Raw genomic sequence first — 144,179 nt, forward strand, 5'->3', positions numbered from 1 at the left:
CCTCCAAATGAAGTGATCATGGAATTTTTGTTATAACTTCATTTCTGCGAAGTCTTAGATTTTGAAATTAAAACCCCTTTGATTCACAATCCTGATGAACGTCATGACCGAATTTCAGATCTTGGTTCGCTATCTTGGTTTGCTATATTTTCAGAGATATGATCTACGGAAGTTAGGGTTTTTGCAGGCTGCCGAATTTCATCTCAAAGAAGTGACCTTGGGAAAATTTTCATAACTCTCTTTTAGAGAAGAGTATTGGAATTCTATAGAAAGTGGCGGACATTGCATAAACTATAGTTTTCTGTGTATCAATTTCAGAGCCAACGGAGGAAACAATAACATGTGGCACGTCATACAAGTTTGCTCTACTGAACTAGTCCATAATTAGGTCATTGTGAGAGATTGGGCATAACTTTGTCTTGAAGAGTCCAAATTGGGACATACCTATGGCATTAGAAAGAAGACTCAGAGGGATTCTACAGGACCAAATATCACATGTTGGGGATCTGAAATCACAAAGATACATTAGATTAAATATCATGCTCCTAGAAGGCAAGAAAAACTAGATCAAGTGTTGTCAAGGGGTGAAAAGGACCAGACTTTCTAGGGCAGCAAAGAGCAAGGTGCAACAAAATGATGTAGTAGAGGTAAGATACATGTAAGTATCTTCTATATATGCATGTTCATTTCTTAATTGCATTAGGTTCTTTGTATTCTAATTTGTTGTTTTTGTTTAGCACTAACATATGATCTGCAGGATGAGGTAAGTTTTGCTATTATCATGTCATGGGTATTTCTTTGAAGACTTTTTGTAGGTATTATATATTCATCAAGAGAAGAATCAATGCATAATCTAATGTTCTGAAGATTGAGAAAGGGTAGCATGACAAGAGTAGCAATCAAGGTGTAGAACAACAACAAGTAGTTCACCACATGAAGTCTTCAAGTGGGAAGCACTGCATACAATCATTGTAAAAGTATCACTGTATAGAGTCATTGTAAAAGAATCATTGTAAAATTTGCACAAGTGTCTATCTGCTAAGGGTTGAAGAGGCCGTGTTATAGTTGGGGTTATGGTCTAGTGTGTTTTCTTCTTCTACATCATTCTATATCATTGTAAAGTGGACCATTTTCCCTGGTATGGGAGTCCATTCTTCTTTTATTCTTCTATAGGGTGGTAGGGTTGTGCTAGGCTGGTGCATGAAGTCACCAATAGGTTCAAGTCTTTGAAAAATTTAGGGTGGTAGGGTGGTGCTAGGGTGAGTTGTAGCTCATTAGGTGTTCGGGCATCCGTTCAGTTGAACACTGAAGAATCTCAGGTGTTGGAGCATCCATCCAGTGGGAGCCGGAGAAGAATGATTTTATAGAATTCTAGGAAGTTTTTGCTTTCATTTCAGTTGGGGCTAAAGATTAAAGAATTTATTAGAAAAACATTTGGTGGTTTTTGACCCAGAGGGGGTTTTCCACCTAAAATCTTTGTGCCTCCTGAGTTCTTTTATTTACTGTCATTACTGCATAAACGTTAATAATAATTGAAGATTAACTAATGCTCTGAAAAGATTTAAAAGTGATAATTGCTAAAGAATATTGATTCACCCCCCCAAAAAGATACCCTCTTTATCTTTGCATGTGTGACTCTAGTAGACCTTAGAATAGTCCTCTAAGGTTTGATGTTCTTCCTTCCTTCTTCATTGCACTATAGGATCCCTTTCTCATCTCTTTTTCACCCTTTACTCGTTCCTTTAGTTCGCTGATTTCAGACGTAGATTGCGTTAGCTTTAGAGGAGTGGAAAACCTCTTTATATAGAGGATCTTCCCTCCTTTAGGCCGACTTGAAGACTGCAGGTCGACTTGACTTCTTTGCTTCAAATGGCTTCTTTTGATGGTGCCATTTCTTGGAGGAGACTTGACTTTGCTTGGAGGTATATTCTTTGATTCTAATACATACGTATACCTAGAGTAACATGCCCTTAAGGTCTTCAACATAATTCTTTTGACTCTTTGACTCACCTATAACACTTTAACATGTGCTAGACCTATTTCAATGAGCAAGAAACTCATTGATATATATTATAAAAATAATATTTATTTTCTTGAATAAATACAAATATCAAAAGTACATTTATGAAGACTGAACCTAGTTACATTTCCTTCAACAAATTGTTCTACAGGTTTGCAAAGGATCTAGGTGCTAGTTCATCACTTATGGCTCTAAAGAACAAAGGTGAAGGAGAAGGAATTATTGCTTTTCAATGTAAAATTTTCTGTTTCCCACCCCGGTTTTCAGTTTCACCTTATTTCTCCCATGTAGTTAAATGCCCATTCCCATAACCATACATTTAACAGACTGAAAAAAAATAAATATTGCTGAAAACACAAATTCTGGAAATTTTTCAGAATGCTGGAAATTGCAGAAATAAAAATCAGCAATTAAAAACAGCCATAAAAACACCTTTAAACTCAGTGATTTTTGGTCAACTTGCCCCTGGAAAAACCCCCTACAACTCTTGGGGAAAACCAGTTTGAGAGCTCTTTTTTATTTCTGGAAAATGCCTTTTACAGAGAAAATTTTTCAGTAAAAAAATCAGCAAAACATAAATTTTTCCAGCAAGCAAACTTATCTGTTTTTCAGCTAACAGATAATCTGGAAAATGGATGTACGAGCTGTACGGACCGTACGGACTGTACGGACGTACGGATGTACGGACCGTATGGATTGTACGGACTGTACGGACGACCGTACGGACTTGTACGGACATACCTCGAAATTCGTGCAGAAAATCGCCTCCTCGATATTCGTGCTGAAAATCAATTTTTTCACTGTTTTGCTCACTAAATCTGCCTTTTTCTGCTTGTTCTTTGAGCTGTACGGATTTGCTGAAGTGCTGCCTTGGTATGTGTGCCAAACTGCTGCCTCTTTCTCCTCCTTGTCTAGAAATCTCCTTTGCTCTCTTGCTCTCCTTCTCCCAATCTGCTCATGAAAGAATGAATGATCTTTTTCCTCCTTTTCCTCCCTTAACCCAACCCTAAATGACTTTTGGGTGATCCCTAAATCCAATGGCTGAAATAGATTTAGATCAATGGCTGAGATTAAATGTTCATTTAAATCTCACTTTCTATTTTTTAATTCACCCCACTTTAATAAAGACCCACTTAGTCATTTATTTCCAAAGTCACTTTTCCTTTCTAATTTTTCATTGATTTTATAAAGTCACTTTAAAATTAGACTTAGTAACTTTATCACTTAAAGTCACTTTCAAATTAGATTTAACTTTATAAAAATTATAAAGTTACTTTAGGGGAAAAATTAAATTCTTTTGGACACTTTTCCCTAGGCCAAAGATCAAAGCCTTAGGGAACCACCTGTCCTCCGGTACCAAATTTCAACACTCCCTCTTACCGAGGAAGGTGTTCCTCACCACACCCATCTTGTCTCTAAAGTAGACATGCTTGCCTCGTGGTAAGGCTTTGGTAAGAATATCTGCAACCTGCTCATCAGTGGAAATATACTCAAGCTTCACAGCTCCCTTCTGAACATAGTCTCTGATGAAATGATATCTGATCCCGATATGCTTTGACCTGTCATGAAATACTGGATTCTCCGTGAGTTTAATGCAACTCTGATTATCACAGTAAATCACTGAAGGTCTCAACGGCTGACCAAATAAGCCAAACAACATCTTGCGAAGCCAGATGGCCTCACAACTAGCTAGACTGGCTGCCATATACTCTGCTTCCGCTGAACTCAGTGCTACTGACTGCTGCTTCCGGCTGAACCATGACACTACTGCTGAACCCAACCCAAAACAACACCCTGAAGTACTCTTCCTATCAGAAGCACCACCTGCCCAATCAGAATCAGTGTATCCTGCCAATCTCACTCCATCTCCCTGCCTGTAGTCCAGACCATAATCCACTGTCCCCTGCAAGTACCGCAAAATGTGTTTTGCAGCCACCCAGTGAACCTTCCTAGGCTCACACATAAACTGACTCATCGTGTTGACTGCAAAACAGATATCTGGTCTAGTGTTGACCAAATACATCAAGGAACCAATCAGCTGCCTGTACAATGTGGGATCCACCAACTCGGAATCCGAAGCATGAAGCTTCTTCCAGTTGGTGATCATCGGTGTCGACATGGGTCTACAATCCTCCATGTGGAATCTGCTAAGGATGTCCACAATATACTTCCCTTGCCCCAGGAAGAAATGCCCCTCCTCCTGCCACACCTCCAAACCCAAAAAGTAATGCATCAAGCCGATGTCCTTCATCTCAAACTCCGCCGCAAGATCTCTCTTGCAGTGCTCTATGAGTCTCTCTGCACCTGTAATGATCAAGTCATCCACATACATCACCAGAATGAGAGGCTCCTCACTAATCACAATAAAGTAAAGGTTCGGATCTGCCTCACTCTTTGTGAAACCCATCCCCTGCAAGTATGCATCTATCCTGGAGTACCAAGCTCTGGGAGCTTGCTTTAGGCCATAAAGGGCCTTCTTCAATCTGCACACATGGGACTCCTTCCCATGCACCTCAAAGCCCTGTGGCTGCTCAATGTACACCTCCTCCTGTATGAATCCATTGAGAAATGTGGTCTTCACATCCATCTGGTGGATCTTCCAACCCATCTCTGCTGCTATCGATATAATGGAGCGGATCGAAGTATATCGAGCCATGGGAGCGAAGGTCTCCTCATAATCAACTCCCTCTACCTGGGAGAACCCTCTAGCCACAAACCTCGCTTTGAATTTCTCAATGCTGCCATCTGCATCATGCTTTACCTTGTAAAGCCATCTGGAAGTAACCATGGATTTGCCCTCAGGCCTCGGCACCACCTCCCAAACATCATTCTTCATGATAGAAGAATACTCCTCCTGCATGGCCTCTCTCCAGACCTGCTGGCTAGCTGCTTCCTCATAGCTAGAAGGCTCAGAGTCAAGGATGCTGGTAACCATCGCCATATAACTACAAAACCTCTCAGGTGGTCTACTCTCTCTGACCGGCCTCTTCGGCTCAGCAACAGATGTGGCATCTCTCAAGGTGTCCTGAAGCCACTTGGGCTTCCTCTTCCCTGAGCATGCTTCTCCCATAGGAGAATGAAACTCCTCCTCATCACCATCAGTAGCCTGAACTACTGACTGTCTGTCTGCTGTCCTCCTGCCTGCACCTGAACTTGTAGAAGTTGAGGTACCGTGTGAACTGTCCATCAGTGGACTCCCTAGTGAACTGCTCTGTGAACTGCTCTGCATGCTGCCCGGAGCACCACCCCTCTGGCTCGGCGAGCCACTGCTCACTGATGGACCTGACATCCTCATAGATGTACCTCCAGATCCTCCTGATCCCTGCCCACTGGATCCCTGCGACTGACTCAACTACTGCTGAGGGTCTGGCTGATCCAGATACTCTAACTCCCGTGACCTCCTAAAGGCCCTGTCCTCCTCGAACTTCACATCCCGTCTGACAACAACTCTCCTCTGTGCAGGAATGTAAATCCGAAAGGCCTTTGAGGTCTCACTGTAGCCCACAAAGATACCCTTCTCTGCGGTGGGCTCTAGTTTGGTCCTCTTCTCCTTGGGTATATAGGAGTATGTAATGCATCCAAAGATATGAAGATGACCAAGATCAGGCTTCTTCCCAGAGAAAGCCTCCTCCAGAGTCATGTGCCCCAAGGCACGATGCAGACTCCTGTTCTGCAAGTAAACAGCTGTGTTGCAGGCCTCTGCCCACAAGAATAATGGCAACCCCTGATCATGTAACATGGCTTTAGCAGCCCCTATGATGGATCTGTTCTTCCTCTCTGCAACCCCGTTCTGCTGGGGGTTGTAAGGAACAGTGAACTCCCTCCTAATGCCTGCCTCCGCACAATAGTCAACAAACTCTCCAAGGGTGTACTCTCCTCCATTGTCCGACCTCAGGGACTTGATCTTCCGACCTGTCTGTGTCTCCACAAGAGCTCTGAACTCCTGAAACCGCTTGAAGACCTCACTCTTGGTCTTCAAGAAATAAATCCAGGTCCTCCTGGAGTGATCATCAATGAATAAGACATAGTACTCATATCCACTCAAGGAAACATGAGACATCCGACCGCTCACATCGGAATGAATCAAATCAAGTATCTCCGTCGCTCTGCTGTCACTGCTGGGAAAAGGGGATTTGGCAAACTTGCCCATCGCACAACCTCTGCAAGTATCATGGTGATCAGTACTGAAATCTGGCACACCTGTAGTGATCTCCCGCAATGTCCTCAAGGCTCCATGAGACATGTGCCCCATCCTGCGGTGCCAAATCTCACACAGCTCAGAACTGCTAGCTCTGCTGTCGGTACTACTGCTCAATGCCAAAAGGGGCTGGAATGCAAACTTGTACACCTTTGCATGGCGTACACCTATCACTCTAGCTGAATCAGCTGGAGTGCCCCTGGGATACATCAACACCTGTCCTCCCCTGAACAGTACCTCATATCCTCTGTCCTCCAAAGCTGAGACGGATATGAGGTTCTTCCTCATCCCTGGCACATAAAGAACATCTGACACTTTCAAGGGAGGTCAGGACTCCCTCTGAAATGTCAGTGTACCCACCCCGACTGCTCTAACAACTCTGTCATCACCGAGTACTACCTCAATATCAGTGCCACTCTCTGAAAGCTCTGAGAAGTACTCCCGGACTCCTGTCATGTGGCGTGAAGCCCCATTGTCCACATACCAGATACCTGTAGATGCTCCGCTAATCGAGGGAAAAGCATGCTCCCTCTGAACCTGTGTGGCAGGTGATCCTGCACTAGAGGACTCACATGTAATGAACGCAAACTCCCGGTCAAAACGACCTGCAAAGTCCTCAATCTCAGCTGAAGCTGCCACATCCTGGTTCTTCCCCTTCTTCTTCTTCTTCTCCGGACACACAACTGCATAGTGTCCCATCTTCTGACAATTCCAACACTTCACTTTGGAATAGTCCTTCTGTGAGTTACCCTGTTTACCTTTACCTTTGCCTTTGCCTCCACCACCGCTTGTGGAAGCCTGCTTCTTCCCTTTGCATTTCTTGCCTCCTGCCACCAGTGCTACGTCCTCATCCTGCTCAACTGGCTTGGCTGCCCCAAGCTGTCATTTCCTGATCTCTGTCTGAATGCAATTATCCCAAAACCTCTCCCATGTGGGAAGGGTCTCACGTGCACAAACCCCATCAGCAAAGTTCAACCATGAACGGGGGAGGCCATTCACTGCAATACGCACCAACTCAGTGGATGGAATGGCCTCTCCAATCGCTGCCAACTCATCTCTCACATTGGTAATCTTTGTGAGATATCCAGCTGCACTATCATTCCCCATCTTAATGTTCTTCAGCTTCTCCTTCAGGACCATCTTCCGGTTCTCATTGGTACTCTGGTAGAGATTGGACAATGCTGTCCACATTTCATGGGAATTGCTCTTTCCTCTCACATGAGGAATGCAATGGTCTTTGATTCCATCTAGAATCAACCTCTTACCCTTGTTGTTATTTTTATTATAAGCTGTCAACTGAGTTGCATCAGTAGGCACAACAACAGGGTGCTGTGCTGTATGCACCATGATATCCCAGACTTCTGCCTCCTCAAAGATACTCTGCATTCTCTCCTTCCAAACGCTGTAATTTGTATGCCCATCCAACCTATCCTCCACCCTCAATCCCAATGACATCTTGTTGTCCTAAAACTGAAAAATAGCACTGCTGTGGTAAAGATAAAACTGCTGTTTATGAAAAATCAGCTTGCTGGAATTTTCTGAGTGAAAAAATCAGCAGCTGTATTTTTTTCCTTTTGCTGTCCCAAACTGCCCTTCAGCACTCAAGCTCTGATACCATGTAAAATTTTCTGTTTCCCACCCCGGTTTTCAGTTTCACCTTATTTCTCCCATGTAGTTAAATGCCCATTCCCATAACCATACATTTAACAGACTGAAAAAAAATAAATATTGCTGAAAACACAAATTCTGGAAATTTTTCAGAATGCTGGAAATTGCAGAAATAAAAATCAGCAATTAAAAACAGCCATAAAAACACATTTAAACTCGGTGATTTTTGGTCAACTTGACCCTGGAAAAACCCCCTACAACTCTTGGGGAAAACCAGTTTGAGAGCTCTTCTTTATTTATGGAAAATGCCTTTTACAGAGAAAAATTTTCAGTAAAAAATCAGCAAAACAGAAATTTTTCCAGCAAGCAAACTTATCTGTTTTTCAGCTAACAGACAATCTGGAAAATGGCTGTACGAGCTGTACGGACCGTACGGACTGTACGGATGTACGGACCGTACAGACTGTACGGACGACCGTACGGACTTGTACGGACATACCTCGAAATTCGTGCAGAAAATCGCCTCCTCGATATTCGTGCTGAAAATCAATTTTTTCACTGTTTTGCTCACTAAATCTGCCTTTTTCTGCTTGTTCTTTGAGCTGTACGGATTTGCTGAAGTGCTGCCTTGGTATGTATGCCAAACTGCTGCCTCTTTCTCCTCCTTGTCCAGAAATCTCCTTTGCTCTCTTGCTCTCCTTCTCTCAATCTGCTCATGAAAGAATGAATGATCTTTTCCCTCCTTTTCCTCCCTTAACCCAACCCTAAATGACTTTTGGGTGATCCCTAAATCCAATGGCTGAAATAGATTTAGATCAATGGCTGAGATTAAATGCTCATTTAAATCTCACTTTCTATTTTTTAATTCACCCCACTTTAATAAAGACCCACTTAGTCATTTATTTCCAAAGTCACTTTTCCTTTCTAATTTTTCATTGACTTTATAAAGTCACTTTAAAATTAGACTTAGTAACTTTATCACTTAAAGTCACTTTCAAATTAGATTTAACTTTATAAAAATTATAAAGTTACTTTAGGAGAAAAATTAAATTCTTTTGGACACTTTTCCCTTGGAGCCTTACTTTTCCCTAGGCCAAAGATCAAAGCCTTAGGGAACCACCTGTCCTCTGGTACCAAATTTCAACATTCAGTGAACTTGTTGTGCAGATAAGGGAGAAAATCAAATTGCATATTATGTTCATTCTTTTAGAGGACCAAAATCTCTTTAATGGGGAGGAATGATCTAGGTGGCTCTAAAAACACTCAGAGATCAAAGAGGGCTCAGGAAAGGCTCAAAAATAAAATTTCTCAGATTTAAATGAAACTAAGGTTAGATTGAATAATTTGTCACAATATTTCCAATGACGCAAATGAAACCTCAACCTGAAATCGTATGTGAAATTTATAGCAAGTTAAAATTTTGGTCAACTAGGCCCATTGGCTAAAGTTAGCAGACAAAAAACTAAATTTGGAGGCTTGCCGAATCTGGAGGTATGCCAAATTGGCGGTCAATAACAAGGTGATAATTTGGCACTTCACAGTAACGGTTTCTAGCAGTTGGAAAAGGAAAATTTGTTGCCTACTTAATTTTTCTAATAACCCCTAAAAATCCATTGGTTGGTTTCTCATGTTATATTTAAACAAATCAAACAATAAAAAAATATTAAAAAATGTGGTGGGCAGCCCACAACCCCTTCGTTATATATATGTTATATATAACATTTAGTGGGCCAACCATATTTCAATGACCCATTTTAAAAGGGGTTAGCGGGAGTTGAACTCACGTCGGGTGGGTGGTTAGCTCACCCTATGCGGCGATCCCATAACCCATAATAATAAACGAACCAAAAAAACATGCCAAGTTAAGAAAAAGATGGGTGGGCCATGGGTTGGAACCTGGCCCACTCCCAACCAACTTTCCACCACTACCAATGCGCCACATGGTGCCTCATTGCTTAATCTGCCCACAACATATATTTAAACCAATCCTTCTCATTTGCCCCTGGGAACGAAGGTCGAGCAGATGAAATGGAGGCTGAGAGAAGAAGGGTAGAACCTTGAAATAGTGACCAAGGCATAACCTTGACGAATTTTGTTTTTAGATAGGGGGAACCTTGAACAAATATTCCTTTTGCAAAATGTTGAGGAATCTTTAGATTCCCTTAGAGGTTGATTTTTTATCAAAGCGGAATCATCCCGACTTTATACTCATTTTTCTTAGAATTTCATAAGGAGTACACTGGTGAGATCATATTTATCATCTGAGTAGCAGATCTTTAGTAAACTTGCAGAGAGAAATCTTTGTGGAATCTTTGAGATTCCCTAGAGGCCCACAAATGAAAGTTTCAGAATCAGGCCAAATTTATACTCATTTTACTCATTTTTTGGTAAGGATAACATTGGTGAAGTTAGATTCATTATCTGAGTAGTGAATTTTCTACCATATCCAGAAAGGAATCTTGAGGGGAACCTTTGAGATTCCCCGGTGCCTAGAATTGACAGTGTAAGAAAAAGGTCGAGTTTACAGTCATTTGACATGATCTTGCAGGAAAAATTCAATGATGTAGTCCATTTCTTCAGCAGAGCTGAGCATTTTTAGGCCATCCCTAGAAGTGGAGGTATATGATGCAATGATGACATGTCTTTCTTTTGATTTTCTTAGATTATGGTTTTGATGTTGAGATTCTTGTTTACCATTCTGTTGGTGGATACTTGTATGCCACTTCATGTAAGAATTTGATACCTTGTCATGCTAAGGGAGGGCTCATATAAGTGAGAGTTCTTATAGGAGAATGTCTTAAGGAGAGACATGCCACTCTAGTTGAGGGAGTTTATCCTTGTAATGACAAATAATACACCATGTACTCATCATCATCTTGCAACATTTAATGAAGTAACCTCTCCACTCTTGCAATCGGGCCCAAATACATAATGTACACTAGGTGAACTTTATTATCAACTTGTGTGCATTATTCGATTTGATGGCTATCATTATGTCTCATCTTCTTTAAAGTATGCACATGTGGTTTTTCATACTCTTTCACATGCAATTTTGCTAACATCATAGAAGTAAAAGATTTTGGTTAGTTCTGATAGTGGAGAGAATCCAAATCACTTGAAGAGTTTGCTTCATCCATAAAATGTGTGTGCAACAAGTGGCTGCTGCTATATATTCAACTTTAGTGGTGGACAAAGAAATATAACTTTTTTCTTTATTGCACAACAATCTCCCAAAAAGTGAGTTTCTCTTGAAGTACTTTTCCTATCATCAATACTACCAACCCAATCAACATCAGTAAAAGTAATCAAATTGAAATGTTTACCTTTGGGATACCATAATCCATAGTCAAGAGTGCCTTGAAGGTACTTGAAGATCCTCTTTACAACATTAAGATGAGTCTCCTTGGGATTAGCTTGAAATCTTGAGACCAATCCTACAACTTGCATAATATCAGGTCTAGAAGTAGTTAGATACAATAAGCTACCAATCATCGAATGATACATAGATATATTTACTTTTGGTGATTCATCATCTTTGCTCAATTTACAACCTGTTGCCATAGGAGTGCATGATGGTTTGCAATATTCCATGCCAAATTGTTTTAATTTCTCTCTAAGATACTTTGATTGAGAAATGAAAATTCCTTTATCATCTTGAATAACTTGAAAACCAAGAAAGAAAGTAAGCTCACCCAATACTAACATCTGGAATTATTTTTGCATTCCTTGTGCAAAATTTTGGCCCATATTCTCCAAATCGCTCCCAAAAAGAATATCATCTACATACACAACAATTATTAGAAAATGATCACCTTAAAATTTGATATATAAATTGTTGTCTGTGGATCCCTTTTCGAAACCTTGTAGTCATAGATGTTTTTATAGATTCACATACCATGCTATTGGAGCTTGTTTCAAGCCATAAAGAACCTTTTTACAACCTACAAACTAGATTCTCATCATCACATAATAAGAAATTTTCAGGCTACTCTATGTAAAATTCCTCTTCTACATCATCATTCAAGGAGGATGATTTTACATCCATTTGATAAATTTTAATTTTCTTGTAGCATGGAAAGGCCAGAACCATTCTTATAGCTTCTAATCTAGATACACATGCAAAAGTTTCATCAAAATAAATACCTTCTACCTACGTATACCCTTTACAAGTCTTGCTTTGTTTCTTACCACTTTCCCTTCTTTATCTAGCTTGTTCTTGAACACCCACTTGGTTCCATTGATGTTTTTGTCCTTTGGCCTTGACACAAACTCCCATTTATTGTCTTCTCAATGTAATCTAATTCTTCATTCATTGCTTTGACCAAAAGTTGAACTTCTCTAGCCTCATTGAGGCTTTTGGGCTCTATTTGAGACAATAGTGCATAGGTATTTCTTTATTCTTCCTCTTCTTCATAAATTTCTTGGTCCTCATATTCTATGAAATCATGATCAGCTGCAACATATTTGGAATCATTATATTTAGGAAAATCTTCATCAACAACAATATCAATACCTTCAATTACCTTTTTGGTTCTCTTGTTTTATCATTTGTATCCCTTTCTCTTGAAGGAGTAGCCAAGGAATATGCCTTCATCAGCTCTTGGTTCAAACTTGCCAAGTTTTTCTTCCATCCTCTTGATGTAGCATTTGCTCCCAAATATTTTGAAGTGGTCAAATTTTGTTGGCCTTCATTTCCACAACTCATATGGATTTTTTTCACTACTAGGCCTAAGAAGAACTCTATTATCCAAATATACTATTGTTTGAGCTACTTCTCCCCAAAAAGTATCTGACACACCAGCTTCATCCAACATAGCTCATGCCATATCTTGGACCAACCTATTTTTCCTCTCCATTTTGTTTTGGTGTTCTGGCTATGGAGTATTTCCTCTTGATCCCATGCCCCTCAAAAAAATCATCAAATTATTTGGACATGAACTCACCTCCTTTATCAGATCTAAGACACTTTATCTTCAAATCAATCTCATTTTCAACAAGTGCCTTAAAATACTTAAACTTGTTGAAAGCTTCTGATTTTTCTTTCATGAGCATAATCCATGTTGCTCTAGTGAAGTCATCAACAAATAATATGAAATATCTCTCACCTCTTGGACTTTTCTTCCTTGTAGGGCCACATACATCTGTATGCACTAGCTCCAATGGTTTGCTTGTAGTGAACTCCTTGGATTTAAAATGCAATCTTGTTTGTTTCCCAAATTGGCTTAACTTTCATATTGTGCTATCTTGTTTAGCCAGCCTTGGTAATCCTATAAATGCTCCAATCTTACTAATATTGACTAGATTATCAAAATTAACATGACCCAATCTTCTATTCCTTAGCCAATATTCTTCTATTTTTCTCATACAACAACTATGTCTAGTGTCATAAAAAATATACATTTTGTTGTCAATTCTAATGGCCTTTTCTGCTAACTTTCATGATTTATCATTCTTGATATCACACTCTTAGATCTGAAAGTCACCTCATGCCCATTATCACACATCTTAATCACACTGAGGAAATTGTGCTTCAATCCATTAAGATAAAGCACATTTTGAGCTTTGGTCTTCTTTTCCAATATAACTGTTCCTTTGCCTCTGATGGGAACTGCTGCATCATTTCCAAAACTAACATTGAATTTTTCATACTCTTTTAGCTGCAGGAATTTTATCTTATCACCAGTCATGTGCTTGAAGAAACCACTATCAATCAACCATTGCTCATGCTGATCATGAACTATTAAAGCAAACTCACAATTTTCCTCCTTTTTCTTCCATCTTTTCTCAACTTTCTGCTCATTAGATTTCTCTTGAGTGTGCTGCATGAAGGAGTTTGTAAAGCTAGATCTGCACTCACTAGCTTTGTGACCAAAGTTAGTGCATCTGAAACACTCAGTCTCATTCACTAGTGGAGAAAAAGAATTATTTCCATTAAGCATGCAAAATATCTGGCCCTTGAGATATTTTATCCATCAAAATTTCATCTAGGAAACATATTCAACCTACATTTTATGGCTTTGTGTCCAAAACTATTACATGCAAATAAATAACCATAAAATAATGTAGGATACCTAACATTCTATTGCCATGATGAAGGAGTGAAATTTCAAGATCTTGATTGCTTCACATGCTGATTTTCTGTTGATTTGATTTTAGCTTCATGATTTTGCACATTCTTGCAAGTTGCAACAATATTTGATTGACTTTCTTTTCCTTTCAATGCATCTGCATAAATGGTACTTGGTTGATATTTGACATTTTGTAGAGTAGGATTGAATCCCAAACCAATTTTTTCCTCTAGTGACCTTTGCATGTTGAGAATATTTTGCAAGGTTTCAGATCCCTTGACAAATTTCTGATTTAGACATGCTTTAGTTTCTTCTTTTGATAGATTGGCCCTTAATGTAACAATTTCTTCCTCAAGTTTGTGACGATTTCCTTTCCACTCTTTTAGTCGATTGGTAAGCACATTTTATTTCATTTTTGCTTCTTCCAATTCTCTCTTTAAGAAACTAATGTCTTCTTCATGGGTGCATGCAATAGGAGCTCCTGCAATATTCTGCTTCAAAGATTCACCTTATTTCTCCAACTCAACTAGATTATCTTTTTGAATCACAATTTGTTGCAAAAAATTCTCTTTGAATTTCTCACGCTCATCAAACTGGATCTTTAAATAATTATCAACCAAAGAAGGTTTATTCTCCTTTAGTTTGCATATTTCCTCTTTCAACAACTTATTTTTGTTTCTAGCTTTACTTAGCTCATCAAGTTCAGTAATGAGCTCACCTTCATAATCAATCTCTCCATCCTCAAAATCTAATTCATTTTTGGACTCAAAAACCATAATAATGCATCCATTTTTCTCTTCTTCTTTTGATGAAGATTTATCACTTCTTTAATCTAAAATATCACTTTCTTCTTTGGTGTAGTAACTCCTCTTTTGAGTTTTAGCTTTTCAAACTTTCTGATTTTTATCCTTATTCTTTTCCTCCTTTTCACTGCTTTTGTATGGACATTTTGCAGTAAAATGTCCAACTTCTCCACATTCAAAACACTTGAAACTAAGCTTGAATTTATACTTTCCAAAACCTCTCTTTAATTTATTATCAAACTGAGAAAATTCTTCATCATATTCACTACTAGAATACTCTTCCTCTTCCTTGATTTTATTTGGAAGTTTCTTGAGATTTTTGGTAACAACCTTGACCTTCTTGGAGGCCTTGAATGCAACTTCACTAGACTCAGATTTCTCTTCTACAATATGCATCTCATAGGCTGTAAGAATTCCAAGCAATTGCTCCATAGTGAGAGTGCTCAAATCATATATTTCTTCAATAGCAAAAACCTTGGGGTTAAATCTTGCTGGTAAAGACCTTAATATTTTTTGAATAATGATTTCATCTTCAAAATTTTCATCTATGCTCTTGATTAGATTGGTCACTATTTCAACTCTTCGGAAATATTCTGCAATAGTTTCATCTTCCTTCATTTTCAAGCTCTCAAACCTCATCCTATAGGTTTGAGCTTTGTTTTCTTCATCTTCTTATCATCTTCATATCTATTATCAAGCTTGTCCCAAACTTCTTTGGCTGATTTACAATGCATGACTTTTATCAACTCATTCTCACTAAGTGCTACAATAATAAGATTTTTGGCTTAAGCATTATTTTTTTACTTCTTCTTTTCATCAATATCTGATGGAAGGACATTGAGAACAATATATTTGGACACCATAGTAGAGAAAACATCAATGCCCAAATAGATGAGATGCCCTTCCATTCTCTTCTTTTATAGGTTATAGTTCTCACCATAAAAAATTGGAACCTTCCGATCATGGCTAGCCATTTTACCTTTCTCAAGTTCTCCTTTTAGTGGTCAAGCTACAACAAAGGAGCCAACTCTGATACCAATTGTTAGATAAGAGTAATACTGAGAGGGGAGGGAGATGAATCAATATTATGAAAATATTATAAAAAATTTAGCAATTAAAACTTAGTCAGAAATTATCTTCAACAAATATATCAATATCATGCACATGAAAAACACAAGCAATCATCACATATAGAGACTTGGATTTTAGGTAGAAAAGCCCCCCTTAAGGGAAAAATCCACCAAGCTATTTATTGCTTCTTCTTATTATCTATTGCTTCAAAATATTCTCATTTACATTAAATCAGCTAGCCTCCACTAATAATGTAGCACCCCACCCCTTGACTCAAATGAGAAATTTTGGCCACGGCCAACTTGGAGCAACCACTCCTACAATAGACAATTAATATGCACTTAGCTTGAAGCCCCCACTCCAAGTACAAAGAAGTTTTATAAAAGAAAATATGATTCAGAATTGAAAAATACAACTACATAAACAAGACTAACAACAAATAAGCACACTTGTGTAGTCACAATTTCACACTCCAAATGAGAGAACAATTATCTCCACTCGCAGTCTCCAAACTAGTCTTTAAAATTTGATCACAAGTCTGAAACACTGTTGAAGAATAATCTCTGAAGCACACTGTAATTTTGAAAACTTTGAACTCAGTGCAATACTCATTGGTTGTGCACTTGCACTTCATGCACAATCACCCACTCACTTTGCTAAAGAACCAACCAAATGAGAAACCTTTCTCCACATATTTGTAATATCTAAGGTAAATTAATTCTTTAGGTGATGGAACTGACCCAAAACCTGTTCACATGCTTCAAATTTCCTTGAGATGGTCGTTTTTACCAAATCAAGCCACTCTTTCCACTAGCCTTTTGATAATTTCAATTTTGATCATCTTCTAGAGACCTCACAACTTGTCTCGATCGTTTGCTGGAAAATTTCGAAAATAGACTTCGCCAAAATCAATTTAATTCCAAATAAGTGCAAGAAATATGAAGATTTTTTTCATGTTTTCTTTGGTTTCATGGAAAAAACTGAGAATATCCGACCGATTGCTTGTACAACACATCTATCTAGCGACTAGGAAGTTTCAGTTGCTCCCACAAGCCTTTATGCGCGCAACTTGGGCATAGCATTAGGAAAATAAGAGTTCTTGCCCTCAAACTTACAACATAGCTTCAAGGGATTGATATAACCTGTAAACCTTCCTTCCAAACCCAACTTGACATCAGGAAACCAATTGCATGACTCAACAAGACTCTACACACATCGTCAACTAGAACTCTAGCACACATGTAGCTTAGATTTAGATGAGGCCTTATTACATCATAGAACTCTAGCACACATGTAGCTTAGCTTCAAATGAGGCCTTATTACATCATGGAATCTCTTCTATAAACCTTTTAAGACTTATGACAACATTTTACATAAGCATGACATCCCTCAACAAGTATAGAACAGATTCAAGATGATACATAAAGACACATGAGTAAATTAACTTCAACAGGTGACATCAATGGAAACAAAAACATGCCAACAATGAGATGTTTTTTAGAGAAATATTTGACTATCCCACGATAGAAGGAGCTTCTAGCTCCAAGGAAGGAGCCTCATATAGAGATTCAGGATGTTGTGGAGAAGTCACATGTGGAGGAGCATATAGGAGGTCAAATGGAGGCATCCACTCAACCAAAATCATACAAATTGGGGAGGAAGAGAATGATAGAAACTCATAGATTGGTGCAGGATGCTCAAGAGCATGTGGGAGCTCCTACATCCTTACCTAGGTAGAGGAGGTCACTTGACAGACACACTGGGTATATGGCTCTCATGACAAAACTCATATAGTCAGAGTCCTTTTCATTTGAGGAAGTAGTTTCTCAACTAGTGTGGTTTGATGTCATGGTGGAGGAGTATGACTCCATCATAAAGAATATTGTATGGGAGGTGGTGGCAAGACCAAAGAACAAACTAGTGGTTAGATCCAGATGGATTCACAAAGTGAAGCATGCAGTTAATGGGAGCATCGAGAAGTACACAACCATATTTGTAGCCAAAGGCTTCTTGTAGGTAGACAGAGTTGACTATGAAGAAAATTTTACCCTAGTGGAAAGATATTTGTTAATCAAAACAATTCTATCATTATTTGTGCAGATGGGGTGGAAGATCCACTAGATGGATGTGAATACCACCTTCCTCAATTGTGTTGTTGAGGAAGAAATTTACGTAGAGTAGCCACAGGGATTTGATACATATGAAAGGGAGACACATGTGTGTAGAATTAGGAGAACCCTTTATGGTCTCAAATAGGTACCATGAGCATGGTACACTTTGACACATATCTCAGTGGATTTGGCTTCACCAAAAGTAAAGCAGATGCCAATCTCTATCACATTGTGGTAGATGGAAAGTTTCTTATTTTGGTATTGTATGTTGATGAATTGATACTTATAGGGGATGAGTAGTTGATCCACTCTTGCAAGGAACTTGAAAGAGAATTCGAGATGAAAGACATGGGCTTGATACATTACTTCCTTAGGCTAGAAGTATGGCAAGGTGATGGTGAGTTATTTGTGAGTTAGGGGAAGTATTCCACCGAAATACTTCAGATATTTCACATGGATAACTAAAACCTATGGACACTCCTCTAGCTACAAACTAAAGGAAGGAAGATGGTTCTTCAAGAGAGGAAGTAGGTGTTACCATCTACAGGCAAATTTTGGGATCCTTGATGTATCTAGTGAATACACGACCCAACATATGCTATGCAATTAATTAGTTAAGTCAAGCCATGGTGAAGCCTACCAAGTTGTATTGGAAGGCAACAAAGCATGTGTTAAGATACCTCAAAGGCACAACCAAGTATGGGTTATGGTACAAGAGGATAGAGGGAGTGAAGCTTCAAGGCTTCAATGATGCAGATTGGGCGGGGAGTCCATTAGACAGGAAAGTACTTTAGGTGCTATCTTCAATGTTGGTTCTACATCTATTTTCTGGTATAGCATGAAACAAAGGTGCGTGGAACTCAGCTCAATAGAGGTTGAATACGTGGCTAAAAGTCAAGTATGGATGAGGAAAATACTTGTGGGTCTTTTCAGTGAGGAGATGGATCTGGCAATGATTTATTGTGATAATTAGAGTTGCATCAAACTCTCCGAGAATCAAGTATTTCATGATAGGTCCAAGCACATTGATATCATGTACAATCACTTTCGAGATTGCATGTAGAGGAGAATTATGATGCTATAGTACATTCCAACTGAGGATCAAGATGAAAATATCTTGACAAAGGCATTGTTAAGAGGCAAATTCAAATTCCAAAGGTCCAGGATAGGGTTAGTGAAAATTCCCTTTCTTGCTAAGAGGGAGTTTTAGAAATTGTAGCAAGAAAGGCTACAATTGACTTGTGCCTCAGTTAAATAGAGTAATTCAATTTTACACATCAACAAGATGACTTGGATAGCAGTTATCTCGAGTGACATAGCCTTGTCACTTAGTTAAATTAGGAAATTTGAGTTTGTAGGCTTGAAGTAGAGTTGTGCATGTAACGATTACTAAAATTTAGCGATCTAGTTTATTTATTTTTAGTTGAACTTGGTTAACCTCAAGTCATTAATTGAGTCAGTTGAAAGTTAGTTGAGTAGTAGAATTGTTGTTAACTCACTGATCTCTTAGTTAAACTAGTCAATCAACTAAAAATAACGCAAACATGCATGGAATTTGAATTGCCTAATTAGAGTGGAGGAAAAGGCATATTGTAATCATCAATTATATATTGGTTGAGTGTACAAGTTCGAAAGTTAAGGAGTTGATGAATTCCTTGGTATTTGCGCAAGGAAATAGGGAATTCCCCCATTATTTAGGAGCTCAATTTCTCCTGAATTGTGTAAGGAAATAGGAGGAAGTTGGAGGCTCGAATTGGCTAAGTGTTGGCTAGAGAAGAAAAGTGGGCATGAGAACATGTTTACAGTGCAGAGTTGAAGCAAGGCATTGCAATAGTTTCTCATCCTCATTTGATTAATGAAAAGAAACAGAGCAGGTTTTACCCCGTTAGGCTCCCCGCAACGGAGGAGTTTTTACCCCGTTAGGCTCCCCTGTAAATCATTGTGTTCTTGTGGTTTTGATGGTTGCATGTCATTGCATGTGTTTCTAGATTTTGATTTCCATTCCGTAGAATTGTAGAGAAAATTAGTAATCTCTCATTTTCAATTTGAATTCATCAATAGTAGCAAATTTCTATCAGTTTCTACACCCATTACTCAAACATGTGGGAATAAACACATGAGGCCTTTTAAGAAGACCTTAGAAGGTCCAAACCTTATCACATTAAGGGTTGAGGAAGTCAAATCCCTAAGCCAGGATGGGTAATCGACTATGCTAAATATCAAGATGCTAGGAGGAGAAAGCGTTTCATTCTTGTGCCTTGTACTTGTTCCATAGTTGAGAAAGCATATGAAAGTGGTATTTTCATAGCATCACAAAGGAAGAAGATCCTACACAACCATTCAACCCACAATGTCAAAAGGTAACTCTATAAGAGTAGTCATTCTATTGAAATTGAATTTTTATAATTGAATCAAATTTAAAACAAATAGTCCTCATCATCTAACTAAACTTTCTCTCGTATTAAATTTACCATAATAGATTTTGCATCTACATAACATTTTTGTATTTTTTTTTCTTTCTTATTTTAATTATATAATTTAGAATTTTAAAAATAAATCATCTAAAATTTCACAATATTGTAAATATTATAAAATCCATGGTCATAAACTGCTCTAATTTAAATATCCATAAAAGTTTATAGATCCAGTGCAGTCAAAAACTTAAAAAGTATCTAATCACTCTAACAATAAAACAATGATTAGAACTTACCTCTCAAAACATATAACCTTGGAAACCATGTCATAAAGGGAGTGCTTTATGAAAGTTCTTGTCTATTGTATGTCATAGAACACGCTCACCATTAAGTATATAATCATCATTCATGACTACCAACAAAACTACATATTACATCCAAGTCACTGTGAAAAAGTCCATGCAGAAAAATAACTTCACAACTCACAAGTCAAATAAGTCCACGAAGAAAAATATATGAAAACTCAAATAGCGTTCAGCAAAATGACAACTTTGGAAAACTAAATTTAACGTACCTTTTTAAAAAGTTTTGAACTATATCCTACAAATCAATTGTGTAATCCTCTTATAAAATGGTGTATAATAACTATGTGTGTGCATGACCACTAAGCTATGGTAATAAATATTAAGATAAAAGAACATAATTGCATACCATGTGCCATAGGCATGACATATATGAAGGTTTAGATGAGGGGGAGATATTTTATGATTATGTCTATCAATTTGTTTATAAAAGAATTAAATAAACATTATAGGTATGCTTTAGATGGGATAAAGAAAAATATTCAAGGTTTAATATTTATTTAGTGTTTAAGTTATTTGTATTTTATAAATATAAAATTATAATTATTTATAATTTTTAGTTTTAAATTTATATTAATATAATTTTATTTTTATATTTATATATTATATATTAAATATTAAATTTATTAATATATTAATATTGTAATCCATATAAATTTATCAATATTTATTAATTATTTAAATTATTGAGTAGAGAAATTTATTCTATAACTTAATAGAGAAGCTATATAAATATATATGTGCTCAACTTACATATTACATATTGTATTTACACTTTAAAATAAATTTACATTTTTTTAGATCATTTAAATCTGTGTTTAAAATATATTTATAATATATAAATCTTAATCAACATCATAAATCTTAATCAATATCATGACCTTAAGTAAAAGTAATTGACAATCCAATGTAGAGAAAAAAAAAATTTATTTTAACGTCCACGAAACTAAAGATAACCTATAGTACAGATTGTTTCTTGATCTGATGTAACATGCCCTGTCAAGAGAATCAAAACGAAGAGAGATATTCACCTCCTTTGGTTTCGTTTCTTGAATAGTGGATTTACATGGTTCCTTTTCCTTGGTTGTTGTTGCACCGGTGGAGGAGGAGGGATGTCCGATTTGTTTCTTAGAGCCTCCTTCAAAAGTTGCTGTTGCACTTCCGGGTCGGCGAAAAGGAGGCCTGCCTGATCGGCAGGAGGTGGTACGTTAGTGAAGGTGTTGAAAGTGTAGCCCTGATTCACCAGGAACTGCTGCCTCTTGGTGGCGTATAACATCTCTGCAGTGTCCTGCGAAACAAGAGAATAGAAGGTAGCGTACCCACCGCTCATCACACCGTTGGCTGACTTGATTTTGGGACGCAACACACGACCCAACCGTTGCGCTTCTTGCCTCCTGGAGGCACCCTGAGATGAGATCTGTATGACCACCGTTGCCTCTGGAAGATCAAGAGAGGTATCTCCCACCTTCAAAACATATAAAAAAAGAAAAAATTGGTCAAATTTATTGAGGAATATCTAATAGTCCCTTGTTTTTTATTTTATAAAATCTTTTTAAATGATCTTTTACAGAAATCATATTCCAGAAATCTAAAATACACTCACTTTGGAAAGAAATAGTGTGAAGCCGCCCGGGGCCTGTTTGAACATGTCGAGGACCTGTAGCCTCTCATCGTGCGAGGTGTCACCCCGAATCATGTGTCTTTTCAGCATGATGCCCATTTTTTCTAGGGCGAACAGATTATCCGAGAAGACGATGATCTTATCGTTGCGCGACTCGTGGAATTTGATGAGATATTCACAGGCCATGAGCTTGTAGGGGTTGGCACTATAGAGCGTGTGCTGGATTGCGCGCTTGTCATCCTTCCCAAATCCAGTGAAGAGAAAGAGCTGTAGATATTCTCTGAGGAAATCCTTGTGCATGGTGCACAAGATCTCGTAGCAGGTGACAGATGCCAAGTACCCCGCCTGAACCAAGTCCTGCCAATTCGCCTCGTACAGCTTGGGGCCAATGATGAACTCTAGATCGTTGATGGCATCGTCCTCTCGGAGAAGAGTAGCTGTGAGGCCGAGCTTGCAGTGAGATTTGGTGCGGGCAACGGCGTCACGAAAGTTTTTAGCGGGCACAACGTGGACCTCGTCCATGAGAACCAGACCCCATTCCTTGCCCTCGATGGCCTTCACTATGGCCTCCGAGTCCTTGGAGCGGTGACCGGTGTAACCATACATGCTGTATGTGGTGACCATGATGTCGGCCCTGGGGTTGAATTCTGAAGCCTTGCTGTCGCTCGTCACCCCTTGGATTCGCCTCTCCGGCAGAGTGCTCCACTGCTTGAACTGGTATACCCATTGCTCAACTGATACACTTGTGTTCGCAAAGCACAGAACCGATTTCCCCAACCGAACTGCGGCATAGACTCCCGTCAGAGACTTTCCTGCACCACAGGGTAGCACGATCACACCCGACCTCGCTTTTCCTTTCACGAACATCTTGTCCACGCTCCGTTTCTGAAATGCAATGCACCATTCGTCAATAAAATAATTATACCTTGCGATAGAGCCAGTATGAGACTCTGTTTAATTTAGGTTTTACCCTTAAACTGGAATAATTTAGGTTTTAATACTATTTTACTCGTTCTCAATCATAAATAAAAAATAAATAAAAAATAATACTGAGTTTGATATATAATTAAAAATGAATATTCTGGTTTGATTTGCTTAATTAAAAATATAATAAAATATTAATAATTTCACTTTTTGTTTATACTAAATAAAAATACTAAAAATATAATAAAATATTAATAATCTCACTCTTTGTCTATACTAAATAAAAGTGGTAAAAATATGATGTAAATATGAAACAACATAATCATATATCAATTTTCTAGAGAAATAAAGTAATTAAAATGATGATGATGATGATGGTTAAGACCAAATAATGATCTATTCAGTATTGTAACAAAGATTGTGAAATTGAGATCTAATGTGGTTGTATGCAGGGCACTCTAAGAGGAAGTGGTTTTCATCCTCGATGTCCTATTCTCACAAATATGGCAGATCCTTTCCATCCATGGCGTTTTAGGAACTGCCCAAGGACCTGTTTCACTATGGAGCTCATGAGAATTCGTTCTAACCTTTGCTATATTAATTTTCTTCTTTGAGCTAGTTAAAATAGAGAGATACTTTTGATCTTCAAGGGTGGGGTTGACGACCTTCTTATAATAACTTAATTTTCTTTTAGACGCTAAATCTTTCTCACACCACAATTTTTCTTTGAACTTAGAAGTAACAATATCTTTAATGTTGTTTATGTTTTGCAAAGCATCATTCTCATTGATCTCCCAATAGTTGAACCAGGCCCTTGTGTCTTTATGCCATCCTCAGTTAAGCCTTAGGTGGTTTTGGCTGGAATTTAAAGCTAGCTTAGGAAGTCTATGATTGTTTATGTTATTGAGCTTGTGCTTGTACAACAGAAACCTGAGCATAGCTAGGCTCTCAATAGGGGAAAGAACTGCTTCTATAAGGAGAATAGGATAGGGTGTATTACTTTTAATTTTCAGGTTATAAGTTATAAAACGCTTCTGGATTTGCTCAATCTTTCTCCATGATTCTCTGGAGATGCTGCAGCCCCAAACTTCACAGCCATATAAGATAACAGGAGTGACTAAAGTTTCAAAGAGGAACTTCTTTTTATCCCACATTACGAGGTTTGTTGTTTTACAATTATTTTCAAGACCAAAATAAGCTTTCCAGCCCCCATTGATCATTTTCTCAATGCTATGGTTCCAGTTGAGCTTGTGATGGATATCAATTCCTAGGTACTTGTAAGAATACACTTCCTCCAAGTTATTATTGTCCTACATAAAATTAGCGCAAGTGTCCTTCTTGGATTTGATAATCATAACTTTTTTTTTGTCAGTGTTAACAGTCATACCCATGGTAGAGCAGAAATCCTTAAGAAGCTTGAGTTGCTTATCAAGATTAGAAGGGCACCTTGCCAAAAGAACAATATCGTCAGCATAGAGAAGAAGGATAACGACTATCCCAGCTAGGATCGTGCCATCACATCCTGCTTCTTCTAAATAACCTTCGAGCTTATCGATGTAAATGCCAAATAGGGTAGGGGAGAGGGGACAACCTTGTTTAACTCCGATGTTAGACTTAATATCTTTTGACCACCCCTCATTGTTCTTTAGCTTGGCAATTACATTCTCGTATAGCCTTATAGCAGCAGCTCTCAACTCAAGAGGAACCTTTAGCTCTTCTAACCTATTCCAAAGGTTGTATCTAGGAACCGTATCGAAAGCCTTTCTAAAGTCTACAAAGCAAAAAAATAAATTGGATTTATCATTACGACATTCCTCCGCAATGATCCTAAGCGTAACAAGGTGGTCTGTTGTTGAGTGATGCCTTCTGAAACCTGCTTGGCCTTTAGCCCACTTACCTTCACTTTCAAGCCATATGCTTAACTTTTTTTCCAGAATACTACCATACAACTTGGCTAAGAGAGGGCTGATCATAATTGTCCGATAATTAGAGGGGTTATTTGTATCCCTACTTTTAAAAATAGGGATAATGAGGCTCTCAGTCCAAGGTTTAGGGAACCCTTGCTTAACAGCTCGATTGAAAAGCTTGTGGATGTGGGGGATGAGGACAGGACCTCCAATTTTTAAGATTTCTGCCTGGTAACCTTCAATGTCCTTAGCTTTCCCATTAGTGAGGCGATTAACCCCAAACTTAATGTCTTCTAAAGAGAAGACTTCTTTCGTTGTGAGCAGGGTTTCCAAATTATCCATGACATTTGGAGATTCATAAAGCTATTTAAGATAAGAATTCCAATCGTGAAGAGCAATTTTATTATTATCCTTAGTCTTCCTAGTCAAAATCTGCCTCCAAAATTTCTTAGGAGCTACCTTAGAGAGGTGTAAGAGATTCTCTTGTCTTTGACGAATGTACTGCCTCTTTTTCCTTTTAATTAGGGCTTTGTATATTCTTATCTTGTCCATTTTAAGAGAATCATCAACAGCTTCCTTAATTGCTCTCCTCGCATTTTTACAATCTTTGTCATACCAAGGATTGGTTTTGCTATTTCTTTTATTATTTGAGACTTCAATTGAGAACTTGTTAATAGAATATGAGAGGGTTGTAGTAAAATTATGTATATATATATATATATATATTAATTGAATTTTTTTATATAGTCGAAACATTTTAACCATTCTCACTATTTTATAGCCTGTAATTTTTTATTGTTTAACAATAAAAAATTGCAAGTCGTCTATATATATATATATAGGAAGGATCAAATCAGTGCAAACATTTGATTCAAATTTTGCATTCTAAAAAAGTTTTCATTTCAAGAGATTTGATCCCTCTTGACTCTTGTTAGATTTGTGGTTAAGATGAATTTATAATAGTCATAGATTCAGCTTTGAACAAACTGTAATAGTAACTTTACAAAATTTATCTTAAAATTTGATCCCTCTTGACTCTTGTTAAATTTGTGATTAAAATAGATTTATACTAATCACATATTCAACTTTAAACAAACTGTAGTTGTAAATTTACAAAATTTATCAATCTGCATTAAAATTTATCAATCTATTAATGCATAAACGTCATATATGTCCATAATTAAATCTTACAACAAATTTACTTACTTAAATCTAATAATGTAATAACAGCCATATAAAAAACCAGATAACTCTTACCAAAATTTGATTAGGAATTTCAATTCAATGATATAAAGACCCTATACAGATTATTTGAAGTGTAAGATTCAAATTCCTTAATTGGTACAAATTGACGTTAAAGATTCAAATTCAAATTCTTCGATTTATGATGTGAGCCATTTACGGGGACATTTTTAACGAATATTTCTCATAATAATATGTGAATTTATTTTTATTTTAAATGAATATTTTTCATAATAATATGTGAATTTATTTTTATAATAATTTTAAACTTTGTTTCTTAAATATATATTTTTAATAATAATAATTAAATATTATCAAATAATTATAATTTTACTAAATACTTGACCTGGTTAAAAAGTTTGAGATCAGCAAGTTTACAGATGAAATGCATTTAAAAATTGAATGAGATATAATGTAAATTTGGAATTTCAGAACAGACTTACTTATTAAATTTACCAATTTACTAATTTTCACATCCCCAGTTTTCACATCTCCATACCCAGATACCCATTATCAATGACAATTTTACAAATCCCTCCAAATTCCATCCCTGTTGGTAAGGCCCAAGACTGCCTTTTCCCTTATTACCATTGTAGCTATTTTTATGTTTAAATTACTTAATTATACCTTATAAAATCCACACCAAAAAAAAAAAAACTATTGTAACCATTTGCGTTTTCAAATTACTTCATTATACTTTTTACCATCCACACGATTATAAAATCAATAGAACATTTGCTGCTGATAGTAATATAAGTTTTTGTTATTCAGATTTTAGATAGCATAAAATTTGGTTGCCTAAGATAAGGAAGATTTTTCATTACCATTAAATGCTTTTTATATTATACCAGATAATTTTGAATGAAACCAGAACAATTTGAGATTTCACTCCATACCTGTTACATCGATATATTTATACTGATAAATCTTAATGGTAGAAATTAAAGATTTTTTATTTATTCATGTAAAGCAACTTAAGTGCTGTTACAGAGATGCTAAGATGTGTTATACTCCTTTCCTACTTTTTCTTTTTTGATGGTAGATAAGTCATTGTATTCAGGATAATAGTGATAGTTCTGGGATTGCTGGCTTTGGTAGTATGTAGTTGTGTACTTAATGGTTTTGATAGTAGCTTTGGTAGTATGTAATTGTGTATTTATTTGTTTTGATGTGGTGATGGTTTTAAATTTGGTTTGATGTGATGGTGGTTTTGAATAGTAACTGGATTTTTTTGTTTTAATAATTTATTGGTTTGATTAAGAAAATAAAATTAGCTTTTATTTGACTAGTTGGGTCAAAAAGTTATTGGAATAATTTTTTTTTTTTTAAATATTTAGTTGGGAATGTTTATTTGATTGGTTTGGTCAAGAAAATAAAATCAAAGTTTAGTTTGGTCAAAAGGTCAAGAAGATAAAAAAAAAATTGCACATTTTTAATAGATTTTTTTTAAATTCAACATTTTCTAAATAAATTATGGGTAAATTATTATATTGATAGGTGTGGTTTATTTGCCATAGGTTTTGGGAAATTTTATTTTTTATTAAATAGATGGTTAGGATTAAAAATTAAGGAAATATTTATATTAGTATACAATATTGAATGGTTGATATTTATCTCTCACCATTATCTTGTAAATTTTCCACTCATAAGTTCATTTCACTTCAAAACTTTGTCCACTTGAACTTGAGGATTGGATTAAAAAGTGATGTATTAGATTATATAAGCCTCCATGTGGCACTTTTGTAGTGTTTTCTTCACATTACTTTGTGATTAAAGAAACATACTAGCACGTGGATCAAGCACTTCTTTTAGTGGTATTACATAGGTAACTGCTCACCATGCATGTGGATCAAGCACAATAGTGTTACGCAGAGTAAGCACTTTGTTTAGTGGTTTTACGCAAGTAACTGCTCACCATGCATGTGGATTAAGCACTTTGTTTAGTGGTGTTATGCAACGTTTAGTGGTGTTACACAGGTAACTGCTCACCATGCATGTGGATCAAACACTTTGTTTAGTGGTGTTATGCAGAGTAAGCACTTTGTTTAGCAGTGTTACGCAAGTAAGTGCTCACCATGCATGTGAGCACTTCGTTTACCGGTGTTAGGCAATGTTTAGTGGTGTTACATAGGTAACTACTCACCATGCATGTGGATCAAGCACTTTGTTCAATGGTGTTATGTAGAGTAAGCACTTTGTTTAGTGGTGTTACACAAGTAACTGCTCACCATGCATGCAGATCAAGCACTTTGTTTAGTATGTTACGCGAGTAATTGCTCACCATGCATGTGGACCAAGCACTTCGTTTAGTGGTGTTATTCGTTTAGTGGTGTTATGCAGGTAACTCCATTCACCATGTGATGGTTGCCATTAAGTTTTAGGGTAGTAGCTTTTAGATTTTTTTTTTTTTTTGTAGGCTGGGGTAGGACCATTTTTTTTACATCCATCTCACAAATTTACAACAATCTCTCAATATACCATCACTCGCCTGCCTCGGCAGGATTCGATCCTGGGTGGGGGGTGCTACAGGCTACTGCCCTCACCATTACACCGCGCACCGAAGTGCAGTAGCTTTTAGATTTTAGTTTCACACTAAGTTTTATAATATTTTAATGTTTATAATATTTAATTTGTATGTTTTAGGTTTATTAACTTTTATGTTTATTATTCGATATGTTTATGTTTTAGGTTTTAGATTTATTAATTTAACTTTAAAACATACATTTATTATGCTAGCTTTAAAACCTTTAGGTTTATTACTTTAGGTATTATTAGTTTATTATTTAGGTTGTATAAATTTGATAGAAATTGCAATTTCTCAAGGTTTCGAACTGAAAACAAGAGACACAAATTCTACAAATTCTACTATACTAATTTTCGGAATGGAAATCAAAATTTAGAACAACATGCATAGAAAGCCCCTCAAACATCTTTGCATTAACCGATTGAATAGAGAAACTATTACAATTTCTTGCTCTAGCTTTGAGCACAAGTTGCAAGAGGAAACCTTTTCTCTCTGCTGAATGAGAGACTCTAGCCAACACTTAGCCAATTTTTTCCTCCTCGAACCTCCTATTTCCTTGCGCAAATAGGAGCTAATTCGAGCTCCTAAACAATAGGCAAGTCCCTAATTCCTTGCGCAATTCCCAAGGAATTGATCTCCTGACTGCATGCAACAACTGTACACTCAACTAGTATACAACTCATCTTACACTGGCCTTGCCTCCTCCACTCCAACTGAGAAATTCAAATTCCATGCATGCATGGGTTGTTTGATCAGTTAACTGATAGATGTTTGAGTTACACTATTGTCCCACTGCACAACTAACCTTTAATTGACTCTATTAATTATTAGAGGTTAGTTAACTAAGTACAACTAAAAATAAATGAACTAGATTGCTAAAATTTAGCAATCAACACATGCATGATTGAACTCCAAGCCCACTTAACTTGAATTTATTGATCTAACTAAGTGACAAGAGCCATGTCACACTAGTTAACTACCCCCAAGTTGTCTTGCTGATATGGAAATTCGATTTACTCAATTTGACTAATTCTAAAGTCAAATTGAACCTTTCTTGCTACACTTTCTAACACTCCCTCTAAGACAGAAAGGTACTTTTCACCTCCCCTATCTTGCATCTATGGAATTTGAATTTACCTCTTGACAATGCCTTTGTCAAGATGTCAACATCTTACTCCTCAGTTGGAATCCACAGTAGCAACATAATTCTCCTTTGAATAGAGTCCCACAAATGATGATACTAGATATCAATGTGCTTGGACTTGTAATGAAATACCAGATTCTCAGAGAGCTTAATGCAATTCTGATTATCAAAATATATCACTGTTAGACCCATAACTTAATTGAAAATACCCACAAGTATTTTCCTCATCCATATGGCCTCACATGTTGCTTCACTTGCAGCCATGGATTAAGCCTCTACTAAGATGATCACCACAAAACTCTACTTCCTATTGTACTAGGAAATAATTGCGGACCCAACACTAAAGATAACACCTGAAATACTTTTCTTGCCTAATGGAATCCTTGCCCATTCTGCATCATTTAATCCTTGAATCTTCACTCTATTGTCCTCCTATACCATAATCCATGCTCGGTAGTTCCTGTGAGGTACTGTAACACATTCTTTTTTTCCTTCCAATACAACTTGGTAGACATCACCATAGCTTGACTAAGTTGGTTTACCGCATAGCACATGTCGGGTCTTATGTTCACAAGATACATCAAAGACCCCACAAGTCACCTATAAAAGGTAGCATCAACCTCTTCACCTAAAGTGGCATTCTCCTTCCTCCAGTTTGTAGCTAGAGGTGTGTCTATAGGCTTACAATTATCCATGTGAAATATTTGAAGTATTTCAGAGGCATACTTCCCCTGAGACACAAATAATTCACCATCACCTTGCCATACTTCCAACCTCGGGAAGTAATTTATTAAGCCTATGTATTTCATCTCAAATTTCCTTGAAAGATCCTCTTTGCAAGAGCGGATCAATTGTTCATCACCTGTCAATCTTAAATCATCAACATACAAAACAAGAATAAGCAACTTATCATCTAAAATAGTGTGATAGAGGTTCACATCTTCTTCACTTTTAGTGATGTCCAACCCACTAAGATAACTGTCAATCTAAGTGTACCATGCTTGGGGTGCCTATTTGAGACCATACAATTCTCTCCTGAGTCACACATGTGACTCTCGATCATATGTCTCAAATCCTTCTTTATTCTCGAATAAATTTCCTTCTCAACAAAAACATTAAGAATGGCGATCTTCACATCCATCTAATGGATTTTCTGCCCCTTTTGCACAACTAATTTATGTTATGGAGGAATACCTTGCCACATGGGAAAATGTTTCCTCATAGTCAACTCCCTCGACCTGAGAAAATACTTTGGCCACAAATTTGGCCTTGTATTTCTCAATGCTCCCATCAACTACATGCTTCACTTTGTATATCCATTTGGAACCCACCAATGATTTCCCTTCTAGTCTTTGCACCACTTCCCATACAATGTTCTTCATGATGGATTAATATTCTTTCATCATAGCATCAACCCAAATAGGTTGAGAAATTGCTTCCTAAAATGAAGGCTTTGACTCAATAAGCTATGTCATGAGAGCCATGTAAACAATGTACCTCTCAGGTGATCTCCTCTGCCTGCGTAATGATGTATGGGATCCCACATTCTCCTTAGCATCCTGCAATAATCTATCATATCTGGATGTTTCTAGTTGAGTGGGTGTCTCCACTCAGCCTCCTTTTTACTCCTCCATTTATGACTTTTCCACAACTTCTTGAAGCTCATCTTGAGGCTCCTCCTCTACAGCTATAAGATCCTACTCTGGCGGGATATTCATATCTTGTTCTAGAGAGCATCTCATAGCCTTATCCTCATCAAACTTGGCATCTATTCTCACAATTGTCATCCTCAATGAAGGTAAATACACCTAGTAATTGTGTGGAGTTTCGCTGTACCCTACAAAAACTCCCAACTCTGCTATAGGCTAATTTTATTCCTCGAATCCTTGGATACATGATAATAAACTTAAGATCCAAAAATTATGAAATGAGACACATCATGCTTTCTCCCAAAGAAATCTTCCTCCACTGTGATAAAACAAAGTATTCTAACAGGACTTTGGTTTTGCAAGTAAACCAATGTGTTACATGCTTTGGGCCATAGATGTAAAGGTAACCCTTAATCATGAAACATAGTTCTTCCAACTCCAACTATGATCACATTCTTCCTCTCATCTACCCCATTCTTCTATGATTTATGGGGCGCTATCAGTTCTCTACGAATACCTTCTTTGGCACAAAAATACTTGAAGGCTTTCGAAAAAATTCACCTCCATTGTTGATCCCGAGAGGCTTCACCTTCTTCCTAGTCTCCTTCTCAACTAATGCCTTAAATTCTACAAATTTGGAAAACACTTCATCCTTTTTCCTCATGAAGAAAATCCAATATTTTCTAGAGAAATCATCAATAAAATATACGTAGTACTTATTTTTTGCTATGAGGGATGTAGAAAAGGGTACATAAACATCAGAGTTTACTTGGTCCAATACTTCATATGCTCTGCTCTCTCAGCTATGGAAGGTGGATTTGACATATTTCCCCAATTTTCAAACCTTGCAAACGTCATGTTGGTCAAGGGAGCCTTTAGGGATACTGGTGGTAATTTTTTGCATGATTTTTAAGGAACCATGGTGTAGATGACCCAATCTCCTGTGCCAGAGTTCTCAAATATCTCGACTCTACACTTTGCGTTGCTTCTCAATGCAAAAAAATTTCCCACCTCAATTTTTTTATACGTTATTCACTCGAACTCCAATCTGATTCACTCTCCCAATAGCTATGTATCTTAGAATGGATTTCCCTTTACTAAAAATAACATCATATCCTCTATCCTCCAATACTACTACAAAGATCAGGTTCTTCTTCGACATAGGTAAAAACATAACATCTTTGAGGTGAAGAGGAGAGGCTTTCTCCCTCTTAAAGGTGAGATAATAATTCCTATATCATTGTACGTCTTTCCATCCCCCAATTCAATATGCATCTGGAGGTCCTTCTCCTCTAGGCTACTGAAAAATTCCTTACACCCTGTCATATGGAACGAGGCACCGAAATCAAGGTATCACACACTCCCCATAATAGTGTTTCCCATGCATGCTATTAGGGTGAAGTCTAACTTTATTTGTGAAGCCAATGCTTCACCTATTGCTCCTCCTAAAGGCTTCTTTTTAGACTTCTTATGCACACATTTTGTTTCATAGTGCCTGTATTCGTGGCAGTGGGAACATTTTATACTTCTCAAGTCTTTCTTCTTGCCTTTATTTTTCTTGAATTTAGGTTTTCTTTGGGTCTTCTTTCCTTTTCCCTTCTTCCCCTTCCCAATCAAAGAAAAATTATCTTCATCCTCTTCTTAGGACATTGTTTGATCTCTAGTATTTCTCCTAATATCTTCTTGAACAAATCAGATCACAATCTTTCCCAATTTAGTATTTTGTCCCGTACATTCATAGAGTCCTGGTAGTTGTGATAGGATTTTGGAAGGCCTAAAAGAGCTAGGCTCACCAGATCATCTTCTGCAACATTCACCCCAACCCCTCCAAGCTCATCTTCGAACATGAGTGAATCTAGAGAGATATTGTGGAATAGTATCATTTTTCTCCATCCTAATGTTTCGAAGTTCATATTTTAGGGCCAATTTTCTATCCACTTAGCAAATGGTGTTTCTTTGCCATGGATATTTGAGACCACATGTCCCCTCACACCTTCCAGAATAACTCTCCTGTCCTTTGTAACATCCTTTTTCCATTGGGCTAATTATTGTGCATCAGATTGTTGGGGTTTCACAAAGCCAATTTTAACATATTCTAGCATGCCATTATCATCAAACACTACTTTTATTTGGTCCTTACAGGCTATGAAATCCGAGCTACCCTCCATGACATATTCCAATCTTAGTCTGTTGAAATACATTCTCCCGAATTTGAAGAAAAGTTGTTGCACTGAAGGTGCAAATTCAAAATTCCCGAGGGACAAATTCGAAATAACTATTCTAATGTTATTTCAAGGCTCTGATACTGTGTAGAAATCTGAGAGAAATTGCAACTTATTAATATTTTGAATTGAAAAAAGGAGACACAAATTCTACTCTACGAATCTGTAGAATGGAAATGACAATTTAGAACAACATGCATAAACATGCAACAAGAAAAAATAGAAGTACATAGTGATTTCTAGGGGAACCCAACTAGAAAAATAACCCCTCAAACCTCTTTGCATTAATAAGTTGAATAGAGAAACTATTACAATTGCTTTCTCCAGCTTTGAGCACAACCTGCAAAAGAAAAACTACTCTCTCTGCTGAATGAGATCCTCTAATCAACACTTAGCCAATTTCTGCCTCCTCTAGCATCCTATTTCCTTGTGCAAATCTACGCTAATTCAAGCTCCTAAAAAATAAGTCCCTATTTCCTTGCACAATTCCCAAGGAATTGATCTCCTAACTGCATGCAACAATTGTACACTCAACTAGTTTACAACTCATGTTACACTAGCCTTGTCTCCTACACTCCAGCTGAGCAATTCAAATTCCATGCATGCATGAGATATTTTGAGCTGATTGATCAAGTAATTGACAAATATTTGAGTTAGACTATTGTCCTGCTACACAATTGACCTTCAATTGACTTTATTAATTGTTAGAGGTCAGTTAAATGAGTACAACTGAAAATAATTGAACTAGATTGCTAAAATTCAGCAGAACACATGCATGACTAAACTCCGCGCTCACTAACTCGAATTTGCTGATCTAACTAAGTGACAAGAGTCATGCCACACTAGTTAATTGTCTCCAAGTTGTCTTGATGATGTGGAAATTTGTTTTACTCAGTTTGACTAAGGCTAGAGTCAAATTGAGCCTTTCTTGTTGCATTTTCTACCATAGGTTTTAGGTATGTTTATTTTAGTTTTTATTATTTTATGATATAGATTTTATTTATAATAAAATTAAGTTTTATTACTAGGTTTTATAATAATAATGTTAGTTTATAATAATATTATATAACACTAATATTAATTATTATTTTCCTTTGAAAAATATTGATAATATTAATATTATTATTACTATTAGTAATTATAATATTTTTGCATTAATACCTTATTACATTAGCTATGACATAAATATATTTTTAATGTAAAAATATAATTATGGTCAACCATGATGGTCAATCAAGATCTCTATAATTAGAATGGATGAACATGGTCAACCAAGGTTAATCCTAATCACCCATTATCAACATGGTTGAATTGTCAAACATGTTTAGAATGGGTAACCATGGTCAACCATAATGGTCAATCGTTATTAACTATGGTCAACCATGATCAACCATGATGGTCAATCGTTATTAACTGTGGTCACCATGATCAACCATGATGGTCAATCAAGATATCTATGGTTAGAATGGTCGAACATGGTCATCCAATGTCTTTAGGGTTGAATATGGTCAACCATAATGTTCAATCAAGGGTTTTATGCTTAACCATGATTAACCATGGCCAACCATGGCGAACAATGGTCAACCATGAGCAACCATGGTCAAATAAGGTCATCCAAGATCAACATGTTTAGAATGGTAAACCAACATCACCCATGGTCAAACATGATTAGCCATGGTAGATTGTGCTCAACAAATGTCAACCAAGATCAACATGGTTAGAATATTCAAACATGGTCAACCAAGGTCAACCCTTGTTAGCCATGGTAAACCATGATCAATCATTGTTAAATATACTGGTAAACCATTATCAACCAAGATCAACCATGTTGAACCATGATCAACCATAATGGTCAATCAATATCTCTATGGTTATGATGCTCGAATATGGTCAACCAAGATCAATTATTGTTAACCATGGTCAACTGTGATCAACTATTGTTAACCATGATCAACCATGATCAACTATTGTTAACCATGGTCAACCATGATCAACATGGTCAAGCATTGTAAAGTTAAACAAAATCAACATGATTAGAATGGTCAAACATGATTAACCGTGACCAACCATGGTCAACCATGGTCTACAATGGTCAACCATGATAAATCATAATGGTCAATCATGATCTCTATGGTCAGAATGGTCGAACATGATCAACCATTTTCAATCATGGTCATCCATGGTCAACCATGATCAACCATGATTAACCAAGATCAGCCATGGTTAACCATGGTCGAACATGGTCAACCAAGATTAATCTTGGTCAACCAAGATCAACCATGATCCACCAAGATGAACATGGTTAGAATGGGAGAACATGGTCAACAAAGGTTAACCATGATCAACCATGAAGAACCATGGTTAACCATGGTCAACAATGATCAACCATGATTGACCATGATTGACCATGGTCGACCATGAGGAATCCTGATCAACCATAAAGGTTAATCAAGATCTCTATGGTTAGAATGGTTGAACATGGTAAACTAAGGTCTCTACGGTTGAATATGGTCAACCATAATGGTCAATCATGGTCAACCATGGTCCCCCATGGTCAATGTGAATATCCCAGCATCAACCATGGTCAACCAAGATCAACCATTGTCAACTATGGTCAACCATTGTCATTATTATACGATGGTCCACAATGGTCCCCCATGGTCAATGTGAATATGCCAGCATCAACCATGGTCAACCAAGATCAACCATTGTCAACTATGGTCAACCATTGTCATTATTATACAATTGAATATAATATTAATAGTTGACCATGAACAAACTTGGTCTACCCTATAACATTAATATTAATAAATTTGACTTATAATAATAATAATATTACTATTGAGGTTGACTATATTATAATAATAATAATTATTATTATTATATGATGTTGACTATATTATTATGATTATTATTATATTTGAATGTATTATTAATAGTAGAATCCTATAATTATAATAATGTTATAGGGTTTATGAACCTTATTCACAAACAAATTTAATATTTAATAATGTTTAATAATACTAATATTAATAAAGTTGACAGCTAGTTTTAATAATAATATTAATGTTAATATTAAGCTGGACTATATAATAACAATAATAATAATAATCATTAATTATTATATTATTAATTATCAATATTATTATTATTATTAATTTTTATCCATAGTCAACCATAGTCAACCATCATCTATTATTTCTCCCCATGACCATTAACTAGCGCAATCACATTAATAAATGTGGTTGATATACGTTACATCATTTGCCATCTTTAATACGCAAATCAACTTATGAAAATGATACCAGTTTATCAACTACATTTACTAAGTAGTTGTGCTAGTTTATGTATCTAGTTGATGTTACCAATTAATTATTCCTCTAACTTTATGCCTTTCGAAGAAACATGGAGATATATTATAAGTTTTGATTTTTTCACAATATGTATTCCTAACCAATAGAGACGTCGATCCTACAAAATTTGTGAAGAACAAAAATAGCTATACAAGCTTAGAAAATATACATATTTAGGTAATGAAGTAAGAGGCAAAGGAGAATAAAAAGAAATAGACTAAATTTCACAATAGGGTGAACAACAATACTTGCTAAGGTTTTGCAAATGGGGTAGCAAGCTAAGTGGGCTTGATTGTGGGAAAAACTCCACAGTTAAGCACGCTTGAGCCAGAGGAGTTCTGGGATGGGTGACCTCCTGGGAAGTCCTGGTTACCGGGTGCAAGCCCCGGAAGTGATGATTGATGCTTTGTGATTCGTTCTCCACATTTCACTAGTTTCAATCCCACTTCTTCACCCCTGTGAGCATCACCCGATGCAATGAGTGCTAAGTGAACTATTCAAAAATCATGAGAAATTAGTCAGTTACGACTACCTCTCATGGAAATGGTCATACGTTTGAATGACTTACTTAACGCAGTTGAATTCTAATATAATGCACTGCGTAAATCCCCCATACTTTCAAAAAGAGTCAAGGGATCTCTACTTGAATGGTTCATGAGGCACAATACTTGCTAAGGTTTTGCAAATGGGGTAGCAAGCTAAGTGGGCTTGATTGTGGGAAAAACTCCACAGTTAAGCGCGCTTGAGCCAGAGGAGTTCTGGGATGGGTGACCTCCTGGGAAGTCCTGGTTACCGGGTGCAAGCCCCGGAAGTGATGATTGATGCTTTGTGATTCGTTCTCCACATTTCACTAGTTTCAATCCCACTTCTTCACCCCTGTGAGCATCACCCGATGCAATGAGTGCTAAGTGAACTATTCAAAAATCATGAGAAATTAGTCAGTTACGACTACCTCTCATGGAAATGGTCATACGTTTGAATGACTTACTTAACGCAGTTGAATTCTAATATAATGCACTGCGTAAATCCCCCATACTTTCAAAAAGAGTCAAGGGATCTCTACTTGAATGGTTTATGAGGCACAATACTTGCTAAGGTTTTGCAAATGGGGTAGCAAGCTAAGTGGGCTTGATTGTGGGAAAAACTCCACAGTTAAGCGCGCTTGAGCCAGAGGAGTTCTGGGATGGGTGACCTCCTGGGAAGTCCTGGTTACCGGGTGCAAGCCCCAGAAGTGATGATTGATGCTTTGTGATTCGTTCTCCACATTTCACTAGTTTCAATCCCACTTCTTCACCCCTGTGAGCATCACCCGATGCAATGAGTGCTAAGTGAACTATTCAAAAATCATGAGAAATTAGTCAGTTACGACTACCTCTCATGGAAATGGTCATACGTTTGAATGACTTACTTAACGCAGTTGAATTCTAATATAATGCACTGCGTAAATCCCCCATACTTTCAAAAAGAGTCAAGGGATCTCTACTTGAATGGTTCATGAGGCACAATACTTGCTAAGGTTTTGCAAATGGGGTAGCAAGCTAAGTGGGCTTGATTGTGGGAAAAACTCCACAGTTAAGCGCGCTTGAGCCAGAGGAGTTCTGGGATGGGTGACCTCCTGGGAAGTCCTGGTTACCGGGTGCAAGCCCCGGAAGTGATGATTGATGCTTTGTGATTCGTTCTCCACATTTCACTAGTTTCAATCCCACTTCTTCACCCCTGTGAGCATCACCCGATGCAATGAGTGCTAAGTGAACTATTCAAAAATCATGAGAAATTAGTCAGTTACGACTACCTCTCATGGAAATGGTCATACGTTTGAATGACTTACTTAACGCAGTTGAATTCTAATATAATGCACTGCGTAAATCCCCCATACTTTCAAAAAGAGTCAAGGGATCTCTACTTGAATGGTTTATGAGGCACAATACTTGCTAAGGTTTTGCAAATGGGGTAGCAAGCTAAGTGGGCTTGATTGTGGGAAAAACTCCACAGTTAAGCGCGCTTGAGCCAGAGGAGTTCTGGGATGGGTGACCTCCTGGGAAGTCCTGGTTACCGGGTGCAAGCCCCGGAAGTGATGATTGATGCTTTGTGATTCGTTCTCCACATTTCACTAGTTTCAATCCCACTTCTTCACCCCTGTGAGCATCACCCGATGCAATGAGTGCTAAGTGAACTATTCAAAAATCATGAGAAATTAGTCAGTTACGACTACCTCTCATGGAAATGGTCATACGTTTGAATGACTTACTTAACGCAGTTGAATTCTAATATAATGCACTGCGTAAATCCCCCATACTTTCAAAAAGAGTCAAGGGATCTCTACTTGAATGGTTCATGAGGCACAATACTTGCTAAGGTTTTGCAAATGGGGTAGCAAGCTAAGTGGGCTTGATTGTGGGAAAAACTCCACAGTTAAGCGCGCTTGAGCCAGAGGAGTTCTGGGATGGGTGACCTCCTGGGAAGTCCTGGTTACCGGGTGCAAGCCCCGGAAGTGATGATTGATGCTTTGTGATTCGTTCTCCACATTTCACTAGTTTCAATCCCACTTCTTCACCCCTGTGAGCATCACCCGATGCAATGAGTGCTAAGTGAACTATTCAAAAATCATGAGAAATTAGTCAGTTACGACTACCTCTCATGGAAATGGTCATACGTTTGAATGACTTACTTAACGCAGTTGAATCCCAAAAATGATATCTAACAATATATGGATTTTTATTTTCGTAAGTGTAAATACATTTATGAAAGAAGACATAGCTCTATTTTACCCACAACAAGCTTGAAATTTTACAAATATATACATGTTTCACACAGTAAAACTATATTTTTTCGTACATCGTGAAAACCTCTAGACAGTAAGGGAAAAAGCATAACTCATAAACTTATTTTAAACATAAATTTTAACCCTTTTATATATAGACAAGAAAACATATTAAACCTATTTAATAATACATATCACTATGTAGATCACACATATGCATACCAAAAAATACATTGCATAGTGAACCATACAATAAATGATCATTCCAACAGTGCATTGACATTTTCTTGTCTATCATGGATGAAAAAGAGACCATAGGTAAAAAATTAATTTACTTTCACGTTGCTTTACCCTAAAGGAAAAAAAATTAATTTAATTTACTTTCACGTTGTTTCACCCTAAGGGAAAAATCTAAATCTTGGATTTGTTGTGTATTCTAGGAATGGCATGGTCATGAAAATTAAATAGGGTAGTATCACCACTCTTAATATTCACAATGCCCAAATTTTCTTTTAATGAACCAAACTTTCTTTTGTTAATGGTTTGTTGAAAATTTATGCATATTTGTTTTGAGAATGTTTCAAAATGATTTTTTTATTGTTAATTAACTTTCTCATAAAATGATACCTTGTGTTTATGTGTTTATTTCTTTTTGTGAAAAATGAATTTTTGGATAGCATAATTATTGTCTCAATAAATTTGTGTTGATTCTTCTTGTTCATGTTGTACTTTAACATTTTTCTCATCCAAATTGTTTGACAAATTTCCTTTGTTGTTACTACATATTCAACTTCAACCATGGAAAGAGAAAAAATTGGTGGTTTCTTTGAATCTCATGAAATGAATCTCGAACCCAAACGAGAACCCAAATAAGAAAGATTACCTGATGTGTTCTTTCTACCAACAACACTTCCTTCACAATCACTAACAATATATCCAACTAGTCTAATATTCCTTGGTTCCATTAACAAACCTTAGAATTCTTTTAGCTGCTAACTAATGTGTCTCCTTTGGAGTCTCCATGAATGTAGAAACCAAACTCACTGCATACATTACATCAAGCCTAGACATTGTCAAATATATCAAATTTCCACCCATACTTTTGTAAATTGTTGGATTTACATTATTGCTACAAAATCTTATTTTCTCAATTTCAAACCCATGGATTTTGGAATTGGCACAAGCTTGTTGTTTTTCATTTTAAACCTCTTCAAGATGTTTTTTGCATACTTGTTTGAGAAATAAAAATTCCATGTTCCATTTGTTTCACTTCTATGTCTAGAAAATATGGTAACAATCCCAATTTTGGTTTCTCAAACCCAAATGTCATGACTTCTTTGAAATTAGTAATGATAATTTCATCACTTCCTATGAAAATTAGATGATCTAAGTATAAAACCACAATTACAATCTTACCATCACTTTCTTTGATGTAGAGGGTAGGCTCACCATCACTTTTGCTAAAGCCATTGTTCAACAAATATGAGTCTATTCTACTATACCGTTTGTGTGATACTTGCTTCAACTCATAAAGAGATTTCTTTAGTATGTACACTTTGTCTTCTTGGCCTTCAACTTCATAACTAAGTGGTTTCTCCACATACACTTCTTATTTCAACATTCAATTCAAAAAGGCTGATTTCACAACCATTTGATACACCTTCCACTTATGTTGTGTTGTTATTGCTAAAATTGTCCGAAGAGTTTCCATTCTTTAGACTAGCACAAAAGTTTCAACATAATATCTTCTAGGGCGTTGTTTGTATCCTTTCATAACCAACCTTGTTTTATGTCTTTCTACATTCCTTTCACATTGCTTTTGGTTTTATAGACCCACTTCACACCTATGAATTCTTTTCTTTGTCGAAGACTCACTGATGCCCATGTGTCATTATTTTCTATAGCATCTGTTTCCTCATCAATTGTTACTACAAAATTTTCTTCCTTAATTGAATCCTCAAAATTAAGTTGATCATCTACATGTGAAAATAAAGAAAAAAAGAATTTAGACCTGTGTTGCTTTCACCTTCATTTTACTCAAAATACCACTAAAATTTCTCAATTTTTGTCTTCTCAAGCTTTCCAAAGTTAGATTTGATGTGTCACTTGAAGTTGAACTTGCAAAATGTGGAGTTGTTGTCCCTGCATAAAAAAATATTGTTTTTGATGATCTTTGTTGTTCACTTGGATTATTTTCTTGAACGCATGAGGTTGTCCTATTACTTGTTGAAGGTGTCACTTGAGTACTACTTTGTTGCATTTGAACAGGTTTAGGAGGAGTCACCATTGAAGAATTACCCGCTCCTACTAATTCCTCTTTATCTTCCTGTGGTAGTTTTGTTTTCATTAATTGTCTTCTCCAAACTTCCATCCCATGCTTCCTCTTCTACGAATTGACCATCTACGCTGATTATGACCCTTTTTGTTATTGGATTGTATAATTTATATGTCATGGATTCATCACTATAACCAACAAATTTGAATTTCTCCCCCCTTGTTATCTAATTTCTTTCATAACCCATCTAGGATGTGCACATATCTCACACATCCAAACACTCTCATATGAGAAAAACTATGCTTTTTCCACTCCGTGCTTCTTCAAGAATCATGTTCCTTACAGTTTTGGTTGAACATATATTTATAATATAAGTTGCACATGCTACAACTTCACCCCAATATTCATTTGAAAAATTCTTTTCTTTTAACATACCCCTTGTCATTTCCATAATTACTCTTTTTTCCTTTCAATGACACCCATTTTGTTGAGGTGTGTAACTTGCTGTGATTTTTTTATGAATTCCATGCTCCTTGCAAAAAGGTAGGAATTCATTTCAAAGATATTCACCACCTCTATCATTTCTCAAAGCTTTGATGTATTTCCCACTTTTTTTTTTCAACAAGCACCTTGAATTAACAAAAGAAATCAAACACTTCACTTTTATGGCTTAGAAAATAAACACATGTCTTTCTTGTGTAGTCATTTATGAATGTCAATAAAGAATAACTTCCACCAGTTGAAGGTGTATGCATTGGTTCACACAAATCTAAATGGACAATCTCGAAAGGTGCATTTTCCCTTATTGACTTTCCTACTGAAAACGATTCCCTATGTTGTTTTCCTAATATGCATCCTTCACATAAGCTATATAATTTTTCTATAAGTGGAAAACCCTTTACCATGCATTTCTTGTGTAGTAATTTTAGACCTCAAAATTTGAGATGTCCAAATCCTAGATGTCGTAGCCAATTTTCATCTTTGATCTTTGCTTGAAAGGTTGTTTGTGTGATTTTTGCAATTTTTATTTCATCTTTTGGTGGATTCATTGAGAGTTACACTTGAGAAATATTTTCCTTCAAATTTGGTTTTATCCTTAGGGAAAACATTTTGTTGCTTATCGTTTGAAAATTTGCAATCAACAGTTTACTTGGAAATTTATCCAAGATTGTGTATTCTCCATTTTCGAAAAAGATATTATACCCTTTTGCATAAATTGTACAATTCTTATTAGATTGTGTTTTGAACTAGGAAAAAAATACACACTTGAAATATACTTTTTGTCCTCCTCCTTGGTTAGAATATGTAGAAATAACTCGAAATTTTCACCTGCTAATGAAATTCATATTGAAATCAATAGACACAAATTTATTCTAGTAAATTTTGTGGAAGGAAAATTAACAATAGAAACACATGCAATCATTTAATCACAATGAACATAATTTTTATTGGGGAACCCAACTGGTAAAAACCCCACCTCTATTTGTACTATATCATATGAGAAAAATGGTATATTACAATGACTGCTTCAATGCTTGAAGTTCAATCTACATTAAAATATTGATCTCCTCTTGAGTCTGCTCTGGCCAATACTTAGAAAAAATAGGCCTTCTTCTTCCTCCTATTTACTTGTGCAATTATTTCTCCTAAAAAATCCAGAAGGCTCTTGTTTCCTTGTGTAAATCCAAGAGAATTAACTCACCTGTTACATGCAAAAACTGTACACTAAATAGTATAAAATAATGATTACATTATGCCTTTTCTCTAACTTTACTAGGTAATTCAAATTGCATGCATGAATAGGGCTATTTTTAGTAAATTTACTAGTTAAATAAGAGTTAGTTAATAGTGAAACCTACTCAAATGAACTCATACTGACTCTATTTTAGACTAGAGGTCAAATAATTGACTTCCACTAAAGATAACACCTCTAGATAGTTATATCTTAGACATCAACTTGCACACAACTCTACTTCTAGCCCACAAACTCAAATTTACTAACTTAACTGAGTGATTTGGCCATGTCACTCCTGCTAACTGTCTAACAACTCATCTTGCTGAAGTGGAAATTCAAATTTCTCCATTTGACAAAGGAACAAGTCAAATGAATCCTTTTCTTGCTACAATTTAACACTCCCCCTTAGAAAAAAAGGGTTCTGAACAACCCCAATCCTGCTCCTGTGGAACTTGAACTTGCCTCTTGACTAAGCCTTTCTCAAGATGTCTGAATCCTACTCCTTTGTAGGAAAGTACTATAATGTAAAAATCCTCCTCTACACAATCTCTCAAGTGATGGTACTTGATTTCTATATGCTTGGACCTATCATGAAACACTGGATTTTCATAGAGTTTTATACAACTCTGATTATCATAGTGGATCAATGTATGCTCCATCCACTGATTGAAGAGACCAACTAGGATCTTCCTCATCCAAATAGCCTCGTATACTACTTGACTAGCAACCATAAACTCGACCTATACTGAGTTGAGTGCTACAGATATTTGTTTCCTGCTATACCAAGAAACTGCTACTGACCCAACACTAAAGATTTCTCCCAATTTGCTCTTCCTATATGAGGGGCTCACTGCACAATCTACATATGTGAATCCTTGGAGCTTCACTACATCTGTTTTCCTATACCATAAACCAAAGTTTGTTGTGCCTCTGAGGTATCTTAGAAAATATTTTTTTGCTTTCCAGTGAAGCTTGGAAGGATCCACCATGAGTTGACTAAGTTCGTTCATTGCAAAACACATATCGAACCTTGTGTTCACCAAGTACATAAGGGACCCCACCAACTGCCTGTATATAGTTCCATCTACTGCCTTCCATGTAGAAGCATCTTCTTTCCTCTAGTTAGTACCTAGGAGTATCCATGGGTATCAAATCCTGCATGTGGAATCTTTGAATGATTTCAGAGGTGTACTTCCTCTATCTAGCAAATATCTCTGCATCTCCCTGCCACACCTCCAAGCCAAGGAAGTAGTGGATCAAACCCATAACCTTCATCTCGAACTCTCTTGCAAGATCCTCCTTGCAATACTAGATCAACATGTAATCTTCTATCAGTATCAAATCCTCCACACAAAGAACTAATATGAGCAGACTTACATTTGCCATAATGTAGTAGATATTGGCATCTCCTTCACTCTTAGTGAAGTCCAATCCACAAAGATAAGAATCTATATGAGTGTACCAACAACAAGGAACCTTCTTGAGACCATAGAGGGATCTCTTGAGCCTTCACACACATGTCTCCCTGCTAAAGTTCTCGAACCCCTCAGGATGCTCAATGTAGATCTCTTCCTCAACCAATCCATTGAGGAAGGAAATCTTAAAATCCATTTTGTGGATCCTCCACTGCAACTTTTCTTCCAATGCAAGTATGGTCCTAATAGATGTGTATCTTGCCATAGGGAAAAATGTCTCCTCATAATCAATCCCCTCCACATGTGAGAAGCCTTTGGCCACAAATATGGCCTTGTACTTCTCAACACTAACATTAGTTGCATGTTTCACCTTATACAACTAGTGGAACCAACAATTGACTTGTTCTCAATTATGGGCACCACCTCCTAAACATTGTTCTTCATGATAGAGTTATACTCCTCCACCATGTAATCTACCCACACCTCCTAGGAAACAACCTCTTTAAAATAATATGGCTCAGAATCTATCAATTATGTCATGGGTCACATATATCCTATATATTTGTCTGGTGATCTTCTCCATCTGCGCAAGGAGCTAGGGCACCTGCTCTTGAGCTTCCTGAACCAATCTGTCAACCATCTTGATCCTCTTCCTCCCTTCTTTGGAAGGCTTTGTGTGAGGGGGTGTCTCTACTCGGTTTTCTCTCTTCTCCTCCACATTTGGTTTCTCCACATCATCCTCTTGGAATTTCCTCTTGCCTTTGAGCAAGATCTGACTCTGTGGATTTGACTAAGGCTCCTTATTTGGAGCTAGAAGCTCCTCCTTTGGTGGTATGCTCAGCTTTCACTCTAGAGAACTCCTCATGGTTTTATCCTAATCAAATCTCACATCCCTCCTCATAACAATCATCTTGAGTGAGGGCATGTACACCCGGTAAATATGAGGTGTCTTAGAATAGCCTACAAAGATCCCCCTCTTTGCAGTGGGGTCCAAATTTTTCTTGAAATATTTAGAGACATGAAAATAAACTATGGATCAGAAAATGTGAAAGTGGAAGACATCTGACTTCTTCCCAATGAAATCCTCTTTAGGTGTAATCATTCCAAGAATTTTTTGAGGGCTCCCATTCTGTAAGTAAAAAAATATATTGCAAGCTTCTACCCACAGGGATAATGGCAATCCCTAGTCATTCAACATTTCTCTATAAGCTTCTACAATACTTCTATTTTTCCTCTCTGCAACCCCATTTTGTTGTGGGTTGTGGGGTGAAATCAAGTCCCTTCTAATACCCTCTCTGGCACACAATTCTTTGAAGAAATTAGACACATACTCTCCTCCATTATCACTTCTTAGGGGTTTGATTTTCCTTCCAGTCTCATTTTCAACAATGACAACTTCACTGAGGGAGTAATACCATACCACATGGGTTCATATTGGGGGAAAATGACAATATATTGAGCATATATTAGGGGGTATAGTTTTTTTTATATTGGTAGGTATAAAATGGAGTTCAAACTTAATGAAAAAATCTAGTGAAAGTAGGGGTTTTTTAAATTTGGAAGGTGTATTGGGTTCGTATTGGTAGAGGGTTAAATAATGTGATTTTTAGAGGTATTTTCCAATATATAGTCAAATTAGGGGTATTGTTTAGTATGCCATGAATGTACGTGATATTTCATAGGTTCATTGAGTGAAGCCCCCATGTTTTCAACTAAGGCTTTAAATTCAACAAACTTTGAATAAACCTCATCTTTCTTCTTCATGAAATAGATCCAACATTTACAGGAAGAAACATCTATGAAGATCACATAATACCTTTTCTTTTCAATTGAGACCGTGGAAAATGGTCCACACACATCTGAGCGAACTCACTCCAAGATGGCTCCAACTCTGCAATCTTGTCCCTGGAAGGGGGATTTGACATATTTTCCAAGAGTACATCCCTTGCAAACATCAGGTTGATCAAGGGTGCATTTTGGAAGTCTAGTGGTGATTTGTTGCATTATTTTCAAAGCTCCATGGTATAGGTGTCCCATGCACCTATGCTAGAGCTCTCCAACATCTCATCCCTGAACATGTACTACATTGGTACTCAATGCAACACATGCATCCACCTATAGCTTGTAGAGATTTTTAACTTGAACACTAATTTGCTTTACTTGTCCAGTAGCAACATTATTCAGATAATCCTTCCCTCTATTGAACACCACATCATATCCTTTGTCTTCGAGTACAACTACATATACTAGATTTTTCTCCAGACTAGGCACATACATTACATTATTTAGGTGAATATTGGAGCTTGAATCCATCTTAAAGGTGACAATGTTAATCCCTTTGGTACTATACCTTCCATCATCTTCAAGCTTAATGTGTAATTGTAGGTCCTCCTCTAAGCTGTTGAAGAACTTTGTATTTCTTGCCATATGAAATGAAGCACCAAAGTCTAAGTATCATACACTACCTCATATAATACTTGCCATGCAAGCAATGAGGGTGAAATCTAACTCGAATTTTGATGTGAGAGCATCTCTTGTTGCTCCTACTGTAGGCTTCTAACTATATTTCTTGTGTGGACCCTTGGTTGTATAATGTCCATACTCATAACAGTGAAAGCATTTAATTTTACTGATGTATTTATTCCTTCCATGGTTCTAGTTGGATTCTTCCTTGCCATGGACTTCTTGCCTTTGGTTTTCTTTCCTTTTCCAGCTAAAGCAAAGTTTCTTCCTCATCGGTTCTGGATATGACTCCATCTCTAGTGTTTCTTCTAATCTCGTCCTACACCAAGTCAAACCAAAGTCTATCCTAATCTAGGAGCTTGCCTTTTCCATTAACTGAATCCTAATAGTTTTGTGAGGACTTTGGAAGACCAAGGAGTGCTAAGATCACTAGTTCAAATGATGGCATAGTCTCTCCAACTCCTCCAAGTTCATCTCTCACCTGAGTGAATCTAGATAGGTATTGAACAATAGTTTCATTTTTATGCATTCAAATGTTCCTATGCTTATCTCTCAATGATAGCTTCCTCGCATCGCTGCTGCTTTCAAATAGATCTGTGATAGTTTTCCACATTGCAAAATCCATCTCCTTTCCATGCAAATTCGAAACCACATGGTCTCTGACTCCCTCTAGGATAATCCTCCTAGCTTTTGCAGTATCTTTCTTCCACTGAGCCAATTGTTGTGCATTTGATGTTGTTGGTTTTGGAATATTTGTTTTTTTGTACTCTAATACTCCATTGTCATCCAACATAACTTTCATTTTGTCTTTCCAAGCACATAAATTTGAAGTTCCCTCCAATGCATACTCAAGCCTCAATCCATTGAAATACATTGTTCTTGCACTGAAGAAATACATGCACCAAAACTCTTCTATTCAAAATTTCTTTGAGAGATCATAAGGAACCTAGTTTATATGTATTTTTCAATAGCTTTGATACCATGGAGAAATAACTCAAAATTTGCAACTGTAATGAAATTCAAACTGAAACCAACCGCACAAGTTTCTTCTACTAAATTCTGCGGAAGGAAAACTAACGATAGAAACACATGCAACGATCGAATCAGAATGAACGCAGTTTTTACTGGGGAACCCAACTGGGAAAATCCCCTGCTCCATTTGTATTATATCATATGAGAACAATGATCTATTACAATGACTGCTTCAATGCTTGAAGCTCAATCTACACCACAATACTAATTTCCTCCTAAGTTTTCTTTGGCCAATACTTAGCCAAATTAGGCATCCTTATTCATCCTATTTTCTTGTGTAATTCTTGCTCCTAAAGCATAGGGAATGCTCCTATTTCCTTACACAAATACAAGAGAATTATCTCACTTGCTACATGGAAACAATGTACACTCACTAGTATACATTAATTATTACTTTATACCTTTTCTCTCCAACTTCACTAGGAAATTAAAATTGAATCATGACTAAGGCTATTTTTAGTAAATTAACTAGCTAACTGAGAGTTCATTGAGTTTACAACAATTACAACTACAAAATTGAACTTATATTGACTCGGAAATTCAAATTTCATGCATGACTAAGGCTATTTTTAGTAAATTGACTAGCTAACTGAGGTTGAGTTTACAACAATCACAACTACTCAATTGAACTCATATTGACTCTATTCTAGACTAGAGCTTAGATAACTGACTTTCACAAAAGATAACGCCTCTAGATAGCTAGATCTTAGCCACCAACTTGCACACAACTCTACTTCTAGCCCACAAAATCGAATTGATTGGTTTAATTGAGTGATTTAGCCCTTTCATTCTTACTAACTTCCAGACAACTGATCCTGCTAAAGTAGAAATTCGATTTTCTCCATTTCACTAAGGCACATGTAAAATGAAGTCTTTTCTTGCTACAATTTGACATCATATTGATGTTTCCTTTATCCATGATTGACAATTTATTTTCAATCCCTAATGTGACTTTTGATTTTACACTCTCATCTAAATTTGAAGACATTTTTATGTTCTCTTCCATGTGATTGTTCCAATATGAGTCTAAAAACCATACATCCTTTGATTCTCTTGTTTACATTACAATCTAAGAACATGTGTCCTCAGTTTTGGTTTTCCCTCGTAAAATTTACATTTGGTTTGCTAAGATCATGTTGCTTCATTCTACAATAATTTAAATAATGCACATACTTCTTGCAATAATGACATTGAATTTGAGACTTGTCATATCTTTGACCTTGTGTTTAATTTTGGCTTGGATTTTGACTTGGGATTTGAGTGTTGCCTCTTCCACTTGAGCTTGAAGAGTTACTTCTTCCACCTCTATATTAATTTCTTCCTCTACCTCTAAGATTTGATCTTCCTCTATCTCTACCATGATCAATTGATTCTTGTGTTTAAAAAGCATGTTCCAATGAAAAATTGGTTGACGTGCTCAACCTATGCCCATGAGAGATGAGTGATGCATGGATCTCATCCACTAAGAATTGTGAGAGATATTTTCTCTCTTGTATGACCACAAAAATAGATTCAAAGCTTGTTGGTAAAATTCTTAGAATCTTTTCAACCACTCTCCTTTCTTCAAGTGTCTCAACATGAGATCCAGTGCAATGATTTGAGTAGAGAATGAGTCTACTATCTCAGACTACTTCATATACATTGTTTCAAAATCCCTTCTTAGCTTTTGCAACTTTGATTTTTCACCTTTGCCATGCCTTACATGTTGTCTAGAGAATGTCCCATGCTTGCTTTGTTTTTTTTTTGCTACTACAGTGCTTGGAAAAATACATTCATGCACTACTTGGAATATGTAGAAGAGGGCTTTGGAGTGGTTTTTCTTATTATCTCTTAGCAAATCTTTCTCTGCTTGTGTCAATTCATTTTATGTTGTTGCATTAGCTGGTTCTTCGAACCCATTCTCCACAAGATCTCATATATCTTGAAAATCAATTCTTTCATTGTGATTGCCTTATAATAATAGTTTTTTCCATTAAACTGGGAAATTTGTGGATTTGTCAAGCTTGTGCTTGAAGCTTCCATTTCATACTAGTATAAAACTTGACTTTTTATCAAGTTCTAATAACCCTCGACGCTTATACCAAGTGATGGAAAAGGAAGGAGATAAAAAATATGAAAACAGACTAAGACTAAGACTGAGATAAAAATAAATTCAAAATAGAGCATATATTCATACAATTTTAGAGAGTTTTTTCCTTTGTACAAAACAAGATACTCCTACGCTTTTTTAACCACTTCAAAATCCTTTGTTATAACTCTGTTTTCATTCTTAGAAAGAGCTCTATTACAACTCTGTTCTCACACAGTAAGAGCTCTATTCACACAAGAAAAAAAATACACCACCTAAACTTTGTGTACACACACTATATATATATATATATATATATATATATATATATATATATATATATATATATATATATATATATATATATATATATATGTTTCACTTTACACAAAAAAGAAAGGAAAGAGAAAGAAAGAAAGAAAGAAAAAAAAGAAGGAATAGAAGAAGAAGAAAGAAAGAAAGAAGAAAATACAAAATACAAAAGGGAAACAATTTTCATAGGGATGCATACATTCCTAGCCATACAAGGAGAATTACGCTAGTCAACTTCAATTTATTTTGTGTCATTTCAGCCTTAAAAGGAGATCTGTCATAGGATTATTTTTGGTACACAAGTCTATGAGGGATATGGAGAGTGAATACGGTAGTTGGGATTATTTCCAGTAAGTTTTGGATCCATCATAGTATGTAGTTGTGTACTTATTGGTTTTGATGTAATTATACTATTAAATAGTAGTGACATACTTTGTTATAATAAGTTTGGAGGTTAATTGTGAATGTTTATTTGATTGTCTTGAATAAAATAAAATCAAAGTTTATTTTAGTGGTTATAATAGGTTGACCCCTTATTATTATTATTCTTATTAAAATGTACTTCATTAATTAATTATTTAATCTAAAAGTAGGGTTTCTTTCTAACTATTAGAATTAATCATTGTTATCAGGAAATCTAGTGTCTATGCAAAGCTGCTAGTCCCACTAAGGCTGGTAGCTACCTTAGAAACAAACAAACCAAAACACTTTTGTTTTCCTTTATGAGAAGTAGATAAGAGGGGAAAAAGGAGACCAACCTCTGTCTTGCGCTTGGTTCCTTGTTTGATTCCTCTCCCTTCTGATAGGTCTTTTCCACTCGCTTCCTCGTCTACCCAGCTTCAAAGAGAACCCGTGGAATCAAAGCAGCATAACACTATCCAAGAACAGAGATCTACAATCATAAACAATATAGGACCAGATATAACAATATAGGACCAGATATATATTGACCACACAAATGCATATATCATTAATCATACAAGAATGTGGAGGAAAACTTGAATAGCTTTATTAATAATCAAGAATAGCAAAGAGGATTACAACCAATTGTTCTGACCCAGCGTCATCCTCTCAGCAAGAAAGCCCTTCTTCACCTCATGAAAATCTTAGATCACCCAACACTATGATGTTACACCAAGAAACCAGCAGCACTTCCTTACAGCAAGAAAGCCCTTCTTCACCTCATGAAAATCTTAGATCACCCAACACTATGATGTTACACCAAGAAACCAGCAGCACTTCCTTACAAGATACAAAATTCCAGCCTCTGGATCTCTCGGATGAGGGATCCATATATAGATGTGTGCAAGGGGGGTGAGTAAGATTTTGAGATTTGATTAGTGTCCTCTCTCTGATAGTTCTTGATTCCACTTGGAGATTGATGATCTCTTACTCATCCCTGAGCGAATGTAGAGAGGCAAGTGTCACAGGAGAAGTTTCTAGAAGATTCCATGATCCTCCACCTTGCAGATTGACCCTGCCATTTGTCCACTCTTACCCATCGCACCCCATAGAAGGGCTTTTCAATATGCATCACACCTCCCGTGTGCATTTAGGTGGGATGCAGCGCACTTTGACCATGGAGCAGATGAGATGGTCCAATTTTGACCCGTTCTGAGTAGTTTTTCATGGAGAACTTCTGGGAGATGATGTAATCAGTTGACCTTGTTCTTTTAGGGTTGGAACAACACTTTTAGGGACTTAGGAGCCCTTGGTTTATGGACATTTATGATTAGGGTTGCAGTGCCCAAAAATGTATATAACAGTTTCCCCCTAAAGCATGAGGTCGTTAATCTTTTGATGTCGTGTGAAATGCTTTATCATGAGGATCCGAAGTTTTTTCAAGCTGGAAGGTGACCTGTAATCAGATACAATACAATACATTATCTTCATAATATTTTTCATGATCTAGCTGAGGCGGGCATTCCCATGCTCAGCTTTATAAATTCATTTTCATGTACATAAGACAGACAATCGTCTGAATGCAGACTGATGATTCTGGTAGAGTCATCATCCCTTGGATTGGATGATTATCTGTGCAGTAATGACGTACATTTGATGTCTTTTTTTTCCTGAATATATATCGCAGCCCGAATGGATGAAACTAGATCCGGGGTCTTCAATCTCGTTCAATATTCACTCAAAGTATAAGTCAATCCTTGTGAGAGATGTTCTGGAGTCGAACATGGAAAGACATCGCCTGATTAGCAGCCAATGATGTAAGCTGTTAATAGGCGCGAGAGGAATCACCGATAGTGATGATGACCCTCAAGGTACTACAGTACAATTCACGTAGTGTGAATAAGGGACTTGGCGTCGAACACCACGCAAAATATTTCGGTCGAAGGCCATTGATGTAAACCTGTCGCCGGAAGTGAGAAACTTGCCATTGAGGCATGCAAGCTTCAAATTATTGAAAGGGTTGTTCCTAGATCGACTTCCTAGATAATGAGCTGATGTCGACAAGAAGCGATCCATCATAGGAGGGCCTTAGTGAATCCCACATTAATGACACAGAACGGAGCAGATGATTTTAATGGAGGTGAAAACGCTCTGATGACATAAGGTTCAGGGTGGCAGTCATGAACGAATGGAGCGTAAATGTATTGCAGTGGATGAGACACAGGTGAATTCTCTGAGCGACTTATCTTGAACATATCGGCGACACTGACATGATGGATTGGTAGCGTTAACCCAAAATATGGATGGTGTGATGGACCAATGGTGATATGACCAGTGAACAGAACAACCCAACCCGACTCGGATGCAGAGTGAAAGTGTCATGTTCAAGAGCGACTTGCTACAAATAAAGTTTCTTCAAGTTTTCTTCCCAATTTTTCCCCAGTCATTGCTGACAAGTACCTCTTTATTTTTGTCAAGCTTAAGGAGGATAACATATGCTTGTTCTATTATTTGCCCTTCGAGCAAATCCATCGCTATGTTTTAACAAGCCTAGCGATAGTGAAACTCGTTCTTGTCTGTATGGACAAGTTTGTTGCTATTCGGTTCTAACGAGTTTAATGACAAAGATAACTCGGTCCTTTTCAATTTTAGAGAGTTTGAAAGGGACGTAAAGAAAACTCCAACAATCCTTTTTCGTCATATAATCCCTCGAGTCCGAAAAAGTATAAAATAATACAAAAGGGATGGATTTTTGGCAATTTTAACGAGCCGAACAAAACAAGCGCTCGATATTTTTGTGTAATAATCCATTAGGTCCAAAAATATTAAAATCTAAAGAAGGGATAGCACTTCCGGTCACTTTAACGAGCTGGAGAGGCCAATTTCTCGACAATCTTTTCATGTTTTATGAGTCAGATGAAAAGAGCTTAAAGGAGACTCGTTTTTCGAGGAACGAGTGATAAATTCGGGTAGCAGCTAATTCCATGTAAGGTTTGGAATATTCCAATCACAACAGTGTCACAAGGATGCTAACAGGATCACTCTTCGCAACTGTTCCTCAAAAAGGGTAAACAATCAAATGGAGGTGAATGATCGGCCAATACAGAGTGGAGGTGATGATGAGAACACGACCAAGGCTTCAAAGGCTGATGATAATACATTCACGATGGTTATTTACCAGAAATTGGTTCATTTTTTAATGAGCTTAAACTCTGGGGGAACGTTTGTTCATTGCTTATGTTTATTTTTTAACGAATTTGAATTCCACGTTAAAACTGCTCGATATAATGGTTATTGATTACTTTGATTTTACCATTGACAACTTTGTTCCTTCAAAGGAATGTTTGCTCATTGCTTATGTTTATTTTTTAACGAGCTTGAATTCCACGTTAAAACTGCTCGATATAATGGTCATTGATTACTTTGATTTTACCATTGACAACTTTGTTCCTTCAAAGGTTGTACTGCCTCTTCAATTGCTTCATCAAACTAGTTAGAAACGAATAATATATGCTTGAAAAATGATTCAAACACTAATATTTTACTTGAATTGTGTGAAAAGTAATTTAAAAGTGGTTTTTACCTCTCATTTTACCATTTCATTTGAACTTTGGTTTGTTGGAGCTTTGGAGGTGTTTTCCCCCTTGATTTTCACCAGCTGATTCTGGGAGATTCTGTGGACGATTCTTGGCACCGTCTAAACAAGGTAGGAGCTAAACCTGAGCTCTTCAGTTTCATTCTTTCCTTTTTGAATTCTGAGCATGCTTTTTGGTTTTCTGAGCCTCTAGGGTTTGAAAAACTCACCTTGGCTCCATCTCACCTCTTCTATATCTAAAGGTGCGATGCATGCTGGCTTGGCCATTGGCCAGTCAGCATGCATCCCACCTAGAACATTGCTGGGGGTGCGATGGGCGCAAGGATGGAAATTTTTGCCTGTTTTTCACCAAATTAGGATCCTGACTCTTCTCTTGTTTGTTTTCAGAGATTCATTGGAGCAAAATGCTTGTTACATGGTGGGAACATGAGCATGAAGAAGAGGACATGCTTGCTCTACATGATCCGGTTACGGTAAATGCACTGCGGAACTGTGGCCTGTTCAAATTTTTTCGCATCTCTAGCATGAGGCAACAAATCAACTTGTTGCAATATCTTCTCGATGCATGGGATCCTACCAGCCAGGTGTTCCAGATTAGGGGCAAGTCCATCCCCTTGACTGTCGTGGACATCTATTTTTTGACCGGCTTATCGAGGCATGGTGCCCGTATCTCATTATCAGGTTCGACCCGTGGGGTGAATCTGTGAGAGATTACATTCGCAGGTATTGCAGAGAGGGATCTCAACTGAGTAAGAACGGCAAGATCAATATCCGAGATGTCACTGATAGGTCCCTAAGGACCATTCTGTTCACTTTTGCTAGACTGGCTGGTAGTGCGGCTCTTCATGTGGCCAACAGGTCTTATATGCAGTATGCCCTGGAATTCCTTGAACCAAAGGTGTTCAACTGGTGTGATGCAGTACCTCTATGATGAAAGAAAAACTGACCAAGGTGAAAAACGGAAGATTGAAGAACTTTGGATATGGTTCTATTTTGACTGCTTTTGCCTTGGAAAAGATCCCGCTGATGCAGCCGCGGTATGTTTCACTTGGTTTACCTCCATCGACTGAGCCACGAATGCAGAGATGGGTTGACCTTATGGCCAGACATGTTGTTCAGTCCCAGGTTTCCTTTTCTGATACCTTCTTCGAGTGGTTCAATCGTCAGGATATGGTTTTTTCCGAGTATCCATATGTTGGTATGGATTTCCGGGGTGATCCGGATTTGGTACTGCCGGCTGGCGAGCAGTGGGGTGTCATCGGTAAATTCTCTAACCATATCTCTATTTATCGTTTCTTTTTATAATGTTATTGTGCTTTCCTTTATCAAGACTAATCAAAACTCATGTGCTCATGCAGATGTTGGACCAGTTCGGCCAGTAGTATGCCTGAGAGTGCCAGCTACCGCTCCAGCAGTTGAGGCTGTGGGAAGGGCTATCCTTCGCGACCTTGATGTGGCCGAGACTCTTTCAGCATTACAGGATCAGGTCGAAGGCCTCACTCTTGGTATTCCGGACGTGAGGACTGACGAGCTGCCTCTGAGGTTGCAACGACATACTACCGGCGTGCCGAGTCGATGGACTAGGCTTTTATGCATGATTGCACAGGCGGTGACTTGTTATCACCAGCATCATTAGACTAGGGTGCCCCTTAGCGTTTTGAGTTTTGGGTCATCTGACCAATTTTTGTCTTGGTTACAGAACATTATGTGTAAACCATAAACAATTATATATATATTTTTGATTTTCGGAGCTTTATTTTGGTTAAGTTACATGATCCTGATGCAAATACTGATGAAATGATTCTTTTTATAAATGTTGCAAATGTCTATCTAACACATAATTTGCCAATGAATCTGTTAATGTGTTTAAGTTTCTAGAAATATGCTGATATTGAATAAAATCAAATTGCCTTTCCAAAATCTTGACCCTTAGGAACATGCGATAGATAGCTGGATTTCGGACGGAGTAGATACCAGTGAGTTGTAGTATGACGAGTTGTGATTCTAGCCTGACGACAAGTTGGCGTATGCCATGTGTGATGGCATCAGAGAGGAGTTCTATCAACGCGTTATATTCAGCGATGTTATTTGTTGACCGACCAATACATACCCCTCTGAAACTTACTAACTCGCCGCTCGGATCAAAAATGGCCCAGGCCGTAGAAGATAGGTTCTGCGAACTACGACTTGCTCCGTCGCCATATCCAACAAATGATTCCAATAGGTTTGACATCTGCGACAAACGTAACAAGTGGATTACTTGACCAAAACAATTACCCTTAGCGAAAACAAAAAATGTAACAAAAGCATAGGGGTTACTACACTGAATCATGCGTAGTAACGCTTAAGGTACAACCCGTTACGGGGTTGTGCCAGTGGAATCCCATCATAATCCATTAACTCGTAGGTCCCTTTTGTTAATACACGCTTAACAATATAGGGGCCCATCCACAAAGAATTGAATTTACCTGCTCCCAATTTATCGGATTCCTGGTCGTAAAGTAAGACCAAGTCACCCTCTGAGAAGACATGGGGTTTGACATTCTTGTCGAACTGCGCCTTGACTCATTTCTTATGGGCTTCATTAGCCAAAGCGGCATCACGACGATTTTAATCCAATTGGATTAGTTCCAAGAAGCGAGCCTCCTCTTCTGAAGTTTCGGGGAGAAGGTCGACTGCGAGCTTGAGGGACGAGATTTCACACTGAACTAGTAAGATTGCTTCTAGGCCATACACCAGTTGAAAGGGTGTAAACCCAGTTGCATTCCTTATTGATGTTTGGTATGCCCACAAGGCTGAGTACAGAATCAGGTGCCAACTCCTTTTTTGGATTCCAATCATCCTTTGCAGCATTCGCTTCAGGACCTTGTTGATTGCTTCAACTTGTCCGTTGGCCTGCGGGTAATATGGAGTAGAGCTGTCGTGGGACAACCCCAATTTGGCAGCCAATTCAACCATCATGTGATTGCGAAAATGCGATCCATGATTTGTGACTATGGCCTGTGGAACGCCAAATCTGGCGACCACATGATTGAAAAAGAAAAGGGTAGCTGTTTCGTCGGTGTTGTTTAATGTAGGCATCTCCTCGGCCCATTTGGTAAAATAGTCTACCGCGACTATGATATACCCATGCCCCCCGGTTGAGGTGGGGTTACATGTCATAAAATATATGCCCCATTTGGCAAATGGCCCAACAACAACTATTGGCTGTAGGGGTCCAGGCGGTCTTCTGGTTTTGCTATCGAAAATTTGATATGCATGGCAACTTCTGACTGCAGTTATGCAATCTTTGAACATTGTTGGCAAGAAGTATCCTGCTCGTAAAATTTTTTGCGCTGTAGCGTAACCAGATTGATGCCCCACACACGCCTGAATGGCAATCATTCAGGAATTATTCGGCCTCCTCATGGGTGAGGCACCTTCTCAGAACTGTATCGACACCACGACGGTAAAGCGTATCACTGACGATCATGTAGTCTTTTGATTGGTATCAAATACGTTTTTGTTCCGAGCGAGAGGTATTAGACCTATATTTTTGGGTTTGGAGATAGATGATTATATCTCCATACCATGGGTTGCTTGAAGATATTAGAAACAAAGATTCATCCACGATGGTTTCTTCGGATGTTTCATCATTGGACGACGATGGGAGATCGCATAGTAATTCCGCGAAAACAAGGGATTTCTTCCATTTGGATTTTACAAATTCCAGATCAAACTCTTGAAGGATTGCTATCCATTTTGAATATTTGCCCCCCAGCAACTGTCGTGACAATATATAAGTCATGGGGTTGCAATCTGACAGAATGGTAGTTTTTCGAAAGAGGACGTAGTGTCGAAATCTCTATATTGCGTGAACTGCGAGAGCCAGCTTTTCAACGTAGGAATACTTGCTTTCTGTATCATTTAAGTTTCTACTCAAATAATATATAGGATGTTCAATTCCATTGTCTTTGAACTAAAACCATTGCGATGGTTGTATCCGCTGCAGCCAGATACAGGTTAAAGTCTTTTTGATAATCAAGAGCGTACATTAATGATGCTTTCATTAGGGATTCCTTTAAAGCATCAAAGGAAGCTTGCGAGAACTGATCCCAGACGAAGGGTACTTCCTTTTTCAATAGACGCGTATAACCTTTAGCAAGTTTGGCGTAATTTGGAATGAACCTCCTCAGAAAGTTTGCTTTCCCTTGGAGTTTTTGAATTTGAAGAAAATTTGAAGGTGGAGGCAAATTTATGATTGCCTGAACCTTACATGGGTTGAGACAAATCCCGTCCTTTGAGACTACAAAGCCAAGTAAACGACCAGAACTGACACAGAACACACATTTGTGTGGATTGAGTCGTATCTTGTAGTGTCGGAAATGTAGAAATATCGCTCTTAAATGCTACGGATGATCGGTCCGCTTTCACGAATGAGCTGGAAGATTGTCGAGATATGGTTGAACAATGTTTTTGATGTCATGGAAGGCATAATTCATTGCCCTCTGAAATGTTTCCCATGCGTTCTTTAAACTAAAGGGTAACTTACGATATGCAAATGTGCCCCACGGACAAATAAATGCAGTCTTTGATTGGTCTTGTGGGCGGATATTTATTTGATTATACCCGGAGAATCCATCCATAAATGAAAAGATTTCACATCCGGCGCATTCATCAATTATCTGGTCAATAAAGGGTGTAGGGTAGTTGTCTTTTAGACAAGCTTGATTTACATCCCTATAATCGACGCACACTCTAATCGTTCCTTGTTTTTTCATTACAGGAACAATGTTCGATACCCAATCGGTTAGAGGAATCGGGTAAATAAAACCAGCATGGAGAAGTTTCTCAACTTCTGCCTTGATGGCAGCGGCTTTCTTGGGGTGCACCTGCCGTAGCCGTTGTCGTACTAGTTTGACATCTGGATACATCTTTATTTCGTGTTCAACTATACTCGAGTCAATGCCTGGCATTTCATCATATGACCAAGCAAAGACATCTCTGAATTCGCGAAAAAGAGCGTTATATATTTCCAGTTCTGAAGGAGAACAACATTTGCCAACATAAATATTCTCTACAACATCTGTTTTGGTCGAGATATTTATGGCGATAGTCTCTTCAATATTGGACAAGTTTCACTCGGAATCCACCGTGTTTACAGTATTTGATAGGAAATCAAAAACTGAGGGATGATGAAGGTCATCAGGAGTATCTTCTTGACAATCCAGAAGATGGGAACGATGGTGGTAGTCTTCCCACGGCGCCCCGTCAGTTATCATTGATTGAACAATTCCTTTGTTGGTGTAATGCACTTGCGACCAAGGATCTAAAGGGGTGTCATATTCCTTAGACCTATCTATCCAAACGCTTGATGAGCGTTGATTTGGGTCTGCTTCCCATGCCAAAAACATTGATTGCTACAATATTTCTATTGGGCTTGGAGGCAATACCTGCAGATGATCCATGTTAATACCGTTTTCTGAGATCTTTTGAATAGAAGATATCATATTGCAGGTTCCTACCGTCGCCACTTACACCAGATTGATTGGAGGGGGGAGGGAAAAAGTCCCCATTAATATAGGGTGTTTTAGTAGGCCTACTCCAATATTTTGAAGCGAATGGGGGCTTCCATGGATCATCAGAATGCTTCCCGTAACTTGGGAACTATTGGGGAGAAATGTTTGTTGGTCGACGATTGTAATTCCTCCTTGAAAGGGAAATGAAATCTTCCTAAAGTAGGTTGACACAACAACAACCATAGCATATATCCAGGGCCTTCCTGGTAGGATGTTGTAATCGAGGTTTCCGTCGATTACTTCAACATCTATTTCTACTGTTTTCCCCCAGTTCGACTTGTAAGTTACTTAAAATCCCATATGGGGTATATGTTCGTCCATCAAATGCTTTAAGTGTTGTCGAAGATCGCGACAAGGTTGGAGATCCTAAAGTTTTCCAGCAACTCATCGACATAATACATGTAGATGCCCCCTCATCAATAATTGTTCGATGAACAGTTTTTTTGAGGGCTTTCACTTGAATGAGGAAAGCTATTAGAGCTGGTAACTGAGGATCGTATCCTTTGTGATTAAAGGATACGAGATTAGAATCCTTTGGGTCAATCCCACCTATTGTTGATAACAAAGCCTATTTTTGGGAGGGGCAATTTTGCAGTACCTCAAGTGTCGACATAGCGGATGGCGATTGGGCTAGATCTTCCACTATATTATAATGTTGGGCTGCTTTGGCATGCGGATTAAATGTCGACTTGTGTACTACTCCCTTTGGCGGTTTTATTGTCAGCTCTGGAATGATGGGCGGCGCAACTTCTGTCGAAGTTGTTGTCGAACTACTAGGTTGATCTTTATCCTTATTGTTCGACAGCTGTGGATTCCGTAATCTTTATTCCTTGTCGTTATCAAAGCATCATTTTGCTGTTTCGAAACTGACAACATCAGCACTTGGGACAGGGAATCATTGTCACTAGCAACCAGATTTGTTCCTGGATTTGGAAACGGATCAGTCAATACCGTCGAGGTTTTTGAATTCTTGAAGAATTTTCTAAGCTCAGCTTTATATGGACATTCTCTTGTCCAATGATCCTCATCACATATAAGGCATGGACGATTTGGTTTCTTATCTCCAGAAGGGTTTGCAGAAGATTTTTTAGGTGATGATTCCTCCTGTTTCTTTTTCTTCCCTTTGTTTTTCTTCTTGCCTCTTGGTTACTTGGTTTCTTTGCCTTTATCAGTTGAGACAGCATTTACTTCCGAGGCGAGAAGTTCTTCTTTTGCATTTTGACTAGAAATCTTACGGGCCTTTTTAGATGTAGCCTTTGTTGATTTCGTGTCCGTCGTACCAATAACGCCATCGCCGGCATGAGTGTCATTGTTCAATTTAGGAGGAGGAGGAACGGAAAATTCCGGCCTGGGAGCGTTAGGGATTTTATCGTAGAGTGTGCCAGACTGAGTATAAATCAAGTCTAAATATTGCGCACGAGAAATAACTTGCTCTTCAGTGATGACTCCTTTTGCCACATCTTCTGTAATGGAAGGTAATAATGACTTAATAAACCATTCAGCTAAAAGTTGATCAGGAACATATGTTTTTACCATTCTACGACGACGTCGCCACTCATGAATATGATTGGATATGTGAGTGGCCGTCATTGGTTTGAAATTGGTAAGGAGTTTTGTTCCCGTTTCGTACCTTATGGGTAACTGAAAATGGGTTAAAAAGGTTGTGGCTAAGGTACTGAAGTTATCAAACAAAGCTTTAGGTAATTCGATATACCATTTTGCTGCTGGACCAGTTAACGTTCTATGAAAAAGGCGAAGTCTAATCGAATCATCATTTAGGGTGTTTGACGAACACCACAGATGAAAGGTCATCACATGATTCAACGGGTCTTCACCCGGATTTCCATTAAATTTAGGAATATCTGACGGAAGTTTATGCGGAATCGCTGGCCACCAAGGGGCGTAAGCAATTGGATCGTTCGTTAGTCGATTTAGAACTCTAAAGTCACCACGAAGGGTAACTGTTGATTTAGGTTTCGCGAAGCATACCCAGGATAAGATGAATCGCCTAGGCAGTTGGTCTTTGCATACCAGCATAATTCATTTGATATGCATTTGATGCCGGTAACCCTGATAAGGTTGATGGGCATAACCATTGTAGAATGGTTGATTTTGACTGTTTTGAATATACGACTACCCATTATTTGCAAAGATTTGTTGCTCAGATCCTTGGTAAACTTGTTGGAATTGTGGTTGTTGATATTGCACCAGCCATGGTTGTGAAGCCATGTGTTGTTGTCCAATACTGGCTGTTTGACCAAGATGAGGGGTAATCGTACCTGTTTGGGCCTGTGTCATTCCACTAGTTGGCGATTATGGTTGAGTCACAGGGACAAGAGGCTGTTGCATTACAACCTGAGAAACCTGAGGTTGGCATACAACAGGCAACGATTGTACTTGCAACACCGTCACAATAGCTGGCGTAGTTGGTATATTTGACATAGGTAAACATTGTTGCATCGAGTATACAACTCCTGGCTATTGAGGCAGTATTGGCACCCAACTGCTAGATGTAATTCCAGCATAACCTGAATTTTGTTGTGAACTCTTGTATGGTTGTTCTCCCGAGGGAGACAATGAAAGGGTATATTTCCCCCCATACAGCGGTAATCTGGTACTCAAAGGAATGGTTTGTCCTTGAGGATCGGTCTGCCCAAATTGACACCGTGAAGGATCAATTTGCTGAGACTCAACATAAGAGTTCCTAGATATTATTCCGGATGAACAAACAGGAATGGACCATACTGTCGAAATAGCCCCTGAGTGGGCCCCATCTAGTGATTGAGAGCTAGTTGGGACAGATGGTATGCCGGCGAACATTGTTGGAGTGACAGCAGGAAGTTCTGTCGTTGCTGTGTCGGATGACACAGTCCTAGATGTCGATGGTTGTTCAGACATTTCTAGTCTATCCAAAAGATTTCCTAGTGATTCTACAGGAGCTTTTGATAACGGTAGACTAATTTCTGATGAAGAAGGATATAGAGTGATCCCGACTCCAAATTGCGATGGAGTACTAGATGGAGGATCCTCCACAATCTCTTCTATAGTAATCAGACCAGGTGGAAGAGGTAGACCGTCAGGTCCGTAAAATATTTCTGGTGCCGAAGAAGGTATAGAATCTGCAGCAACAGATGTTTGGGGAATAACACCTTCCAAATCAGCTATAGATGGAGCTGGTTTAGTAATACAAGTGTTTACCTTAACACTGCTGCGGAGCTTCTTCTGTAAAGGCAGGGATACCAGAAATGTTCGGAGTAACCGGAGTCTCCGATGGCATCGGAACACTTGTTCAAATTTTACCAGGGGATTTGGAACCGGTTAAACGAGTTCGCTTCATCCATAACAGTTTTGATTTTAGAGACAAAGACAGTTGACTCATAAGTCTCCGCGAACGACGGAGTTTCAATTTAATTTCTTCCACGATTGCGGATTACTCGACCAACTAAAAATCAAGGGGAAATATGTTTCCGAATTAAATGAATTTTAGACGCTTTGACACAACTTGTTTTTTCAATTTTTAAGAGTCGAGAAAAAACAAAAGATGACTCTAGTCGCCTTCTATTTTTAATGAGCTTGAAGTGACAAGTGCTCAGATGGACCTTTTCTTTTAAGGATTCTGAAAAGGAACGAAAGAGACTACTCTAGAAATCTAGACAGAGGGATTACCAAACCAATTGCAAAAGTGCAGAATACATTTTACGATACGGTAGTCAATCTTCCCGAATGCTGTGTTCAGTGCATTGCGATCGATAGGGCGGCAGACACGGCTTCCTATGGATAAAGGATAAAGCCTATTGTGGTCTTCCAATATATACTTGACAGTACGTGGGAGCACAAGTCCGTACTGGCACTTATCGTCTCAAAGTGGAGGAATCACCCAACCAGCAATGAAAACAACAGTTACCAGGCTTCATGATGTCGGAATACGTCTCTAGCCTAGACTTCTAAATGTTGTGCGTTAGGTTCCAAAGCGTTTTTAGATTCATTAAATTTATTTTACAGTTGATCTTGCTTAAGAAATTTTCCTTTCAGGTTCACCGCGTGATGTAGATATACAATTCCTAAAATGCAATCTAAGATGATAAACAATCGTTTAATCTTATTTTTGCAATGAAAATCCTAGCTACTAAGGAAAGAGAGACGATATTCTTTCAACATAGACGATATTCTTTCAACATAGAGCAGAGAGCACACACTATATGCACTGTCCTAAATCAAACCAACAAACAGTCTAAATGCAAATGCACATGCATGTATTTGTTTTCAGCCTTCTTAATGTGTGAATGATAAAAAGAAAGCTAAGCGCAAATCTGAATTATTTTTCAAAGCGACATTACTAAAAAGTTTCTTTTCAAGACAAAATGAAGACAATGACGACACTTTGTTATTTGGAATTGAAAACTTGCTTTCGACACTTGAAAAACTATTAATTCAAATCAAATACAAGAGTAACAGTGTAATCGACTATCAAGAACAATCAGATTCTCTTCTATGACTGAAACGACACTTGCGACACTTCCAAATCAAGAAACGACAGTTCAATTATGTTACTTCTTTGTAAAAGAGAACTGAAAATCGCTCACAATACATAAAAACATTTACAGTTCTTTGCAAAATGGAGGCAGAATAATGGCAAGGAAAGGGGTTTCCAATAGAGGTATACTGACTACAAACAACAAAACTCCTGAATAGAGCTGAAAATGGTGAAAAAACCAAAGTCTGGAGGCAAAATTAGCCCTTTCTGATCAGCGCACTAGTTACACAGGGATTCCAGTATGCATCCCACCTACAGCACACGGGAAGTGCGATGCATACTGATATCCTTGAAGAGAGGGTGCGATGGTACAGTGCGAGACTTTTGATCCAGTTTTTGATCATAGTTTGCAGCACAGTTCAGGGATTTAGGCCGAGCAAGTGGTAATCAGTAAATAAATCACAGGGGTAGATCTAAGGAGGTTACTAGAGCCACCACAAGGGAAATTAGAGAGCTTGTAAATCGATTGTTCAGTTTATAAACAAAACCCAGAGATAGACTGAAGCAGCATTGATCTACTTTGCACTTGCATAACAAATGCAGTTCGAAGGCTAGTTGGCTTGACTTCAGGCTTCGTATGTAAGTTTATAAAGCAAACAAATATAAACAAACAAACAATCTATTCGCTCTTAGCAGAGTCGCCATTTTATTATCGAAAAATCTAGTGTCTATGCAGAGTTGCTAGTTCCACTAAGGCTGGTAGCTACCTTAAAACCAAACAAACCAAAACCACTTTTGTTTTCCTTTATGAGAAGTAGATAAGAGGGGAAAAAGGAGACCAACCTCTGTCTTGCGCTTGGTTCCTTGTTTGATTCCTCTCCCTTCTGATAGGTCTTTGCCACTCGCTTCTTTGTCTACCCAGCTTCAAAGAGCACCTGTGGAATCAAAGCAGCATAACACTAGCAGCATAACACCATCCAAGAATAGAGATCTACAATCATAAAAAATATAGGACCAGATATAACAATATAGGACCAGATATATATTGACCACACAAATGCATATATCATCAATCATACAAGAATGTGGAGGAAAACTTGAATAGCTTTATTAATAATCAAGAATAGCAAAGAGGATTACAACCAATTGTTCTGACCCAACGTCATCCTTTTAGCAAGAAAGCCCTTCTTCACCTCATGAAAAGCTTAGATCACCTAACACTATGATGTTACACCAAGAAACCAGCAGCACTTCCTTACAAGATACAAAATTCCAGCCTCTGGATCTCTCGGATGAGGGATCCATATATAGATGTGTGCAAGGGGGGTGAGTCAGCTTTTGAGATTTGATTAGTGTCCTTTCTCTGATAGTTCTTGATTCCACTTGGAGATTGATGATCTCTTACTCATCCCTGGGCGAATGTAGAGAGGCAAGTGTCATAGGGGAAGTTTCTAGAAGATTCCATGATCCTCCACCTTGCAGATTGACCCTGCCATTTGTCCACTCTCGTCCATCGCACCCGATAGAAGGGCTTTTCAGTATGCATCGCATCTCCTGTGTGCATTTAGGTGGGATGCAGCACACTTTGACCATGGAGTAGGTGAGATAGTCCAATTTTGACCAGTTCTGAGTAATTTTTCATGGAGAACTTCTGGGAGATGATGTAATGAGTTGACCTTGTTCTTTTAGGGGTTGGAACAACACTTTTAGGGACTTAGGAGCCCTTGGTTTATGGACATTTATGATTGGGGTTGCAGTGCCCAAAAATGTCTATAACAATAGTTTCTTTCTAGTTGTTAGAATTAATTTTTTCTATATCACATTTTAGCTATTTAATCTAATGCCAAGATCTGATTCTTTATCTTTCTCTGAAGATGAATCACACTTGTTGGTTTGAAACGCGTCAACACACATTAGTTATGATGTAATTACCACCCAATTTTTTTTTAGCAATCAAGAATAAAATCTTCTTGCAAAAATTTACTATTGTTTTAAGAAAATTTTAAAAGTCAAGAGAATAAACTCTTCTCGCAAAAATTTACAATTGGTTTGGGAAAATTTTTAATTTTACTATTGGTTTCGGAAAATTTTTAATTGATATTTTTAAAAATTAAATTTTTTATGTATTTAGCTAATATTACCAATTAATTACTTCTTTGATGTTATGTATTCAGAATACATTTAAAAGAACAAAAAGACATAATAAGAGTTTTGTGGAGTTTTCCCAAACATGTATTCCTAACAAATAGAGAAACAGAGAAATCTCATTAGAGGAAATAGAGAAGCAGAGATCTCATTAGCATTATCAAGGCGATTAAGAAAAGGCTATGAGAATAGAACTTCCACTACCTCATTCACGAGTTGGATTAAATTAACTCATTTTGGTCATCAATGATGTGACTGTACTCACTGTAATCAATGGCAAATTAATGTGTGGCCGTATATGCATACGGTTAGATTTAAGTAAGGAAATAATTTAGCTGTCGGTATATATATATATATACCACCCCACGCATTAATGAGCTTATTTCTATAGATAAATATAGAAATAAGGAAGGTGTAAAATCGATCAAAGAAAACATATTTGACTGTAACTACTGCAATGAACGATATACAAATACCGATGTTGTAGAATGACAGAGAAAAATATTTGAATGTAACTACTATAATGAACGATATACAAATACCGATGTTGCAGAATGACTAAAGAAGGAGTAATTTTCTTCACGCAACATATTGATAACGAGTATCCCAAGGCAGGGTAGAATAAGACTGGAATCTTTTCCATTGCCATTGTAATTTTCGCCATTTTTTAAGCATATCCAATGGAGGCAATGCTTAGAGCTCAAATTACAGAAATGAGAGTAAAGCGATAACAGCTTACTCTTAAATACATCCCATAGCGTGTCTATTTCCATACATATTTAGGGAATAGCTTGTATTCTTGTGTTCTGATAAAACTAAATTTCCATTTTGTGGTAGCAGAACAATTTTGCAAAGTTGAGCAGCACGATCTCTGGAATATTTGAAGTGCATAGTAAACCCCACATGATAATTGATGAAGAGCAAATTAACAAACAATATAAGGATTTGATTAACAACATATCGACAAACTTCTAATTTTTCTAGACTATTTATAGCTTTGAACATGTTCAGATGCTCAAACACCTGAGATTTGAGTTTGAGAAAATACACCTATTTGTATATCGTGTAATTATTTATGAATGTCGGTATATATCTGGCTTTGCTCATGAAAGGATCTAGAAATGGCCCCATAAGATCATTGTGAACAAGCTCGAAGGAGATGGCCCCATACGATCATTGTGAACAAGCTCAACGGGAGAGGAGCTCTCCATGCATAGCCCTTTCCCAAAATTTGTGAATGCTTGTAAGGCCCGTACATCCTTCACAAACTATATCAAAATTTTTATGGTAGGTCTTTCGCCATCTTTTGTTTGCTAAGCTACTTCATGTATTTGAAATTTAATGTTAGAATCTTTCATGCCAAATTCTAATTTCATCATTGCATTGGTTAGTGGTAAAGTGGTTAGTGGTAAAGTGGAATATGGTTGATTAATAAATTGGAAAAAAAAAGTGTATAGACTACCATGATGATTTACTTTACTAATTTAAATTTTAAAGTTATCTTACATGTCATATTACCTCACCAAATTTAGGGTGAATTAAACTCTTTTTCCAATGTAAATTTTTGTCATTTGATACACAAAGAGAAGATTTACAGAAATATTTAGAATATGCAAGACATTCTCGAAACATCTATCTCCCAGATCTACCCTCCCTTGTTTAATTGACTCTATTGGAGAATCATTTCCCATGAGAATATGGGGACCGGCATATGGTTTTAAAGATGAGAAAGCATCTTTTGTGGCTTCCATGTGATGTGGAGATCCAAAGTCTATAATCCATGAATTAGGAAAATAATGAATAACAATTAGTACATGTGCATTTTGTCTTGTTTCAGGTGCCCTTTCTCCCTACTTCTTAGCATTCTCTTAAACATAGTCAATAAGATTGCTACGTTAAATAGTTTGCATGATGAGATCAATGATATTCGTCATGCATGATGATTCTAGATGGTAACCACAATTTTAGTAGTTGCATTTTGATATCTACTTTGTGTCGTCCTTTTCCTTCAAGTTGGTAGATTCATATAGAGGTCTACTATTACTTCCCTTTCTTGGATTTGGTTTGTTTTGCTTTGGATTACTGATTAAATTTCTAGTTGGCCTTGCGAGCTTCATGCGCACCAGGTGTATGGGATTTGGAACTTTTCAATGTTCCTATCTTTATGAGCTTATTTGCTCATGGATCAAACTCAATAATAGTGTTGAGTGTGGGCATCTTCTTGATTGCTCATGTTGCAAGGGTGATTGTGTGAAAAATGGAGACAAATACAACATACTTTGGACCTAATTTTGACAATAATTCGATTTATTTCTTGGATTTGTTGATTCAACACCCTTTCAGTTAGAGTAACAAGGATTTGGACCTTGTGAATAAATATTGCAAGGGTGATTGTGTGAAAAATGGAGACAAGTACAACATACTTTGGACCTAATTTTGACAATATGGAAATAGTTAGTTGGATTTATTTCTTGGATTTGTTGATTCCACACCCTTTCAGCTAGAGTAACAAGGATTTGGACCTTGTGAATAAATATAAAATGTTATTGACATTACTCAAACCTAATGAGTTGAGATCATTATAAAAAATATGACCCCACATCTCATCCTACTTCCTAAAGAGAGTGTCCAAAGTGATCCATTCATTTGGAGTGGTGCATGCTTCAATATGAAACCATTTTTTTAGAGAAATTGATAAGCATAGGAGACCAAAAGCCTTGTCCATGTAGTTGAAATATTTGGATTTGTCAACTATGGAATTTGGCTCAATCTCGATTACCATGACTATTGAATACAAGCCTCTACTCTTGAGTTGAAAGAACATTTGGCTTCCATTTGAAATAATTATATGAAACGAGAATTGTGGAAGGTGGAAAATCCATTATTTCCAATAGCTCTAATCCTTATTACCTATAAAGATATTGTTTATTCTCGTCCTACCTAGGTCCCATGGACTTTGATACCATGAAAAATTATAGTTCAACTTTCACATAATGGATCTAGTTAGAAAACAATGAACAAAACTTGGAAGTTCGAAAGAAAAAAGAAAACTGAGAAAAAAATAATAAATCAGTTTTATTCAAGCATTCCCCGATTCGGGTGCGACCCGACAGTAATAAGACCTGCATACGAATGAGGTTGATAATCCCAAGGTACCTCGTTGTCACCCTCCACATGCACGAAGCACATGGAGAAGTGGCTCTTTGCATGCGAGGAGTTAATTCCATTCTCGAACGTTAAAAATAGCAACAAGATATCCTAATTTAATTTGTCCATGAATTAAATTGTAATTCTATTCTCATAACAACTTGCAATAGTTAACTAAGTTAATTTTACGTAGTTGGCTCAGTAAATTCGAGTTGGAAGTCTATCCAGAGTCATGTAGAGTGATTCCTAAATTTTAGGGGTCCATGTTGAGTTCTTTTGAGTTGTAATTAATTAACTCAATCTAACTGAGTTATAGTTAGTTAAACTAGTTCAAACCGTTGAAGGAACTAGTAGGAGGTCTAGTAGTGGGGATAAACTTCAATGCAACTTCATTGCTCCACCTGTTAACTGAAGATTCACTCATAAATAACTCATGCATGTCATTTCAGAGGATGACCGAGTTGAGATTAGATTTCAAGGACAATGTACTATCAGTTGTATAATGCTTTAAGGTATACATATGGTGCATGTAATCCATAGAAGAGTCATGTAGAGTGATTCCTAAATTTTAGGGGTCCATGTTGAGTTCTTTTGAGTTGTAATTAATTAACTCAGTCTAACTGAGTTATAGTCAGTTAAACTAGTTCAAACAATTAGAGGAACTAGTAGGAGGTCTAATACTAGGGAGCAACTTCAGTGCAACTTCACTGCTCCACCTATTAATTGAAGATTCACTCATAAATAACTCATGCATGTCATTTCAGAGGATGAACCAGTTGAGATTAGATTTCAAGGACATTGTACTATTAGTTGTATAATTTTTTGAGTTATACAGATGGTGCATGCAATCCGTAGAAGGCCTATGATGGATTGCATAGTTATGAGTGGGGAATTTCCCAATTAAATATGGGCTAATTCCCAGAGGAATTGCACAAGGAAGTAGGGGCTTGGAAAGCAGTAGAATTGGCTAAGTGCTGGCTTGAACTGATTTGTGAAACATAGAGATAAATTGCACTTGTGCATGAATTGTTTGGGGTTGAACAAGAAATGTATTTTCTTCTCAGATCTTCTAGTTAATGCAATATAGATAGTCGAGGTTTGAGCACTTGATTTCCCCAGAAAAATATTGTGTTATGTGTGATTGAAATTCTTCTTCTGCTTAGTGTTTTCATTGATCAATTTTGGTTTTTGCTAATGAGTAGAGTAGATTCTTGTCTTATGTTTTAGCATATCACATAAGTTGTTGAATCTACAAGTAAAAATCTACATGGTACCAAAGCTGAAGACATTATAAAAGAGGAAAATTCGAGTTTGTTGTGTAGGTGAAATCAATACTTCAGAGTCAGCAGTATGTCATTCTGTGGTTTGAGACTTGAGTATGCCCTGGAGGGAAGCTCGAATTACAGAGCTTGGAAGGACAGGATGAAGAAAGTGTTGGAAGACATCGAGTTGAAGGAATTCATAGACCATGATATTCTGAAGCCTTCAAAATATAATGCTAAAGATCTGTCTGAATGGAGAAAGTGTGTGGTAAAAGCGAGACGGATTATCTAGAAGGAGTTCGAGATCACATTGTCTCGAATGTCCATCATAAGGAAACTCCATTTGTAATGTCGAAGACAATGGCAGACCTATTTCAAAATAGCAGTGACCACATGAAGGTGGCACTGAAGGAAAAAATCAGAAAGATCAAGATGGAGAAGGGTGACTCTATTTTGAAGTACTTGACCAAGTTCTCTCAATGTTGGGATGAGCTTGGAAGTGTCGGGATTACTGTTGCTGAAGACAATTTGGTGAGCCTAGCACTTTGAGGACTTCCCAAGAGATGGGATAGTTATCGAGACTCAATTAATGGAAGGGAGAAGCTACCCGAGTGGGATCGATTATGGTCCAACTTGGTACAAGAAGAGATTCCGTGGAACACTAAAGATAGATCCTCATCAAACCATGATGATGCGGAAAATTGTTCCTTAGTAGGTAAGGAAAAGAAATGGAAGGGGATGTCATTCCATTCCAAATCAGATTCTTGTCAAGGGGCAAGAAGAAGGACATGTCAAAAATCAAGTGTTTTTATTGTCACGAGCTGGGACACTTTGCCACAAAGTGTCCACACAAGAGGTTGGTAAGAAGCCCTCAGGAGCAGTAACATGTGAAGCTCTTACTTCATAGTTCGAACTGGATTTTACCCTAATTTATTTTATGGTGTCATTGATGATGGGTAATATGTGGTACCTGGAAAGTGGAGCTTCATTCCATATGACCGGTAACAAAGAGATATTTAGTAACTTGGAGGAGAAGGATCTCCAGATGCATATTGAGATGCGTGATGATGGGAGATATAGTGCAACTGGGATCAATACAATTACCTTCAGAGGGTGTCTAGTTCTCCTCTCACTTTGCGAGATGTTATGTATGTTCCGGGTTTGAAGAATAACTTGGTTTTTGTTGTCATGCTGGAGGATAGAGGGTATGACGTGATATTTAGTAAGGGAAAGACATTCATTCATATCACACAGCCATAGGACAGGTGAAGAAGATAGGGTTTTGAGTGAACAATCTCTACAAATTGGAGGTAGAAGACTACGCTTCTTTGACCACTATGTAGAAATTTCTGTTTTCCCACCCCGGTTTTCAGTTTCTCCTTATTTCTCCCATGTAGTTAAATGCCCATTCCCATAACCATACATTTAACAGACTGAAAAAAAAATAAATATTGCTGAAAACACAAATTCTGGAAATTTTTTAGAATGCTGGAAATTGCAGAATTAAAAATCAGCAATAAAAAAACAGCCATTAAAACACATTAAAACACTGATATTTTTGGTCAACTTGACCTTGGAAAAAACCCCCTACAACTCTTGGGGAAAACCAGTTTGAGAGCTCTTCTTTATTTCTGAAAATTGTCTTTTTACAGTGAGAATTATTCAGCAAAAAATCAGCAAGCAAATTTACAACTTATCTCCTCTCCTGTGCCTCACAGCAATCTGGAAATTACAGCAAACAGGACAACAATAAATGCTGTACGGCCTCCGTTTTGTGTGCAGAAAAATCAGCAAACTGCTCCTCGATTTTTGTGCAAAAATCTGCCTTTCACTATGTGCTGAATCAGCTATACAAATCTGCTCAACTGCTGCCTTGGAATGTGTGCCAAGCTACTGTCTCCTTCTCCTCCCTGCTCAGAAATCTCTCTTGCTCTCTTGCTCTCCTTCTCCCAATCTGCTCATGAAAGAATGAATGACCTTTTCCTCCTTTAATATAACTCCAAGTGACTTTTGGGTGATCCCTAAATCCAATGACTGAAATAGATTTAGATCAATGGTTGAGATTAAATGCTCATTTAAATCTCACTTTCTATTTTTTAATTCACCCCACTTTAATAAAGACCCACTTAGTCATTTATTTCCAAAGTCACTTTTCCTTTCTAATTTTTCATTGACTTTATAAAAGTCACTTTAAAATTAGACTTAATAACTTTATCACTTAAAGTCACTTTTAAATTAAATTTAACTTTATAAAAATTATAAAGTTACTTTAGGAGAAAAATTAAATTCTTTTGGACACTTTTCCCTAGGCCAAAGATCAAAGCCTTAAGGAACCACCTATCCTCCGGTACCAAATTTCAACACTCCCTCTTACCGAAGAAGGTGTTCCTCACCACACCCATCTTGTCTCTGAAGTAGACATGCTTGCCCTGTGGTAAAGCTTTGGTAAGAATATCTGCAACCTACTCATCAGTGGAAATATACTCAAGCTTCACAGCTCCCTTCTGAACATAGTCTCTGATGAAATGATATCTAATCCCGATATGCTTTGACCTGTCATGAAATACTAGATTCTCCGTGAGTTTAGTGCAACTCTGATTATCACAGTAAATCATTGAAGGTCTCAACTGCTGACCAAATAAGCCAAACAACATCTTGCGAAGCCAGATAGCCTCACAACTAGCTAGACTGGCTGCCATATACTCTGCTTCCGCTGAACTTAGTGCTACTGACTGCTGCTTCCAGCTGAACCATGACACTACTGCTGAACCCAACCCAAAACAACACCCTGAAGTGCTCTTCCTATCAGAAGCACAATCTGCCCAATCAGAATCAGTGTATCCTGCCAATCTCACTCCATCTCCCTGCCTGTAGTCCAGACCATAATCCACTGTCCCTTGCAAGTACCGCAAAATGTGTTTTGCAGCCACCTAGTGAACCTTCCTAGGCTCACACATAAACTGACTCATCGTGTTGACTGCAAAACAGATATCTGGTCTAGTGTTGACCAAATACATCAAGGAACCAATCAGCTGCCTATACAATGTGGGATCCACCAACTCGGAATCCGAAGCATGAAGCTTCTTCCAGTTGGTGATCATCGGTGTCGACATGGGTCTACAATCCTCCATGTGGAATCTGCTAAGGATATCCACAATATACTTCCCCTGCCCCAGGAAGAAATGCCCCTCCTCCTGCCACACCTCCAAACCCAAAAAGTAATGCATCAAGCCGATGTCCTTCATCTCAAACTCCGCCGCAAGATCTCTCTTGCAGTGCTCTATGAGTCTCTCTGCACCTGTTGTTATCACTTAGAACTAAAATTGATACATGCAACTTTCCATCCTAGCCCGATGATGAAGGTCAGTGTTAGTTTAATTTGGTTTTAATTTTTTCCCTTAGAATCTGGAGTTTTGATGAGTTTTTTGAGTCAAGTTATTCTCAGCTCCCATTGGTTCCCCTCCATCTACCATTGTTCTATAGCCACCGGTTATCTTATGTCAGTCACCGTGTCTTGTTGTAATTTCGCAGCGCAATGCCAATTAGGCAGTTTCGCAGCGCAATCATAGTTAGGCAGTTTCGCAGCGTATCATGATTAGGCAGTTTCGCAGCGCATCATTAAAATTTTAAACTGACAGCGCTGCGAAATCATGGATTCGTACTTCCGCAGCGAATCTTTCCCGAAATGTCAAGTCTGTTAGGTGAGTCATAGGCCATGTCTTCTCATGTCAGCTCATGTACCCCTCTTATCACGTTTCACCACTCATTGCCACTATCACCACCACTAGATCTGTTGATACGCACGAATTATCATTCCCAAGAAAGACAACCGTGCATAAACCTTAATGATGGCCGTAAGTCTTGCATGAGTGAAAAATCTGCAAGGTTACATCTTGAAAGGTTTTAAACGGAAAAATTCAAAATTCAAGCGAGGCTGATAATCAAGCGAGGCTGAATTCAAATAGAAGCCGAATCACAATTCCAACCGGAGCTGGTAGTCATTGTTTGTGAAGATCTGAAAGAATCAATGGAGAAAAAAGAGCACAGATCCGGTAAACCTCTAAGGACTGAACCTGAAGGCCTGGATATAACGCTGAGAAATGAAGAGGTGAAGAAAGCATTTAAAAATGCCGGGTGCTGGAAGTTTTGCAAAAAGTTACAAGGAGGACACGCACAGGTAACTAAGGAATTTGCACTTAACTTCACAGGTTTGAATTCAAAGGTAGCCATGTTAGAATTGCAGGTTTCGCCAGAAGTGATATCTACTGTAACAGAGATCCCACGAGGAAAAGAGGAATGGTTTAAAAATTTCAAATTTGACATGAATCCTTGCAAGGAGTTTTTGAAGGATGATTATGTAAATGAGGATTTAAGTAAGGCAGTGCCCAGGAATTATGTCAAAGAACATTATGCTCACTTACTCACCTGCATACAAAAATATCTGACTTGTGAAGGAAGGTATAACAAGGTTTATTCTTACGATTTCAAAATCTTTTTGCACTTCACCGGGAAGGTCTCCATAGACTTACCTTTTTATCTGTTCCGTAGTTTGAGCAAGATGTGTGATAAGGTACAGCTGAGGAAAGAGGATTGTGAAACCTCTTTGTTTCATCATGGTTTAATTAAACTACTGGTTTTAGATGGGCTCCAAAAGGTAGATAGAGATTGGAATTCATTTATTTTTATGGCTGGCTTCAAAAGCCAGACTGGCCTCACTCCTCAACCTGTTAGAGATGCTACAATAGCTGAGCTCCAAACAGAAGTAAGAGCTAAAAGAGTTCCAAAGTCACAAGTAAGAAAACAAGTGAAGCCACTCGTCATCCAAGATCAACCTCAGCAATCAACTAAGGAAAAAGCTCAAGGTAAAAAGACTGTACCTGAAACAAGCACATCTGAAGTAGTCTCAAGGGTAAGAACAAGAAGTCAGATAAATAAGGAAAAAGGTAAAGCTATAGCAGTTGAAGAAAGTCCAGTGTCCAAGGCAAGTTTAAATGATTTATTACAGGCTATTGAATTCGAGCAGTCTCTACCAGTTCAAATCGAATTGATGCAGTCAGAACAAGAAAGCACCAAGAAATCCAAGGCCTCAAAAAGGCTTAAATTTGATGTGCCAGCTGAAGAATTCATTTTTAAACCTAGAAGACCTATGACAAGGAGATTCCAGCAAGTACAGGAAGCACTGCCAAGAACAGAGGAAACAGGGGAAGAGACACAGAAAAACGCAAGCAAAACAGTCATCACATCTCAAGGAGATAATATAGCAGCCATAAAGAGCCAATTAGAATCAGCTAAATATGAGATTGCCAAATTGAAGAAAGCCGCTAGAAAACATGCAGTCATACACGCAAAGTATTATAAAGCTCTATGGAAAGGGAATGAAACCCTAGAAGCCCAGTTGAATTCAGTGGTTGATGGCCATTCACAATTTCACACATGGACAGTACCAGCAATCAAAGAAGCCAAGTACATCAGAAGGATCAATATGCAACTGAGAGCTGGGAATAAGGCTATGAAGAAACAAATTGAAGATCTGAAGGCACAGCTAAGTCAGCTACCTGCTAAATGAGTTTTCATGTCAAGTAAGATTTTGTTTTAAAATTTTGACAAATTCGCTTGATTTTATCTTCCTGAGGAAATATAAATCCCTATTCGACATGTGGAAAGTCTAAAGAAGTTTTTGGCAATCAAGTACTCGGCTAATAAAGGTCTCGGGTTAAAAGCAAGCTGTTTTAAATAATTCAGCAGTTTCGTAGCGCGCTACGAAACTGCTGTAGGTGATGATTTTAACGCAAATCAAGCAGTTTTGAATTATAAGCGGGAATTTTGAAAGGGAAACATCTAAAAGGCATACAAGGCATCATCTGAAGCTATCCAACAGTTAACCAGGTCAAGACACGTGGAGATAATATGCATTCGAATCCAACTTTAGATTTTTGTCATAAAGGAAGCATATTTCATAGTTATCACACTTCAGGATATGTGAAACAGTTACAGTTTGCAAAATTTTTGGCTTTCACGTATGCAAACAGTGGACATCGCATCAAAGACGTGGCAGTTTGCTCCATTTTGGGGTAATTAAAAGATAAAGGATATACTTCGTTGGATCCAGACATGTTAAGGCAGACTAAAGACCGATACACAGGGACAGTTTCATATGTTTCAGGGTATTGGAAAGGATGTGTCATTAAAGATCAAACATGGAGCTTTGAACATCCATTACAGCCAAACTAAAGGGGAGCAGATGTCAAAGAACGAGGATCATTGTAATTAAAGCCATCATGCATGTAATATGGAGTTAGAGTCATAGTTGATTCAGATCTCTAAAAAAACTCCAGTCAGCACCTTGTTGTATTTATTAGTTAGTTAAAAGGTTAATAGGTGTCATTAGAAGTAGTTTTCGAATTCCCCTCATGCTGGAGGAGGAATCTCGATCAGTTAGAATAAGAGTTCTATATATAGCTGAAACAGCAATGTAATGAGGGTTGGAAAATTTTATGATACAACTTGTATTTGGCTTATGTAAAGACTCATTTCAGTAATATAATTTTGACTTTACTTCTCAGGATTCATGAGGGATTTCTATTGTTCAGAATATGTGATCTTGTTCTTTCCATAATTTTTACAGTGGTATAGATGTATAATCACTCAGAACTCACTGAATGTGCTCAGAACTCATTGAATGTGCTCTGATTTCCTGTATGCATTTATAAACTGTGGTCCTATATGAGTTATGTTCTGAATATCTAAATGCTGAGTGCCCTGACTTCTATGTAAGGTTGAGTTCACTGTTATATTGAGGTGTTGTTGACTCCATAAGCCCAATGGATAGATGCTTAATGTTTTTCCAGCATTCATATTTTTCACAGTTGTTCTATAAGAGTTAGCCATCTTAGCTTTAATCAAAATCATTAATCCTTTAAGAGAGAGCCCTCTCAGGTTGAGGAGGCTAAGCCTCAGACTAAAGTAGGTTGAAATAGTTACTTGAAGTCTTCCTGGTCTGTAGCCTTCCAGGGCCTGATTTTGAGATAACACCTGTAATGATCAAGTCATCCACATACAGCACCAGAATGAGAGGCTCCTCACTAATCACAATAAAGTAAAGGTTCGGATATGCCTCACTCTTTGTGAGACCCATCCCCTGCAAATATGTATCTATCCTAGAGTACCAAGCTCTGGGAGCTTGCTTCGGGCCATAAAGGGCCTTCTTCAGTCTGCACACATGGGACTCCTTCCCATGCACCTCAAAGCCCTGTGGATGATCAATGTACACCTCCTCCTATATGAAGCCATTGAGAAATGCGGTCTTCACATCCATCTGGTGGATCTTCCAACCCATCTCTGTTGCTATCGATATGATGGAGCGGATCGAAGTATATCGAGCCACGGCAGCGAAGGTCTCCTCATAATCAACTCCCTCTACCTGGGAGAACCCTCTAGCACAAACCTCGCTTTGAATTTCTCAATGCTGCCATCTGCAGCATGCTTTACCTTGTAAAGCCATCTAGAAGTAACCACGGATTTGCCCTCAGGCCTCGGCACCACCTCCCAAACATCATTCTTCATGATAGAAGAATACTCCTCCTGCATGGCCTCTCTCCAGACCTGCTGGCTAGCTGCCTCCTCATAGCTAGAAGGCTCAGAGTCAAGGATGCTGGTAACCATCGCCATATAGCTACAAAACCTCTCAGGTGGTCTACTCTCTCTGACCGGCCTCTTCGGCTCAGCAACAGATGTGGCATCTCTCAAGGTGTCCTGAAGCCACTTGGGCTTCCTCTTCCCTGAGCGCACTTCTCCCACCGGAGAATGAAACTCCTCCTCCTCATCATCATCAGTAGCCTGAACTCCTGACTGTCTGTCTGTTGTCCTCCTGCCTGCACCTGAACCTGTAGAAGCTGAGGTACCGTGTGAACTGTCCATCAGTGGACTCCCTAGTGAACTGCTCTGCATGCTGCCCGGAGCACCACCCCTCTGGCTCGATGAGCCACTGCTCACTGACGGACCTGACATCCTCATAGATGTACCTCCTGATCCTTCTGATCCCTGCCCATTGGATCCCTGCGACTGACTCAACTACCGCTGAGGGTCTGGCTGATCCAGATACTCTAACTCCCATGACTTCTTAAAGGCCCTGTCCTCCTCGAACTTCACATCTCGTCTGACAACAACTCTCCTCTGTGCAGGGATGTAAATCTGAAAGGCCTTTGAGGTCTCACTGTAGCCCACAAAGATACCCTTCTCTGCGGTGGGCTCTAGTTTGGTCCTCTTCTCCTTGGGTATATAGGAGTATGTAATGCATCCAAAGATATGAAGATGACCAAGATCAGGCTTCTTCCCAGAGAAAGCCTCCTCCGGAGTCATGTGCCCCAAGGCACGATGCAGACTCCTGTTTTGCAAGTAAACAACTGTGTTGCAGGCCTCTGCCCACAAGAACAATGGCAACCCCTGATCATGTAACATGGCTTTGGCAGCCCCTATGATGGATCTGTTCTTCCTCTCCACAACCCCATTCTTCTGGGGGTTGTAAGGAACAGTGAACTCCCTCCTAATGCCTGCCTCCGCACAATAGTCAACAAACTCTCCAAGGGTGTACTCTCCTCCATTGTCCGACCTCAGGGACTTGATCTTCCGACCTGTCTGTGTCTCCACAAGAGCTCTGAACTCCTGAAACCGCTTGAAGACCTCACTCTTGGTCTTCAAGAAATAAATCCAGTTCCTCCTGGAGTGATCATCAATGAATAAAACATAGTACTCATATCCACTCAAGGAAACATGAGACATCCGACCGCTCACATCAGAATGAATCAAATCAAGTATCCCAGTCGCTCTGCTGTCACTGCTGGGAAAAGGGGATTTGGCAAACTTGCCCATCGCACAACCTCTGCAAGTATCAAAGTGATCGGTACTGAAATCTGGCACATCTGTAGTGATCTCCCACAATGTCCTCAAGGCTCCATGATACATATGTCCCATCCTGCGGTGCCAAATCGATGAGCCACTGCTCAATGCCAAAAGGGGTTGGAATGCAAACTTGTACACCTTTGCATGGCGTACACCTATCACTCTAGCTAAATCAGCTGGAGTGCCCCTGGGATACATCAACACCTGTCCTCACCTAAACAGTACCTCATATCCTCTGTCCTCCAAAGCTGAGACGGATATGAGGTTCTTCCTCATCCCTGGCATATAAAGAACCTCTAACACCTTCAAGGGAGGTTTGGACTCCCTCTGAAATGTCACTGTCCCCACCCCGACTGCTCTAACAACTCTGTCATCACCAAGTACTACCTCAATATCAGTGCCACTCTCTGAAAGCTCTGAGAAGTAGTCATGGACTCCTGTCATGTGACGTGAAGCCCCACTGTCCACATACCAGATACCTGAATATGCTCCATTAATCGAGGGAAAAGCATGCTCCCTCTGAACCTGTGTGGCAGGTGATCCTGCACTAGAGGACTCACATGTAGTGAACGTAAACTCTCGGTCAAAACGACCAGCAAAGTCCTCAATCTCTGCTGAAGCTGCCACGTCCTGGTTCTTCCCCTTCTTCTTCTTCTTCTCCGGACACACAACTGCATAATGTCCCATCTTTTGACAATTCCAACACTTCACCTTGGAATAGTCCTTCTGTGTGTTCCCCTGTTTACCTTTACCTTTGCCTTTGCCCCCACCACCGCTTGTGGAAGCCTGCTTCTTCCCTTTGCCTTTCTTGCCTCCTGCCACCAGTGCTACGTCCTCATCCTGCTCAACTGGCTTGGCTGCCCCAAGTTGTCCTTTCCTGATCTCTGTCTGAATGCAATCATCCCAAAACCTCTCCCATGTGGGAAGGGTCTCACGTGCACAAACCCCATCAGCAAAGTTCAACCATGAACGGGGGAGGCCATTCACTGCAATACGCACCAACTCAGTGGATGGAATGGTTTCTCCAATCGCTGCTAACTCACCTCTCACATTGGTAATCTTTGTGAGATATCCAGCTGCACTATCATTACCCATTTTAATCTTCTTCAGCTTCTCCTTCAGGACCATCTTCCGGTTCTCATTGGTACTTTGGTAGAGATTGGACAATGCTGTCCACATCTCATGGGCATTGCTCTTTCCTCTCACATGAGGAATGCAATGGTCTTTGATTCCGTCTAGAATCAGCCTCTTACCCTTATTGTTCTTCTTTTTATACTCAGCCAACTGAGTAACATCAGTGGGCACAACAACAGGGTTCTGTGCGGTATGCACCATGATATCCCAGACTTCTGCCTCCTCAAAGATACTCTGCATTCTCTCCTTCCAAACACTGTAATTTGTATGTCCATCCAACCTATCCTCCACCCTCAATCCCAATGACATCCTGCTGTCCTAAAACTGAAAAATAGCACTGCTGTAGTAAAGATAAAACTGCTGTTTATGAAAAAATCAGCTTGCTGGAATTTTCTGAGTGAAAAATCAGAGACTGTAATTTTTCCTTTTGCTGTCCCAAACTGCCCTTCAGCACTCAAGCTCTGATACCATGTAAAAATCTCTGTTTTCCCACCCCGGTTTTCAGTTTCTCCTTATTTCTCCCATGTAGTTAAATGCCCATTCCCATAACCATACATTTAACAGACTAAAAAAAATAAATATTGCTGAAAACACAAATTCTGGAAATTTTTTAGAATGCTGGAAATTGCAGAATTAAAAATCAGCAATCAAAAAACAACCATTAAAACACATTAAAACATTGATATTTTTGGTCAACTTGACCCTGGAAAAAACCCCCTACAACTCTTGGGGAAAACCAGTTTGAGAGCTCTTCTTTATTTCTGAAAATTGCCTTTTTACAGTGAGAATTATTCAGCAAAAAATCAGCAAGCAAATTTACAACTTATCTCCTTTCCCGTGCCTCACAGCAATCTGGAAATTACAGCAAACAGGACAACAATAAATGTTGTACGGCCTCCGTTTTGTGTGCAGAAAAATCAGCAAACTGCTCCTCGATTTTTGTGCAAAAATCTGCCTTTCACTATGTGCTGAATCAGCTGTACAAATCTGCTCAACTGCTGCCTTGGAATGTGTGCCAAGCTGCTGTCTCCTTCTCCTCCCTGCTCAGAAATCTCTCTTTCTCTCTTGCTCTCCTTCTCCCAATTTGCTCATGAAAGAATGAATGACCTTTTCCTCCTTTTCCTCCTTTAATATAACTCCAAATGACTTTTGGGTGATCCAAGTGACTTTTGGGTGATCTCTAAATCCAATGGTTGAAATAGATTTAGATCAATGGTTGAGATTAAATGCTCATTTAAATCTCACTTTCTATTTTTTAATTCACCCCACTTTAATAAAGACCCACTTAGTCATTTATTTCCAAAGTCACTTTTCCTTTCTAATTTTTCATTGACTTTATAAAAATCACTTTAAAATTAGACTTCATAACTTTATCACTTAAATTCACTTTTAAATTAGATTTAACTTTATAAAAATTATAAAGTTACTTTAGGAGAAAAATTAAATTCTTTTGGACACTTTTCCCTAGGCCAAAGATCAAAGCCTTAAGGAACCACCTGTCCTCCGGTACCAAATTTCAACACACTAAAGAAAATAAGTTTTAGAGCCGAGACATAGGTGATTTGTGCCACAGGAGATTGGGTCACTTGCATCTTGGCACTTTGAAGATGTTTTGGCATAGGAGATGTTGCATGTTTAGGGCCTACCATTACCATTGTGGACTGAAGCACGCAACACAGTTGTTTATTTGCATAAAAGAAGCCCTCATCAAATTCTCGGGATGAGTACATCAGAAGAGGCTTTTTTAGGGAGAAAACCAGATGTGGCACACTTCAGGATATTTGGTTCATCAGTCTACTGCCATGTTGCCAAATATGCATGGAAAAAGCTAGATCCAACAACAGAGTTGGACATATTTGTGGGGTCAACTGATACACCTCACAACTATCGGGTGTACTTGCCAACCAATAGGATGATAGTGGTTCACAGAGATGTAAAATTCGATGAAGAGAAGGCCATGAGATGTTCCCTTGAGAGGGAGATTCAACTACATGCAGATGAGGGGATTTTAGCTCCAAAGGAGGAACCTCGAGATGATGTGGAGCAGCCACATGCAGAGAAGAAGGGAGTGGAAACACCCGCTCATGCAGAGTCTTCTAGAGATGGGAGAAAGCAGACCAGAGAGGCTGACAATTTATTGCATGATGCTAGAGAGAATGTGGGAGAACCCACATCACAACCTAGGAAGAGGAGGTCACTAGAGAGGTACATTGCCTACATGGATTTGATGAGCGCGAGTGTAGAGATTGAGCCATCCTCTTTTGAGGAAGCAGTGCAACAACCAGTTTGGGTTGATGTCATGGTTGAGGAGTATGACTTCATTTTCGAAATTCCCACTGTAGATCAAAAAATTATGCAATAGACTAAAGCAAAATACAAGATCTACTTCTAAAACAAACTTTGCGGAAGCTTAATCGAATATTAGCAAGATCAAGAGAACATATATAACTGAGAATGAGAAATCAATCACACAGAACATAGAAGAAATAACCCGAGGAAAGCCTCAGCGTAAAACTCCAATCACTGTATTATCATAAAAGTGGAAATTTTTTCAAGTTACAAAAAGAATCAGCTCTCAAGCTATCTAGCTTTCTCTGCAATCAAACAATACTGCTCATAGATAGTCAAAGGCTCTCACAACCTTCTCCTCTGCCCTCCAAGCCTCATATTTCCTTGCGCAGTTTTTCCTGGGGTCTAGTGCTTCCACTTGTGTGAATTACCACCTCACACTGCTCACTTGGCTCAGAAATAACTGCACAAACCTGAAGGAGATAAATCCTTCTACATAGTTGAGTTTCCTTTATAGGAAAAATCCATCTAACTGATAGTACACTGTCCCTCCTCTGATCTCAACTGGGTCACTGTCTGAACTGACATGCATGAGTTATTTATGAGAGAATACTCAGTTATCTGAAGTGCAGTAGTTACGTACATGCAAGCATTAACTCACTGAACTTAAATTAATTCAACAAACTGTTTGAATTAATCTAACTGGACTTGACTCAGTTAACTAAGTCAACTAATTACAACTCAATATTACAACTCATCCTTAGCTCTTTAACTGATGGATAAATTCCTCAATTAATGGAGAAACTGTTGCATGTCCCCACATAGACTTCAAGTTTGATTTTCATAAACTAATTAGCTCAAGGTGAATTAATTAATTATTTTACAAACAGCTGCTAAGATCAAATTCGAATTTTACTTCACTATTTTAGTTCAGGGACTAACTAAAATAGGAATATATCATGAACTGCTATTTTTAGCAATGCTATTTTTAGCACTTCTATTTTTAGCATTTCTTGTTGCCATTTTCAACACTCCCTCTCAACAAGAAAGGCATTCAACTCGAACCCGATCCTAAACCTTTGGAATGTTCTTCATGCAACACTTCTCCCAAGTGTGGGTGCTCCAGCAACTTTAGAAACAAAAAAGCTCCCAACTGACCTCTATGTTGGGCTAGAAACATCCTCTGATGTTGAAGCTTCCTCTACAGCTGACAAGTACTCCTTCTATGACCTCTGATCTGCTGCAACACTCCATGCATCTCACACCATTGCACACCTCTCTATGCCATCCTGCACTGGTGCAACACTCATGTGCCTCTCGCATTGTTGTAGCCTGCTAGCTCTGCAATGTCTTGGGATTCCTACACTCTAGCTCTCTCTGCTGCTCCATCCGCATCTGTCTCTACCCACTCAGACAGTCCTACTACTCCTCATCGGGGCTCTCGTAGCAAAGTCGAATCAAAGAGGTTGGGTACCTCAAGGATCCTGACCCTATTCCAAACTTCTTGGGACGTTCACTCCACATTGCCCCACCTCCGACCTGGAGGTATGGATGCATGTGATCCCTCTGCCCACTTGGCTCGAAATTCCCCCCTACTGGAGGTCTATGCATGAGTGGATGCATCCACTCAGTCCCCTCTCGGATTCCCCAGTTATGGATGCTCCACAACCTCCTGAAGCTGCTTCACCAATCGTGGCTCCTCCAAAATCGTCTGAGACTTCTCCTGTGGCTACATGTTGAGAGGTAATGTACTCTCCCTCTCAACCACCAAGTCTCCAATAGTTTCCTTGCTCCACAAGGCTTTGCATGCATCTTGAACCTCAAGAGCATACAGGTTCTTGACTCATGAACCGATCTTCTTCACCTATCTCGTGGTGATGTGTCGAAGGAAAAACTTTCCCTTACTGAAAACTACATCATAGCCTCTATCTACCAGCGTTGCGATCGATCAAGGTAATGCGAGCTCCATGCTCCCTCCGAAAAACAACTGTGCCTACACCTAAGACACTATACTTTTCATCATTACCCATCGTGATCAGCATCTGGAGATCCTTCTCCTCCAAGGTACTGAACAAACTCTTGTTGCCGGTCATGTGGAAAGAAGCTCCACTGTCAAGAAACCAACCACTTCCCACCATGGATGAAACCATGCATGCAAAAAGTGTGAAATCCAACTCGAACTGTGAGGCAAGTGCCTCACCTTCTGATCCTTCCGAGAATCCTTTCTTGGATTTCTTCAGTGGACAATTTGTAGCAAAATGCCCACCTCATGAAAACGAAAGCATCACACTTTCGATTTGTCAAACTTCTTCCCACCATGGGAAGAACTCGAATTGGAATGAGAATACTTCTCCTTCCCTTTCCTTGCCTTACTCATTAAGGCACAATTTTCTTCATCCTCCTTGGATGAAGAAGATCCATCTCTGGTGCTTCTTCTTATCTCCTCCTGCATCAGATCCGACCAAAGTCGTTCCCAATTTGGCAGTTTTTCTCTTCCATTAACTGAGTCTTGGTAGCTATGCCAACTCTTAGGAAGATCGAGGAGTGCAAGAATCACCATGTCATCATCAATGATCGTGATCCCTACACTTCCAAGCTCATCCCTGTAGGTGGTGAGCTTATTCAGATATGTAGAGATTGTGTCGCCCTTTTCACACTTGATCTTCTAAAGCTTGTATTTTAGCGCCAGCTTCCTATGATCGCTGCTATTCTGATATAGATCTTTCAATTTTTTCCACATCGAAAATGGTGTCTCCTTCCCATGGAGGCTCAAGACAATATGGTCTCGAACTCCATCCAAGAGGATTCTCCTTGCTCTAGCCACACATTTCTTCCATTCCGCCAGTTGAGTAGCATTAGTCGACTTGTGGACTTCTTGATCAATGAAGTCCTTTAGACTGTTATCCTCTAATACTGCTTCCATGTGATCCTTCCATGCTATATAATTCGAGCTGCCATCAAGGGCATACTCGAGTCTTAAACCGTTGAACGCCATTGGTGAAATTGAGATGTGATAAGAACTCGATTTCTATATTCAGGAACCAAAAACTTCGAACTTCTCCCTTCTTGTATACTGTTCTTCATCTTGATCACCTTTGCTCTGATACCATGTAGAAATTCCCACTGTCGATCAACAAATTATGCAATAGACTAAATCAAAATACAAGATCTACTTCTATAACAAACTTTGCGGAAGCTTAATCGAATATGAGCAAGATCAAGAGAACACATATAACTGAGAATGAGAAATCAATCACACATAACACATAATAAATAACCCGGGGAAAACCTCAAACTAAAACCCAATCTCTGTATTATCATACAAGTGGAAATATGTTCAAGTTACAAAAGGAATCAGCTCTCAAGCTATCCTTCTCTCTTTGAAATCAAACAATATTGCTCATAGACAGTCAATGGTTCTCACAAACTTCTCCTATGCCCTCCAAGCCTCCTATTTCCTTGCGTATTTTTTCTGGGGTCCAGTGCTTCCACTTGTGTGAATTCCCACCTCACACTACTCACATGGCTCAAAATAACTGCACAAACCCTTGTGTGAATTCCCACCTCACACTGCTCACTTGGCTCAGAAATAACTGCACAAACCTGAAGGCGATAAATCCTTCTGCATAGATGAGTTTTCTTTATAGGAAAAATCCATCTAACTGATAGTACATTGTCCCTCCTCTGATCTCAAATGGGTCTCTATCTGAATTGACATGCATGAGTTATTTATGAGAGAATACTCAGTTATCTGAAGTGCAGTAGTTACATGAATGCAAGCATTAGCTAACTGAACTTACATTAATTCAAAAAACTGTTTGAATTAATCTAACTAGACTTGAATCAGTTAACTAAGTCAACTAATTACAACTAAATATTACAACTCATCCTTATCTCTTTAACTGATGGATAAATTCCTCAATTAATGGAGAAATTGTTGCATGTACCCACATAGACTTCATTGTTTGATTTTCCTTAACTAATTAACTCAAGGTGAATTAATTAATTATTTTACAAACAACTGCTAAGATCAAATTAAAATTTTACCTCACTATTTTAGTTCAGGGACTAACTAAAATAGGAATCTATCCTGAACTGCTATTTTTAGCAATGCTATTTATAGCACTTCTATTTTTAGCATTTCTTGTTGCCATTTTCAACATGCATTATCAAGAACAATGTTCGGGAAGTGGTCCCAAGACTGGAAAACAAGTCAGTGGTGAGTTCTAGATGGCTTTTCATGGTAAAGCAAGCAACTAATGGTAGTGTGGAGAAAGACAAGTCCAGGTTTGTGGCCATATAGTTCTCTTAAGTGGAGGGGACTGATTACGATGAGTCTTTTTCTCTTGTATAAAGGTACTAATCAATCATATCCATTCTAGCACTATCATCGCAGATGGTATGGAAAATACATCATATGGATGTAAAGACAACATTCCTAAACGACATGATTAAGGAAGAGGTGTATATTAAGCAGCCTGAAGGATTTGATACCTTCAACAGAGATTCATATGTGTGGAGACTCAAGCAAGTGTTGTATGGATTGAAACAAGCACCCCATGCTTGGTACACCAGGATTGATAGCTATTTCACCGAGTTGGGAGTGAAGCTGATGTGAACCTTTACCATATTGTGGTTGAAGGTAATTTTTTTATTATTGTTTTATATGTTGACGATATGATTATGAAAGGTGATGATAAGTTGATCAAGTCTTGCAAAGAGGATCTTGCAAGAGAGTTCGAAATGAAGTACTTGGGGCTCATGCACTACTTTATGGGGATGGAAGTATGGCAAGGGGATGAAGAATTGTTTGTCTCTCAAGGAAAGTATGCCAACGAGATACTGAAGAAGTTCCACATGGAGAGTAGTAAACCCGTGGAGACTCCTCTAGCTGGTAATTGGAGGAAGGAGGATGCTACTTCTGGTGAAGTAGTGGAGACTACTATTTATAAGCATCTTGTGGGTTCACTCATGTATTTTGTGAACACAAGACCGGGCATGTGTTATGCAGTTAAACAACTTAGTTAGGCTATTGTTAAGCCGACCAAATTGTATTGGAAGGCAACCAAACATGCGTTGAGATACCTCAGAGGCACCACTCAGTTTAGTCTTTGGTACAGACAGACAAAGGGAGTGAAGCTTCAAGGCTTCACCAGCACAGATTGGGCAAGGAGTCCATCTGATAGGAAGATCACATCATGTGATATCTTCAGTATTGGTTCAACAGATGTTTCTTGTTACATCAGGAAACAAATATCAGTTCCACTCAGTTCAACAGAAGCATAGTACATGGTTGCTAGTCAAGCATCTTGTGAGGCTATCTAGATGAGGAAGATTCTTGTTGGTTTGTTTGGTCATCTGATGGATCCAACAATGATTTACTGTGACAATCAGAGTTGTATCAAACTCTCTGAGAATCTAGTTGTTCATGATCGGTCCAAGAATATTGATATCTGGTATCATCATCTTCGAGATTGTGTGTAGAGTAGAATCATGTTGCTAGAGTACATTCCCATGGAGGAGAAAGATGACATAGGCCTTATCAAGATGCAAATTCCAGTTTCATAGAGGCAGGGTAGCAGATAATCCCTTTCTTATTGAGAGGAAGTGTTAAAAATAGCAGCAAGAAATCCTAATTTAATTTGTCTTTGCAAGTAAATTCGAGTTGGAAGTCTATCTAGAGGCATGTAGAGTGATTCCTAAAATTTAGGGGTCCAGGGTGAGTTCTTTTGAGTTGTAATTAATTAACTCAGTTTAACTGAGTTATAGCCAGTTAAACTAGTTCAAATAGTTGGAGGAGCTAGTAGGAGGTCTAGTAGTGGGGAGCAGCTTTACTGCAACTTCAATGCTCCATTATTTAACTAAATATTCACTCATAAATAACTCATGCATGTCAGTTTAGAGGAAGACCCAGTTGAGATTAGAGTTCAAGGACAATGTACTAATAGTTGTATAATTTTCTGAGTTGTACAGATGGTGCATGCAATCAATAGAAGGCCTATGATGGATAGCACAATTATGAGTGGGGAATTTCCCAATTAAATAATGGCTAATTTCCTCAAGAATTGAGCAAGGAAGTAGGGGCTTGGCAAGTAGCAGAATTGGGTAAGTGTTGTCTTAAACTAGTTTCTGAATACGAGAGATAGATTGTAATTGTGCATGATATGTTCGGGGTTGAACAAGCATTGTATTTTCTACTCAGATCTTCTAGTTAACGTAATATAAATAGTCATATTTTTTAGTAGTTGGTTTCCCAAAAAAAATATTGTGTTATGTGTGATTGAAATTCTTCCTTTTCTTCTTAGTGTTTTCATTGATCAGTTTTGGCTTCCATTGATGAGTAGAATAGATTCTTTTCCTATATTTTAGCATATCACATAAGCTGTTGAATCTACAAGTACAAATATACATCGAAGGTGGTATGGACATAAGTATGGATGGGATAACTAGTGTTTTCCGTGGTAAGTTTTGTAAGTTTCTTGAGAGTGAACTGTGTTTCCCTCGGCTCTCATCTGCGCAGAAAGGTGGCTTGGAGAAGGCTCCACTAATGCATTTTCCTTGGGCATGGGTTCAATCATTGTTGTTTCAAGCTCTCGTTCATGGATATCGATATGTTTCAAGCTCTCTATCTGTGCCCCTACGATTCGTTATATTTATTTGTTGGCCTTTGGATTAAAAGGTTCTGATGCAACTTGGTCACTGTAGAAGGTGGCATATGTTGATTTCTACATGGAGGATAGAGAAGTAGAAGCGGGTTCTTTTGTTTCTTGTCTTCTTGTGTCTATGGTGTTTGGTATTATACTATCTCGTATGGGATTATACTGGTTTTGGTTCTCTCGTCGCTTCTGGGTATTTGTTTTTCTTTATGCTCGCCTCATGGGCCTCTTTTCTTGTATGTATGTAAATAGTTTTGAGTCAAAACCTGTAGGGTTTTGGTAAGACGATAGTTCAACTTACAATTTCGTCCTGTGGTTCCTCGAAAGGAAGTGGATGCATGTTGGGTTCAAGGGGTTTCTTTCTTGTTAGTTGCCTATTTGTGTTAGGCAGTTGAATTGGGGCCTGGTTCAGTTTCTGGCCTCTCATTTGTTTCCTCTGGCAAGTCCCTGGCTCTATGGTGACCCTTGGAAGCTTTTTGTTTATGGTTTAAAGCTCCCATTTAGGTGGTTTATGGGGACTCTGTTTGTTAGTCAAATAAATTGCAGGTTTCAAAGTTTCATGGCTCATTCCACATCTGGAAAGCGCAAGGTTTCCCAAAGCTCACGTGGCCAAAGGAAAAGCTCCAAGGAATCCCCTGGGGGTAACCTGCCAAGCTCATTTGGGGGAGAGCTCGAGGGCCAAAATTTAGTTTCAAACATCATCAATGAAGTGGAAACAATGTATCATGAGGGCACCTTGGCTAGGTTCATTAGCTAATTGAGGAATGAGACGAAGAGGTTAATCAAGAAGTAGGGATTATGGACAGCGATTTGGATAACTAGCAAACATTAGTGCCCGATCCTAGTCATACCAAAGGCAGGGAAACTCAATTCAAGAAAACACCACACTTGTATTGGTTGATGAAGAGCCTCCTGGCCAAATCATTAGATAAGATTCTGTCTGGTGGGCCACGACCACTCATGGGTTTTCAAATTATAGCAAGGGATTTTAGAAAATTTAGTTTTAGTTACAGAAGCAGAATGGGCGCCTCAACCTTATTGAGCAACACATACCATGCATTCATGAAACAAAGCTCTCTAGCTCCAGCACGAAGGACCTTGGTCCTATCGAGATGATTAACTTAGTGTTTGTCCCTCTGTCTTTCTTTTTATTGTATGTAGCAGTCCTATAATGTCCAATATGTTTATAGTTACATTTATAGTTATTTAGATTCTAGGTGGTACAAAGAAAATCAGACTTATTTGGCATGGATGATTAGACTTATTACATTTTGCTACAGGATAACTTATAATGTCATTAGGTGGTCAACAATTCTAGTTTCCCTCTAGACAAATTGAGGCCACCTAACCATATAAATCTATTCAAACACAAAAAAAACAAATAACATGTATCATACATGACCAAAATAATAAACCATAATAGTGAATCTAAATTGAGGCCACCTAACCATATAAATCTATTCAAACACAAAAAAAACAAATAACATGTATCATACATGACCAAAATAATAAACCATAATAGTGAATCTAAAGAGATCTTGATATGCATTCAAGAACACTAACACTAATCCTATTCACTTAACCATGTAATAGTTATAAGTTATAGTAAAACCTATCATGCACTTTTAAAACACTTTTGGTAATAATAACAAAGTTTCCATACAAACGGTACTCAAGTAGTCCAACTAAAGCACATATGTATTATCTTCAATCCTATTTACTTAGCCATGTAATAGTTACAAGTTATTGTAAAATCTATCATGCACTTTTAAAACACTTTTGGTAATAATAACAAAGTTTCACTACAAACGGTACTCAAGTAGTCTAACTAAAGCACATATGTATTATCTTCAATACTAAGTATATTCAACTTGTGACTTTACATCATACTAATTGGATGCCCGAAATATGTAATAAAAATAAGCATAACCCCAAGCATACCTCCAATATTCAAACTTAATCATGAACAATTTCAATAATTGATTTTACTTCATTGACTTTCCACATACAAGCCATATAAAATTAGTTTTTAGCTAGAATTTTTGGAAAAAAGAGTAGGTTTTTATGTTTTATTTTTAAAATTTAGCAAAAATTTATTGAAATCATAAATTTAATGGGTAATTTTTGCACAATCTGAATGTTTGAAATTTTTTTAGAGTGCTGAATGTATATAGTCAGAACACCAATTTAAAATAACACAAATCAAAATTTCACCTCAAATTTCTCACCAAATTTTAACACCAAAAAATCCAAAAAATCACATTAAAAACCACTCCAATAAAAAAACTCTTATTAAAAACACACAAGAAATTCAATTGAGTCCGAACGAGTCATCATGATGTCGTACCAAGCTTCGATGGAATCGTTAAATTATGATTGTGCATTGCGAATGGAATTGTTCCACCCAGAACGTCTCTATCGGGTTGAAAATATGCATCAAGTAACGTTACCATGCACCATTCCTTCTTTCAGTGCACCCGCTTTCAGTTACAGGATGAATGTGGGGCACAATTTAATCTCTGCTTAATTATCTGTAAACCAAATTCATACAATCTCTGATTTACAGATTCCATTTAGATTCATTACGAAGAGAGTGGAGGAAAACAAAAGCTTTCCTCAAACTTTCAACATTAAATACCAAATATTTTAATCCTTATCGGTTACGTCAATTGTGGTATTCTTGTTAAGAGAGAGCGATTCAGTTAAATTCTGGAGAATGAAATGCAGCTTATGAATGCAATTGCAGAGAGATTTTCTTTTCTGAAGTTAGGAATTAAGGCAGTAATCTTTTTAGCAGGGTACCTTGATCCATGAAATAAATAACATTGATTTGGTTTTTAAATGAAAATAAGTCTGTTTTGCTTAAAGTTTTTTGTGGTTTGTAGTTGTAGGTACAGGTTCAGATTATTCACAGTGATATTTGAATGTTGTCAATATTTTGAATCCTAAAGAAGATAATGAATCCTCTTTCAAATTTGGAAACTGAACAACATTCATAGACAACATTCAAACAGCACTGTGGATAATCAGAGTCTTGTCACTGAAAATAAATTTATTTTTCAAATTGGAAAATAAAAAAAGTTGCAGATAAAAGTTTCATACAACTTTCTTTTCTGTGGTTTATTTTGTAGTATTTTGAAAGAAAGTTGAGAGCAATAAAATGGATTAAAAGGTGAAGTGGTTGATATGTTTGAGACTCCTACTTGAGAAGGCCGAATCAATAGCATCGCCATGGGATTGAGCTTTATGTCCAGTGTGGGGCAACTAGTATCGTTCTTGTAGTCGTATTCTTCAACAAGAGGATAACTGATTTCTCTGCACTTCTGCCTCACTTGCACCAATTTAGTCGAATCCATCCGTAGACTCTTAGCACTCAGTTGAGCTTCTACGGCACTTTAGACACCAGACTCTCCGAGAATGGTGGAAACATCGCGTGCTGTGTTGCCCTCCAGAATGAAACTGCCTTCCTTCAAGTACAGTTTCAGTTTCCCCACGTTTAAGGTGTTTCTCCGAATTGATCTAATAACATTATCGGGAAGCTTGCTTTTGCACAGCAGATTGAGGACCTTAATGATTCTTTTTGAATCCAACCCCGCGCAAGCCGCGCCATACAAAGACGCGCTCGTGATTTTATATTCGTGAAATTGTCGCAGCCTGCTCTCTGGCTCTGCAATCGCTATGCAAAATTGGGAAGCCTGCTTGTAGAATTCGGAGGAGGTTTCAAGAATAATTGTCCCGTCAGGATACACCCACAGAGGCCTCTTATCGTTGTCAGGCTTGAGACCAGACGCCTCTCCGATCTTTAAATCCAATTCATAATTCCCCATAATTATGGCTCGCTTATCATGTGTGCGCCCTGATCCGCTTGACCCAAATTGAGAAACCCAGAATTTGCTATGAGAATTTGGATTTCAGATCAGGCGGCACCTGTATCGATGCCTTGAATTAGAATTTGGATTTCAGATAAGAGGGCACTTTGTTCTGTAATGGCTACCATTACAGAACGAAATTGTCGTTCCCTTTTCTTCCGACGGTTGCACTCTTGTGTTTATTTTTCGTGGATGTATGACAAACCAAAAGTAAAACAAAAACCAACGGTTGAATTAAGATATTATAAAATTAAAATTTGCTAGAGAGGATATTCCACGCGGTTTTTGTTATGAATATTAGGGTAATTTTGAAGTAAAAAATGTAAATCAAAACATAAAAAAATTTTAAAATTTAATTTTAAAATTCTAATAAAATTCAAAATGATAATGTCATTTTAGAGGGAAAATACTACTTTTTAGTTATATTTTTAGTGTGTATTTTTTTGTAAGTTTACTCAAATTTTAAGTGTAAATATAAAGCGAAAGTAAATTCCACATCTTTTTGTAAGTTTACTCGAATTTTAAGTGTAAATATAAAGCGAAAGTAAATTCCACATCTTTTTATAAGTTTACTCAAATTTTAAGTGTAAATATAAAGCGAAAGTAAATTCCACATCCAACGAGTACCATATATTTGAGTAAACCCATATCGAAAAAAATGAAAATACATATGTTGAACATTATTTTTTCATGTATTTTTTAAGTGTGAGTCTACTCAAAACTATGTAGATGTCTACACTTGACATTTGAGGAAACTTACATGGAAAAATACGATAAAACACTTACAAGGAAAAATGCGATAAAAAAATGTAGCTTCCCTTCTTTTTATTTAAAAATAAAACCCATATAGAAAAAAATGAAAATACATATGTTGAACATTCTTTTTTCATGTATTTTTTTAGTGTGAGTCTACTCAAAACTATGTAGATGTCTACACTTGACATTTGAGGAAACTTACGAGGAAAAATACGATAAAAAATGTAGCTTCCCTTCTTTTTATTTAAAAATTCATCTCTTATTTTATTATTTTCCTTAAAAGACCTATTTTAGAGCTCAAAATTCCCCTAAGTGATTGTGTAAAAATTGAAGACCTAATTTTGAGAATAGAGTGATGCTTAATTGGCCTTCTTCATTGAATTTGTTGATTTTGCATCCTTTAAGTTGAAAAGCGAGGCTTTGGGCCCCGTGAAAAAATATTGAATGTTTTTTTAAATAGATAATGAGTTGAGCTTATTTTCAAAAAACATGACCATATCACCCCGCTTCCTAAAGAGACTCCAAAGCACTCCAAACTTCATTAAGTTTGGAGTGGGGCATGCTTCAAAATGATTTCTAGAGAAATCAATGAGCACGAGAGGATGAAGGTCTTGTCCATGTAGTTGAAATATTAGGAGTTTTCAACTATGGAATTTGTCTCAATTTCTATTCTCGTGGCTACCTAATACAAGCCTCTACTTTTGAGTTAAAACAACATCTTTGGTTTCCATTCGAAATAATTATATGGCATGAGAATTGAGAAAGGTGGAAACTCCATTATTTCCAATAGCTCCAATCTTAGGTAACTACAAAAATGTTGTTTATGCTCCTCCTTCCTAGATCCCATGGACTTTGATACCATGTGAACTTGTAGTTGAGCTTGAACATAATTGATTTAGCTATAAAATAATGAACACAACTGGCAAGTTATAAAGAAAAAAAAATGTTGAAAGAAAGAATAAATGAATTATAATCAAGCACAAAAATGAAAAGATAGCATACTAATTACTTACAATACATGAATGAACTAATGTGCCATAGTAATGAATCTAGATAGATGTGGACATGCACTAAAGAAAATTGGCTCTAGTCCTAATTAACTGGCCATGTAGTTATCACTTAAGGTAAAACTTATGCATGCACTTGTGGAGTACCCTTTTGGTGATAATAACAAGTGGAATACAACTAAATGAGAATGAAGGTCTTGTCCATGTAGTTGAAATATTAGGAGTTTTCAACTATGGAATTTGTCTCAATTTCTATTCCCATGGCTATCTAATACAAGCCTCTACTTTTGAGTTAAAGCAACATCTTTGGTTTCCATTCGAAATAATTATATGGCGTGAGAATTGAGAAAGGTGTGTAGAAATTCCCATTGTTGATCAACATATTATGCAATATACTAAAACACAATACAAGATCTACTTCTACAACACTGTGCGGAAGCTTAATCGAATTGAGCAAGATCAAGAGAACACATATAACTGAGAATGAGAAATCAATCACACATAACACAAAAGAAATATCCTGGGGAAAGCCTCAGCCTAAAACCCCAACTCTGTATTATCATACAAGTGGAAATCTTTTTCAAGTTACAAAAAGAATCAGCTTTCAAGCTATCCTGCTCTCTCTGCAATCAAACAATATAGCTCATAGACTGAATAGACACTATATATGTCCTCCTCAAGCCCTCCAAGCCTCCTATTTCCTTGCGCAGTTTTTCTTGGGATCTAGTGAAGCCACATGTGTGAATTGGCCTCATCACACTCACTAAACCTAAAGAAGTAACTGCGCAGTCAAGGAAAGAATTCCTTCTGCATGCAAGGAATATTCACAATGGAATATTCTAGCAACTAATAGTACCCTGCCCCTCCATTTGATCCTAACTGGGTTTTAGTCTGAACTGACATGCATGAGTTATTTATGAGAGAATACTTAGTTATCTAAAGTGTAGCAGTTACATGCATGCAAGCATTAACTAACTGAACTTACATTAATTCAACAAACTGTTTGAATTAATCTAATTGGATTTGACTCAGTTAACTAAGTCAACTAATTACAAATCAATATTACAACTCATCCTTATCTCTTTAATTGATGGATAAATTCCTCAATTAATGGAGAAACTGTTGCATGTCCCCACATAGACTTCATGTTTGATTTTCCTTAACTAATTAACTCAAAATGAATTAATTAATTAATTTACAAACAACTAAGATCAAATTCGAATTTTACTTCACTATTTTACTTTAGAGACTGACTAAAATAATAAGGTATCCCAAAATGCTATTTATAGAATGATATTTTTAGCACTTCCATTTTTCCATCCATTGTTGCTAAGATTAACACTATCTGAACTGCTATTTATAGTAGTGCTATTTTTAGAAATTCTATTTTTAGCATTTCTTGTTGCTATTTTCAACAAGGTGGAAACTGCAATATTTCCAATAGCTCCAATCTCAGGTAACTACAAAAATGTTGTTTATGCTCCTTCTTCCTAGATCCCATGGACTTTGATACCATGTGAAATTGTAGTTGAGCTTGCACATAATTGATGTAGGTAAAAAATAATGAACAAAACTTGCAAGTTAGAAAGAAACAAGAAAGTTGAAAGAAAGAATAAATGAATTATAATCAAGAACAAAAATGAAAAGATAGCATATTAATTACATACAATACATGGATGAACTAATGTGCCATAGTATGAGTCTAGATAGATGTGGACATGTGTTGGGAATGGGTCCCCTGGGGTTAATTTTGGGGTTAAAAGCCCAAGTTTTGGGGCAGAAAGCCCGAATTTTGTATAAAGGAATGTAAAGTCTCCGCATTTTGTGGTCATGGAGCACGAAGATATCAAAAATCAAAAAGGGTTTCTGCCCTTAATTTAAATAGTTTGTGTCAGCTTGATGAGATACGCCTTTGGTCCATGGACCATGGGATTCTATAAAAGGAAGTCTTAGAGGAGTCTAAGAGAAGATAGTTCATAGATACTCATTGATGGGTTTGTGAAGGCTAAGAGCGAGAGTATTAGCATAGGAAAGAGGCTCTATAGCTCAGTGCGTAGAGGCCTAGGGTAGAAGTCCATAGCTAAGTGCACGGACCCATACAACTGTTTGCGCTGGGCAGTTAGAGTATGTACTGGAAAATCTGAACTATCAATAAAGAGAAGTATTATGAAATTACTGTGCATTTTACTTCTGTCACTTGCATGTGATTATGCTATGTTAACCACTGGGTTTATGTTTTATTGCTAATTTGATGTGCAAATATATATGTTTTCTTCTGTTATATGAATGCAAGTAGAGATATATGTTTATGCGAAGACAATCTTAATTGCATGGTAGAATTAGTGAACACTTAAGATAATTCAGGAAACTATACAGAAAAATAGTTACAGAGGCGCATAAGTGCCTGAATTACTTCTTACGGTTATGCGAAGGACGATCATAGACCTTCACGGAAGTTCTAAAAGACTAATAAAGGAGTACTTCGATAAGCCCTAAAATCGATCTGCGTTAAGGCAGAGCTAAAGTGTAAAATCGACATCACAACCATCTCAGGGTGCAAAAACTTGGTTCCTGCATCCCTCCATACTACTTCGGGTGAGACTTCAGTTTGCACTCTGCGGTCTGATGTTGAAAGTGCCAGCAGTGTAGGGATTTTCTTGTCTGACTAACACTGAACCTGGGTCAGGGCCCATCAAGCCAACAAATGGTTCCATTGTCGGTCCCTGATACTCACCTCGCGCTCCTCCAGCGCCTTCCTGAGCCCACATTTCTTCCTGCACCATGTATACAGGTGTCATGTCCATCATTAATTCATAACTATGACAATTATGCTAATCTTGGACCGCTGATTGAGCCTCCTCTGAGTGATGACAAAGGAGCAACACAGGATTCTTAGCTGAGCAATATTCAATTGATAAGACAAGGGTTCCTGCGAATACTTACACTGCCTCCATTCTCATCTCATCCATCGACACCGCCTCCATCCTCACCTCCACAGCTTAACCCTTCACCCACACTGCCACCACCTCCACCACTGTTCAACATGGCGAACTCTGTAAAGCTACCTGTGTTCAAGGGTGTAGGAAATGAAGATCCGGACTAGTTTTGGTTCATTACGAAGGCTGTATGGGAAGCTTAGGGTTTCATGGATAATCAAATGAAGAAAGAAACGTTGGTTAGTTCTTTGTAGGACTGTGCACGAATGTGGTACATTAAGTACAGTACTGATAACTCGACATCCGCATTGGCAAATATCTAAATTGTGCTAAATAGGGAATTCAATAGACTTGAGTCTCAAGCACAATCCATTGTGGGATTCAAGGAGATCATGATGAAGCTTGGAGAGACACCATAGGATTTGGATCAAAGATTGAAGTGTACGATCCGTGAAGCCAACATGAATCTGACTGATGGGCAGCACCACAAATGGTTTGTGGCTTCGCTCTTGCCTCACCTAAGGGTTGCGCTATCACAATAGAAGATCGAGACCCAGACGGAAGCTTTGGAAATCACGATGAGATTGTACGAGACACCAATGCAGGATGCTAATATGGGGGTTCAGCAGATTCATGTGCAGTTGCAGAACCTATGCCTTGAAATGCAAAGCCTAAAGAAAGACAGAACAACTCGTCTAGAGGCACGCGAAGAAGTCTGGTGCTTGAAATACAAAGGTCAGGGGCATGACAATGATCATTGTCCAGTCTTTGCAAATTATGTTGCAGCCGGGGGACCAATTCCTATGAGGTCATAGGTTGCAGCAGGGCCAAGTACAAGGCCCATGCTATGGTGTGCCATCTGCCAGGTAGCTAGGAAACATGCAACCAACAATTTCCATTTGCTGCAGAAATTCATACAGACCCCACAATAGCTCTTCCACAATTTCTGTGAATCAGTGGGGCATGACGAGCGTAATTGTCGTAGTCACAAATTAATGATGGATAGGACCCTGAATACAAGGTGTAGGCAAAAACACGGCCTCTGTACCAAGGCACTAGAGGAGCGCGAGGAGAGTATCAGGGGTGCGGCTGAGGCCGAGGTGGAGGGGGACCTAGTAGAGGTTGAGGGTAGCTTATTTAATATAATTATGGAGGACCAAGACACTACGTGAGAGACTACTCAAATCCGAAGCGATTGTCATGCTGCTATTGTACTCAGTTTGACCATGCGACGGAGGATTGCCCTATATTGTTGGCTAAGATTCACAAAAAGGGGGCACAACCTCCGTAGCCGCCTCAAAACCTACAGATGATGAGGGCTAAGCCTTGCGAGGAAGACCCTAAGGTAAACATTATGCTACAAAGTGGAACGACAACTAGTGAGGATAAAGGAAAGTAGCCTACAGAAGGTGAGTGGGTCCGCAAAGCACCAAAAAAGGAGATTGGGTTTGATCTGGAACATGAAAAAGAAACATTTATGGAAGCAAAGAAAAGTTTCGCTGAGGACTCTACCTCAAGATGTCAAGAGAAACCGGTAGAAGAAATGGATCGTCCATGAATACCACATTCTTAGAAACCTGCATGAAATTGCTACGCGATAGCAAGGCAGTGAAGGGACTGCAGGAACTGATCAATCATTGTGCTAGCAAAGAAAATGCCACTGAAAAATTGCGTGTAGTACAAAAGCTTGGTAAGCATAAGGTAAGCATTGGATGTGAGATGAGACTCACCACGCAGATAGGAGAATACGAAATGGACCAAGTTATCTTGGACCTAGGGTCCGATGCAAATGTTTTGACGAAACAAACATTGGAAAGAATGGGGAGACCTGTGCTACAGTGGTCTCTGATTCAGTTAGGGACAACGAGTCAGAAAAAAATCATCCTAATGGGGAGATTGCAGGGGGTAACATTTGACATCGAAGGCATGAGAGCACTAGTGGATTTTGAAGTAATAGAGATTATGGATGATAGCAATCCCTACCCCACGCTCCTTGGGATCAATTGGGCCACTGACATGAATGGGGTAATAAACCTGAAGAAGCGAAAGATGATATTTGAGAAGAAATCACTCCGCGTAATGGTGCCACTGGATCTTGCAGAAGGACCATGCTATAAAGAACCGGTCTATGATTATGAAAGTGATGACGATTTGGACCAGATTTACAAAATAACGGCACAAAATTAGGATTGGGTGAATCTGACAGCAAATAGACGTATTACATGGGACCACAAGAGCTCCTGCACATCAGATTCATATGAGGAACTAGAGCATTAGAAAAATCGACTACATGAAGTATCTACGCTACGTTGTAATATGATGATCAAGTCATTGCGTGTGTATCATCAAAGGTAATAAATATGCCTCACTATGATGGGTTAACTAATGTTGATCATTGGGGTCTTGCTGGGCCACGTGGTATGCAGACAAGGCTTGATGGTAGACCCAGCTAAGATTGGGGTCATAATCAATTTGGAGGCACCAAGGAGTGTGAAACAGCTATGCGCAACACTGGGGCATACGATATACTATAGGAAATTCATCAAGAGCTATGCCTAGATTACTGTGCCGATGGAAAAATTGTTAAAAAGGGATGTTATGTTCTATTGGAATGAAGAATGCCAAAAGAGCTTGGATGTGCTGAAGGAGAAGATGGTCACCGTGCCAATCTCGATCTTCCTGGATTGGAAGAAGGAATTTCATGTGCATGTGGACACGTCATGGATTATGCTGGGAGCAGTATTGACACAGGCCGGTGAAGGGGACTTGGATCATCCTATAATGTTTGCAAGTAGGAAGCTGTCCAAAGCGGAGAAAAAATATTCCACAACAGAGCGCAAAGGATTAGCTATGGTGTATGCCCTCGAGAAGTTCAGGAACTATTTGTTGGGCGGACACTTTCAGATGTATATAGACCATTCCACGTTGAAATACTTGGTCAACAAGCCTGTGTTGGGGAGAAAGATATGCAGGTGGCTATTGTTGTTCCAAGAATATGATTTTGAAGTTATTGTGAAACTAGGACGGTTGAATGCTGGATTAGATCATTTGTCGTGCATTGAAACGGGAGAAGAACCTACTAATTTGGAGGAGGGACTACTTGACGCGCAACTCATTGCAATGCGCGTCACGAATAGTCTCTTTGAAGATATTATCCACTACCTGGCCATAGGAATGACTCCAGATGGTTATACAAGTCAACAAAAGAAGGAACTGGTAGTGAGCGCGACAGATTTTTCTGTCATTGCAGGGCACTTGTACAAAATGGGATTATATGAAGTATTGCGACGTTATGTGCCAGAGTTTAATGAAATAGCATCCTTGCTGAGGCTCATGATGGAATTGCGGGAGGTTATTATGTAGGAAAAGCAACAACGCAAGATTTTACGCGTTGGGTTATGGTGGCCAACCTTGCATAAGGATTCAAAATCGTGTTGTAGGGCATGCGATGCATGCTAAAGGATGGGCACACCCTCACGTAGGGATTTGCTGCCACTGAATCCATAGATATCACTACAACCCTTCAAGAAGTGGGCGATTGACTTTGTAGGACCAATTCAGCCTTTAGGGAAGAAGATGGGTGCGTGATATATCAGCACCACGACAAAGTATTTAACTAGATGGGCGTTGACACAGCTTGTGAAGGACTGTACAGGCGCGAAAATAACCAAATTTATCTTTGAGTATGTACTGACATGGTTTGGTTGTCCAAAAATTCTAATGAGCGATTGCGGTACACACTTTCTCAATGAGATGATCTATGCGATGATGGAGGAATTTTAGGTTTACCATCAAAAAAGCATGCCATATCACCTGCAGGCTAATGGAATGGTAGAAGCATTTAATAAAATACTAGAGAACACGTTGACAAAAATTTGCAATGATCAAATAAACGACTAGGATGTTCGCGTGTCCACAGTGCTATGGGCTTACAGGATGACTTCCAAAAAACTGATTGGACAAACACCATTCAGACTGGTTTATGGCATAGAAGTTGTGATGCTGATGGAGCACATTGTACCTAGTCTGCACATAGCAGCATTCACAAGAATGGCGGATCGCAAAGCCCTGGAAGAGAGGGTCGCACAGCTAACGGAACTTGAGGAGGATAGATTTCTTGCTGGATTTCATCAACAAGTTCAAAAGGAGCGCAAAAAGGAATGGAACGATCAGCACATCAAACTGTGCACCTTCAAGGTAAATGATTTGGTTTTGTTATATGACAGCAAGTTTGAAAAATTTCCAGGAAAATTTCGGATGCATTGGTTGGGGCCCTATGTCATCAAGGAGATTATCGATGGTGGAGCAGTTTAGTTGGTAAAATTGAATGGAGGATCATTCCCAGGACGGGTGAATGGCAGTTGATTGAAGCCATACACCGATGATCCGGCTAGATGACTACATGATGGAAGCATAGTCTTAGCACTACAGGCAGCTGGAAGGAGGGCAGGACTATAAAATACATAGCACAGGTTGGGGAGCTGCGCGATTAGGGAACTGTGCGGATGAAGGAATGCCACAACATCAACAGAAACGCACAGGGAGCTGCGCTATCCAAGAATGGACCGTGCAGGGTAGTCGGAAAGTGACCGTTATGGTCACTGTTCATGACATGACAATGGGAAAACGGCTAAATGGAGCGCGGGGGGGGGGCATTTAGGTTTGAATTTAAGGGAAAGATATGTGAAAGTATGCCGCCAATCCAACATTTATGAACCCGTTATGGGGGGAACAATCAGACTTGAATTCGAAAATGCCTATAAATTACAGGTGGCTGCCCAACGAAAAACACTTGGCATTTTGAGAATTGAGGTATTAAGCTCTCAGGCACATATGAACCCTGAGATCTTTGAAGCCCTGATAGCGAGTTCCGTGTTTGAGAAGTTACCAACGAAGATGTAGGTGTTTTTGTCTAGCGTTATGTCGGCGCCTGCAAAAACCGTGAATGTAGGAGTAGCAATGGCAGCCAAAGGAACTACCCTAGAGGTAGTATTGGCAGCTGAGGGAGCTACACCAGAGGTTTAAAGCGTCAAAGTATCGAAAAAAGTGCCAAAATAACCGAGGACACCTAGGCCAAGGCCTACGCTGACCAAGGAGGGTCCAAAATCAAAGAAGGATAAGTAGAAAGCACAACAATTGGTACACACGTCACCAAAAAGTGCCCACAGACAGGAAAGCCTGCCATGCAGGAGAAGGGCAAGGTGATTGACCTAAATCCTGAAGCCAATGTTGAAGAAATTCATGTGGGTGCAGACGACATTGATATGGAGGGGACGAAGGACATTGACTTGGAGGGGTCTGACCCCATTTCTAAACTACCCGAGTACATTCCTCCGTGTAGAGGCAAGACAAAGGTTCCAAAGGATATTGATGAAAGTAAGGTCACACTGCACACACCCTTACTACTGGACCAAATTGTTTTTGAAGGATCGTGCCTAGGGCGCATGATCTGAAATCACTCGTGAATGATCTCAGTTAATTAATGAAGGTACTACAAACTCAAGTGCTGGGGTGTGCCTATGTTATCTTATGCAATGGATCGATAAGATTGTGAAATACACAGACACTGAAACAGTAAGAGAACACAGTAAGAAAACACATAAACACAACAAATTTAATAAGGAGTTCACCCAATCCTCCTAGGCTACGTCTCCTGGTCCAGCCTTCAGTGGTGGCCTTTCTATTGTGTCTTAAAAAGCAGAGTTTACAACAGTGAGCTCAAATTGAGTCTCACTTAACATATAATGATCAGTAGGACTGTACTTGGATTCCCCAAGTCTCTAGAGTACACAGACTCCCCTTACTGAATCTCGACCTCAACTGGTCTCAGTGGTATGAGTCCAATTTGGTACTCAGTACCTGACAGGTATACACAGAGGAGTTGCTTGAACCTCTCAAGCCTTTTCTGGAGTTCACTGACTCTCAAACTCTCTCTGTATTTGTCTGCTCGATGTTGCCTTTGCTCTATAAGTCAGCTCGACTTCTCTGTTCTTTGCAATTTTCGCTTCTCTCTCTCATTTCTCTCATTTACTGCTTCTTCTCCTTTTTTTCTTTCTCTGTCTGTTTGTGGCTTAAAGCCAATCTGCTCCCTGATTGTTCGTTTCTGCTTCCTGGCTCTTTGGATCTCCTACCTCTGTCCTCTGGAATTCCCCTGCTCTGTGTCATCATCACTGTAACACTTCACAGAGAGGTGGCCACCTATTTCCTCATGAACTGAGTGTCAGTTCTCTTTTTATAGTCGTTATTTCCATTTCTCCAAGATTGCTCACGAAACTATTACCTCTACCAACTCATCGGTCATGCCGGATTTCAAATCTTATCCGCCTCAACCTATTTACCTGTCGAATCTGTTCATCCATCGGATTGCTTCTCCGCCGTTGATCTACGGCCTCTAGATCCTACGGTCTCCATCCATATCACGCAGGTAAGTAACATGACCTTTACCCGTGCGATGAGAGCGGTTTTCTCTGTCATCCACTAAACACGTGTCACTGATTGTATGGAATCGCGTGGGACTCGGCCGAACCCACTTACCACTTGAGGGCCTTTTGATATCCTGTCAGTTTTAGCGTGGGGCTCGCCTTCTGATGGAATTGGCGATTTCTGTGCGGTTCTATGCTTTTCCCCGTGAGCAAGTGCTCGGGGCTTTCCTTCACTGAGGGGACACCCTACGATTTGCAATTAGCGCTTTAGCGCTAATCACGTATCAAAAACTGCCTCTGTTTTTGGATTTGACTTCCCGTTTTGCTAGTTTGTGCTAGCACTCAGTTACCATGGGCCAACAGTCTACGCGCTTTGATAGAGGGTCCTCGTTGCTCTGTGCTGACCACAAATTGCCATTGTTCAGAGGTTATTTTTGATAAGCTCGACATCCATAGCACTTTGAGACTTTGGTATGAGTTTATAGAGTTCAGGAAACTTTTAAGAGTGTTTGAGGATCCAATTCGGATCACGGCCTTCCCACTAAAAAAAGATTTTGGACCACCAAAAGTTGGTTTTCAAGCATCGACTAAGTGAGGGTATAGCTGTCTCACTTGTCCAATCTCTATCCATTTTTCATTGCTTGGCTTCGAACCCTTGAGTCCAATCCTGAGGTACTCAACATCTCCACTGCACGTCGTCCTCACCTTCCTGTCCAGAACTGTATCTTCCTACAATTCATGCAGATATTCAGGTAACAGATCATCAAGAGAAGGCAATTAACTATGCTCTTCGGGATCTTCAATTAATGAAGGTTCAAATAGTCTCAAGCTGTCTGCATTAACGACTGAGTAGATGTGCATGTAAGTTGGTAAATCAAGGCGAAAAGCATTCTCACCAATTTTCTCAAGTATCTTGAAAGGTCCATACCTTATTGGCTTTAGCTTTCTACCTTCACCTTGCATTCCATCCTTGCTGATATACAGCCAGACTTGATCACCAACTTGGAAACTATTCTCCATCTGATGCTTGTCATGCCTTGCCTTGTATTTGGCTTGGCTCTTTTCCAGCTGTTCCTGTACTACCTGGTGAATCTCTTGGATTTGTTCAATGAACTTGGTTGCCTTGTCCACATCACTGTGTCCATCAACTACTATGTCTTTACCAAAGACAAAATCCAAGGGAGACCTCGGTGTGAAACTAAAGTAGGTCTCAAAAGGAGATCTCTGTGTAGAAGAATGTTTTGCTCGGTTGTAAGCATGCTACACATAACACAAATGTTCATCCTAATGGTTGGGATGCTTGCTGCAATAGCCTTTGAGCAACTGGATCACTGTCCTATTAACTACTTCTGTTTGGCCATCTGTTTGTGGATGAAAGGCTGTGCTTTTCTTCAGTTTGGTGTCCATCAGTTCCCACAGACTCGACCAAAAATTCCCAACAAATTGGGTGTCTTGATCAATTACAATGGAAGTGGGTAATCCAAAATGAACCCATACGTGCTGAATGAACAACTTTGCAGTTTGTTCAGCTGTAATATGTTTATTACAAGGTATCAAAATACACATTTTACTGAACCTATCCACAACATCATACAAATAGTCATGACCTTTCCTAGATTTAGGTAGTCCTCCAACAAAGTCCATTGAAACACTTTCCCAAGGATGAGAAGGCACTGGCAGTGGAGTGTATAAGCCTAGTTTTCTATTGTTGGGCTTGCTTTTAGCACACATGGTAGACCCTCTTACATATCTAGAAACTGTCTCATTCATTTTTGGCCAATAACAAAATCTTTGCAGCTGTGCAATTGTTTTACTTACACCAAAGTGACCTGATATTAGAGAAGTGTGTGCTTCCCGAATCATCTTTACTCTTTTAGTTTGTAGAATGCATAGCTTCCCACAATGATACAAGAGTTGGCCCTTAATGTGATAATCCAATTCTTCTACTCGTTTTCCTTGACTTAAAGTTGCATATGCATCTCTAAAATTTATATCTTGAGAATATTGTTCAATGTAGCTCTCATGCAGTACTGAACTATGCTTAAGTATAGTGGATGCATTTATAATAGGTCTAGATAACATATCTGCAACTTTATTGTGTATGCCCTTTTTATATCTGATGACTAAATGAAATTGTTGTATAAAACCCATCCATCTGTAGTGTCTTGATTGCCGCAACTTAGTTTGGGAGTGTAGATATTGAAGTGGTTGATGATCAGTATGTATAACTGTCTCCTTGCCCATTAAGTAATGTTTCCACTTTTTCACACTCTGTACTAATGCATACAATTCTTTATCATATGTGGGATAGTTAACTACTTCTGAATTAAATGTCTCAGAATAATAACATATGGGTTTACTGTGCTGTATCAACACTGCTCCCATGGCATAGTCACTGGCATCTGTTTGGATCTCAAATGGTCTTTGAAGATTAGGTAGTGCTAGTACTGGTGCTGTACTAATCTTTTCTTTCAAGGTGTCAAAGGATTTCTATTGTTTGCCTCCCCACTAAAACACCTTGTTCAATCCTGTTAAAGCATGTAAGGGAGCTACAATTAGGGAAAAGTTAGAAATGAACTTTCTCCAATATTGAGCTATTCCTAAGAAGCTTCTAACTTCTATAGCAGATTTGGGTTTAGACCAGTTTACACTTACTGCCACCTTAGAGGGATCTATATTCAATTCACCACCCCCTACTATATGTCCCAAATAATTCAAAGATGTTTTGCCAATTTCACATTTTGAGAGTAACATAAAGTTTTTCTCTTTTCAAAACATCTAGTGTCTCCTTAACATGCTTTAAATGTTCTTCCCATGTTTTGCTAAATATAAGAATATCATCCAGATATACAATAACAAAATCATCAAGAAAATGTCTGAGTACATCATTCATTATTCTCATGAAAGTAGCAGGAGCATTAGTTAAGCCAAAAGGCATAACCAGCCACTCATACAATCCCTGCTTTGTTTTGAAAGCAGTGTTCCATGCATCTTGTTCTGCAACTTTGACTTGATGGTATCCATTATGCTAGTCTAACTTGGAAAAATAAATAGCTTCTTTCAATTGATCTAATAGGTCATCTATGCGAGGAAGGGGGTAACGATTTTTTATTGTTATTTTATTCAGTGCTCAGTAATCAATGCACATTCTCCACGAGCCATCTTTCTTCTTCACCAAAACAATTGGAGACCCACATGGTGATGTGCTAGGTCTGATGAATCCCTTCTCAAGCAACTCCTGCACCTGCTTCTTGATTTCTGCATTCTCTAAAGCGGACAACCTTTTATACCTGTGGCTACAATGGTTGTTTCATCTCCTAAGTCTGAACCCAAATCTTTTTGAATAGCTGCAGCGATCTTCTTCTTCTTGCCCTCAAATTTCTTAGGTCTCAGCTCCAGATGCAAAATCCAACAGTGCTCATCATCATGCCCGTCCTTCTTACAGTGAGTGCATGAAGACTTGCTTTTCTGTGCAGTGTTGGCCTTCCTCTCTTTCCATTTCTATTTTCTTTTCTCCTTATTCTTGCTTGCAATGGGCTTGGATGATCCTCCAACTTTTGGGTTCCCATTATTTCCTCTGGCTTTTAAATGTGTAGCTTGAACAGATACCTCATCTATACTAGTGGGATTAAACATGAGGATAGTGTGCCTCATGTAGCTGTGTATACCACTTGTGTACTTCAACAGAGTCTCAGGTGAGTCTAATGAAATTCCTAGAATCAAAGCTCTTTTCCTAAATTCTTGGGTGTAACCTTGTACACTTTTCCCTTTCAATTGGCGAAGAGTTTTCCAGCTCATCATGGCTTGTTGCATGTAAGTTAGTGGATAGAACTGCTTTTTTATTGCAAAAAAAAATTCACTCCAAACAGAAAGAATCTTACCATGTTTCTTCATGTCAGCTTGTGTCTTGCCTTCCCACCATACCAAGGCAGTGCCTTTGAGGCGTAGGCTGGCCAAATGAATCTTACTCTTGTCTAAGTCGATACTCTGCACTCTACAATAAACATCAATATGTATGATCCAATTATACAGCTTCTCTGCATTCAACTCTCCATCATATATTGGTAAATCAAATTTAACATCTAATTTAATCAAAGATGTCTACTTTCTATGTTCAGGGCTATTAGGAGGTGTGAGAAAGTTTTCTTCTTTCCCTTTGCCTTTTGAGTGGTCATGGAGGAGAGATTCTTCTTCTCCTTTCTCTTTGGAGTGTGATGAATCTTATCTTTACCTTTCTTAAACTCCCTGTACATTTCCTCTACCATGGACCTCATGGCCAGGAAACTATCTATGAATTGGGAGTCTGGTCCCAAGGGAATTTCTTCGGACATTTTCTTCTTAGGATAGACTCTTCCAATTTCCAGGTTAGTTTCGACCAACTCTCCTTCTCCTAATTTAAGCTTTGATCTAGTTAGCATTCAACAACAAAATCCAATACAAGCTTGTCTAACCTTAATAACCTAGGAGCTCTGATACCACTTGATCTGAAATCACTCGTGTATTACAGACTCAAGTGCTGGGGTGTGCCTATGTTATCTTATGCAATGGATCGATAAGATTGAAAAATACACAGACACTGAAACAGTAAGGGAACACAGTAAGCAAACACATAAACACAACAAATTTAATAAGGAGTTCACCCAATCCTCCTAGGCTATGTCTCTTGGTCCAGCCTTTAGTGGTGGCATTTTTATTGTGTCTTAAAAAATAGAGTTTACAACAGTGAGCTCAAATTGAGTCTCACTTAACAGATAATGATCAGACTATACTTGGATTCCCCAAGTCTCTAGAGTACATAGAATCCCCTTACTGAATATTGACCTCAACTGGTCTCAGTGGTATGAGTCCAATTTGGTACTCAATACGTGACAGGTATAGACAGAGGAGTTGCTTGAACCTCTCAAGCCTTTTCTGGAGTTCACAGACTCTCGGACTCTCTCTGTCTTTGTCTGCTCGATGCTGCCTTTGCTTTGCAGGTTAGCTTGGTTTCTCTATTCTCTGCAATTTTTGCTTCTCTCTCTCTTTGCTCTCTTTTACTGTTGCTTCTCCTTTTTTCCTTTCTTTGTCTGTTTGTGGCTTAAAGCCAATCTGCTCCTTGACTATTTGTTTCTGCTTCCCGGCTCTCTAGATCTCCTATCTCTATCCGCTAGAATTCCCCTGCTCTGCCAACTCATCGGTCATGCCGGATCTCAAATCTTATCTACCTCAACCTATTTCCCTGTCAAATCCGATCATCCATCGGATTGCTTCTTCGCCGTTGATCTGGGGCCTCTAGATCCTACGGTCTCTGTCCATATCACGCGGGTAAGTAGCATGACCTTTACTCGCGCGATGAGAGTGGTTTTCTCTCTCATCCGCTGGACGTGTGTCACTTGTTGTATAGAATCACACAGGACTCGGCAGGACCCGCTTACCGCTTGAGGGCCTTCTGATATCTTGCCAGTTTTAGCGCGGGGCCCGCCTTCTAACGGAATTGGCGATTTCCGTGCAGTTCTATGCTTTTCCCCGTGACCAAGTGCTCGGGGCTTTCCTTCATTGAGGGGGATGCCCTGCGATATGCAATTAGCGCTTTAGCGCTAATTGCGTATAAGAAACTGCCTCTGTTTTTGGATTTGTCTTCCCGTTTTGCTAGTTTTTGCCAGCATGCGGTTACCATGGGCCAACGGTCTGCGCGCTTTGACCAAGGGTTCTCGTTGCTTCGTGCTGACCACAAATTGCCATTGTTCAAAGGTTATTTCTGATAAGCTCAACATCCATAGCACTTTGAGACTTTGGTATGAGTTTTATAGAGTTCAGGAAACTTTTAAGAGTGTTTGAGGATCCAATTCGGATCAGTGCATCCCACTTTAAAAATTGGAGGACTGGGATTTGGCTGATGCGGAATGCTTTCCCCATTTAACGATAAACCAACTCATGCACCACGTCTTCTACAAAGACTCTGGTGTGACCATGCTGGAGCCAAGGAAGTGGGTACAAGGGGTGGATAAGGTGGGTATATTAAAAATGCTTTGGGTACTGCATTACAACCGCACACGGATAACCCTGGTAGTGATCAAGCAACTGTTGTGCTTGGTGCACAAGGGGTGTCTATGGTCTAGAAGAGCTGATACCCATCACTGACATGTTGATCCATAGGATCACTCGGCTATCACACTTGGGAGAAAATACGGCCATGGTGTTTGGCAGAAAGAGAGGCGAGCCTGACCTCGCTGAAGCAATGAAGGACAAATTCAAACTCACTAAGGATCCGCGTGGCTATGCCATCACAAGTATAACTGACCCCGTGGTCAAATTAGCAACGTAAATCTTGGCAGGAAAGAATATGCGGAAGTGTCGCGTAGACGAAGTGCTGACACTAGTAGTAGCCTTAGCAGCCTAGTGTGTGGAGGGCGTACAGTTTAACTGGGCGCACTACCTCTGTAGGGAGTTCCTCTCATTGCAGAGAGGCACAAGATCACAAAAAAACATTCCATTATGCATGGTTGTTGCTATCCATAGTGTTAGTTGAGTGGGAGTTACCAGAGGATAGCTAATTTCCTCCGGTCGCACCCGACCTACCAGAAGCAACGAAGTTCGCTTTACTGTGGGCTATGAAGGACCCCAAAGGGTCAAGGATAGAAAGATCTTTTGGATCTTGATGGAGATGAGTATCCAAATGGCCATCAACCGCAAACTGTGGCTGTTGCCAACAGTTTTTGAAAAGCTGCAAGAGCATGTGGAGTTCAAGGTTGACTTCTATCGTGTCTCCATACGAGCGCGAAAGGATCCTGAGCAAAAATTGTATGACTTGCCATACCTTGCCATAGACGACGTGATTACAGTAGTCCTCGACTACTGGCCAACAGATTGGCGCACTGCCTCGGACTTGACAACTGGGTCTAGTAAGATCGCAGCACAGTGGAAAAAAGAAGAGACCAAGCTGAAGATGGAATAGTTGGTAGCAAAGAGAAAAAAGGAGGTTGAGGACAAGGCCAAGGTAGAGCGCGTCGCCGTGAAGCAGATAGGAGGACAGGTGGAAGAAGAGGAGCGCGACTTTGAAAAGAGTCAAAAGTCACCTTCCTCGTAGACAAAGGAGGAGGACCAGCAATTGGAACAAGGAGGAGTAGACCCAGAGACTACTCCGTTTTGTGTTAAGTGCAAAAGAGATACAGAGTAGGTAGGGTTGCGAAAGAAGTCTAAGGCTAGCAAGACTTCTCTCGATCTGATCACCTTAATAGAAGGTGATTTAAATGATATTAGTGATACAGTAAGGGATGCCACTGTGGAACTATTGCAAAAGTTCGAGCTACAATAGAAGTAGGCCTTGGGTGCCATTTAGACGTGTCTGCATAAGTTGCAGATCCAGGCGTTGCAGGTCCAAACCAACGTGGGACGAAGCAGCACAACGTCAACAAGTTTGGCGCCCGACACATCGGAAGTAGCATGGATGGTGCACACACTGGATCCCTGGGCAATAGTGCTGCCGGAGGGAGCGCTAACCATAGAGACTGAAGTTGACAAGCCCACTGTCAATGTCCTCAAAGGAGTTGGGCTCAATTTGGCTGCACTTCCCAATGAGGCACTTCACATTTTATAAGATGGCGTGATCGTGAAACTTCAGGCCCGCAAAAAATGCACGTTACAGGTAATCAGTGAGCATAAAGTCAACAATGCTCAGATGACTATACAAAGAGATTCTGCTATTGACCTCGTCAAAGCCATCATAGACAAAATGAGCGCATAACCAAGGTAGTGGTTGAGGCATGGAAGTCTGTCGCAGAGCTGGACATTCTCGATGATAAGCTAGTAGATGCGTAGATTCAAAAGCTCGTTGTCGGAGTGCACGATGCCAGAACAGAGTTGGCGAAGGTTCAGTTTGACCTAAACCTCAAGATTACATAATTGCAGTTGAAGGCCCAACCTTCAACCCCACCAGAAGTTAGAGAGCAATGCGATATAGTTGTGAAAGACACGTGGCAGTAGTGAACAACGCAGTAAAGGATTGCACTGTGCTCTTTGAGAAATCGCTCGAAGTAGTCACCTACCTGTAAGAGGACCCCAATGTACATAGGCTAGAAATGGAGGCATGAGAGCTGCAACATTGATATGACGAAGTTAAAGCGACGACGTCCACCGTCTCCATCACACAAAGGTTAGAAAAGCTACAAGAGGCAAAGACGTTGAAAGAGCAGGTGGACATAGCTCAGAAAAAGGAAGCAATACCGAAGGCTCGCTTGAAGCCTTGGCTAGACGAGGCATATTTGATCACGACCACTATTGAAGGCAAGCTGGCTAGTCTACAAGCGACTCAGCAAAAGATACAGTCAGATAGTGCAAAGCTAGCGACAGAGCAACTAGTCGAGGAGATGAAATAAGCGGCAACACGGTGCACTACCGAAGTTGTAGTAGTTCAAGTGGAGCTGGCAGGTCGATGTGACAAGATCTCCGCATCAACCGAGTGACTTAAGGGTGAGTCACCATGTTTGTGTTGGGGGCCTGTTGGGAATGGGTCCCCTGGGCTCAATTTTGGGGTTAAAAGCCCAAATTTTGGGGTAGAAAGCCCGAATTTTGTATAAAGGAGTGTAAATTCTCCACATGTTGTGGTCGCGAAGTGCCAAGATATCAAGAGTAAAAAAGGGTTTTCACCCTTAGTTTAGATAGGTTGTGTCAGCTTAATAAGATCCACCCTTGGTCCGCGTACCATGGGATTGTATGAAAAGGAAGTCTTAGAGGTGTAAAAAATTTCTGTTTTCCCACCCCGGTTTTCAGTTTCTCCTTATTTCTCCCATGTAGTTAAATGCCCATTCCCATAACCATACATTTAACAGACTGAAAAAAATAAATATTGTTGAAAACACAAATTCTGGAAATTTTTCAGAATGCTGGAAATTGCAGAATTAAAAATCAGCAATTAAAAACAGCCATTAAAACACATTAAAACACTGATATTTTTGGTCAACTTGACCCTGGAAAAACCCCCTACAACTCTTGGGGAAAACCAGTTTGAGAGCTCTTCTTTATTTCTGAAAATTGTCTTTTTACAGTGAGAATTATTCAGCAAAAAATCAGCAAGCAAATTTACAACTTATCTCCTTTCCCGTGCCTCACAGCAATCTGGAAATTACAGCAAACAGGACAGCAATAAATGCTGTACGACCTCCGTTTTGTGTGCAGAAAAATCAGCAAACTGCTCCTCGATTTTTGTGCAAAAATCTGCCTTTCACTATGTGCTGAATCAGCTGTACAAATCTGCTCAACTGCTGCCTTGGAATGTGTGCCAAGCTGCTGTCTCCTTCTCCTCCCTGCTCAGAAATCTCTCTTGCTCTCTTGCTCTCCTTCTCCCAATCTGCTCATGAAAGAATGAATGACCTTTTCCTCCTTTTCCTTCTTTAATATAACTCCAAGTGACTTTTGGGTGATCCAAGTGACTTTTGGGTGATCTCTAAATCCAATGGCTGAAATAGATTTAGATCAATGGTTGAGATTAAATGCTCATTTAAATCTCACTTTCTATTTTTTAATTCACCCCACTTTAATAAAGACCCACTTAGTCATTTATTTCCAAAGTCACTTTTCCTTTCTAATTTTTCATTGACTTTATAAAAGTCACTTTAAAATTAGACTTAATAACTTTATCACTTAAAGTCACTTTTAAATTAGATTTAACTTTATAAAATTATAAAGTCACTTTAGGAGAAAAATTAAATTCTTTTGGACACTTTTCCCTAGGCCAAAGATCAAAGCCTAAGGGAACCACCTGTCCTCCGGTACCAAATTTCAACACTCCCTCTTACCGAGGAAGGTGTTCCTCACCACACCCATCTTGTCTCTGAAGTAGACATGCTTGCCCCGTGGTAAGGCTTTGGTAAGGATATCTGCAACCTGCTCATCAGTGGAAATATACTCAAGCTTCACAGCTCCCTTCTGAACATAGTCTCTGATGAAATGATATCTGATCCCGATATGCTTTGACCTGTCATGAAATACTGGATTCTCCGTGAGTTTAATGCAACTCTGATTATCACAGTAAATCACTGAAGGTCTCAACGGCTGACCAAATAAGCCAAACAACATCTTGCGAAGCCAGATGGCCTCACAACTAGCTAGACTGGCTGCCATATACTCTGCTTCCGCTGAACTCAGTGCTACTGACTGCTGCTTCCGGCTGAACCATGACACTACTGCTGAACCCAACCCAAAACAACACCCTGAAGTGCTCTTCCTATCAGAAGCACAACCTGCCCAATCAGAATCAGTGTATCCTGCCAATCTCACTCCATCTCCCTGCCTGTAGTCCAGACCATAATCCACTGTCCCCTGCAAGTACCGCAAAATGTGTTTTGCAGCCACCCAGTGAACCTTCCTAGGCTCACACATAAACTGACTCATCGTGTTGACTGCAAAACAGATATCTGGTCTAGTGTTGACCAAATACATCAAGGAACCAATCAGCTGCCTGTACAATGTGGGATCCACCAACTCGGAATCCGAAGCATGAAGCTTCTTCCAGTTGGTGATCATCGGTGTCGACATGGGTCTACAATCCTCCATGTGGAATCTGCTAAGGATGTCCACAATATACTTCCCCTGCCCCAGGAAGAAATGCCCCTCCTCCTGCCACACCTCCAAACCCAAAAAGTAATGCATCAAGCCGATGTCCTTCATCTCAAACTCCGCCGCAAGATCTCTCTTGCAGTGCTCTATGAGTCTCTCTGCACCTGTAATGATCAAGTCATCCACATACAGCACCAGAATGAGAGGCTCCTCACCAATCACAATAAAGTAAAGGTTCGGATCTGCCTCACTCTTTGTGAAACCCATCCCCTGCAAGTATGCATCTATCCTGGAGTACCAAGCTCTGGGAGCTTGCTTCAGGCCATAAAGGGCCTTCTTCAATCTGCACACATGGGACTCCTTCCCATGCACCTCAAAGCCCTGTGGCTGCTCAATGTACACCTCCTCCTGTATGAAGCCATTGAGAAATGCGGTCTTCACATCCATCTGGTGGATCTTCCAACCCATCTCTGCTGCTATCGATATAATGGAGCGGATCGAAGTATATCGAGCCACGGGAGCGAAGGTCTCCTCATAATCAACTCCCTCTACCTGGGAGAACCCTCTAGCCACAAACCTCGCTTTGAATTTCTCAATGCTGCCATCTGCAGCATGCTTTACCTTGTAAAGCCATCTGGAAGTAACCACGGATTTGCCCTCAGGCCTCGGCACCACCTCCCAAACATCATTCTTCATGATAGAAGAATACTCCTCCTGCATGGCCTCTCTCCAGACCTGCTGGCTAGCTGCCTCCTCATAGCTAGAAGGCTCAGAGTCAAGGATGCTGGTAACCATCGCCATATAACTACAAAACCTCTCAGGTGGTCTACTCTCTCTGACCGGCCTCTTCGACTCAGCAACAGATGTGGCATCTCTCAAGGTGTCCTGAAGCCACTTGGGCTTCCTCTTCCCTGAGCGCACTTCTTCCACCGGAGAATGAAACTCCTCCTCCTCATCATCATCAGTAGCCTGAACTCCTGACTGTCTGTCTGCTGTCCTCCTGCCTGCACCTGAACCTGTAGAAGCTGAGGTACCGTGTGAATTGTCCATCAGTGGACTCCCTAGTGAACTGCTCTGTGAACTGCTCTGCATGCTGCCCGGAGCACCACCCCTCTGGCTCGATGAGCCACTGCTCACTGACGGACCTGACATCCTCATAGATGTACCTCCGGATCCTCCTGATCCCTGCCCACTGGATCCCTGCGACTGACTCAACTGCTGCTGAGGGTCTGGCTGATCCAGATACTCTAACTCCCGTGACCTCCTAAAGGCCCTGTCCTCCTCGAACTTCACATCCCCTCTGACAACAACTCTCCTCTGTGCAGGAATGTAAATCCGAAAGGCCTTTGAGGTCTCACTGTAGCCCACAAAGATACCCTTCTCTGCGGTGGGCTCTAGTTTGGTCCTCTTCTCCTTGGGTATATAGGAGTATGTAATGCATCCAAAGATATGAAGATGACCAAGATCAGGCTTCTTCCCAGAGAAAGCCTCCTCCGGAGTCATGTGCCCCAAGGCACGATGCGGACTCCTGTTCTGCAAGTAAACAGCTGTGTTGCAGGCCTCTGCCCACAAGAACAATGGCAACCCTTGATCATGTAACATAGCTTTGGCAGCCTCTATGATGGATCTGTTCTTCCTCTCCGCAACCCCGTTCTGCTGGGGGTTGTAAGGAACAGTGAACTCCCTCCTAATGCCTGCCTCCGCACAATAGTCAACAAACTCTCCAAGGGTGTACTCTCCTCCATTGTCCGACCTCAAGGACTTGATCTTTTGGCCTGTCTGTGTCTCCACAAGAGCTCTGAACTCCTGAAACCGCTTGAAGACCTCACTCTTGGTCTTCAAGAAATAAATCCAGGTCCTCCTGGAGTGATCATCAATGAATAAAACATAGTACTCATACCCACTCAAGGAAACATGAGACATCCGACCGCTCACATCGGAATGAATCAAATCAAGTATCCCCGTCGCTCTGCTGTCACTGCTGGGAAAAGGGGATTTGGCAAACTTGCCCATCGCACAACCTCTGCAAGTATCAAAGTGATCAGTACTGAAATCTGGCACACCTGTAGTGATCTCCCGCAATGTCCTCAAGGCTCCATGATACATATGTCCCATCCTGCGGTGCCAAATCTCACACAGCTCAGAACTGCTAGCTCTGCTGTCGGTACTACTGCTCAATGCCAAAAGGGGCTGAAATGCAAACTTGTACACCTTTGCATGGCGTACAACTATCACTCTAGCTGAATCAGCTGGAGTGTCCCTGGGATACATCAACACCTGTCCTCCCCTGAACAGTACCTCATATCCTCTGTCCTCCAAAGCTGAGACAGATATGAGGTTCTTCCTCATCCCTGGCACATAAAGAACCTCTGACACCTTCAAGGGAGGTTTGGACTCCCTCTGAAATGTCACTGTCCCCACCCCGACTGCTCTAACAACTCTGTCATCACCGAGTACTACCTCAATATCAGTGCCACTCTCTGAAAGCTCTGAGAAGTACTCACGGACTCCTGTCATATGACGTGAAGCCCCACTGTCCACATACCAGATACCTGTAGATGCTCCGCTAATTGAGGGAAAAGCATGCTCCCTCTGAACCTGTGTGGCAGGTGATCCTGCACTAGAGGACTCACATGTAGTGAACGCAAACTCCCGTTCAAAACGACCTGCAAAGTCCTCAATCTCAGCTGAAGCTGCCATGTCCTGGTTCTTTCCCTTCTTCTTCTTCTTCTCCGGACACACAACTGCATAGTGTCCCATCTTTTGACAATTCCAACACTTCACCTTGGAATAGTCCTTCTGTGTGTTCCCCTGTTTACCTTTACCTTTGCCTTTGCCCCCACCACCGCTTGTGGAAGCCTGCTTCTTCCCTTTGCCTTTCTTGCCTCCTGCCACCAGTGCTACATCCTCATCCAGCTCAATTGGCTTGGCTGCCCCAAGCTGACCTTTCCTGATCTCTGTCTGAATGCAATCATCCCAAAACCTCTCCCATGTGGGAAGGGTCTCACGTGCACAAACCCCATCAGCAAAGTTCAACCATGAACGGGGGAGGCCATTCACTGCAATCCGCACCAACTCAGTGGGTGGAATGGCCTCTCCAATCGCTGCCAACTCATCTCTCACATTGGTAATCTTTGTGAGATATCCAGCTGCACTATCATTCCCCATCTTAATGTTCTTCAGCTTCTCCTTCAGGACCATCTTCCGGTTCTCATTGGTACTCTGGTAGAGATTGGACAATGCTGTCCACATCTCATGGGAATTGCTCTTTCCTCTCACATGAGGAATGCAATGGTCTTTGATTCCGTCTAGAATCAGCCTCTTACCCTTATTGTTCTTCTTTTTATACTCAGCCAACTGAGTAACATCAGTGGGCACAACAACAGGGTTCTGTGCGGTATGCACCATGATATCCCAGACTTCTTCCTCCTCAAAGATACTCTGCATTCTCTCCTTCCAAACGCTGTAATTTATATGCCCATCCAGCCTATCCTCCACCCTCAATCCCAATGACATCCTGCTGTCCTAAAACTGAAAAATAGCACTGCTGTAGTAAAGATAAAACTGTTGTTTATGAAAAAATCAGCTTGCTGGAATTTTCTGAGTGAAAAATCAGCAACTGTAATTTTTCCTTTTGCTGTCCCAAACTGCCCTTCAGCACTCAAGCTCTGATACCATGTAAAAAATTTCTTTTTTCCCACCCCGGTTTTCAGTTTCTCCTTATTTCTCCCATGTAGTTAAATGCCCATTCCCATAACCATACATTTAACAGACTGAAAAAAATAAATATTGCTGAAAACACAAATTTTGGAAATTTTTCATAATGCTGGAAATTGCAGAATTAAAAATCAGCAATTAAAAACAGCCATTAAAACACATTAAAACACTGATATTTTTGGTCAACTTGACCCTGGAAAAACCCCCTACAACTCTTGGGGAAAACCAGTTTGAGAGCTCTTCTTTATTTCTGAAAATTGTCTTTTTACAGTGAGAATTATTCAGCAAAAAATCAGCAAGCAAATTTACAACTTATCTCCTTTCCCGTGCCTCACAGCAATCTGGAAATTACAGCAAACAGGACAGCAATAAATGCTGTACGACCTCCGTTTTGTGTGCAGAAAAATCAGCAAACTGCGCCTCGATTTTTGTGCAAAAATCTGCCTTTCACTATGTGCTGAATCAGCTATACAAATCTGCTCAACTGCTGCCTTGGAATGTGTGCCAAGCTGCTGTCTCCTTCTCCTCCCTGCTCAGAAATCTCTCTTGCTCTCTTGCTCTCCTTCTCCCAATCTGCTCATGAAAGAATGAATGACCTTTTCCTCATTTTCCTCCTTTAATATAACTCCAAGTGACTTTTGGGTGATCCAAGTGACTTTTGGGTGATCTCTAAATCCAATGGCTGAAATAGATTTAGATCAATGGTTGAGATTAAATGCTCATTTAAATCTCACTTTCTATTTTTTAATTCACCCCACTTTAATAAAGACCCACTTAGTCATTTATTTCCAAAGTCACTTTTCCTTTCTAATTTTTCATTGACTTTATAAAAGTCACTTTAAAATTAGACTTAATAACTTTATCACTTAAAGTCACTTTTAAATTAGATTTAACTTTATAAAATTATAAAGTCACTTTAGGAGAAAAATTAAATTCTTTTGGACACTTTTCCCTAGGCCAAAGATCAAAGCCTAAGGGAACCACCTGTCCTCCGGTACCAAATTTCAACAAGAGGAGTCTAAGAGAATATAGTTCATAGATAGTTCATAGATAGTCATTGATGATTCTGTGAAGAGCTAAGAGTGAGAGTCTTAGCGTAGGAAAGAGGCTCTACAACTGAGTGCGCAGAGGCCTAGGGTAGAAGTCCACATCTGAGTGAGCGGACCCCTTCAGCTATGTGTGCAGGGTAGTTGGAGTCTGTACTAGAAAATCTGAACCATCAATAAAGAGAATTATTATGAAATTACTGTGCATTTTACTTCTGTCACTTGCATGCAATTATGTTATGTTAAGCACTGAGTTTATGTTTTATTGCTAATTTGATGCACGAATATATATGTTTCCCTCTGTTATATGAACGAAAGTGGAGATATATGTTTACGCGAAGACAATCTTAATTGCACGGTAGAATTGGCGACACTTAAGATAATTCAGAAAACTATACAAAAAAGTAGTTATAGAGATGCGTAAGTGCCTGAATCGCTTCTTAGGGTTACGCGAAGGATGATCGCAGACCTTCACGGAAGTTCTGAAAGACTAATAAATAAGTACTTTGACAAGCCCTAAAGGCTTATTGATCTGCATGAAGATAGAGTTAAAGTGTAAAACCGACATCACAACCATCTCAGGGTGCAAAAACTTGGTTCCTGCATCCCTTTATACTGCTTCTGGTGAGACTTCAGTCCGCCCTCTGCGAGCTGATGCCGAAATGGCCAATAGTGTAGGGATTTGCTTAGATGACTAACGTTGAACCTGGGTCAGGGTCCATCAAGCTAACAACTTGCACTAAAGAAAATTGTCTCTAGTCCTAATTAACTGCCCATGTAGTCATCACTTAAGGTAAAACCTATGCATGCACTTGTGGAGTACCCTTTTGGTGATGATAACAAGTGAAATACAACTAAATGAGAATGAATGTCTTGTCCATGTAGTTGAAATATTAGGAGTTTTCAACTATGGAATTTGTCTCAATTTCTATTCCCATGGCTATCTAATACAAGCCTCTACCTTTGAGTTAAAGCAACATCTTTGGTTTCCATTCGAAATATTTATATGGCGTGAGAATTGAGAAAGGTGGAAAATCCATTATTTCCAATAGCTCCAATCTTAGGTAACTACAAAAATGTTGTTTATATTCCTCCTTCCTAGATCCCATGGACTATGATACCATGTGAAATTGTAGTTGAGCATGCACATAATTGATCTAGCTAGAAAATAATGAACAAAACTTGCAAGTTAGAAAGAAAAAAGAAAGTTGAAAGAAAGAATAAATGAATTATAATCGAGCACAAAAATGAAAAGATGGCATACTAATTACATACAATATATGGATGAACTAATGTGCCATAGTAATAAATCTAGATAGATGTTGACATGCCCTAAAGAAAATTGGCTCTAGTACTAATTAATCAACCATGTAGTCATCACTTAAGGTAATCAAGCACAAAAATGACAAGTTAGCATACTCATTACATACAATACATGGATGAACTAATGTTCCATAGTAACGAATCTAGATAGATGTGGACAAGAAGTAAAAAAAATTTGCTCTAGTCCTAATTAACCGACCATGTAATCCTTACTTAAGGTGAAACCTATGCATGCACTTGTAGAGTACCCTTTTAGCGATAATAAAAAGTGAAATACAACTAAATATATGAAACATCTCAAATGCTAATTGTATTGTCATGGAGTCCTCAATTATAATAAAATCTGTGCATACACTTATCAAACACCGTTTTGGTAATAATAATAATATACTCGATTAATTTCACTAAAATCCAACTAAATATATGTAATATCTCAAAAGCTAATTGTATTAACCTTGTAACTTTACTCCATAGTTACATGCCCAAAATTTATAATAAACATAAGAATACTCCCCATAAATCTTGTGTCTATTACAGATTTAATCATGAACAACCTCAATAATTAATTTTACTTCATTGAGTTTCCTTTATGACTTTAGAATGCAGGGAATGCACTCCCAATAAATCTTGTGTCTATTACAGATTTAAACCTGAACAACCTCAATAATTAATTTTACTTCATTGACTTTTCTCTTTGACTGTAGAATGCACAGAATGTGCAATCTAGACGCGTAAACTGAGCAACCCAAATGGCTGAAAGTAGGTTCAAGGCAAGGAGATGTGGAATTTTTTAATGAAGCGAATCTCATCAGTTGTGTCCAGCACAAGAATCTAGTCAAAATGATTGGTTGCTCAGTTGAAAGCTCAGAAAGGCTACTGGTTTACGAATATCTCCAGAACAGTAGTCTAGACAGGATTATATTTGGTTTGTTTTTAACTCTTCAACTGCTTAATCGCTGCATAGATCCTTGATTTATTCAAATTTGTGTATGTAGCTTGCTAATGTTTTTACGGCCTCTTGAAGATGCTTCGTTCACCGGACTGTGTGGGTTAAGGTCACTTCTTCACTGTAAAAACGAAGAATGGACAGATATCTCCCGTCTCTTCCTTGCGAGATCCTGGACTTCTTTCTTCATACCATCTCCATCCTCAAATGGCAGCACAATAATAATCTTTACCGACTTGATCTGGATTTATTTTTGGAAAGTTACAATGTTTAACATAGCAGAGAAAAAGGCTGCAAAGTTAACCTGAACAGGTAAAGTATGCCTTTTCTTGGCGATTATCTTTGAGGGAGGTGGATGCCGAGCGGGGAGCTGTACCGACAAAGTTAGACCGACAGAGTTAGACCAGGTGGATATGGTCATCCAATCCATGACAAAGCAGGTGGATAGATCGTCCAATGCATGGTAAGCGCTTGTCCTGCTTTTTGCTTCTAGCTATCTTCTATAGACCACGCAAGCTCTCTCCCCGTTGTGCCTCTCCGCTGGTATCCAATGTACACTCTGCGCCTGTCTCTTGCTTCCAATTTTGTCCATGCAACTTTATCTCCCATCTCATAAGCACGTATAGGCTCGCGTCCTCAGACGCCCATGCAATCCCAGTGAATGACACGCAGACTCCCTTACTATATATCCACTTTCTGTGCGGGGTATTAGTTTTTCTGCTAACTTTCTTTCATCACTGGTTATCATCGTCTCTTTGCCACTTTGAACCTATATGTTTTCTCCATCCTATTCTGCTGCATTATCGGTTTTTGCTGGAAAGGTCTGGTACCTTCCCCTTGGCAGGCATCTGAAAAGAGTCTCCTGCTACAATGAAATACAGGCAGGGAGCATATAAATTTATTTAGAGGTTCAATCTTCCAAAGTTTTTCACAGGGTTGCAGACCTTTTTTCATCATGCTTTAAAGTTTTTATGCTCTGTCTGAAGGTTTACCTCAGCATGTTCTGGAAAATCTTTCAGAAATTAAAGGAATTTATAGTAATTTATAAACCCTGCACAGATTTCCGTTTCAAAGTAGGACCATGGTGGTGTATTTTTGAAATGTACTGTCATGATTCTTCATCAAGCTAACTAGACTCAAAGTGCTGGTGTGCTTTCATGTTATCCATTGTTTTATCATCTGGAGCTCCAGGATCCTCCATGAACATCCGTTTTCAGGTTTCTCCCGTTAGACAGAGACCTTGATTTTCAGGCCCAGAAGTCCATTTCCACGGGACCGTTTTTTACGGTCTTTCCTAGAATTGATTTTTCAAATTTCTTAGAGATTTGGGCTTGTCCTTCTGTAGTCCTGTCAAGTACTTGAGGGTATAAAATATTTCATAGGTTGTTCCTTTCAGGACTATAGGCATGTGAGGTTAGGTCAGCTATAGTTAATTCCCCTGGCCTAAAGATCACTTCTTTTTCCGCGCCCTCTTTGAACCTTTGGTTTCATCTTTCTCGAGTCTTCTTTTGTGTCAGCTCAACTGTCAGAAGTGACTTTATGCCCCTCTAGTGACATTTATTCCCTCCAGGCCTCATGTTCAGAATTGGTCAGAAGGGTGATTAATTCTGGTACCAAATCCCGATTTGGTAATCTTTCTAGGATATAGGGGGCAGTCTTTTGGAGGCGCATGGAAGAGGGTTCCGATGGGTCGGCCACGGAGGCTATGGTCAGGGTGGCAATACAGGCTGAGAAGGATTGGGGGAATGCCACGTTGGCAGGCGGATGGTAATCAACCTTGGACGACTTGGTAGTAAATCCTGTGTCGTATGATGCTGACAGAGGAAAGGTGAGGGCTTGAGGAGAGCCTTTTCTACGGGAATCAAACAGAAAAGATGCCTCATTGCAGCAAGACTATCTTGTTCGTAAACATGCAAACTGCTATAACAAGGCTCGGAATCCTGTTAAAACCTCTCCCCCGCCTTCTGCTTTAAAACTGGATAGCATCCATTTGTCTGAAAGAATCGAAAGTCTCCAGGACCTTGCTTTGGTGGGTAGGTGGCACTTCCCAGAGATGGATGATGCGGCGATGAGGAAATGGCTTGATGCTCAGTGGAAACCACTGATTGGTTATACCCCCATAATCTCAAATTTAATGAAACAGTGGTACTGCTTCCATTTCTTGAAAGCCAGTGATGCAGAAACTGTTATGAAGCGTCCTTGGGTTTACAGAAGAAGCTTCCTTGCGATCTACAGATGGTATATTGGTTTTGATCCCTTGAAAAACACTCCCTCTAATAACCTGATCTGGGTAAAGCTCCCAAATCTTCCCCTGGAGATGTGGTCAAAGGAAACTTTAGAAGAGATAGGGAATTCTATCGGAAGATTTATCTACGTCGACCCATGGTGTATGGGGGAAAAGGATAAGAGAATTGCATGGATTCTCATTGAAAAGCCCTATCGAGTCCATGGATGCAAATTCCCATCCTTTTAGTATGAGATGTCGTTTAAGGGAGTTTGAACGGAAAAAACAAAGCCTTCTGAAGCAAGAAGAAGTCTCCTAGAGGCTTAAAAGTCGAGCTTTATGGCTCAACGAAGGGGACCACAACACCAAGTTTTTCCACAAGTATGCAAACTCAAGGCGCGAGCAAAATTCAATATGGAAAATAAAGGATAGTCAGGGAGGACTTTTATTCTCTCAACAAGATATATCAGAGGAAGCAGTCAAGCATTTTGAAAGACAATATAAAAGAGGAGGGGGATGCGGTTTCCAGGACATTCGGTGGGGTATAGATTTGGCACCTCAAATGTTTGATGAGGAAACAAATAAGAGTCTCTTTAATCCCATTTCAGAGGAAGAGCTGCTTGGAGTAATGAAATCCTTTAAAAAAGATAAATGTCCAGGCCCGGACGGCTGGAAAATAGACTTTTTTCTTTACTTTTTCGATATTATCAAACATGATCTGCTTAGGATGGTGGAAGCTTCAGGATATCCGACAGTATTCACCAAATCACATCTTCCACTCAGATAACTCTTATCCCAAAAAAAGAGGAAGAAGACTCTTTTCTAGATTTCAAGCCAATTTGCTTATGCAATATATCTTTCAAGATCATAACAAAAATTATTGCAGAAAGGATAAAAGCGACCTTAGCAAAGTTCATAACAGAGGATCATCATGCATTCTTAAAGGGAAGAAACATTTTAGATGCAGTCGCAATTACACAAGAATGCCTGTTCTCTATGTTTCAAAAAAAGACAGACGCTGCCATCCTCAAAATTGATTTACAAAAAGCTTATGATTCCTTAGATTGGGGGTTCTTAAGGTGTTTATTAGCAAAAATTGGCTTACATCCAAATGCCATCAGATGGATCATGGCATGCGTCGAAAATGTGCATTATGTTGTTATTATTAATGGGATGCCATCTCCCTTTTTCTGTGCAGAAAGAGGGTTGCGCTAAGGATGCCCCCTCTCACTACTTTTGTTCATCCTGGCTATGAACACTCTTAGTATTCATTTAAATAAGGTGGTATCTGAAAACAAGTGCAAGCTTGTAAAAATTTGCAAGAACATTTTCTTATCACATAATTTATTTGTTGATGATGTGCTTATTTTTGCTACGCTCTGCAGGATATCTTGGATATGCCTCAGTGACATCCTGAACAGATTCCAAAATGCTACGGGGTTACATATAAATAGGGTAAAATCAATTCTTTTCGACAATGATACCAATATGGACATGGTGAAGTGGATCTCGGAAGAGTTTGGTATACAGGCGAGATCGATCAAGGATGGTTTAAAATATTTGGGCTTTCAGCTAAAAGCCCAAGGGTATTCTAAAACAGACTGGCAGTGGCTTATTGACAGTTATTACAAAACAATTTCGGCCTGGGAATATAGGTTCCTATCTCTGGCGGGAAGAATAGTTCTATCTCAAGTTGTTTTAATGCAATTGGCTGTTTATTGGGCTCACATTTTTTTCCTCCATGCTAGTATCATTCACGAAATAAACAGGGTCACTGCAAATTTCTTATGGGGTGGTAAATCAATACAGAGCAAATTTCACCTTTCAAAATTGGAAAAGATAGCCATGCCCAAGAGCTCAGGTGGCTGGGGTTTACTGGACCTGAGGTCTTTCAGAAACGCTCTCCTGTGCAAATCGTTGTGGAGAGGTATGTTCGAAGATGGGCTGTAGAGCATTACCATAAAAAATAAGTATATGAAAGGAAAACCCCTGGAGCATTGGTACATGAATGGCAGGATTGGAATATCTTACGGGTCAGCCATATGGCTCAGCTTCCGCAAAGTCTAACAATATTTTATAAAGAATTTGAATTGGTCCCTTCAGTCGGGCAGCAGTGTATTCATCGGTGTAGGCTCTTTAGGGAATGGTCGGGAAAATATTGCCATCCCCGAAAACCTTCTGTTCTTCTTCCACAGGATTGGAATTTTCACTTGGGATAAGCTTATTACTGCTTGGTGTGGTCCTTGTCCTCTCTGGAAAGAGGCCAGTGATCTTGACATGCCTGCGCCTCTGGCTATGCTCTGGAACCATGTCAAGGTAGCGTTGAGGGGCTGCGGCTTTCATAGATCCATGCAGGATGACCAGCTGCTATGGCGACTGCCTAAAGCTAGTCTGCCGGTTCGTGTTAAAGACATTTATTTAGACTTGATTATGAAAAAGCCCTGTCACGCTAGAACAAAGTTCCCTGCGATTTTCTGGAAGTCAGGCTGCTCCCCAAAATCTATCTTCTTCTCATGGATGGTTTACCACAATAGGAATCTGATGTGGGATAATCTGAGAAAAAGAATGTGGCACGGTCTGAGTAGATGTTCGATGTGTGAGGGAGAAGAAGAATCTAATCTTCACAGCGTTTTTAAATGCAGAGCTTTCTCGCAAATCTGGCATGATCTGGCTCTTCTATATGGTTTTCCTCATCTTGTTTTCGACTCAATTCAATTTGCTTTTGAATGGTGGTGTGGACAAAGGGATTCATAGAGGCCGATCCTTATCATTGTGCTATGGTGCGCATGGAGGTGGAGAAATAACAAGATTTTCAAAGAGTCAAAACTCCCACTCAAATCTATCCTGCAACACATCATCTCCACTTATGACTCTGTGCCTAAAAAGCAGCCCAACATGAAAAGACGCAACAGAGAAGTGAAAGAAGTTAGTCTTGCAGGTTTCCCGAGAGCTTTTTTTGACGACGCTGAGCAGGAAAACAACCGTGGATGTGGTTTTCACATCTTAATGGACGAGGAGCTTCAATATTTTATCTCATGGCACAGTGGAAAGGGCACCAACAGTTTGGCTGGAGCAAGGGCTCTAGCAGGCCTCCTTGCTTTCTGCATCTTTTGTGATATCTAGTCTATTTCAATCTTTGGCGACTCCAAATCTATGATTGATCATGTCAAAGGATCTTGCAATATATTGGCCCCTCATCTTGCAGGTTGGGTAGACAGAATCAAGTTCTTTTGGGGTCTCTTGAGGGATTGCTCCATTCATCACATTTTCCGTGCTCAGAATCAACAAGCAGACACACTGTCAAAGGAGAGCCTGCTACTTGAACCTGCCACTTGGTCTATGAAGGTTATATTTGGAGGTTTCTCATGCTTTATCCATGACTTCTCTATTCCCAGTTTTTTATTGTCCTTCTCTTTCTCTAGTTTCTGCCTTTTATCCTTAATACTTGTATATGTTCTGGCGTTTTTGGATGTCAAACAGCCATGAATCTAGTTCTATCAGTTTTTCACATAGATGATGTATGCGCAAACATATATCGGGTATATGCTTATCTTTTGCTCTGTTTCTGTTTCCTGGTTTTTTTCTTGAACAGCCTAGACGGTCCATAGTAGACTGCCTCTATCATGATCATGATCTTACAGCTTCAAAGTGCTGTTTCTGTAACTATCTAGTTTTATTATATATCCTCAATATAATACAATATCACTTTTTCTCTCTGAAAAAACTGAGCAACCCAAGCATTTGAGAATTAAAACAGGATGAATAGAATTTCCTTAATCACTCATAATTAATGTTGCGAATATTGGTATTGGGATAAAATTGATAAAGGTTTGGAAAATCAAAAGATTGTAAAATTTAGGAAAATATTGGTAAATATTGAAAAAATTAAAATAACATAAAAATATTGGTAAAACTTCCATCGAGCTTGAATGAAGGCTAATTTTGTAGTGTGCACTAGAATGAAATTGTTTTACCCAGAAAGTCTCTATCGGGTTGAAAAGGGGAATCAAGTAACGTCGCCCTGCCACATTCCTTCTTTCAGGGCACCCGCTTTCAGTTACAGGATGAATGTGCGCTACCATGTAATCCCTGCTTAATTATCTGTAAATCAAATACATGCAATTTCTGATTTACAGATTCTATTTAGATTCATTACGAAGAGAGGGTGGAAATTAAAGACTTCTAACTTTCAAGATTAATTTTTAGTCCTTATCAATCGGTTATGTCAATTGTAGTCTTCTTGTTAACAGAGTACGCTTATCCCTTAAATTCAAGAGAATGAAAAAAACCTAAAAACTGAAATGCAGCTTATCGATGCAAATGCAGAGAGAATTTTTTTTCTCAAGTTAGGAATTAAGGCTGTAATCATTTAAGTAGGGTATTTGAATGTTGTCAATGTTTTGAATCCGAAAGAGAATAATGGACCTCTTTCGAATTTGAAAACTGAACAGCATTCATGGACAGCAGCACTGTGGATAATGGGAGTCCTGTGACCGGAAATAAATTGATTTCTTGAATTGGAAATTAAAAGAAGTTGCAGAGAAAAGTCCGTACAACTTTCTTTTCTGTGTTTTATGTTGTAGTATTTTGAAAGAAAGTTGAGATGTAGTTATAAAATGATTAAAAGATAAAAAATGGTTGATATGTTTGAGAGTCCTACTTGATAAGGCCGAAGCACCGCCATGGGGTTGAGTTTTATGTCCAGAGTGGGGCAAGTAGTATCGTTCTTGTAGTCGTATTCTTCAACAAGAGGATAACTGATTTCTCTGCACTTTTGCCTCACTAGCACCAATTTAGTCGAATCCATCCGGAGACTCTTGGCACTCAGATGAGCTTCTACGGCACTTTTGACATCAGGCAGTCTGAGAATGGTGGAAATGTCGCGTGCTTTGTCGCCCTCCAGAATGACACTGCCTTCCTTCAAGTACAGTTTCAGTTTCCCCACGTTTAGGGTGTTTCTCCGAATTGATCTAATAACATCATCCGGAAGCTCGCTTTTGCACAGCAGATTGAGGACCTTAATGATTCTTTCTGTATCCAACCCCGCGGAAGCCGCGCCATACAAAGACGCGCTCGTGATTTTATATTCGTGAAATTGTTGCAGCCTGCTCTCCGGCTCTGCAATCGCTATGCAAAATTCGTAGGCCGGCTTGTAGAATTTGGAGGAGGTTTCCAGAAAAATTGTCCCGTCAGAGCACACCCACAGAGGCCTCTTATCGTTGTCACGCTTGAGTTTTTGAGACACATTTCCGAGGTTTTTTGGCAAGTTGAAATCGAATTCAGAATTCCCCATAATTATGGATTGTTTACAATGTGTGTGCCCTGATCCGCTTGAAACCCAGCATTTGCTATGAGAATTTGGATTTCAGATCAGGCGGCACTTGAATCTTGAATTAGAAGCTGATTTCAGATGAGAGGGCACTTGTTTCTGTAATGGCTACCATTACAGAACGAAATTGTCGTTCCCTTTCCTTTTGACGGTTACCTTATACTCGAAACTGCCGTACCCTCCTCTTCCTTTAATTTCTTGTGGGTGTATAGCAAACCAAACGTAAAATCGAAGTCCATCGTTGAATTAAAATAAATAATAACGATTAATACACTTAATCCACAAACCAATGGTTACATGGATAAGGTCCCCATTCAATCCATTTAGGCATGTCAATTCTTAACAGACGTCCATTGAAGGAAGGTCAAAAGTTTTCTTTTTTTTTTCCCACTTTGTTTGGATTTTCATTTTCGCAGATGAGAAAATTTATCATAATTCAATTATTAAATTAGCAGTGAAAATTTATTCTATAGTAGTGAAAATTTATTTTAACTCATTGTCAAACTAGCAATGCACTGCTATTGGTTAATGCAGGTTAACTCATCACCCTTATTCAAGGAAAACCATTCCATCTGGAATAACCCACTGGTGATCAGTAAGGCGACAGGCTTTCACTCGTGCGAGATGTCTCTAGGTTTTGGGCAGTTAACCTCTTTCCTTATGTCAAAGGAAGACAGACTGAGCCAAACAGAAATAGTTATAAAGCATACTCCAGGCCCAAGCTTCAGTCATCATGTTTCTGAAAAAAATATCCTCATGTTTCTGATTTAGCCAAATTTTGGAATTTACAATTCACCTGGGAGAGGAAAATTTACTATTAGATTTATTTGTTAATAATTAATGATTCCCTAAAACTTGAAACATCAAACTGGTAAATAGTCAGAAACCTGTTTCTATACCAAAAAACTATAACAGTTTCAGCTCAGCAACGTTATAGATCCTCTTCTGTGATTTCCTAAATCAGGATATTAACATATGTATCCTGCGAGAGGGTGTCTTAGGGTCTTGATAGATAAGAGAGAGTGATTGCTGTTTTTTTGTTGGAATGATAATTTAAACTGTCGTGGAGCGACAACGACCGCAACATTCGGTTTCCAGAAAACCTCCATTTGAGTTCCCTGCGATGCGATCAAATCGCAGATCGTATATCACACATTTCCTTGTCAACCTTCGCTGCGTCCCTTCGATTGTCTGCAATTGCGATTTCGCGATGCGATGCGATCTGATCGCATATCGCAAATCGCATGATTCAATGGTTATGGCAGCAGCGACACATCTTTTTTCTTCCGCCGATGCGGCGGTGCGATATTGTGATGGGCCACACATTAAATTCCAATAAGATATTTTCAGCCATGTAATTAATGATATTTACCGCGGTTGGTAAATGTAGGTGAAACTTTTAATTTTATTATTTTCTATTTTACGGAAGTATGGGCACAAGCAAAACGCATGTAAGATATTTTTGCGTTGCTTCTTTTCTATGATTATTTTCTTTGGCATTGCCTCTATTATTCTAAGGTCAATGGACCATGGCTTGTATAAAGGATCTTAACCTATAGAAGGAGGTCATGATTGCAAATGCCGAGACATTGTATGTTGACAATGAAACTAACATAGAGAAGCTCAATTGGGATATGAACAACATATGTGAAGATTGCTTGAGAGAAAATAAAGGTCCAAAGGGGTGAGATGCAACCATAGGAGTGATACCTAGTGAGGTGAGGATCTAGTCTTAGTAGGTGTGTAGAAGAGGGAGAAAGGATTAAGAAATTACTTTGTAGATGAAATTTGTAAATTTTATTTATACAGGCATGCGACTGTAAGGCTTGGTTAGACATGCATACCTTTGCTAAAAAAATCTCAGAGTAGGCCTAGGTGATAAGTGAGGAGAGCATGTCGATTTCCTCAATCAAGTTTAAAGGGGGGAACATTAGCATAAACTTGACTCAAAAGGGCCAGAGTTGTCATTCCACATTGGTGGTTTCAGGCGCATTGTTTTGGTGGCTCATTGTATTAGAACCCATGGATTACATGTGATAAAACTTCTAAAAGGCTTTGATATAGATGATAGGGGCTAATATCCATGAGTTATGAATGCAGAGAGGGGAGAAAAAAGAAAAAAAACACTGAACAAAAATGAACATAAATACATACAATGAATACTTAATAATAATTGAAACATAGATAATTCAATATTATAGTGGAGAAATCATTTTGCCCTACATCATGGTGGACCAATCTGTCTTTTTACAAAGTGAAGCTTGTTATTTTAAGCCTTCTTGAGTTATAATATCATGGGTAGATGCCATGGGTAGATACCATGGGTGGATACCATACGAAAATACCATGGACATGTTTTTATTCAGAACAATCCTTCCCCTTTAGGAAGCAATGGTCCTCATTGCTTGAAGTTGTGAAGCTTTTGTTGAATATGAGCCAATGAAAAGAAGAGTTTTGTGTGGTTGACCAATAACCCCGGGTTTGTGGATGACCAAAAACCAAGTGTTATTGAAGACAAAGTTTTTGTGTGGTTGAATCATAGCCGTGGGTTTGGGGATGACCCATAACCATGATGAACGAAGATCCAAGGATAGAGATAGCATGCAATTCTTTTGGGCCAATTATGATACTGAGAGTGTATGTAGAATTTTCTTGTAGATTCAAACTATAGATTGTAATATGTTAAAATAATCGACTTGAATCTACTCTACTCATCTTCGGAAACAAAAATTGATCAATGGAATCATGAAGAAGAAAAGGAATAATTTTAATCACACATAAAAAAATAATTTTTTGGGGAAAGCCACAGCTAGAAAACCCCTGCTACTTGTATATTGCATTAATCATAAGATCTTAGAAGAAAATACAATTCTTATTCAACTTGAATAATCTCTGCACAAGTACAATCTATCTCACTGCTTCATAAACCAGCTCAAGCCAAATCTTAGCCGAGTCTCCTACCTTCCAAAATCGTACTTCCTTGCCCTTAAAAACTCCACACACAAACCCATGCTTCCTATTCCTTGGTCTCACCAACTTGTGCTCACCAAAAAAATGATTAAACATGTGACTTCATTCCTCCTTTTAAAGACAATTTGAATGGTTAAAATTCATTGAGTTTTCTAATTAAGGAATGATTTATTTTAGGCCTTCTTCTAACTGCACGTACCATATATTTAATTTAGAAGATTTTACAACTGATAGTACACTGTCCCTGAACTGCAATCCTAATTGGGTCTTTCTCTAGTTTGACATGTATGAGTTAATTATGATGAATCTTCAGTTTACTGGTTGGTCATTGCAGGAAGCACCACATTGTACTTCATGAAGCACCCCACTGAACTTCAGGCAACACCCCACTGATATTCAAGCAACACCCCACTGAAATTCAAGCAACACCCCACTGTGCTACAGGCATCACCTCATTGCACTTTAGATAATACTCCACTATACTTCAAGAAACACCCAAATATTGTAGGTTGCACCCCACTACTATAGGTTACACCCCACTACTGGACCTCCCACTAATTCCTCCATCAGTTGGAATTGATTTAACTGACTTTAACTTAGTTAGACTGAATTAAATAGTTATAACTCAAAATAAACTTAACTAGTTCTCCTAATTGTAGGAGACACTCTGCATGACTCTAGTTAGATCCTCAACTCAAATTAACTAAGCCAAATAAGTCAAATTAACTTATTTAAATATTAAAATTTGTCATGAGATGTGGAATTACAATTTTATTCCTAATTTAATTCAAGGACAAAATTAAATTAGGATTTTTCTTGATGCTATTTTTAACATATCTTCTTGTTATTTTCAATTCTCCCTCTCAACAAGAAAGGAATTCAAATCTATCTCGATCCGGTACCTTTAGAATGTTCTGTGTGCTACTCTTGTCAATATTGTCTTTTCCACTGCAACATCTACAACCCAAAAAAAAAGAATCCAAACAAAATAAACTGAATCAACTGTGTTTGCAACTATCTACTCGGAAAACTATGTTGTTTTTGACATTGCTACTAAGCCTCCTTCTCTATTTCCAACAATGATTTGCACTCCTTAGTATTTTACTGACACTAATGCTCCTGCTACTAAATATTATGGGCCCACGTAGCAAGGTAATGATTCATGAGACAAAGAAACACCTCAATGGATCTTGTCCAATTTATGAAACTCTTGTACTAAGGTTTCATATCGCCCCACCTCACACTTGGAGGCATAGATGCATGTGCTCCTTTTGTCCACTTGGCTCGAAATTTCCCCCTACTAGAGGTCTCTACTTGAGTGGATGTCTCCACTCGGTCTCCTCTCTACTTGTCCAATTGTGGCTGCTCCACAACTTGTTGAGCCTGCTTCTGAGGCTGCATGTTGAGAAGTAATTTATGCTCCCTCTCAACCACCAAGTCTCTAACCTTTGCCTTTCTCCTCAAGGTTTTTCATGCATCTTGTACCTCAAGTGCATATGGGTTCTTGACTTGCACATCGATCTGTTTCACTTGTCTTGTGGCGATGTGTCTAAGGAAAACCTTTCCTTTGCTAAAGTTCACATTGTAGCCATGGTCTTCCAATACCGTGATGGAAACAAGATTCTTCTTTAGTCTTGGAACATACATCACATCTATGAGTCTAAGAGGGGAGCCAGACTCCCTCTGAAAAGTAACAATACCGATGCTAGGTGTGTTATACCTCCCATTGTCTCCAAACTATATGTTTTGCTTGAGGTCTTTCTCCTCAAGTCACTGAAGAGATCTCTATTCCCCATCGTATGGAACGAGGCGCTGCTTCCGAGATACCACATGCTTACCATTACAATGCTTTCCATGCATACAATAAGAGTGAAATCAAGTTCGAATTGTGAAGCTAGAGATTCGGTGGAGATTTGCTTGTTTTTGCTATTGCAAGATCCTTCTTTCTTGCTTTCTTCTATGGGCATTTTGTGACATAGTGCTCAAACTCGTGACAGCGAAAAAACTTGATGTTAGACAAGTCCTTTTTTTCGCCCTCCTCGCCTTGGGACTTCTTTCCCTTGGTTTTATTTTCTTTGATAACTAATGCAAAGTTATCTTCCACTTCTTTCGATGAGGTCCCATCTCCAGTGTTCTGCCAAATCTCTTCTTGTACCAAGTCGAACCACAATCGCTCCCACTTTGGTAGTTTCTTGCTCCCATTAACTGAGTCCTGGTAATTGTGTCAAATCTTGGTAAGTCCCAGAAGTGTTAAGCTCACCAGATCGTCTTCGGCAATGGTAACACTGACACTTCCAAGCTCATCCCAACATTGGGTGAACTTGGTCAAGTATTTTGGTATTGAGTCGCCCTTATCCATTTTGATCTTTATGAGCTTGTGCTTTAGTGCCAACTTCTTGTGGTCACTACTGTTTTGAAATAGGTCGGTCAAGGCCTTGGACATTGCAAATGAAGTTTCCTTACCATGGATATTCGAGACAATACGATCTCGAACTCCTTCTAGGATAATCCTTCTTGCCTTTGCCACACACTATCTCCACTCTGCTAGATATTTAGCATCATATGTTGGAGGCTTTTGGATGTCATTATCTATGAATTCCTTCAGCCCGTTATCTTCCAACACTACCTCCATCCTGTCCTTCCAAGTTATGTAATTTGAGCTACCCTCAAGGGCATACTCAAGTCTCAATCCATAGAACGACACCCTACTGGCTCTGAATTATGATACTACAAATTTGATTTCTCTAGCAAAACAAACTCATATTCTCCTCTTCTATAGTGATTTGAGCTCTGACACCATGTAAAAATTGCTTGTAGTTTCAAACTGCGTATTGTCATATGCTAAAACAATTTACTTGAATCTACTCTACTCATTAGTGGAAACAAAAATTGATCGATGAAATCACGAAGCAGAAAAGGAAGAATTTCAATCACACATAACACAATAATTTTCTGGGGAAATCACAGTTAAAAAAACCTTGCTATATGTATATTACATTAATCAAAAGATCTAAGAAGAAAATACAATGCTTGTTCAACTCGAACAATCTTTTCACAAGTACAATCTATCTCACTACTTCACAAACCAGTTCAAGCGAATACTTAGCCAAATCTATTGCTTGCCAAGCTCCTACTTCCTTGCCCTTACAAGCTCCACACACAAATTGTGCTTCCTATTGCTTGGTCTCACAAAATTGTTCTCACCAAAAAAATGATTAAACTTGTGCCTTCATTCCTCCTTTTAAAGGAAATTCAAATGGTTAAAATTAATGAGTTTTCTAATTAAGGAATGGTTTATTTTAGGCCTTCTTTTGACTGCATGCATCATCTATTTAATTTAGATGATTTTAAAATTGATAGTACATTGTCCTTGAACTCCAAAACAACTTGATCTTTCTCTGATTTGACATTCACGAGTTAATTATGTGTGAATCTTCAATTTACTAGTTGATCATTGTAGGTAGAACCACATTTCACTTCAGGCAACACCCCACTATACTTCAGGAAACACCACATTGAACTTCAAGCAACACCCCACTAAACTTCAAGCAGCACCCCACTGCACTACAAGCATCACTGCACTACACTTTAAGAAACACCCCCGTACTCTAGGTTGCACCCCACTACTGCAGGTTACACCCCACTATTGGACCTCCCACTAATTCCTCCATCAATTGGAACTAGTTTAACTGACTTTAACTTAGTTAGACTGAATTAAATAATTACAACTCAAAATAAACTCAACTAGTGCTCCTAATTGTAGGAGACACTCTACATGACTCTAGTTAGACCCTCAACTCAAATTAACTGAGCCAACTAAGTCAAATTAACTTAGTTAAATATTACAAGCTATCATGAGATGTAGAATTACAATTTTATTCATAATTTAATTCAAGGAAAAAATTAAATTACGATTTTTCTTGATGTTATTTTTAACATTTCTTCTTGTTATTTTCAACAATGTATAGCCTAGAAAATATTCTTTGGTAATAATGGATTTTTCTGTTTGACCCATAAGTTTGGGTTTTTAGGTGACCCATAAGCATGATGAATGAAAGTTCGAGGATAGAGATACCCTGTAATGTTTGTGGGCCAATTGTGATACCAACAGTGCATGGCCTAGCAAATGGACATCAATGTGATTTGTATTTCTGCAATCAATTAAATAACAAATCCAATGATGGGCTTGGGAAAACACGAAGAAAATTTTATAGTGCCTTCTCTACATATTTCAAAATTTGTAGGTACACATTATGAATTGAGATGCCCCTTGCATTAATATAGTTTCCCACCTCATCAAGGGAGAAGAATGCTACAACATCAAGAATAGTAGAACATGTCAGTGTTAATGACACAAAAACTCTATAAAATGATACTAAATGGGTAGTTATATTATTTTTCATCCACCTCCATACTTTCATAGTAGAAAAAGTGGAGGAATCAACTCACAAGACTAGTTTCACCGATGGGACCCAGTTTGGCAAAATGGGTAGAAATCTTTCTAGGAGTGCTTTGAGGCATCAAATGATGTTCTGGGGGGTAAAAATTTTCTGCATTAGTGTGACATATCATTTTCAGGTTCTACACAGAAAAACCTTTCCAACAACGCAAGAATCACTTCAATTAGACTCTGTATGAAAAATGTATTCCACTCAGAAGTTGACCTTCCTGTCTTCACCACCATAATTCGAGAGGATGCCAAGTTAAACCCCATTATTCATGAAAAAGTGGCTAGCCATGTGATTATGATGAATAAGACTATAATTGTGGAGATCATAACATAATCCAACTAATCAAAATCAACAGGAAGTTGACCTTCCTGTTTTCACCACCATAATTCGAGAGGCTGCCTAGTTAGACCCCATTATTCATGAAAACGTGGCTAGCCATGTGATTATGATGAAGAAGAATCTATAATTGTGGGTATCATAACACAATCCAACTAATCAAGTTAGACCCCATTATTTGTAAATCACATAATTCAAGAGAATGCCAAGTTAGACCCCATAATTCGAGAGGATGCCAAGTTAGACTCCATGGAAAATTAGCCATAAATCAATGATTTTTATTAGTTGGATTGTGTTATTATCTCCACAATCATGGCTAGGAATATTTCGAACAATTTCTACACATTCTTCATCACCCCCGGTACCACCGACACCAACCACATGAGGACCCTTGTCACAATCAGTATTAATAGGGGCTTCTAGACTGTGCCCTATCATGGTAGTACTGATGATGTAGTCACCAGGATCATTGAGGAGGCACTAGGACTTGTAACCGATGGCGTGTTAATTGGGCAGAGGTGTCATAAGCCTTATAACTATGCAAATAATGATTAATTAGGGGAATTTTGAGGTCTAAAATGAGCCTCCTAAGAAAAATGTACAACCAAAATAAACTTTATAAGAACCAATAGGATTCAATATGATGATGTCAACCATGGGGGATGATTCGCCATTTTTGGAGTAAAAAAGCAAGAATATTAAAAAAATAATAAAATAATAAAACTACTTTTTCAACTCATATTTTGAACTTATCTTCTTAAGGTTTTACTTAAATCGAGTCAGAGTACTCGTTGGATGAAAAATTTAATTCCTTATCCAAGGAGTACCCATGTTTCATACTTTCGATGGACCCTGCTACACAAAAAATGCGAAATACATGAAAAAATGTGATTGCAATAATGCTTTTCATGTATTTGTCATTTTTCGTGTTGTGGGTTCAATCAAAAGTTTGCAACATGGTTACTCCTTGGATGATGAATCAAATCCTGCATCCAACGAGAGTTTCCACTCAAAATTTGAGTAAACCCATAGAGAGATAAGTTGAAAACACGAATTGAAAAATTATTTTTTTCTTTTTTCCCTCTAAAATTTGATGATGTAATCTAATATTATTTTATTATTTCCACTATTATTTTATAATTTCTTTAGGAGGCCCATTTTAGACCTCAAAATTCCCCTAATGATTAATGTTGTAACACCCTCCTCCCACATTTACCCAAGCTAACTGATCCATTGGGGTAAAAATGTGACAAGAGGTTACTATGATGAGATTCAACTCCCCATGTACAGTTAAGGAAGTGGAACAAAAAAAAACCATTTTGACCTTCCACACATGCTATAGAACCTTCAGAATCCAACCAACCCTTCCATGTGACCAACCCCTGAGACAACTTGACAATTTATTGATATGGACCCTAAACCACTCCGATGAAAATCCATGCATGTAACTGAGGCCTTCTAGTTGCTCCCATAGCAAGGCATGCTAATGACTGTGGACCTTTTCAGAAAATTATGTGCTAGTGACCTCGAATTCTGAGCCACTTTTTCAGGGCTAGGCCTTAGGCCACTTGCCAAAATTTCATGAAACATTCAGAAATGATCAATAACAATGGAGTAAAGATACTAATGAAATCACTGGTACAAGTACTTGATCTGACCCCTACTAGACCTGATAGGAATTTCATCAAACATGTCACAAATATGAAATTTACAAGTCATAATAACAAATATGAGCATAGGGGTCTCATAGTTATCTAATATTCATAAAAAAACATTATTGCCTTATCACAATAGTTTCGTTATCATATTTTAGGTCATATATTATGTTGGCTTATATGGGCTTGACCCAGGTTCAAAAGAATTATTTAGCCAAACAAATCCCACAGCTACCGACCCTTTCAGCAATAGCCCGTAGAGCATGGACTGAGGTCTCACCTGAGGTAGCAGGGGAGGGTGCTGGAACCAGGTTTTCATACCCTTGGGATGTCTTGATGTGGTTTGGAGGTTTCGTGCACCGTTTTGTGGCTTCGCGCCACCCTGCTTCGCACAAATCCAGTCCCAGAATAATCCTTGATACTTATTAATGTGTTGTTTATAGATTCAACCTACTTTTATGGTCTTTAAGCAAACATTTAACAAAATTAACTAGTCCGCGCACTTAGAATAGATACAGATTCACATATATTCATAACATGAGCATACGCGCAGAGATTAAACAATCATATTAACCATGCATTAACCAGTTCCGCAATAATTCAGATTTAACATAGAATTTTAGAATCAACTTATCTTTATTCACTTTCTTCACTAATACATCTAGATCCATCTTGCGCACTTAGCTGCAGGGGTCCACGCACACAACTGCAGACTCTTCTAGGCCTCTACACACATAGCTGCAGAGCCTCTATCTACTACCCAAAATCCTTGACTTGGACTTACTAACGCTTCAAGACTTTTCTTCTCAAAAACCCATTACATAACAGATCCAAGATTACATACCAAAAAGATGCCTTCTACCCATAGAGCCTCACTCTATTTATATCTTCCTATGGTCCACAGACTGACTTACTTCCTATTATTCTATATTATTTCTTGGGTGGAAAACCCTTTGACTTGACCGTTTACATTTCATGCTTCGCATATTTCGGAGTTTTACAATATTTTTATCCTACTTATGGCTCTCAGCCCCAAAACTATTACATGGGACGTCGCTATCCAACAGTCCCCCAACATAATCATCATGACTCGTCCTGAGTCACTTGTTGGTGCGGCGAGATGCACTGCCTTGGCTTCGCGGTTCACCTTCCATTAAGTGATAGTCATCATCCTGCTACTCCTTCGTTGTCTCCTACAACGCTTCGTCTGGCTCCTACTTCATTGTTTCTACCACTTCTCGTGACCGATAATTCTCATTCTACTCCGCTTGGTTAACAAAGAACACCCCTCATAGGATTTTAGCTCGAGTGGGGGAGCCGCATATGGGACCTCCTTGTACCACCGCAGCCACTTCCTACCTTCGTATCGGCTCTTCGCACTGTCTGCTGTAGCTTATGTTGCAATTTTGCAAGACCTTTACTGTTGTTCGCACGATCCCAATCCTCAAGGTACATCAGGGACGAGATATTAACTTCATTTCTACCAGTGGTCTCTGTCTTTCCATCCTTTCTCTTCTCTGTTGGAGTTCTCCAGCCTTTCCCGAGGCAAGGCAGCGACATCTGGACCAATTCTGCTTTGTGTCTCCCATTTTCCAGTACATCCCCTACTGTTGATGCTAAACTTTGTGTGGTGCTCGTAGTTATCAACACCATTTTCCTCAGAGAGCCCTGCCTTTCCATCGGCCAAATCACCACCCTCGGGCTTATTCCTTGTGTAGAGATAATGAAAAGTTCCATATTGGTAACTAGCTTGTGTTTTCTAGAAGTGTAGGTCACCCGGTGGATGCCCATTTGTGATTTATAAGTGTTTCAAATTTCAAATTCATTGGCTCCTGCCTGTTCTGGTGTCCTCGTGTTAAACCTGTGGTAGCTCGTTCCATATCTGGCTCGTACCCCTTCTCTTAATTGCTCGCCTCCCGCTCCCTTTTGCCATAACGCAAACTTCTTTTCATGAATAGTGATAGTAACGGTCACCTCTCCTCTTAGCAACGCAGCTGTGCACTCCTTTCTGCGTAACTGTGAACTTTGTGATTGGCCAAATGTATGCATATTATGGAAATCATGACTCTTTCCTCCAGACTGCTTTATCGTCCTGCACTCTCTTTCAACTGGTTGGAGCAGTGAGACTTTCCCTCAGGTGGTTAGTCAGGTGGTCGGCCCACCCATGTAGAGCTTCAGGCGATTGCCATTCACTCTTCTTGGAAGGGGTCTCCGTTGAGTTTGGCAAGCTGAATCATGCTCCCATTGGTAACTTCTTTGATGACATAGGGTCCCAACCAATTCATTCAGAGTTTGCCAGGGAATTTCTCAAACCTGCTGTCATATAGTAATACCAGATCATTTTCCTTGAAGGTGCGCACCTTTATATGGTGATCATGCCACGCTTTTTCTCGCTGTTTCTGTACTTGCTGATGGAATCCAGCCAAAAATCGTTCCTCCTCCAGTTCCTCTAGCTGTGCGAGCCATTCCTCCAAAGCCCTGCGGTCTGCTATACCTGTTATTGCCACTATCCGTAGACTAGGCACAATGTATTCCATAGGCATAATGGCCTCCTTTCCATAGACTAACCGAAAAGGTGTTTGGCCCGTTAGCTTCTTGCACGTGGTTTGGTATGCCCATAACACAACAGGGATGCATAAATACCAGTAATTTCACTGTGCATTACAGACTTTGGTCAACGCAGTCTCCAAGATTTTGTTGAATGCTTCAACGATCCCATTTGCTTGTGGGTGGTATGGCATACTCTGTTGGTGATATATTTGGAGTTCCTCAGTGAGTTTGTTGATCATTTCATTCAGAAAATGCATTCCATGATCGCTCATGAGAATTTTGGGACATCCAAACCTTGTCAGTACGTTCTCGAACAAAAACTTCACAGTTATCACAACTATGTAGTCCTTAACCGGTTGTGCCTCTGCCCATCGCGTCAAATATTCTATCGTGGTGATGATATAGCATGCGCTTGTCTTCCCTCGTAGTGCAATAGGTCCTACGAAGTTGATTGCCCACTTCTCGGATGGCTATAGTGTCATATGTGGCTAGAGCGGCATTTCATCTCTCCACGATGGTTTCCTAGCCGCTGACAGATGTCGCAGGCCCGAAAATATGCTTTTGAAACCTTATGTAGGGTTGGCCACCATAGTCCTACATGAAGAATCTTCTGTGCGGTAGCACGACCTGCAAAATGTCCTGTGCAACTCCACCATGTGCTTTGGCCAATATTTGTCCGCGCTCAAATTCAGGTACATATCTGCATAAGATTTCGTCGTTGCCCATTTTGTAGAGATGCCCTGCGATCACAGTAATGTTTTCTGCACGTATCACCAATTCCTTCTTTTGCTGAATAGAATATCCCTGCGGTGTGGTTCCTGTAGTTAAGAAATGGATTATATCCTCAAAGTGGCCATCCACAACTCGCACTGCATATAGTTGTGCATCCGGGAGTCCTTCCTCTAAATCTGTGGGCTCTTCGCTGGTCTCAATTCGGGACAGGTGATCTAGACTTGTGTTTAGATGCCCCGATATACGAAAACCTCGAAGTCATATTCCTGGAATAACGACAACCACCTACTAATTCGCCCCCCCAACACAGGCTTATTCACTAGGTATTTTAGCGCAAAGTGATCAGTATACATCTTAAAGTGTCCACCGAGTAGATAGTGGCGGTATTTTTGAAGCGCGTATACCATTACCAATCCCTCTCACTCAGTAGTGGAGTAATTATTCTTAGCTTTTAACAACCGGTGACTTGCGAACGTAATCAGGTGATCTATTCCCTCTGCTCCTTCTTGAGTGAG

The 144,179-nt window shown here is 39.0% G+C and overlaps 1 protein-coding gene and 1 pseudogene across 1 annotated transcript; both read right to left on the reverse strand.

The window, feature by feature from the left end:
• Positions 1 to 21,682: 21,682 nt before the first annotated feature.
• LOC149174231 (general transcription and DNA repair factor IIH helicase/translocase subunit XPB2 pseudogene) lies at positions 21,683 to 94,689 on the reverse strand (annotated as a pseudogene).
• A 35,561-nt stretch (positions 94,690 to 130,250) lies between these two features.
• LOC149174232 (general transcription and DNA repair factor IIH helicase/translocase subunit XPB2-like) lies at positions 130,251 to 130,934 on the reverse strand. Its single transcript, XM_089420785.1, has one exon. It carries the CDS (start codon positions 130,932 to 130,934, stop codon positions 130,251 to 130,253), a length of 684 nt encoding a protein of 227 aa, XP_089276911.1.
• Between the last annotated feature and the right edge of the window lie 13,245 nt (positions 130,935 to 144,179).

This window comes from Pinus tabuliformis, chromosome 4_1, assembly GCF_031772625.1.
Source record: "Pinus tabuliformis cultivar Carrire ecotype Pingquan chromosome 4_1, CPIR1, whole genome shotgun sequence".
Lineage (NCBI taxonomy): Eukaryota > Viridiplantae > Streptophyta > Pinopsida > Pinales > Pinaceae > Pinus > Pinus tabuliformis.

Bases quoted from the DNA above. Each gene is read 5' to 3' on its own strand.
- LOC149174232 (XM_089420785.1), bottom strand. From the start codon at position 130,934: ATGGGGAATTCTGAATTCGATTTCAACTTGCCAAAAAACCTCGGAAAT.